General features: G+C 39.7%; 6 protein-coding genes across 9 annotated transcripts; 4 read left to right on the plus strand and 2 right to left on the minus strand.

Annotated features, from left to right (window-relative positions):
* The first annotated feature begins 3,053 nt into the window (after positions 1-3,053).
* Positions 3,054-30,405, plus strand: cltcl1 (clathrin, heavy chain-like 1). 2 transcript variants are annotated; one of them, XM_085475955.1, is made up of 32 exons: positions 3,054-3,330; positions 10,707-10,914; positions 12,509-12,777; positions 14,199-14,360; positions 14,614-14,727; positions 14,817-14,990; positions 15,192-15,389; positions 15,717-15,917; positions 16,028-16,180; positions 16,307-16,429; positions 16,932-17,069; positions 17,162-17,326; positions 17,480-17,660; positions 17,758-17,921; positions 18,008-18,133; positions 18,243-18,385; positions 19,492-19,726; positions 19,810-19,932; positions 20,037-20,182; positions 20,269-20,452; positions 21,003-21,195; positions 21,283-21,440; positions 21,574-21,738; positions 22,440-22,715; positions 23,377-23,526; positions 23,620-23,751; positions 23,871-23,981; positions 24,488-24,658; positions 24,857-25,078; positions 25,736-25,762; positions 28,262-28,337; positions 28,735-30,405. In XM_085475955.1, the coding sequence occupies exons 1-32, from the start codon at positions 3,289-3,291 to the stop codon at positions 28,860-28,862; spliced, it is 5,058 nt and encodes a 1,685-aa protein (XP_085332081.1). In that variant the 5' UTR covers positions 3,054-3,288; the 3' UTR covers positions 28,863-30,405. The 2 variants fall into 2 exon arrangements, with proteins under 2 accessions (XP_085332081.1, XP_085332082.1); XM_085475956.1 differs by lacking the exon at positions 25,736-25,762.
* Positions 30,406-31,423: 1,018 nt separating this feature from the next.
* On the plus strand, positions 31,424-53,990 carry LOC146697283 (tricarboxylate transport protein B, mitochondrial). Its single transcript, XM_085475957.1, has 9 exons — positions 31,424-31,709; positions 43,858-43,965; positions 45,693-45,792; positions 50,315-50,453; positions 51,341-51,425; positions 51,780-51,884; positions 52,195-52,310; positions 52,423-52,496; positions 52,847-53,990. The coding sequence occupies exons 1-9, from the start codon at positions 31,598-31,600 to the stop codon at positions 52,959-52,961; spliced, it is 954 nt and encodes a 317-aa protein (XP_085332083.1). The 5' UTR covers positions 31,424-31,597; the 3' UTR covers positions 52,962-53,990.
* A 5,466-nt stretch (positions 53,991-59,456) lies between these two features.
* LOC146697284 (somatomedin-B and thrombospondin type-1 domain-containing protein) lies at positions 59,457-72,423 on the plus strand. 2 transcript variants are annotated; one of them, XM_085474187.1, is made up of 5 exons: positions 59,457-59,940; positions 67,427-67,612; positions 68,056-68,146; positions 70,836-70,994; positions 71,108-72,423. In XM_085474187.1, exons 1-5 carry the CDS (start codon positions 59,691-59,693, stop codon positions 71,211-71,213), a joined length of 792 nt encoding a protein of 263 aa, XP_085330313.1. In that variant the 5' UTR covers positions 59,457-59,690; the 3' UTR covers positions 71,214-72,423. The 2 variants fall into 2 exon arrangements, with proteins under 2 accessions (XP_085330313.1, XP_085330314.1); XM_085474188.1 differs by having other exon boundaries at positions 67,430-67,612.
* A 2,289-nt stretch (positions 72,424-74,712) lies between these two features.
* snap29 (synaptosome associated protein 29) lies at positions 74,713-78,587 on the minus strand. The gene is made up of 6 exons (XM_085475961.1): positions 78,528-78,587; positions 76,838-77,074; positions 76,505-76,698; positions 76,090-76,175; positions 75,901-76,005; positions 74,713-75,805 (listed from the first exon to the last, which is right to left on the minus strand). Exons 2-6 carry the CDS (start codon positions 77,072-77,074, stop codon positions 75,648-75,650), a joined length of 780 nt encoding a protein of 259 aa, XP_085332087.1. The 5' UTR covers positions 78,528-78,587; the 3' UTR covers positions 74,713-75,647.
* A 216-nt stretch (positions 78,588-78,803) lies between these two features.
* Positions 78,804-108,517, plus strand: pi4kab (phosphatidylinositol 4-kinase, catalytic, alpha b). 2 transcript variants are annotated; one of them, XM_085475958.1, is made up of 55 exons: positions 78,804-79,001; positions 80,601-80,717; positions 81,277-81,370; positions 81,679-81,767; positions 81,869-81,941; positions 82,026-82,288; positions 82,454-82,520; positions 83,239-83,387; positions 83,506-83,571; positions 83,687-83,783; positions 83,919-84,110; positions 84,216-84,316; positions 84,435-84,564; positions 85,234-85,363; positions 85,471-85,566; positions 85,691-85,874; positions 87,835-87,938; positions 88,154-88,322; positions 88,415-88,465; positions 92,058-92,166; positions 92,956-93,092; positions 93,185-93,318; positions 93,426-93,508; positions 93,596-93,666; positions 93,758-93,882; positions 93,971-94,052; positions 94,269-94,352; positions 95,029-95,118; positions 95,289-95,408; positions 96,284-96,298; positions 96,446-96,538; positions 96,631-96,787; positions 96,900-97,027; positions 97,115-97,273; positions 97,613-97,764; positions 98,210-98,317; positions 98,403-98,530; positions 98,714-98,872; positions 98,946-99,025; positions 99,625-99,824; positions 100,554-100,644; positions 101,288-101,455; positions 102,711-102,764; positions 102,857-102,977; positions 103,594-103,723; positions 104,527-104,670; positions 104,778-104,848; positions 105,654-105,760; positions 105,867-105,971; positions 106,065-106,190; positions 106,295-106,415; positions 106,828-106,987; positions 107,065-107,154; positions 107,257-107,340; positions 107,432-108,517. In XM_085475958.1, the coding sequence occupies exons 1-55, from the start codon at positions 78,804-78,806 to the stop codon at positions 107,481-107,483; spliced, it is 6,408 nt and encodes a 2,135-aa protein (XP_085332084.1). In that variant the 3' UTR covers positions 107,484-108,517. The 2 variants fall into 2 exon arrangements, with proteins under 2 accessions (XP_085332084.1, XP_085332085.1); XM_085475959.1 differs by lacking the exon at positions 96,284-96,298.
* On the minus strand, positions 88,901-91,703 carry serpind1 (serpin peptidase inhibitor, clade D (heparin cofactor), member 1). The gene is made up of 7 exons (XM_085475960.1): positions 91,618-91,703; positions 91,185-91,452; positions 90,284-90,927; positions 90,050-90,198; positions 89,839-89,963; positions 89,550-89,694; positions 88,901-89,423 (listed from the first exon to the last, which is right to left on the minus strand). The coding sequence occupies exons 2-7, from the start codon at positions 91,442-91,444 to the stop codon at positions 89,232-89,234; spliced, it is 1,515 nt and encodes a 504-aa protein (XP_085332086.1). The 5' UTR covers positions 91,445-91,452; positions 91,618-91,703; the 3' UTR covers positions 88,901-89,231.
* Positions 108,518-137,454: the final 28,937 nt, after the last annotated feature.

Raw genomic sequence — 137,454 nt, forward strand, 5'->3', positions numbered from 1 at the left:
GCACCAGGGAGGAAGAAAAGAGGCAGATGATTCGCTGGGGCGACCCCTAAAGAGAGCAGCCAAAAGAAGAAGACAAAGAAGAAGAATTAGTATGTGATTTATCAACAAAAGTGTCAATTTGCATTATACAGGGAGTACAGAAATATTAGGCAAGTTGTATTTTTGAGGAATAATTTTATTATTGAACAACAACAATGTTCTCAATGAACCCAAAAAACTCATTAATATCAAAGCTGAATGTTTTTGGAAGTAGTTTTTAGTTTGTTTTTAGTTTTAGCTATTTTAGGGGGATATCTGTGTGTGCAGGTGACTATTACTGTGCATAATTATTAGGCAACTTAACAAAAAACAAATATATACCCATTTCAATTTATTTTTATCATGTGAAACCAATATAACATCGCCACATTCACAAATATACATTTCTGACATTCAAAATCAAAACAAAAACAAATCAGTGACCAATGTAGCCACCTTTCTTTGCAAGGACACTCAAAAGCCTGCCATCCATGGATTCTGTCAGTGTTTTGATCTGTTCACCATCAACATTGCGTGCAGCAGCAACCACAGCCTCCCAGACACTGTTCAGAGAGGTGTACTGTTTTCCCTCCTTGTAAATCTCACATTTGATGATGGACCACAGGTTCTCAATGGGGTTCAGATCAGGTGAACAAGGAGGCCATGTCATTAGTTTTTCTTCTTTTATACCCTTTCTTGCCAGCCACGCTGTGGAGTACTTGGACGCGTGTGATGGAGCATTGTCCTGCATGAAAATCATGTTTTTCTTGAAGGATGCAGACTTCTTCCTGTACCACTGCTTGAAGAAGGTGTCTTCCAGAAACTGGCAGTAGGACTGGGAGTTGAGCTTGACTCCATCCTCAACCCGAAAAGACCCCACAAGCTCATCTTTGATGAGCCCAAACCAGTACTCCACCTCCACCTTGCTGGCGTCTGAGTTGGACTGGAGCTCTCTGCCCTTTACCAATCCAGCCACGGGCCCATCCATCTGGCCCATCAAGACTCACTCTCATTTCATCAGTCCATAAAACCTTAGAAAAACCAGTCTTGAGATATTTCTTGGCCCAGTCTTGACGTTTCAGCTTGTGTGTCTTGTTCAGTGGTGGTCGTCTTTCAGCCTTTCTTACCTTGGCCATGTCTCTGAGTATTGCACACCTTGTGCTTTTGGGCACTCCAGTGATGTTGCAGCTCTGAAATATGGCCAAACTGGTGGCAAGTGGCATCTTGGCAGCTGCACGCTTGACTTTTCTCAGTTCATGGGCAGTTATTTTGTGCCTTGGTTTTTCCACACGCTTCTTGCGACCCTGTTGACTATTTTGAATGAAACGCTTGATTGTTCGATGATCACGCTTCAGAAGCTTTGCAATTTTGAGACTGCTGCATCCCTCTGCAAGATATCTCACTATTTTTGACTTTTCTGAGCCTGTCAAGTCCTTCTTTTGACCCATTTTGCCAAAGGAAAGGACGTTGCCTAATAATTATGCACACCTGATATAGGGTGTTGATGTCATTAGACCACACCCCTTCTCATTACAGAGATGCACATCACCTAATATGCTTAATTGGTAGTAGGCTTTCGAGCCTATACAGCTTGGAGTAAGACAACATGCATGAAGAGGATGATGTGGACAAAATACTCATTTGCCTAATAATTCTGCACTCCCTGTAGATGAATCACTGAAGTTACCTGCATTGCATGGATTAGATGCAATGCAATGTTTTAGCCTATGTATGTAATGCACCTATACGTGGTGCAGTTACATATGACACTCATATCCTTGCTTATCAGTCAAGGCATCATCATGTTTCTGCGCTCTTTAATTTTGACCGACTGACTAATGTTTTTAAGGGAATTAAAATGCTTTGTTGTCTAGTAATGTCACACAAAAGCTTGCAGCAGTGGCTAAAAACACAGATGTTTGTGGGACTGCAAATAGAAATATTTGCATAAATAAGTAAAGTCTGCTAAATAACTTCCTGGACCCAGTGAGTGTAATTTGAATCTTTAAGCTCTGCTACAGGGTGACTGCTGGTATGACAAACTTGTGTTCATGGTCTAATATTCATTTCAGTCAATGAAAAGTAGCTAACAATAACTTCTATTAAAATTTCCCCCAGTCATTTTTGCATTTAGTTTTAGGATGTCATAGACTTTGATACATGGACTGGACTAAAATCACATAATTTTTACATGTGGTATCTGCATTTAAAAGATGTATTATTATTATTATTATTATTACTATTACTATTTTCATATTTTTCAAAGCTACTCATTTTAAGTTTTAATATGTCACTAGTAAATACTACATGGAGCAAGACTACACTTCTGGAACAGGCATTTTAAATGATGTTCATATTACTGCACATTATACTGATTCATGTCTGGTCTGAAATGTAAATGAGGCTTTGCTGTTTTTCAAAGGAACTATGTTTCAAAGAAACCACAAACCCAGAAATTATGGTGTAAATGGTTTGACTTTTAAATAAAGCAGAAACCACATTTTCTATTCCTCACCCTCATAGACTCATTCTCATTGATGACACGCCAGAAAGGTTGTTGATGTTGACATAATACTGAAATGTACTTTTTAGTTGTGCATGTCTTGCTGCACTCCATGCACCACGGTGATGATGGGAGAGGGTCACTGACGTAAAAAGCTGCTTGGAAAAAAGCAGGATTTGAAGTCCTCTAATCACCCATTCAGAAGCACACTTTATAGAAAGATGACTGCATATGTGTGATTGTGTGGTAATTATGCAAAGGTGGGGCGCATGTCACGAGCCCTGATTTCGAAGTTGGTGGAAAGGAAGGGGGAAGGGGCTGCGGCGGAGGGGTACAAAATGCGCGTTCAACTGAATTCATTGACAGCTCAGAGAAAACAATAATAATAATAAAAAAAATCCAAGGGTAGGGCGTCACATGTGAAGTTATCCGTTTCAATAAGTAAGCACGGGCTTTTAAGACTGCCCATATCCTTACAAGGCTCAGGGAGGAGATGGTTTGGCTCAGTAGTAGTTGAAGTGGACTAGTTTTCTTAGCGGAGGTGCGGAGTTTTTGATTCAGGACTGGTGTAAGGGAGGCTACTGAATGGGAGCAGTCAGTGGATTCGTGTGATACCAACGCAAGCCACCCAGACTACCTACTACTGCCCATCAGTTTGACTTTTTGGGCATTTAGGGCACACAAAGAAGAACACCACCTTTATCCTCTTGTTGTCCCCTTCCCCTTTCCTTCCTCGCGGACTCTTCAGGCAGAGAAACCCTCCAGAAATGGCTCAGATACTGCCGATACGATTTCAGGAGCATCTGCAGGTAAGCAGACATACAGAAATCCCTAAATTTAATCCCAGCTCCTTTCTTTTTGCGCCACTCCTCGCCCTTGTGGGTCCGCACACACACAGCACATGTCGCATTTAAATGGAATCTGAAAAAGGGCTGCGGGGTGGTGCTCAATATAGCTACAGGCCTAGTTCTCTCCTGCCGGGCAGATGATGACTTGTAAAAATTGAACAGTCAGATCGTACACAGCCCCAATGCGGACCGGTGTGTGTGTGTGTGTGTGTGTGTGTGTGTGTGTGTGTGTGTGTGTGTGTGTGTGTGTGTATGTGTATTGGGGGATACGCCGCAGTTTTTCCCGTTTAAGTTATAAACGACGCTGTCATTTTCACTGCGGTGTTTTGACACTTTGTGACAACTGAGCTCAGCTGTTCGCGCTACGTTGTATCTGAGAAATGAATGGCACTTGTTCTCAATCTTTGTTGCTGCCACGCTGTTGTCATGTCCTGCAGCCAAATACTCCCAGTTTCAGGAGCAAAAATCCCAACCAGTGTCTCTCAAAATGCCCAGCTTTTGCACACAGCTGGGCGTAACTGATAAAAATCACCGTAATGTGTTTCAAGTAACAACATGAAACTGTGCGCTTTATTTAGATCTTGGTCGTTGGATGTAGGTGTACAGGGGGATGTAAAAAGCGGTTATGTTTGGATTCACTCGGCAGTTGAATAAGTTCTGGAAACTGGCTGCTCAATCAGTTGTAATGAAGCCCGTAAGACCAGAAACGCATCATTCGATTGATATCTTGCCATGACCAAAACGCAATATGACATCTAGTTCCATAATGCAGCGTCAATATCATATTGATTTAATGTGTCTCCAAACTCATGGTGATTATTTATTTTATTGTATTGGTTTTGTCTTAGGGAGCATCTGCACAGCTTCAAAGCAATTTGCATCAATATATCAGAGGAACTCAAGCCCCTCAGACTCTTGGTGGAGAAAACGCACGCGGGTGCACACACACAACACAAATGCCCTTTTACAATCTGTGACAAGAAAAGAAAACAAGCAGCCAGTGATTTAGTCGTCTGTGGGGGAACAATTTGCACTATGGCCCCCTTTTTTTCCACTGCTATGGATTTTTAATCGCTGTCCCGTAGCAGCCCCAGTGCTTGGTGTCTTGCAGACAGAAGAGAAACTTTGCGATGCACCCCTCCACCTCCCCTGGTCTGTAGCCTGTTGTTATGGTAACAGCAGGCAGTGAAATGGCCTTTCACTAGAAAAAAATAAAAGCTCAGAGTCCCAACCCCCCTTCTCTCTCCCTCTGCTCCCTTCCTCTGGCCAGTAGCCCCACTTTCTCAGCCAAAGATCCTTTATCCACTAAAAAACTGCCAGCCAAAAGAGCCTGCAGCCTAGCAGGCTCCTCTCCTCACTGACAGGAGCGGTACACTGCTGCTCACTGATGGAGCACAGTGCAGTACCTGGCAATGTCTGGTTATTAGTCCAGATTGCTCACAACAGCACAGACCTTTCCCTTTATACATGTCTTAAGAAAATCAGGCCTTGAGACGGCGATAAGCAGCCCGCAGCTTTATGTTTCACCTCTACCGTGAAATCCCAGCTCTGCTACAGTCGTATCTTCCTGTGAGTCTAGGTGGCTCCAGCAGAGTGAAAAATGCTTGGAATTTGCAAACCCAGGACTTTGGGCCTCAAGTTGTTTAGCTTTTTTTTTTTTTTTTTTTTCCTTTCCTTGGCCTGGTATTTACAGCTCAGTGTCTGCAGTCTGGGCCGAGGTTCACAAGTGTAACATGGATTTAGATTTGTGATGAGGTACCAGCTTGTTGAGCTAGCACTTGCATAATATACAGAGTACAGCAAATGCCATAATATCCTGACTATTAAAACTGTTGTTTAAATGGGCCTGATTATGCTTTTTCTCATCTTCTGTCATGCATATACTATTTAAATGCTGATAACATGGCACAAGTTTCAGAAGAGGTCTGTGAATGTGCAGCTCCACCCACCTACTGTTCAAACCTTCAACCAGATTAATGTTGAGATAAATGAGCATTAAAAAAATCGCTTTAATGTTCCTCTGTTTAGTGCAGACATATAAGATGAAGGACTGGGGTTTCTGTAGTGTTAAAGCCAGCTATGGATTACCTGCCTAACCTCACACTGTCACTAAGCTGTGGGGTAAATTCTCTTTACTTTGCTTTATGATTCTAGAACCATACTGTGCATGAGCATGGCAGAATCTGTCCTTAAATCAATGCAGTAATTGGTGGATCAGAGTTGGGTTCTGTGGATTATGATGGAGACAAAGATGAGGGACTGAGAATGGTCTGGTGAATTATGAAGGCGAGAGTCATTTACAGCTTTTGTGGCTCTTGTGCTGGCTGTCGGTGCAGCAGCCTACGTACTGTAGCAGCTTGTGTAAGTGCAAAGATTTCCCGCAGCTCTGAAGTGCCTGAAAATTGTCCTGTCTAGCTGAGTCGGGAGAAGTGAACCTGCTGTATTTGTACTAATGAAATGACGCCACCACGTCAAACCACCGGATGTGTTTGATAGACAACTGAGGTAAGCAGGCCCCCGTTTAAGCCTGGCAAATTGCATCAGGATAGGAAGCAGGATGACAGAACAGTCTAAGCGAGTCTAACAGGACACATCTGTGACCGCAGCAGTGGCTGGCAGGGACAAGGCTGAGCGTCTGTGTTCAGTCACCGGAATTCGATCATGAATGCATTGAAAGAGCAGTCATCCAACACATACAACACTCACATTGTGTCTTTCTGTAATTTCAAATGGGTCATGAACTTTGAAATTTGGATTAACTACAAGTGCGGATTGTTCTACAATCCACACTAGAATCAGAGATAAATATCTGTGTGTTTATTCTGACTTGGAAGTTCGAATATTAATAGAATCCATTGCTACTTTAAGGTGTTCATGATCGCCATAGCTATATACTTTAGGTTTATTTATATAGGCACTATTCACACTAACACTTTACTCAAGGCACTTTATACTTCAAGGTAAAGATCCAACTAAATTGAGAGAAAATCCCAACAATCTGATGATCCCACATGAGCAAGCACTTTGCGACTGCAGGAAGGAAGACCTCCCTGATAACGGGAAGAAACCCTCTGGTAGACCATGGGTTAAGAAGGGTGCGACTGGTTTTGGGGGAGGGGACAAGAGGAGAGAAAGATGGAGAGACCAAGACAAAAAACAAACTCTGATTTCCTAAAATAAAGGCTACGCGCTTTGCGAGCAAGTTCCACTCCCCCCCCCCCCCCCCCCACATTCTTCGATTTATTAAAAAAAAAGTGCTTGTGTAATCTCGTCATGAGCCCAAAACCATCAGCTGCTGATTCAACGTGTCAGTGCCTCAGCAAGATGTCCACCCATCCTATGACTCACCAAATACCGTCAATGCTGCTTCATCAGTTAAGATCTCCTGCCTTTTGTTACTGCGGTATTAACGTATTAATACGTTGTTTTTATTGTCTCATGTGTGCAGCGAAGATTGCTTAGAGGAGTCTGCAGTGTATCACTGGTTAGTATTTAAATGGATCACTGGAGACAGTAAGATGAAGCTGAAGTGGGTTTTTAGTCTGGCATATTCGACTAAGAATCAGCTGGGGGGGAGTGTTCTTACAGCGAGCCGGTCTCTCCACCCTGAATCGTACTGTAAAATGCCAGAGGCCTGTGTTACTGGAACTAGAATCAACATACCTTGCTACCTCTTGGCCATTGTTCTTCATTTCTCGCAGGAGGCACATACATCACTCTGACTTCTCTTATTTACAATGGTTTGCTCCCTCTCTTCGTTGCCAACAGGATATTGGTCAGTGTCTTGAGCTCCTCCTTTCACTCCCAACCTTATCTTTTCCTCCATTATCTTTATTGTAACTTCCCTTCCCTCTGCTTCCAGAGATAGTTTTGGCAGTCTTGAAGAGATGCAGCATATGGCTCCATTCCTCCCCCAGGGCTTTTCTGTGGCCTTTACAAGATGCCTTAAACAATGAAAATATTATTATTCTCATCCTTTATTATTTAATCATTGGGACAATAAACATTAAAAAATGCCAACTGCATAATTAATTAATTAATTCTCTGGCTTAAAGAACTTGTTCCACGGTTAAGCAGCACTTGAATATTGATCTTTAATGAAATATTTGTCTCTTTATTATAAACTGCAAACATGCTTCAGTTAAAGTTGATTCTGTAATGTTGTGAAAGGGGAATTATGTTAATTTGCAGCTCCATATTTTTATTCTTGGACTTTCCTTGGACATTGGCACAACCCCAAAGGTGATCCTTTGCATGAAACAAGCTGCTTTAACTCTGTTTCTCTACTTTTAAAGCAGCTTTCTTATGATTGGCTGTCCCAAACAGAATGTATCTGGCTGTGGTTTGCGTTGCATTAACTGTTTAAGAATTACAGCCATTTTCATACATGGTGCCCAGTTTTCAGAGGCTCAGTTTGTGCCTGATTAAGTGAGGCCAGTTTCCTCATTATTAGATGACAAATTAGGCAGACAAATGTTGAACTTTCATGTAGTTGCTTTTCACTGGAACTCTTAATATGAAGTCCAAAGAGATGTTGCTAAAACCAAAATAAGCCTATCAGAAACTGTTACGGCCCCTGGCCTTGGATGAAGTGAGGCTGCCTGCTTTATGCAAATTCGAGTGTGGCAACACGATTTGCTGCACAAAATTTTACGATTGGACATTGTTGATTTGTCCTGAAGTTTTACAATCTGGTACATTCTTAAAAAGAATGAACGCACTGACCAGCTCAAGAATTTCACAACATCTAACCAAGTCATGAGCACTCTCAAGCTGATGGAGGTACCATTGTTAAGATTTACAATCAAAACATGTCTTCATGAATGGAAATACAGGGTTTACAAAAAGGTGCAAAACACTGGTTACGCTTGTGAACATGAAAATGAAACCAAGATGAACTTGTACCAGAATAGTGGGAAGAGAAAAGTGTGGAGAATGAGGAGTCATACCTCATTTTCTATCAAACACGAGGATGGAGGCATTGTTATGGCATGGGCATGTATGGTTAGCAGTGGAACTGGGTTACTAGATGATGTGACTGATGATAGAAACAGCAGGAGGAATTGTGAATTGTATAGGGATATACTCTCTGCTCACATTCATTCAAATGCAGCAAAACAGATTGGATGATACTTCATGGTGCAGATGGATAATGACCTGAAGCATATTGCAAAAGCAACCCAAGAGTTCCTCAAGGCAAAGAAATATGAAATTCTTCTTCAGTGACCAAGTGAGTCACTCGATCTCAACCCAGCAGAGCAGATTTTCAGTTGTTAAATACAAAACTGAAGGTAGAAAGATCCTCAAAGAAGAAGCAACTGAAGGTGGCTGCTGTAAAGGCCTGGCAGAGCATTTTAAGGGAAGAAACTGAATTTCGTGGTCTGCATCAGTTCTGTCTTTTGATTGGTCACAGGACTGTAGGTCTCGAAAACAACAACAAAATCTAAAAAGAAGCCAAAAAACTGCAAAAAACTAACAACTGTGTTTGGTAATAACTACATGTCCCCCCCCCCAAAAAAGTGACTAACCACTGTACACATGAAAATACTGATAAGCGTAGCCTATGCTAAAGCTAGCACCTGGTATAAGTGAAAATCTAAAAATATTTTGGATATAATTAATTAAGGATAATTCTATTTTTCTTTGGAAGCAGCCCCTCTGATCACCCCAGGCTGAACACTGCTGCATCCTTCCTGTTTTGGAGATGACATGATTTAAATGGCTCAGCGGTCATGATTTGTTTTCCTGCTCTATCAGCCAACTGCGAGATAGTACAGTCCTTGTGATGAGCAGAAGGATTCCTTTCCGCTTGCCTCAGACTGCATAATGCAGTCAGTTCAGTCATCAGAGGGAGAGTGCATGTTTCTGTCTGTCCTCTCAGTTCAGTTAGTTTGACAATGTGTGCAGTAATTCCTCTATTCAACCAAACTGGACTTTTTCATGTTTGTTAGTTTTGAGGCAAATGTGTGATGTTGTGTTGACTTGTTCTCATTAGGTTTGCTTTATTAAAATTTTCTAATGTGTTCTTGGTTTTAGTGAATCTCTTGTTGTTGTTGTTATTTTTTTTAGTTTTTTTTTTTTTTTTTTTTTTTTTTTTTTTTTAGTGGTAATTAAACTTTATTTACAGCTAGCTGCTTAAAATGATGATTAAATACACTGTCAAGGTCCAGTCGAGCTTTAATAAAATTAAGTATTAGAGATGTAATGATAAGTACAATGACAGCATTACTATTTATATCATAGGAAATTCTGGAAATTATTGTCAGCTTGTGTAAAATAAAGCTCTGTTTAGTTAACATCCAGCTGTGTGCCCACGCTTGTCCCCTGGCTCCATGTACCACCGACCAGACCTCCTGTATGGGAAAACGACCTTTAAGAGTATCCCTGGAAAACTTGAGCAGACCTGCTGCTATTTTAATCAAGTCCATGTTATGATCCATCGCTCACTACTTTCTCTTCCCCTAAAAAGCAAATGGCAGCTGCTCCCACATATATTTTCTCACCACATTTTAAGTTGTTGCAACAAAAGCATAGTATTAAAGCAGGAATATTGTGCTTGTGGCTGAGTTTTGCTTTCACAGCCCCAATTCTGTAAAAGTCGGGATGCTGTGTAAAAATTAAAATAAAGAGAATGAAATGCAGTTCTGTTTTATAGCTTTATGTGTCACCTTATGCATATCTCTCACAAACTGGCTGCAGCTGTTCGCCTGTGAATGAGGATGGGCTCACTGACCAATAATTAATTTTTAAGTACTTTTATTACAAAATGTACTATACTGTGTATACTGTGTATACTAAATATACATACAAAATGTGTCTGCCAGTTGAATGCAATTTTCTCTTATCTATGATACAGTCTATAATAATTAATGTACTACAGTGTATTTGCATTTATGTAGGCCTTTTCTAGTCGTACTGACCACTCAAAGTACTTTAAACTACAATTTCCAGTTAACTAACAGTGCTTACTAAAAAGTGTTGGGGGGTTTTCAGGGTACAGGTTCCTGCTCATCTAGATGAAATGTGAAACAAACACATATATACTACTAGCTACAGCTCTGTCATCTGGTATACTTCTGATATATCATTAGCTCCTACCCTTTTTGTTTTTGTGTATATGTGAAGACATGTCTGTGGTCATACTCTTTCTTTAAATGTGATTGCATCTGTGTTGTCATTTTTATAAACTGTTTAGCCATTTCTTGGAAATGTACTTGTATCTGTTTCCAGCTACTGACTAGCTTACTGACCGTTATATGATACTCCACCACTGTAAAATGGGGTAACATAATTAAGCTAAAGGTTCTCACTTTTATTTCCTCAAAACTGTTTTTTAGCTGCAGAACCTGGGCGTAAACCCAGCCAACATTGGGTTCAGCTATCTGACGATGGAGTCGGACAAGTTCATCTGCATCCGTGAGAAGGTGGGCGAGCAGAACCAGGTGGTGATTGTGGACATGTCGGATCCCACCAACCCAATCAGGAGACCGATTTCTGCCGACAGTGCCATCATGAACCCCGCCAGCAAAGTCATCGCCCTCAAAGGTATGATGATGACGACGCATATAGAAATGACACAACACATTTAGGCAGCAGTGGCCAATAGATGAGAAATACTGTATTGTTCTGAGGCAAAAGAAAAAGTCTGTTGGCTTTTATTACTGGTGGCCCTATATTAAGCGCAAAGTATTTTATTATTGTTTAAAGTCCCAGAATGAAGTCTGCATGGCCTCTGCACTGTTTATTTGCTTCTAGTTTTAACAGATTTAGCCGTTTACTAGAAATGCTGTGGGAAAGTCGCAGCAAAGATTAATGCCTGTCAATGTTGTAAATATGCCGAGTGCACTCACATTTATTACCCAGTGTAGTAAATTGGTTGTGAAAATTGATCGCCTGTCACTGAAACTAACCCTTAGAGCACAAACACAAGCGCTGATCAGGATGATTTGCTTATAATGCTTCTCTCTCTCCCTCCTCCCCCTTCCTCCCTCCCTCCTCCTTCTAAGCACAGTATTCCCTGTTTGCCCCTTTCCTTATGGTCTATCTTTGTCTTCTCATTCTTACCTGATTGACACTTTGCTTTTTCTCCTTTGCTTTCTGTCATTTCTCAGATGGTGAGTTGCTTTCTGTCTGTCTACCCGTCTGGCACGCTGTTGTGATGATACACTGGCCATGTCTCTCTCATAAAAGCTATCCCCTGTATCCCTTTTAACTATGCACATCTATTTCGACCACTGATCAATCAAAACACAGATGGCTACAAGAAAGGCACCTCAATATCACACGCACACCCACACTCCAGCCTAATCTTCTGGCAAATGCCCTACTTTTATGAGAATTGCACATGTGTTAGCATGACTTGTATGCTGGTAGATGTGTATGTGTGGTATGCATCATCAGATATTATACAGTGAGAGGAGTCGGGGCACTCTTTGTGCACCTTTGCTCGCCTCTGTGAGCGTGTGCCAGCAGCCGTAATCAATGTTCAGATCTTTCCTTCCTGCACATAAGGGATGCCATTTATGTATCGTAAAGGCTCTGTGTTTGCAAGTTTGTACAGCAGCTCTAGTATTTACATGAGTCATGCATTACATCACCTGTTTGTTTTTCATTAAGTATTTTGGGTAAATGGAGGTTGTATCTGTGTTTAGTCAATTGTGACATTTTCAAAAGCTGCCGTCTGCTTTCTGTAGCTGCGGGTCAGGTCACTCAGTAAAGAGTGGTGCTTCCCTGGCTTCCGAACAATATCGAGCAGTTCAGATATAATTTTTATTTGCTCTTTATTTCTGACACGAGTTTTGAACACTCGTGTCAGAAATCTCCCTCGGTTCCCCATTACACTGGTGCTCACAGCACGGAACAGTAGTTACATTAAAGAAAATCATCAAGTCTTGGCTGAAACTAGGTCTTCGCCACTCGAAATAATCAAAAGAACAAGCTATTAAAACGTTTCCTCAATGAATAAATAGTTCCAATTAAAAGTAGCTCTATTTATTTTCTAACTATTTCGAGGCAGACATGTTCATCTGCCGGTCTGTGTGTTACTCAGAACAGCTATTTAATTTGTTGTTTGGAGTTATTTGACGACTTCTTTCTTGCCTGTTTCGTCTCACGTCTCTGTTTCTTTACCGACCCTCAGCTGCCAAGACGCTGCAGATCTTCAACATTGAGATGAAGAGTAAGATGAAGGCTCACACCATGTCAGAGGAGGTCATGTTCTGGAAGTGGATCTCTGTAAACACCGTGGCTTTGGTGACAGATACTGCCGTCTATCACTGGAGCATGGAGGGGGATTCCCAACCGACTAAAGTATTCGATCGGCACGCCAGTCTGGCCGGATGTCAGATCATTAACTACAGAACTGACGAACAACAGAAGTGGTTACTGCTGATAGGGATTTCTGCACAGGTATGAAAGCACAGATGATATAAACATTTTCTGTGAAAGGAATATTTATCTCTCCGATCCCTGTTTATAGCCTTATTGGACAAAAGATCACACAAAGAACACTTTATCTGAGGTCAACTTTTGTTCTCTTCACTGGGCTGGAAGGTTTTGGCTGTGAGCAGGTACACACTGGAAAGCAAAAGAATTGTTTTTACCACACTAAGTTTTGAAACCTTTAGCTATTGTGCGACAGTGAATTAGCTTTAAAAAAAAAAAATCTGCATTCCTAACCAATGACTGGATCATCTACTTTCTACAGGAACCAATAAACTTGGAACTTCATCACTTCCCATATTTGTTTGCTCACTGAAGGGGAGGATAAAGAGATCAAGCGGTTATGCCATTGTATTATGCCAATAAGGGTGTATAATGTCATTAAAAAGAAAAAACAATTTAGTCCAGGAACACATAAAAGACACATTCTGAGAACAGTGGCATGAAATTCTAACAATTAAGCTTCCCAGAAATTTCTGCTGTAACCAGCCTCGCAGCATTTTATCCTTCTCTTACACAAAGAGTCGGTCATGGTTTGCAGCTGGAAAAGGGTAGAGTGCCTATTCCAGGTCAGAGTTGCTGTCCCAAGTGAAGGAGTCTATGTATCTCTGAGTCTTATTCACAAGTGAGGGGAGCAGGAGACTGACAGATGGATTGGTGATGAGGATGCTCTTCCGGTCTGTTGTGGTAAACAGAGCTGAATGTAAAAGTGAAGCATTTACCAGTTGATCATCCCTACCCTCAGCTATGGTCACAAGCTTTTGGTAATAACTGAAGAATACAAGAAATACGTTTTGTCTGAAGGATCAAGCTGAGGTGGTTCTGGTATCAGACTAGGATATTTTCTGTCCTCTGTTGGGCAAGGTGTTCTGGACATGTCATAGTGGGAGGAGATCAAAGAGTAGGACACGCTGCAAAGATGACATCTCTTTGCTCGCCTCAATGAGATGGAGGAGGCGGTTGGGGAGAGGGAGGTCTGGGCTTCTCTGCTTAGGTTGCTGCACCCTGTGACCTGCCCCTCAATAGGTGAAAGAAAAATGGATGGACAGATGTCTTTTTTTGCTGACTTGCTGAATCTCAATAAGAAAATCAATACACCACTCTTTTTCTGTTTTTCTAAAGGAGTCTGGATCTAGAGGACTATGTCAAAGTATGACAACATGCATACATATTTCAAAGTGAACTTGTTTTATATGTATATGTAAATCAAATAAGCAAACAGTTTGTTTACCCACATCTAACCAAATGCACAGATAATACCTACCATTTGTTCATACACATACAAACACACTGCCTGAATTTTAAACCTGTATCTTTGATCCTTAATGACTTGAACATATCAATTTTTTTCCCCCACCCTTTTTTTTTCCTTTTTCCTTGTCCTCCAGCAAAACCGTGTGGTCGGAGCAATGCAGCTGTACTCTGTTGACAGGAAAGTGTCCCAGCCCATCGAGGGCCACGCTGCTGCCTTCGGGGAGTTCAAAGTGGAGGGAAATGCCAAACCTTCCACTCTCTTCTGTTTTGCTGTGCGCTCACAGGCTGGGGGAAAGGTGAAGGCCATTCGAATGTACCCATGATGCTATCTGTGTTTTTAGCTGCTGAGCAAACTGCTTTGAAGTGCCTTGAAAGAGTAATGTTTATGTTAGAATCCTATGAAATAACTTTTATGCGTCATGCCTTTTGGTTAAAATTGAAGTTCCTATATGGTAGCATCAGGAAAGTTTATTTAATGTACAAATCCTCAACTGTGATGTTCTTTTTGGTCTCATTTGCTGTACTGTTGTCTTGGTTTACTTCTACCAGTTACACATCATCGAAGTTGGTCAGCCAGCTGCAGGAAACCAGCCGTTTGCTAAGAAAGCTGTGGATGTGTTTTTCCCACCAGAGGCCCAGACAGACTTTCCTGTTGCTATGCAGGTAAAGAAAATGAGGCTGCTTCTACTGTACTCTGCTCACCACATTATGGGTCACTCCTGAATGTTTCTCTTTCTAATTATTCTCCTCAGATTGGTAGTAAGCATGGCGTAATATACTTGATCACAAAGTATGGTTACATTCACCTGTACGACCTGGAGTCTGGAGTGTGTATTTACATGAACCGAATCAGTGCTGAGACCATCTTTGTAACCGCTCCTCACGAAGCCACTTCGGGAATCATTGGTGTCAATAAGAAGGGACAGGTGAGAAGCAAACGGGCAGTGAGTGTGTGCAGAACAAATTCCCAAGTGAAATGTTTATTGACTGTAATGACTGTAATGTTTTGGCAAGCTATGCCTGGCAGACATTCTTAAGAAACTGGACTGTTAACTGGACACATTTCTTAAGTTTAGTTATTTTTACTGTGCAGTTCTTAATTATTATCTGTTCCTTTTTTATTATAGGTTTTGTCAGTATGTGTGGAAGAGGAGAATATTGTAAACTATGCCACCAACGTGCTGCAGAACCCTGATCTCGCCCTGAGGATAGCTGTCAGGTCAAACCTTGCTGGGGCAGAGGAGCTTTTTGCTAGGAAGTTCAACACTCTGTTTGCCCAGGGAAGTTACTCAGAGGCTGCGAAGGTTGCTGCATCAGCACCCAAGGTACGCCTGTCTCTGCTGCCATTTTGTCATTCTTGCCTATGCTAATATGAACCAGGTGTGGGTGAGAACTGCACAAGGAGTCTTGCATTTGCACAGAATCAAATTGTCAAATATTTTTCTGTTGGTGCTTAAAACTATGACAGTTACACACACTGTGATTCAGCACTGAAAAACGAAACCCAAAAAGAATCCCGTGTATGTTAATGTGAAAACACTGCAATAAACATGAAGTTCTCCTTCAAAACATTTCATGGAATCTGCTTTTGTTTTGTTTTTTACTCTACGACTAATAATTCCTTCATTCTTTGATGTCTTTCCTCGCCTCAGGGTATCCTGCGAACAGCAGAAACCATCCGCAAGTTTCAGAGCGTCCCGGCCCAGCCGGGTCAAGCCTCTCCACTGCTGCAGTACTTTGGTATTCTTCTGGACCAGGGCCAGCTCAACAAGTTTGAGTCTCTGGAGCTGTGCAGGCCTGTCTTGCAACAGGGCCGCAAGCAACTACTGGAGAAATGGCTGAAAGAGGACAAGGTATAACTGGAGGATTAAAGAAATGAGGCAGATTTGTAGATATACATTTATTTTATTTATTTTACAGTGACCAGTGTAAGTGAAGTAGCTTTCCTCCTCTTGTGTTGTAGCTGGAGTGCTCAGAGGAGCTGGGAGACCTGGTGAAGGCCTCTGACCCCACTCTCGCTCTTAGTGTGTACCTCAGAGCAAATGTCCCCAACAAGGTCATTCAGTGCTTTGCAGAGACTGGCCAATTCCAGAAGATAGTGTTGTATGCTAAAAAGGTAATCGGAAGGCTTATTGTGTTTCCATTTAAATTTTGAGCATTGCACAAATGGCAGGCATGCAGTATGTTTATAGTATTGCATTGATGCTTGAAAGTGCATTTTTATCCTTCTGCGTTCGCGTAGGTGGGATATACCCCAGACTGGGTGTTTCTGCTGCGGAATGTGATGCGTGTGAATCCAGACCAGGGTCTGCAGTTTGCTCAGATGCTGGTCCAGGATGAGGAACCGCTGGCCAACATCAACCAGGTAAACCCGCACAAACGTGAACGCCTCTCTCACTGGAGACATCCTGCTCGTGTGCTCCCTTTAAAATGCATGTGCCTGATTAGCCTTATACATGCACGCTAACGCACAAAGTGCCCAGTGTGGGAGCCTACATATGTGTTATTCCAGATGTGGCAGCAATGCCAGGAATTCACTGAGTCAGTCACCCTCTCCTCCCTTTAAAGCCACATCATCACTCCGCTCTGTCCTAATCTCAAACAGGGAAGATGATGACTTTATGAAAAGTGATGGTGTTAAGGCGACCTTTGCTTTTCGGATGTGAGCGTTTCATGTTTAAGGACATCTGCAAAACAGAAACATCTGGCTGCCGGGCCTGTGGTGTTTAATAGTGTGCAACTCAAGCCTTTGCATGCTAACTCAAATCATTGTTCACAGATGGTCTGAAATAAAATTTAAAAAAAAAAAAGAACTTTGTCTAGCTATTTGTGTTTTGACTGCTCTTTTCTCTCATGCTCTTTGGTAGATTGTTGATGTGTTTATGGAGGGTAGTCTGATCCAGCAGTGCACCTCTTTCCTATTGGATGCTTTAAAGAACAACCGCCCAGCAGAAGGTCACTTGCAGACACGTCTGCTTGAGATGAACCTAATACACGCCCCCCAGGTGAATGTTAATGTTCAGACTCTCCTGCAACCTTTTCTTTACTAATGTTAAATACAATGTGTTTGCTCATGTGTGTGTATGCGCTGTTTTAGGTAGCAGATGCAATCCTTGGGAACCAGATGTTCACGCACTATGACCGTGCCCATGTTGCTCAGCTGTGTGAGAAGGCAGGACTACTACAGAGAGCTCTTGAACACTACACTGACCTGTACGATATCAAACGAGCCGTGGTTCACACACATCTGCTCAACCCTGAGGTATGCCTGTAGAAGGGCAATGATGCCTGTATACTGCTCTCTTGGGAGCGGCTTCATTTTACTCTTTAATGTGTGAAAATGCTTCCTGAAATGACTCCTTTTTCCTCCGTGCTCAACATGTTGCTTTACTTTCTCCCCGTTTTTTCTTTTTAGTGGCTGGTGAACTTTTTTGGCTCCTTGTCAGTTGAAGACTCTTTAGAGTGTTTAAGGGCCATGCTGTCGGCTAATATCAGGCAGAACCTGCAGCTGTGTGTCCAGGTAGCATCTAAATATCACGAACAGCTGGGAACTCAAGCGTTAGTGGAGCTTTTTGAATCCTTCAAGAGCTATGAAGGTAGGTGGAGTGGTTTTTCCTCATTTTCTGCAGGTTTGAATTCACACTAGATTAACTTAACCACCGTGTTGTTTCTCCCCTCTCATATCTCTACAAGGCTTGTTTTACTTCCTTGGGTCGATTGTGAATTTCAGCCAAGAGCCCGATGTTCACTTTAAATACATCCAGGCTGCCTGTAAGACCGGCCAGATCAAAGAAGTGGAGAGAATCTGTAGAGAAAGCAACTGTTACGACCCAGACAGGGTTAAAAACTTTCTCAAGGTATAAAGATCCCCTAGCATATTTTTCCGATATTAGCATCTTCCAGAGTTAATTCATAATAAACCTCATGTTTCTTCTGCTTCTAGGAAGCAAAGCTAACGGACCAGCTTCCTCTTATCATTGTTTGTGATCGCTTTGACTTTGTCCACGACCTAGTTCTCTACCTTTACCGCAACAGTCTGCAGAAATACATTGAAATCTATGTACAGAAGGTAAGATCTACAGTTCGGGTGACTTTATACATAATCTGATTATTATCTAGTTATCGTTATCGAGCTGCATGATGCTTCTCTATTTTGAATCCTACCCACTTACTTTCAGGTCAACCCCAGTCGTTTACCAGTGGTGATTGGAGGTTTATTGGATGTGGATTGTTCTGAGGATGTTATTAAGAACCTGATCATGGTGGTCAGAGGGCAGTTTTCCACTGATGAGCTGGTGGACGAGGTAGAGAAAAGGAACAGGTAAGACTAAAGGGTAAAACGATTTCCTGTCATCTCTTATAGCAGCTTCTGAAATGACCTGGCCTTTAATGCGCAGGTATCTTCATATTCTGTATAGAGTTTCATATTTATATCCTGTTCATATCCTTTACATAGCTTGTACTCACTACAGCCTGTACATACTTATAGTTATAGAATATTCACAACATACTTCATACCGTGTACATTATAACATACCATAATAGACCCATTTCTGTAATATACTCACATATCTATATTATTGCTAATATATATTGTAATATATCTATATCACTAAAGCACTTCTGGATGGATGCAAACTGCATTTTGTTGCCCTGTACCTGTGCATGTGCAATGACAATAAAGTTGAATTCTATTCTATTCTATTCTATTCTATCATGCTGGTACATAAAAGCTGTTAAATCTAACTTCTGTAGGAATGAGTTTAAATGATAGATCAGAGTGCAAGCCATGTTTGCGGTTCTGCTGAACCACTTAGTTGTGTGTTTTCCCCTCAAGTCATTGAAGGAAAAGAACAAATACTAACTTGAAAATTGTTTCTTTTCCAATAAACCTTGAGGCGATCAATAGTAAAGAATCATGATCTCCTTAGCTGATGCCTATAAATCCTTAAGCATTCACAAACAGGAGTGGAATACATGAATGTAAATATACAGACATTTATCTTTGTGTTTGCTCAGTGCATTCTTGTTAGTTTAATGCATACATGAAGTTGAAATTAATGTTTTAATTTTAACACCAAAGGTGATTTCTAGAGTGGATTCTCTGAGGTTGTCATTGTGTTTCATCGATACCTCAGCATCAACCAGCAGAATAACTTTGTCTCATATAATGAAGCTATTTAGTCTGTATCAACAAAGGTGGAAGTGAGAAACCCTAAAACATGACTCAATCGGCCTGCTGAGTGGACAATGCTGCCATCTAGTCTTCTGGCTGTGCATTACATCACAGGAAAAAGCTACATTGTAGCATCATCTTAGAAATGTAGTGTGTGCTTTTACCAGTCCTTGCCATGAAATGAATTTTAAAAGCTTCTCCTAGGTATTATGTAATGAAGCTTTATATTAACGTACAGTTTCTGCTATCAGGTTGAAACTTCTGTTGCCATGGCTGGAGTCTCGTATCCATGAAGGATGTGAAGAGCCAGCTACCCATAACGCCCTGGCCAAGATCTACATTGACAGCAACAACACACCCGAGCGCTTCCTGAAGGAGAACCCGTTCTATGACAGCGCCGTGGTTGGACGCTACTGTGAGAAGAGAGACCCCCACCTGGCCTGTGTGGCTTATGAGAGAGGGCAGTGTGATCTAGACCTCATCAAAGTATGTAGATCACATTGTATGGCTTTAGTGTCATAGTTTAAATAATTATGATGAATGCATTTTAAACTATTTGTTCATGTCAGGTGTGCAATGAGAATTCATTATTTAAGAGTGAGGCTCGATATCTGGTACGGCGGAAAGATCCAGAGCTTTGGGCGACTGTGTTAGAAGAAAACAATCCTTTTAGAAGACAGCTCATCGACCAGGTATGGGATCCTCCACCTCTTCTTTTAAAGTAAAGCACGCAAACATGAATTGTATATATATTTTTTTTTCTTTCAACATTTATTTTCGATTTTCCTCCTCTCAGGTGGTGCAGACAGCTCTGTCAGAAACCCAAGATCCAGAGGAGGTGTCGGTCACAGTGAAAGCCTTCATGACTGCAGACCTGCCCAATGAGCTGATTGAACTTCTGGAGAAAATCGTACTTGATAATTCAGTCTTCAGTGAACACAGGTACTTCAGGCTCACAGCTTATTCATGGTGATCATTTACGTGCAACCATTTTTCTAACATTTTTTTTTTTTTTTTTTTTTTTGCAGAAACCTACAGAACTTGCTTATTTTGACGGCCATCAAGGCAGATCGCACTCGTGTGATGGAGTACATTAACAGGCTAGACAACTACGATGCTCCGGATATTGCAAACATCGCTATCAGCAACGAGCTCTTTGAAGAGGCGTTTGCTATTTTCAAGAAGTTTGATGTGAACACCTCAGCCATACAGGTAAAAACAAACCTAATCCTGCTAAAACTGCACTGATGCTGGAGGTCGAAGTTACAGTAAGCTAAAGTTACTAATCACAGAACCTTTTCTCTGTAAAAATGTACATTAATATGTGCATTTATTTTACTCAATTAAGTACAAATTTCCATTTCTTTTTGTAAAAGAATTTGTTGCGACATTTGATGTTTATATTTCATGTGTCAGGGTATACCTCATCTCTCGACCTGTAAGAACTGGCATAATCTCCCGGGCCCTCCTACCAAAGTTAGAAAAACATTTAAGAAAATCAATGGATTAATGAATGAATTGATATTTACCTTTCCTAAATCCGGGCCATTAAAAGTACTTGTGGGTAAGCCCTTTAACTAAACTAACAAAGTCATTTGCCAATGATAGCAGGTTTCATCAGTTTCTCTTAATCACTGTGAATTTAGCACAATAGTGAAAACGAACGAGCCTTAAGAATGCTAGTCCTATTGTTTTATCTCATGTTGGCTCATAGAATATAGCCATCTCTTGTTTATTTATTTTTTATTTTGTATCCCTCTAGGTACTGATAGAGCACATAGGGAACTTAGACCGTGCCTATGAGTTTGCGGAGCGCTGTAATGAGCCTGCAGTGTGGAGTCAGTTAGCAAGAGCCCAGCTGCACAGAGACCTGGTCAAGGAAGCCATTGATTCATACATAAAAGCCGTTGACCCGTCAGCGTACATGGAGGTGGTCAACGCAGCCAGCAAGAACAGTACGTTTTTGATTTACAGGTAAAACATGCTAATGGTGTTTATCAGTCTTGGGTCTGAGCTGATCTGTAGTGTGTTGCTGTTTCTAGATAACTGGGAGGATTTGGTGAAGTTTCTACAGATGGCTCGGAAGAAAGCCAGAGAGTCTTACGTGGAAACGGAGCTGATCTTTGCTTTAGCTAAAACTAACCGTCTGGCTGAGCTGGAAGAATTTGTCAGCGGGCCCAACAATGCTCACATACAGCAGGTAAAAAAAACAACAACAAAAGTTCCAGCTGTAGTGTTAAAGAGATGTGTAGCTGTTGCAGAATGTGCTTTTTGCTCTTTGCCAGAAAATGATTGCTATCTATATATTCATCATCTGATCTCTACCTCTCCAGGTGGGCGATAGATGTTATGAGGAGGGTATGTACGAAGCAGCCAAACTTTTGTATAACAATGTGTCCAACTTTGCTCGACTTGCATCCACATTAGTCCACCTGGGAGAGTACCAGGCAGCTGTGGACAGCGCCAGGAAAGCCAACAGCACACGGACATGGAAGGAGGTAACAGGCGCAAAAACATTTTCTAGTATAATTACAGGTCTCCGCTTTGTCTGATTAATTTAAAAGACATGGGGAAACAATGCCGTAATTCTATACTGAGCATAACTGAATCAATATAGTGGCGAATTACAAGAGTAGTCATTTCAAGGCGCTTTATTTTTGTGACATTACAGACAGAAGCCCCAATGATCACACGGTTCCTTACAAGCAAAAGAGATGGATGGTAAACAAAAACAGGACAAAACAAAATGTCAGTGACATGCAATAGTGGATATAAATATAAATAGTGCTTATAAATGCATGGGGAAAAAAACAGAAAGGAAAGTGAGGGAGAGAAACGCACTATGGCTACCCAGCAGTCTGAGCCTGTCATAAACAAGATTTATAAAACTACTTAAGGGGCTGATTTAACAGCTTTTTTTAATTTTAATTTTATTATTAGTTTTGTTTTATTTCTGTGGATATAAGATTGAAATTGAGTGATTTTCTTGCTGCAGTTTTTATGTTATTGTTACAGCTTTTAATTCAGGTCACCTCAGTGTTTCTAATGTAGTCACTTCATGTAAAAAATGACAGATTCTTGATGATTAGAGGATTACACGAAAAGGTAGCAAAACACAGGATATGATGATATGAATGATAGAAGTGGTCCTCTGTTTATCGTTGGCTATCTCCAGTTTCATGCATTAATTTCTTTTCAGGTATGTTTTGCATGCGTGGACGGCGAGGAGTTTCGTCTGGCACAAATCTGCGGCCTTCACATTGTGATCCATGCTGACGAGCTGGAGGACCTTATCAGCTACTACCAGGACCGCGGGTACTTTGAGGAACTCATTGCTCTGCTCGAAGCTGCTTTGGGTCTGGAGCGGGCCCATATGGGTATGTTCACCGAGCTCGCCATCCTGTACTCAAAGTTCAAACCTCAGAAGATGAGGGAGCACCTGGAGCTCTTCTGGTCCAGAGTCAACATCCCAAAGGTAGTGTTTCTGTTACTATGTGTGCGCGTTTGCCTGTTTCAAAACTGTTCTTTCTTTTGTCGGATCAAAGAGGTTGCTTGTGTGCCATGAAATCTTTTGATTCATTACTCCGTGAACATTCTGCTTCTCATCAGCGCCATGAAAAAGGAGGCAGACAGAAAATTAATTGACTTGTTTTTCTGTCTTTTACAGCTAGTTCTTTACTGACACATTTCTGGTGACTTGCAGCAATTAAACTTTCATTTACCAGCTTTATGCAACTGTTTGTCATCTTGCACTCAAATAACCTTTTAAAAACTTTAAATATCTTTTTTTAAAAATGGTTAAAAGCATGAAATACTATTTTATTTTAATATTTTGCTAATTTCAAAAGATGTGTATTAATAAATCTATATACCGGTAAATGGTTAAAAAATAATTATGCTTTGATATGAATTTTTATTTTTTTTTGGCTGTGTGTGTGTGTGTGTGTGTGTGTGTGTGTGTGTGTGTGTGTGTGTTTTCCCCCCCTCCCTCTCAAAAAGAGTAGGTTACATAAAAAATAAATCATCTATTTGACGTCAGCCTTTCAAAGCTTCAAGACATTTTACTTCAAATATATCAAATCTATTAGACCAGCCAAACAAATCTCTGACAGTAATGAATGTTTTCTGTCTACCAGGTTCTTCGTGCTGCAGAGCAGTCTCATTTATGGGCAGAGTTGGTTTTCCTTTACGATAAATACGAGGAGTATGACAACGCTGTCATCACTATGATGACTCATCTGACTGACGCATGGAAAGAAGGGCTTTTTAAAGATATTATTGCAAAGGTAAACACGGCTATTTTCAAATGTTTATTATTTTCACAAACTGCTTACATGATCAATTGATCACTTCTTGTGTTTTTTTCTTTTATCCTTTAGGTTGCCAACGTGGAGCTCTACTATAAGTCTCTATCCTTCTATCTGGATTACAAACCCCTCCTACTGAATGATCTGCTGACCATTTTGTCTCCTCGGTTGGACCACAGCCGGGCTGTCATCTTTTTTAGCAAGGTAACAACCAGCATGGCCAGCTTCACTTTTTAAAACATATATTAAATAAAATGTGTTTTTCTAAATAAACTAGACCCATTGCTGATATGGTGTGACATGGGTTGCTTTTTCTCTCTTAGATGAACCAGCTGAAGTTGGTCAAGCCTTACTTGAGGTCTGTGCAGAATCACAATAACAAGTCTGTCAATGAAGCTCTTAACAACCTGCTTACAGAGGAGGAAGACTACCAGGTTTGCCAGCCTGCTCTGTGACTTATATTGATCACAACACGTGATGTAAAACACAAAGAGCTCAAATATGTGACCTATTTGTTGCCATTTTTTGTCGCTTTTGTATTATTTGCTGTGTTGTAAGCATTATTTACAATTTTTTTTAGACATTCAAACAAGTATGGCAATCAAATGCTACAAAGCTAAAAAAAAAGAGTAATATCTGTGTAAAGAAAGTCATAAGGATATAACCTATGGCCTGGCTGTAAATCGCAGGTGATTTTCTAGCCCCTCTCGTAGCCACTGATAGCAGCGGTTCCAATTTTAGACGTAGCAATTTTGTTTTGCTGTGATGACGCCTGCTTTTTCACACCAGCACCAGTCTCTTTATGTTGAAATCCACAGAGCCAGTTATGGATTGAGGATAGACATCATACTGGTGTAAATGGGTACAGGAAGCAGTGCCCAGGACGCTGTTACCTCTGGATCTCAAATGCAATGCATTTCTATCCGTGTATCATCCACAGGGATTGAGAGCCTCCATTGATGCTTATGACAACTTTGACACCATCGGGTTGGCTCAGAGGTTAGAAAAGCATGAACTGATTGAGTTCAGGCGTATTGCTGCTTATTTGTATAAGGGCAACAACCGCTGGAGACAGAGCGTGGAGCTTTGCAAGAAGGACAAGCTATACAAGGTAATGAAAAAAATAATAGAAAAGCTCTTAAAAATACAGACGACTTTTAAAAGGTTCCATTTCCTCAATGTACCTATAGATGGCAGTGTTTGTTTACTTCACAGGAATGATTCTTTTGGCTAATTTCTCACACTTGAAGATAAAGGATTTTATCTTTCACTCAGCCATGTGAATGAGATACATTTTTGTCTCTTCTAGGATGCCATGCTGTATGCAGCGGAGTCTAAGGATGCTGAGCTGGCAGAGACTTTACTCCAGTGGTTCCTAGAGGAGGGCAGGAAGGAGTGCTTTGCTGCCTGCCTGTTTGCCTCCTATGATCTCCTGCACCCTGACGTGGTGCTGGAGCTGGCCTGGAGGCACAACATAATGGACTTTGCCATGCCGTACTTTATCCAGGTCATGAGAGAGTACCTCACGAAGGTTGGTGCTGACAATCAACACCAGGAGTTTATTTGATGTCAGCTTTACCACTAAAATAGATTTCACTATTGTGTAATTTTAAGAAGAATATGTGGTGTTGGTGATGTAATATGTCTGTGATTTCTGAGAAACAGGTCAAACATATATGGTGAGACAAGAAGGCAGAGACTAAGGCCTTCTTAAGTAATAATATTTAAAGGGACAGTTGAGCCCATTTTTTTTTTTTTTTCCCTCTGGCCTGCAGTGCTGTTTGTCCATCTATATTAGCCGGTGTAGTTTGCTCAGCAGAAGGTAATTTCCTATATGAAAGTGCTCACAACAAGATTTGTGCAATTATTTTGTGCAACTAGGTCAATACTTCTGGGAAAAGGCGTTAATGTCGAGTTTGTCGTATGAAATTTTTTTTGGCACTTTAAGAACCACAAGACACTAAAAGTGTCATTTAGTTCTGTTACATTCAAGCCTTCAAGCGACGATGTCACCACAGCTTGTATTTCCAAAACCATGCAAATACCATCAAAACGATCTAGATGGATTTTTAAAAAAAAAATCACTACAAGCCAGAGTGAAACATGTAAATCTTCATAATGACCTTTAAGTATATTTGCCAGTGCTACCTGCAGATATGTGAGGTCATGTCTTTGGGTTCTTTTCCAGGTTGATGAGTTTGCAGCGAAGGTGACGGTCTCTGGCCCTTTTTATTTAAAAAAATTCTCTTCTGTGTTCTGTCTGTCTGTTTTTCCTGTAACTTATCTCTTAGGTTTCTGATGTAGGAACCTAGCATGGACTGTAGATTGAATTTGGCCTAACTAGGTCTGGTCCTGGAGAACTGTAGTAGTGTGCAGGCTTTTGTTCCACTTGTGCCAGTACATGTTCAGATTAAGCAGGTTTCCCTCCAGTGAGCCCTAATCTTAGTTATTTATTTCTCTTGGTTTTTAGCCATTTGACACAAGTTCATGAGAAATAAAAATAAATAGACACATAACTACTTTTCAGTGAAAACATTAATAAAACATCTGGCTAAATGTGGCAGTAGTATATGAGTTAGACCAGGTGAAATGAACATTTTTAACCACCTCTTATTCCAAATTGTATTTTAGAGCCTAAATAATAATGACTTAGTGACATTGACGCAAATCTGATGCAACAGAGATGAAACATAACAATTTTTAATGGATAATGTTTACTGGTTAAAGTTAAGAGTGACTATTATAATTGAGTATATAGTCTGCATCTTAATTTTGGGTAAATATGCAGCAGTAAAGGGACGTTTGGTAGATTATAAAGTGTTTTCTAGCTGTCAAGTGCAAGAAGGTAAATGTAGTCTAAAACAAAAACTCTGGAGCCAAGGCCTGTACACTATTTTTTTTATTTATTTATTTATTTTCTTCTTCAGCACCAGGATTAGCCTGTCCTGGCCTAACGGATACCTCTAACTTTTCTCTCTCTTGGGGCTGCATCTTGTGTCAAGTGGCATTTTTAAAGCCTTGAAACGCTGTGATCTTTCCATCTGACAGAGGCTTTTTGAAAGCCCAGAAAAGAAGACAATCACAGAGAAAAAGCTGCTTTGGCTTTAGACTTGCTCGATGCACCCCCATGTTTCTAACTAAAGGTCACTTTGTTTTAGTTTTTATTGTTGAAATTAGTGCAGGGCTGCAAACAATAACCTCAAAGGTTATGTAGTGCCCTTTCCTCAGTTTGTGGAAGTCTTTTCAGTTAGTTTTAATTTTTCAGTTTAGGTTTGTTGTAGGTAAACCTTTGGTACTGGTCAAACAGGTTGGGGTGGAATCTAACAGCCAGTTTGAGCAGCTAATCAGGTAGAGAAATCCCAACCCCGCCTCACATGAAGTAGTTCATTACATACATGTTAAACAGGCAGCTTACCCCAGTGATACCATTGTATATGCAAATATCATGTTCTTTTCTCTACACCTTTGTCCCAACTTTTTAAGAAATGTTTATTTCTTTAATTCTGACTCAACATGACTCTGCGCTGACCGAGCTTCAATTATAAACCTTCAGTATTCAGCCTTCTCCACAGTTAAAGCACAGTGCCTGATTACTCCTTTGAACTTAGGGATTAGGATTAGTGCTACAAACAATTCACAATTACTGTACGCCTGGCAAGGATGAGCTTGACCTGCGAGCCCTTAGCTTGATTTTTAGGCCAGCAGTGATAAACACTCAGTCAGGAGGGTCTGCTTGCAGCTGTGATCAGGTGCACGTTGAAGTTGTGACTGCCACTTAATCTTGTAGCACTTTTTTAATGGCACAAAATTGGAATTTAGAAACGTACTGTTTAGCTTTTGCTCTCCTTGTATTCAAATATTTCTTTAACCTTAAACCTTACCTTAATTCTTCTTTTTAAAGGGTCAATTTTACACAAATCACTAAAATAAAATATCAAAATTAAATAAAATCAACCTGCTGGTGTCGAGTTGTGATGCAATTTTGGATTTGTTGCTGCTCTGTTGGATTGATGTTAATCTGCTTTTCTTCCTGGTGCATAAAGCACTTAGCTTTTAGAAAATTAGCACCTTTCCAAATTTGTCATTGTTCATTGTTATCTGGAATTCATAAGATGCAGACCATGTAAAGACTTTTTTTTTTTTTTTTTTTTTTAAGGCAAATTATTTACTGGTGAATATAAAAAAATAAACAACAGCTTTGAGTCACAGATGGTATTTGAATGAAAGATGGTATATTAAAGCTCAGAGCAGAACCTGTTGGATTGGGGTGATAGCAGGAGTGTCACAAGTCATTTGATGCTACTAGATGTGATAAAAGGTTAAATGGTTTTATTTAATGTGATTTGGGTAAACTGACCCTTAAATTTTCATTTAACATTTTTACTGCAAGCTTTATTAGAAATTCTCACCAAACCTGCATGGCATCTTCTCACCTTTAGCTGCACTGTGAAGTGGTGATTGTAGTTTTGTCTTTCACAGATGAAGATCATATATCTTCTGTAACTGCTTGTGTTTGTCAGTGTTTATTAATTTGATGTGGGATAAGCCTTAGTGTATTTTTAAAGCTCAGGTATTGAAATATGAAAAACAGATTGAGCCAACTTGAGCTTATATACTTTCTGCACGATACCTAGAATCCATAAACTCAGACTTTCTTTCAACAGTAAGCGTGTGAGTGATGTCTAATCCGTCCTCTCTTCTTTGTTGCCCTCAGGTGGACAAACTGGAGGAGGCCGAAAGCCAAAGAAAAACTGAAGAGGAAGTGACAGAACCTCAGCCGATGGTGTTCGGTAGGTTTACAGGCAGAACAGCTCACTGAGGGATGAACATTGTTGTTCCTGGATAAAGTAAATGATTTCCCCAAATGAAGCTTGGGCTATACTTTACAATGATATAATCTAGCTTAGTTTACCCATAATAAGTGGACACGCTTGCATTTTCTGTTATTATCTGAAACCAGCAGCAGCTGTTGCTGTGTAATTAGCTTTACACCGCCAAAAGAATTACAGGCTCATTGAGCAGCACATAAAGAAAACCTAAGTGGAAAAAAAAAAAGCCCCATAATTTTGTTTGATATAGAACAAACAAATTTAGCAGTTCAACAAAACAGTCCAGTCATGTGTACTTTCTTATAAAGACGGGGGAAAATTTTATTTTGTCTGTGTTTGTTTTTGTTTATGTGATCAGGTCAGCAGCTGATGTTGACTGCCTCTCCTTCTCCAGTGGCTACCCAGCCAGCGTATCCTGGCTACGGTTACCCTCCCGCTGCTGCCGCAGGCTACCCCGCTCAGCCCGCTTACGGCTTCAGCATGTAGATCCGCCAACTCGTCCTTCTCCTCCACCCCTCTTCCCTACACACATCCACCCACCCTGAACCACACTGCTGCTCTGGGTTTCAACTGGCTGACTGGTGGCGTACAGCCTCCTGAAATTTCGCTGGGCCTTCATTTCCCAGTGAGGCTCCACGTGAATTCACAGAAACTGCAATAGAAACTTTGTCTCTAGTTTTTCCACACCCACTTTAGAAGGGTGGCATCAAGTCTGTCGGACCCCCCCCCCCCGTTGTATTTTCCACTCAGACATTATAACTGCATCACTGATCTACACGGCATGAAGTCACCTCTCAGCTCCTTAGAGGTATTAGCATACTGAAGATAACATTAGTTGCGCCAAACCACTCTGTCATGTTGCTGTTCCATGTAGACTTTATTAACCATAGAGCAGCTTTTTTTCTGTTTTTTTTTTTTTTTTTTCTTTCTTTTTAATTTTAGCACTGAAGAAGAGACTTTACTGCAGAGTTCAGGGGTACCTTACTCCTAAAGCACTGTCACAGCCTTACACATTCTGATGAGGCGGCAAAACGGGCTCATTTGTTCATGTTTAATTTTGCAACTGTCTCATGTTCTGATTAGAAAGACAGTTACTGTGCAATAGTTTTATTTGTCCTTTCACAACAGGTACAAATTGTTTGCTGTATTATGGACTAAGAACACTTGTTTTATGAGGTTACAGTCTCTGTGTGCGTATGTGTGTGTGGGAGTATGCGTGTAGCCTCTAAAGCCTTTGGGGGTTTCGTCACCAAAATCAAGACACACTCAATGATATCTCCACTCCTTTGCAGCTGCAAACCTTTTGCTGGGTCAGAGCGGTTGATCTCATCAGTCGACTTTTTGGAGTTTCGGTAACGGTTGTGGCAAAAAGGCTGAAAGAAAGCAGGTGAAAACGGAAAGGCGAATTGTAGACTGTGCATGTGCTGCCAAACTATAATGCTGCAACCAGGAGCACAATTTTCATGTTACACTCAAGTATATGAAGTATTACTAATGTTGAGTAAAAAAAACCAGTTATGTATGATGAAACTTTCTGATCCAACTAATGAAAAAAAACAAACAAAAGTGTGGCGAAGCTCCAACACACTCGAGATGAAAACAGGGGAATGTTAGCTCACGTCCTGGTGCCGGCTGGTTCAAGTGTCATTATTGTACTGAAAACAGTGTATAATTTAAATATATTGAAATACCTAACTAATCAAAGTATTATGGAATATGTATTGTCTATAGTGTGTTGTTGTAGTCTTAAAAAGCATAATGATTTTTGTAAGAAAATGACAAAATGCAAAAACAGCAGATGAATAAATGCCAAAATCTTGAGGTAAGGCTGCTCAAGGTAACAAAAGATGAGTTATTGACTTTATTTCATGTCAACGTCCCCATGTGATAAGCAGAGCTCTGGCCCGTCGTGGTCCCGGCACTGGATTTGTCAAAGATAAAATGCAAATAATCTGAGCTGCACACCAGTTGCTTATTTTATCTGCACAATTCTTGCATACAGAAAGAGGAATAAAGTTTACACACTGTGTGTGTTCGTGCATTGTTATTTTACATCAGGAGACACTGGGTGTGAAACATTTCAGTTGAATCAAACAAAAATTAAGAGTTAGACTACGAAAAAAGTGGACGGATAGAATTAAAATGCATGAGTGGAAATGTGTTTACTTCTCATCAACACAGCACGCTCGCAGAGGCACTGGTGCGCGTGCTTGTTCACTGTAAATACCTTCAAAGTGTTTATTCTGAACTGCTTAAGTCACATCCAAAAAGGAGAGACTAACACAAAACATAAGCTTTAAAAAATACAAAAATGGACGAACCTACTCTGAAAGGTAACTTACACTAAACCGATTTAAAAATGGAGGAAAACAGGAAAACCTAACTGCTCTGGAGGGCTCTTCCCCTCCCTGTTTTGTTGTTTTGCAAAAGAGGGTATGGAGTTTCACCTTTAAACATGGTTTACATCCATTTTTTGCTACACTGTAATTTCCATCCTCCGCTGGACTCTGACATTTTGGTAACCGAGCTGTCATTTATCTGACTGATGGTTTCTGTCTGTGCCTCCGAGCCTCTTTGTTTGGAGAGGGTGTGGTTGGACTATCTGGACCTGTAACTAGCCGGCGAAGTCAAAAATGCTCACCATTTTCACAGCAGACAATAACAAAGGACTCATTTAGCCTATTTCGGTTTTCCTCGCTCAGCTGTAATCATCTGTTTGGAGGAAAACAGTGAGGCGAGGCTGTGCCCCGCCCTTTTTCGCTGTTGTGTGTGGGGGAAAAGTGGCCGGTCTCTCACTTTGCGCTCTTACAGCTACACACCCGGTGTAACGTTCACTGACCGCTCGGCGGATGTTGAAGTTCATTCGCTTTAATTGGACATAAAGTTCAGCAGGATACACGGACACAAGTCTTTATCCGCCCCTTTCTGTGCTTCCGGCTTGCTTTGCTCTCTTACGTACTATCGTCGTGACACGGGGTTTCCATGGTTACAGATAACATTTATTGGATATAGAAGATCCCAACTTCCTTGACAGTTCCAGTATCCGCCGGAGTCTCCACCTGAATCCAGGAAAGCTCTTCAGACTGAAGGCGACCAGGTGTTGCGCTACTATACTCTATTTGGAAAAGAAAAAACAAAACAAAAACTAAAAGAAAAAACTGCGAGCCACACTAGACTGGAAGCTTTGTTTTTAGAATTTTACTGCGTTTAATCTGGTAACTATGCAGGGTAAAGGCACTTTTATCAGCCCCTTTCACAGACCGCGGTGTCTGGCGGCAGCGGCACCGGCTGGGAAAGCGAAATTAACTCATCCGGGAAAAGCGATTCTGGCAGGTAAGCGCATCACAATCCACACGGAAAAGTCTCACATGGACACAATGCCACTCTAGTGTTAGTCACAGTTCAAGAAAGCATCCACGCCTCTTTCTTTCTACTTGGCTGTGCTATGAAGCAAAACTTTGTCGAGTCAGAAGCCAGGGAGGTTTAAAAAAGTCAGCGAGCAAAGACGCGCTGCAGTTTGCAGAAATGTCACTATGTTGGGATTAGAAGAAGTTATTATGAGCCAAAGGAGTACCACACTGGTTTGTATTTCCGATAAAAGCTTTCCTTTTAAATGACACGTCACACGTTTTCTTGCATGGACGTGAGTAAGTGGAGTTGCACTAATGTGTCCCAGCTTCAGTTTAGGCAGTAGAGCGTAAGATTGAAGGAAACGATCTTTAAACAAAGTTATAGCCTGTATGTCTTAAGCCACTCTAATCTGGTGCTGCTTGAATCTTCTACAAAAGGAGGATTTTATTCTTCGGTGTTTCGGTGCTATCAAATCCATCTGTGCTGTCATGGTTAGGTCAGTTTGACCCACTGCACTGACTTGATTTTTATCCTACTTATCTAAAGATCACCTTCACTGCACTTAACATAATGCGCAGTGGGCAGTCGTCCACGCACACTTGAGCCATTTAGAGTCTCGGGTTTGTGCAGTGGGCCATCAGAGCACAAGAGATGGCTTCAGGCTGTATGTTCTTCATTAAAGTACACCACTAGTCTTCTTGAAACTGTACATATTTACATTTTGCTCTTTTTGGGGGGCGTTTTAAGCAGATCTCATCACCTGAGGTTTTGCACTCAGAAATTTACACATATTTTTTACTTTTGTATGTATTCTGTCTTTTTTTTTTTTTAACTCAATACTTGCAACTGACAATTATTTGAATGGTTTATCAATCAATGTTGAGTTTTTTGGGAGTTATGGTTTAACATCTAATTTAAAAAAGGCCATTAATGGTTGATTATCTCCAAACAACTGATATCTAGATCAACTGGTGAACTTACTATTCAACAAGACTTGAGTTGTACCGAGTTGTCTCCTTTTGCCCCCTCCCCTCCAAAACCCCTCGACCTCCCTGTGTGATGATGATCAGGCTGCAGCAGCTCCGGCTGATGAAAAGCCTCTCTGAGGTGCTCCTGTATTAAGGCTACATGCTGATATTTGGCAGCACTCACACTGATTTTTCAACCCTGAGCTGCTGCAGTTGTCGCATACTGAATGTTTTATAGTTCTGAAGGAATTCTTTTTGATTGTAGATTTAAAAACACCAGCTGCTGTTTTTTTTTTTTTTTTCTCAAAGATATTTTTATTGAGTTGAAGCAACAAAGAAAAGCAAATACACGCAGAATTGACAAACACCAAACAAGCAAGTTTCACAGCGACTGTTAAAACTGAAATATCAGAATACAGATTAATGACACACTCACATGTCTTATAATTGCTTCCAGCAGTTTATCCCCTACCCACAACACTTAGAACCCCTATCCCTCAGACCAGGAAGGAAAAAACCAAACAAACAAAGCAAGAAAAAAGAAGCAAACAAATAAAAACAACATCACAGATAAATCAAAAACAAAATAAGAAAAACACACAAACGACTAACAATAAATAAATAAATAAATAAGTAAATAAATAAAAAGAAGAAGAAGGGGGGAGGATTTACTGAGCAATGCTGGAAGTCTGGTTTGTAGCCTGGAGGCTGGAAAAGTATTTCAGGAATTGCCCCCACACCTTGTAAAACTTACCGCTGTTGTTGCTAATCGCATACCGGATCTTTTCAAGGCTCAGATAGTACATAAGGTCCCTCAGCCACTGAGCCTGGGTGGGCAAAGGGGCACCCCTCCATCTTAGGAGGATTGTGCGTCTAGCTACAAGGGAGGCGAAGGAGAGCATGCAACGCTGTGACGAGGTCAACCGTGCATCAGCCTCTCCAGTGGTGCCAAAAAGCGCAACTAAAGGGTCAGGATCCATATGGTGTCCAACAAGTAGGGATAAGGTCTGAAATATATCTCTCCAGAATCCTTCGAGGCTAGGGCACTTCCAGAACATATGAATAAGGGAAGCCTCCGCACTCCCACACTTATCACAGGTAGGGTCAACGTTCGGATACATACGGGATAGTTTGACTTTGGAGAGATGGAACCTATGCACAACCTTAAATTGTAAAAGACAGTGGCGGGCACATAGGGACGTGGAATTAACTAATTTGAGTATTAAGTCCCATGTATCCATAGACAGGGACTGATTTAAATCTTGTTCCCAGGCCGTTTTAATCCGATCTATCGAAGAACCGTTCATGCTCACCAGCCTGTCATAAATAAGAGAGATAAACCCTTTACGTGTTGGGATTAGGGTGAGGAGCATATCCCCTGGGCTTGCAGCTGGTGCTACCGGAAAGTTTGGAATCTGAGATTGGAGGAAATGTCTGGTCTGCAAATATCTGAAAAAATGTGTACGTGGGAGATTAAATTTTTCAGAAAGCTGGGCAAAAGATGCAAAAGTATTGTCAAAAAATAGATCATTGAAACATGTAATGCCCTTATCATGCCAATCTCGAAATATAGGATCAGATAGTGATGGCTGAAAAAGGGGGTTAGAAAGAATTGGACTTAGAAGGGAGAAACCTGTTAATCCAAAATGCTTCCTCATCTGAGCCCACACCCTCACCGTGTGCCAGACAACTGGGTTATCGATTGTCTTGTTTGGGGGAAGGGGGAGTGAAGATCCAATCAGGGCCAGGACAGAAGAGCCTGTGGGCGAGTTCAACTCCATGAGCACCCAGGATGGGCAATTACCCTTGTTGTGGAAGTAAAGCCAAGATATAATGTAGCGCATGTTTGCTGACCAATAATAATATCGAAGGTTAGGCAGTGCCAGGCCTCCACGACTCTTGGGTTTTTGGAGTTGAGCCTTGTTCAATCGAGGGCGTTTACCCCTCCATATATAAGATGAGATAATCGAGTCCAAGGAATCAAAGAAGGATTTGGGGATAAATACTGGTAACAATTGGAAGAGATACAAAAATTTAGGAAGTATATTCATTTTGATTGAGTTGATTCTTCCCACCAAAGAGGTGGAGAGAGGGGACCACTGTGCCAGATGTTTTTTTGCATTATTTAACAGAGGAAGGAAGTTCGCTTTGAAGAGACATTTATGTGTCCTTGTAATAATTACACCTAGATATGTAAATTGATTCCCTGCTATTCTAAAGGGGAGGGTAGTATAGTCAAACACTGGTGCCCCTCCATCCACAGGAAACAACTCACTTTTACATAGGTTGAGCTTGTATCCTGAAAACTGGCCAAATTGGCGAAGTATGGATAACATTGCAGGTACAGATATTTTGGGGTTTGAAATAAAAATTAAAAGATCATCGGCATACAAGGATACTTTATGTTCAGCACCTTTCCTCCGGATCCCATTGATCTCCCCACAGCTGCGGAGTGCAATGGCGAGTGGTTCTATAGATTGAAAAGAAGAGGACTTAAGGGGCATCCCTGACGGGTTCCTCGTTGGAGGTTGAAAGGCCGCGACTGTATGGAATTAGTAAAAACTGAAGCGTTAGGGCACATATATAATAACCTTATCCATGAAATAAATTTCGATCCAAAATTGAATTTATCTAGGATCGTGAATAAATATTTCCACTCTACCCGATCAAATGCCTTCTCCGCATCTAGGGAGAGAATGCACTCAGGACCCTGATTGGAAGGGGTGTATAATACATCCAATAGTCGGCGGATATTGGAATAAGAGTAACGATTCTTAATGAAGCCTGTTTGATCTTCGGATATAACTGAGGGCAAGATATTTTCCAGCCTACGCGCCAAAACCTTCTGTTTTTTTTTTTTAAATACTTTAAATAAATATAAATGTGATAAGTTACAACCTCAGTTCCAAAAATGTTGGGATATTGTGTAAATTGTAAATAAGAACAGAATGCAATGTTAATGTAGAACATAGAAAACACGTTAAAGCTTTAATATGAGATATCTTAGAATGTTGTGAAAAATATTAGCTCGTTTTGAACTTTATGTAAGCAACACACCTCCAAAAAGTTGTGACTGGCTACACAAAAGGCTGGTAAATTAAGTGACAATACAAAGAAATAGCTGGAGAAACATTTTGCAGTAATTAACAACAGGCCAGTAAAAGACTGGATTAAAAAAAAAGAGTATCTTAGAAATTGTGTAACAATTTCAGAGTAATATAAAACTGTGAAGAATTTGATTATCTCGTCATCTACAGTGCTTATTAGAAGATCCTGGGAATCTGGGGAAATCTGTGTGAAAGGGACGAGGCCGAAAATCTGAGGGTGCCTGTGATCTTCATGAGCTCAGGAACACTTCCAGAAATCATTATCTGTGAACACAAATGGCGCCTAAAGGTCTTTCGTGCAGAAGAAGAAGCTATATGTGATCATGGTCCACAAACGCTATGTCTTCTCTGGGGACAAGTGGAAAACTGTTCTCTGATTAGAGGAATCAATACCATTGAGAGGTATTAGCAATGGTATTGACACATCCACATACCCTTTCGTGGGGTCATACATACAAATTTCATCAAGACGATGCTAAATCTTGTACTGGATCTATTACAGTAGCATGGCTTCGTATTAGAAGAGCCTGGGTGCTGAACTGCGGGCAGTCCTGCAGTCCAGACCTTTTATCAGTTTAGAACTTTTGGAGCATTTGGCACTGTCTCAACTTTTTTGGGGATGTGTTGCTGCCATCAAATTCAAAATGACCTTAGTTTCTTCTTAAAATGGTAAGTTTAAACCTTTTTTCATGTTCTACCGTGAATAAACTATGGGTTTAATATGGTAATGAGATTTGCAAACCATTGCATTTTGTGTATTTTTTGTATATCAGAATCAGAATCAGAATACTTTATTGATCCCTGGGGGAAATTATTTTTTGTTACAGTGCTCCATTTTAAACCAACATTAAGACAAGACAGACAATACGCTAACTAAGAATAGTACAATATATACATATATATATATACATACATACATACATAAGTCACTTATAAATAAATAAATAGATATTACACAGCTTCCCAACTATTTTGGAACTGGGAACTGGGAACCTCTGATTCACATTTAAGGCTATTTAGGTATTTTTTTCCTGTGCACATTAAAGCTAATTTATATCAGTTTGAATCGTGTCACTAGTCTGACTAATGAAGCTGTCAATTCAAAAACAGCCAAATAGTGTAAGATTTTGTGTTAGGGTGGGAGGTGGAGTAAGAGGAGGAGGAAAAAAATCTCATGTCCTGTCAGCTGCATAGAAATGGAAAAGAGGTCGTGGTGAGATCTTTGCCTTCCCCCATCACTCCTGTGCAGCCTGATTGACTGGATATGGCCCAGTGTTGTACCCTGCTCCCTTAGCTGTTTAGCTCAAGTCAGGCCTGTCTGTCTAGTTTTGCAACAGCCGCACAGTTGCATTCTGTCTCAACTTTGTGCATCCTGTGTAGAAACCAGCGACTTATCATTCTCTGTCTACAGTTTAGAAATGAAGGTGCATCAGAGCGTCACAGGATGACTCAGCAGTAGATATAAAATGTGTGATTCTGACGTGAGATACCAAAAGGAAAGATAATAGTTTAAACAGTCCTAACTAGGTTTTCTTTTTGGTTTTCTGCCATGCTAATGCTACTTTGTATCCTTCTTGGTTAACAGTATGTCTGTGTACACAGAGAAAGTCACTCACATAAATGGCCAAAGGCTCAAAAGAAGACGAAGCAAGAAGCAGAAGGTCAAAGCTTAATGGCTTAGCGAGCCCGCATAGTCTGGTTGAGAGAAGCGGGGTATTTATTTATTTTTTTTCTTTTCTTTTCTTTGAGCTCTTTTCTGCTCCCATTGGTTTGTTCAGCTCCTCTCTCCACAGCCACTGGTGATGACTGAAGTTGAGACACGACAGGAGGGAGGATTTTATCTGTGTGAAGCCTCAGGGAGAGCGCGATCTAAATGCCTCTCTGGTCCTGGTTTACAGGCTGTTGTGATTTCATGTGCTGTTGTAGCTTTTATTAATAACCTTTTTGTACTGGCGAAGCGGACTCAGAACCGCAGTAAGAATGAGGAAGTTTTTTTTTTCTTGCTTTCCTAGATAGATTGGGTATTTCTCTGATAGTTTTAATATCACATTTCCTCCTTTCCCCCTTTCTTCTCCTCTCCTCCATCACTCTCGCTCCAGCCTCGGGGCAGCCAGTTAAGGTTTCTGAGTGGCTGTCTGCTCTCAGGCTCAGAGGGCTCATCAAACTGTGGCTTACTCCCCGTTTCCTCGCGTCACAGGCGACACACAGTGTCCCCTCCCATCCATTGTGGTTGCTGCTTGCAGACCCTGAGTACCAGGAGGCGAGACAATAATTCACAGTGCACTCGTCTGTTCAGCCCCCAGCCACCCCACTGTAACAGCTTGCACTCCCGCTCACGCGAATAAACATCACAGAAAAAAGATTGCAATAATTTAAAATACAGAGCGCCAGTTTAATGTCAGCTTAATATTACACGTTTTGTTTTTGCCATTGTGTTTCTGATTTTTTTTTTGCAGATCTGATTTAGTACCACATTGTTTAAAAAAAAAAAAGAAAAAAAAAAGAGATCACTCAGCATCAACATGAAGCTGCTATAAATTTGTGTCAAAGTTAAATATGATATATTAATTATAGCAGGGTAATTAATTTACAACTAATGTGTTGGGTTCAAAAATACCCTGATGAAAAATGGCTAGCTCAAAACAATAATTTAAAGGCCTTCATATCCTATTTCCTCAGACAGGTCCTGAGGGAAATATCCGGCTCTTAGTGGCAAAATTTTCCAGTATGTGGAGATACCTATAACTTTTGTCTGCTCTTGGTCCTTTGCTGTGTACAGGGCTTTTAAAAATAGCTGCCTGCATCTGGAAGGCACACTAAAGAGAGCAATAAAATAAAACAATGAGCGTAAAGATGCCAGAACACACACGATCTAAATGTGTTGTAAACATAGACTCTGTATGAAAGAGTGACAAAGCTGTTCTGACACTGCTTTCCATTTTAAAGCCATTAGTTCAGTATCAAAGCTACATTGGGGCCAGGGATCACAGATGAAGGCTGGGAATCACTGAGAAATCAGAGAGTACAGAACATTTATACAGCAGGAAATTAGCAGTCTATGTAAAGACAGCCAAGATCGTCCCCTTCAATCCCCCTTTCTGTCTCCATTTGGGGCCATGCATTGTGTTGTATCAAACAAGTGAGAGCATAAACTCATCAGGAAGCTGTTTCCTGAGGTCAAAGATTGGTTGAGAAGTTGTTTCATCGTAGACAACCTAATGCCTTTTTGACACTGTTGCAAACATTACTTTAACCGATGCTGAAAGTTGGTTGTCATTCAACATAAATACATAACTAATACAAATTCAGCCTTGTCTCCAGATGTACAGCTTGTCACAACAACCTGTGCGTAGTTGCTCTGCTCATGTAAAGAAGAGTACAGCCTTCATGCTGCAGGGTTCTAGGCAGTTGAATCGACTCCTATGTAAAATTAATCAACATCCCCCTCATATAATTAAGCATCAGTGGAGAATTACAGAGTGTTATCCAGGACAGAGGAAGCCTAAAAGGCCAGACGTCAGATGAATTATTCTTTTCATCTTTTGCGCAAGTCAAACAGAAATATCGCAGCACTACTAATATGACACCTCCTGTTTGAAGTGCATCAGTCCTCTGGCTACGTTCTTCATGTTGACTGGAGATTTGACCGTAAGAACATCTTTCCCTCAGACTCTTTCCCGTGTTTTCTCCCCACCAGAGAATTGGAAGTAACCGATAACCATCCTGATGAAGAACATCCGAATTAATAATACATTTTGATGCAAAACACACAGACCGACACAGATTATTTTGGGTGTGTTCTATTGTCTTTAACTTTTACTGCATCAGTGATTTAGTGCAGCAGGCTGAAGAGCTAACCCTATACTGCTAGTGAAAAAAATATAAATACCGATAGAAACGGTACTTCCCATATATGTAAAACATGCCACATTGCCAGGTCTTCCTAACTAAAAAGGAAGTTGTTTGTTTTTTTTTTCCTTCTTCTTTTTTTTTTTTTTTTTTTTAGTGCACCAGATGTGCTGGGTGCTCATTAGTCACCATAGCAGACAGGACAGGATTTCAGAAGCTGCTCTTCCCTGTCAGCTGGCTGCCTGGCTGTCTTCTCACCTGGCTTCCTCTGTGTCTCTCTGTACTACAAACAATGGACGTCAATTTGTGTATGTGTGGATTTTTCATTCGTTAATCTCAGTTGGTCAATGTGTACATAAAGAATGAGTTCAAAAGTAGGTGGAGTTGAAATGGTGGGTCATTTAAGCGATAAGTCAATAAGCACCTAAAGGGTTTCTCCTGGCTTAAATGGACCTTTGGAGGTGACTGAGCACTAGTGTACCACATATAATAAAGATAGCAGGCCTGTGCTACATTAATTAACAGAAATCTTATTATTTCTGCAAGTGAAATGATGTTCGCTTGTCAAAATGTCTGAAAAAATTTGTACTACAATCTTGGTGATTTCCCTCTGGGGGGAAAAAGCACAAAACCTCTTTGGGTGTGCCAACATTTCTTATATAAAAGAAACCTTCCTTAACTATTCCATCTTTTCATTTCTATGGATGCAACCCTTTTCTTTATCGTCTATAATTGTGAACAGACTGTGTTTTGGTAAGGATTTTTATACATAGTCATGTGAAAAAAGAAAACTGCCTTTCAATTCTAAGATTGTAAATATCAGGAAATAAAAAAAAAAAAAAATTGGTACATCTCAGGTTTTAAATTCATTTAAATGCAACCTTGGATGAGCAAAACACACAACATAACACACTGTATCCTTATTTTTTTCAACACCAGGAAAACTAAAATGCAAGAAAGCAAAAGGTAACTGTATAGCTAACAGTGTCTGGGCGGATTGCTGTAATAATTATAAATGTGCAAATGTTTCAGCACCAGGTGGCTGTCTGGTCTGGTTTGTGGTCTAGTTCTAATTTGGTGTGAATTAATTAATTTGGAATGAATTTGAAACCAGATGGCTGATTGAGCCTAGTCACAGCACCGGTGTAGCTGAATGGAAGGAGATTCCTGCAACCAGGATCCAAAGTTTCAGGGAAATCCTGAAAGTGTTACAAAAGTGTATTCTTGCCTCATATGCATATAATTCTGAGATTTATGTCTCACACATTTTTGGCTATGCAGGCATTCAACTGTGCAGGGCCCATCTGTGAAATCGGAGAAGTGTTGATTAAGTTATAAATTTATCTTCTCTGCCCAGAGAGTGACAGTGTTACCTTGAAATGGCACATCTGTGTCTGATTTAATAAACTGCTGTTTAGTCTAAGTTTTTAACAGTCTGTAGAAGCATATTTGTATCAGGGACTCCATTTTTTTTAATTTTTTTTTTACCCTCTTCTGGGTTCAGCTTACTCTTTTCAATTTTCTTTCTTGTAATATTAAGTGTCAGAAATCCATATCGATGCATCGATTTTATGACACAGAGTGAAGAAGAGTAGTGGGGGGATGAGGAGAGAGGAAGGAAGGTGCTGCCGAGAGAAAAATTAAGAGCAGGAGAGGGAGAGCGAGCCCGGGAAGATAAAGATTAATGGCCATTTTTCTCATGTAACCCAGTTTTGGCAGCTCACAGGAGTCATTTAGGGTGTCATCTGTAAATGTGTGTAGAGGCACGTGTGTGCCTCAGTACTGGGTATATGCTGCAAAATGGACTAGGAGACAAACGGGCAGCTTCTCCTCCGCAGGCGCTGTGTCTGATGAGGATTGATCTTGTGTTTGTCTCTGCTGCTGAGTCGCTGTGTTCTGAGTGAGTGCTGGTTGGTTTTACATGCAGAGACGTCTTGGCACAAAGCAGAAGAATAATGTTGATTGTTTAGTCTTCTATCCAAGACACACTGGGCCACTGATCCTGGATCAGGATGGATGTCGCTGAATGGAGTATTGTAAAGCTCATGTGATTTCTGTTACACCTCAGCTGGCGTACGATTACTTACTACTCCAGCAGGATTAGCAGCATTACAGCTCACGAGCCTCCTGATTAAAATGTATGTCTGTCTGTGTGTGGTGATCTTGTGTTTGGCTTTCAGATCTGAGGACAGTTTGTCATGCTTGATTTTAGAGATGAGGTTAGAATTTGGTTTAGCATGGGCAGCTACATTGGCATTCGGCTTAGCAGACTCCTGAGAATCAAGGGCAGCTAAATGGAAAATTGCTAATAATGAAATATGTTGCTGAAAAGTTAATTAACAATCACCTGTTTCCGGGTCATTGTTTATAAAAGCACATAAAATATTAAAGCTAATAAAAAGTTTAACTCATAGTTGGTGGATTAAACATTCAAGGACCAAACGTGCCTTTATCTACCTTAATGGGCAATTTGTTGTACAGTCAGAAGAAGTCGCACAGAGGGTTTCAAGTACGCAGTCTTAAATAAACAACAAGTGAAACATGAAAACTTACTAAAAATGTAGAAGTCCAGAATAAAGTAGGATTATTATAAAGTTAGTGTGTCATTTAAAAGGCCAGTGGCAGCCGAGGCAGATAAGGTTTAGTCTTTGCCATTTGTGTTGGTATACTGTGTCTGAAGTCAAACAGAAGCAACGTGAGCTCCTCAGAAAAAGGGCCAAGATCAGCCACGACTGACTGGGCTTCTTGGAAGTCCTAGGCTCATGTGCAATGTTGCTGCACACGTTGATGATACCTTGCAGTCTACTTTTATTTTTTTAAGGTTCAGTGACATGTACCAGGCAAATGTGGATGTAAGAGTAGATTCAATGAAACATAAACACCACAAAGTTTGTGAAAAAAGTACATGTGCTGCTAAGTTTTTCTTTAAGAGGCACCTACTTGAAGCTCAAAGGTCAACAGCATGCACATAAATGGTGAATAGTACTTGAACTAAAGGCTAGAAACTAGACTGGAAACCAGGAAGGTTTCCCCACTAAACATTTCTCCCATATTTACAGAATCTGATTACGGGGACCCTCATGTTACTCATTGTTATGGTCAATATATCAACGTGAAAACGTCATGATTTTGCATTCTTAAAATGTATTTTGTTGTCAAAAATAGTGGTGAAAATACATGCTTTCTTTTGTTCACATTTTCCTGGTGTCCCAGCACGAGTGAGTCAACTAATGCTAAAAGTTGATGCTGTTTTAAAGGCAAATGGTCGTCACACCCAATATTGATTTTAAAATGTCCATTTCCTGCACTTTGTATGACGTCAGTACTTCACTTTGAGTGAGATGATTTGATTTTCACTGTGTTGGATTCCTGTGGTCTTTGGGGAAATTGTTTTGGTCTTTGCTCAAATTTAGATGTGTTACTGTAAGAGGTTTCTCATTTCTGATTAGATTTTTTTTTCAAGCACTAATTTCTGTAAGTGTCTGTGTAAACCCGTGACTTGCTTGTGCCTCTCGTGCATGCTGTTCATGTGTGTTCATCTGTGTCATTGAGTTAATGGAGGGTCTTGGCCTCGGTAATGGAACCCCTCCCTGTAGGCCGTGGATAATTTAATTAATGTCAACCGTCTCTCCATCCCTCCTCCTTTCCTTGTGACTCATCTGTGTTATTCTTTGGCTTTGAACACTTGTCCTCATCTACTTGCAGTAACTCACTGTCTTTGGCTGGTTTCAGGCCAAACCCTGCAAGAATCACTTAAGAATCACCCTTTTCTTGCTTTCTTTCTGCCTATTTTTCTTTCTCCAAACACTCATTTAATGCTTTAGGTAAAGAAAATAGTCAAACGTGTAAGTGGCAGCTGAATTTTCTTGCACAACCTCCTTCTAGTTTATTCATTCTTCATTGAGACAGGAACAGTTGATTCATTTTTGCCCAGCTCGTTACTCTTCCTCCCTCTACAGCAGCGCTTTTAATGTTTATGGAGGGAGAGCCATTTGTGGAGTCACTGTAATGATCCATGATGTAATGGCGTACCTTGTAATTCTTAAGGGGAGCAGCAGTCTAAGTAAGGCTGCACCCAAACAGACACAGCAGCTGGTTTTCTTTCTTCAGTGTTCACTTTTAAATTGGTGCCACTTTTGTCTGTGGCAGTTCTTGTATGTTCTCTGAATGAATGATGATTGGGTCTGATTTCTTTTGTGTTTCCAGGTGGAATCGCAGGTGGCATAGAGATCTGCATCACCTTTCCCACAGAGTATGTCAAGACCCAGTTACAGCTGGATGAGAAGGCCAATCCACCAAAATATAGAGGAATAGGTTTGTATGCAGTGAGTGGAATAGTGTAAAATGAGTGGAATTCATTCACCAGCCACTTCATTGGATATGCTTGTTCAGTCACACATTAATGTGAACATCTAATTAGCTAATCACATAGCAGCAGCTCAGTGCATTTGAGCATGTAAATATGGCCAACCTCCTGAAGTTCAAACCAAGAGTCACATGAATTATGAGAGAAGAGGACAGACTCATCAGCAGGCAGATGTAAACAGAAGGCAAACGTTTATTTAGGCTGATTAGAGGAACTCAAAACTCATAGCACTTCAAAAACTGTTAGACACACAGGGGCAGTAACAGAAATATGAGGGTAATTAGCATATGTGGACACAGCAGGGTATTGAGAGACAGGTGAAAATAAGGAGGAGAAAGACAACTAAACACTACACACTGAAAAAGAGTAACGATCAGAATAAAACAGGAAGTGATAGCAATAACTCAATTGGGGGAAAACAGACTCACGAATTACAATGTGAATTTAATATGGGATAAAAATGTCTCGATGCATGCTCAATCATCCAGGCAAGGAAATCCCAGAAAGTTGATTCTGTTACTCTTCGTCAGTCATCCAAGTGGCTTCTTCAGTTTCAACATCCAGATGCACAAAATCAACTTTCTGGGATTAATCTAGGGTAGTTGACAAAAGATGATGGAACGCTTTACATAAAACAGCCTGGCCATGTCTGTCCTTTTATGACCACAGTGCATGCACGGCCCATGTCATCCTGTCTGGTTCTTTTTGGTTGCGTTATCATTTTAATTTTTGTTTTTTTACATGCAACACATTTCATCAACCCATCAATGGACTGCTTTACACCAATGATATGTACTTACAGACATTATGTTTATTATTGAATCTGTTAAGCTTTTGTTAATATTTATAAAATTGGAAGCATAACTCTATTCGTGGCATTTGAGCAAGTCAAAACACTAGCATGGTGTACCTAATGAAGTGACCAGGGAGTGCAGGATTTAATCTGGTGGCAGACATCTACTACAGGCTCAAAAACGGTATTCTTTATTACTTTTATTCAAATTTTCAGCAAAACCTAATAAAATAAACAGTATTTCTGCAGCAAGAGAGCATAAACAATGATAAAAAAAACATACAATAATCCAATAAAAGCAACACTCTCGGGAGCTCATTATCTAATTACCCATCATCCCCAGGTACATTAGTGATTCTGGCAGGCTGTCACTGTGCTTGTTTATATGACTTAGATCAGACCAATGCACACTCGCCATCCATGCATACGAGTGTACACAAACACACCCAGGATCTGTGGATATCATTTGAGGATTTGAGGATTGGAGACCGTGCTAATGAGCACTCAAGACAGCTGCTGCTTTTCTTGTTCAGTTGGCTTCATTGGAGAACTTTGATTGCTGGACTGATGCAGCCAAGAGCCAGGAAAAAGCTTAAAGTAAAACACCAGATTTTGTGAAAATATCAGCTGAGGTTCAGCCTATCTGCGGCATATATATGTTATATTTAATTACTGTTGCTACATGCTCTTTTGTGATGTTGATGATTGAGGTGTAAATGACAAGTGTATTGGTGTATTCTCTAAAGGGTTAATGCACTCAGCCTGAAAAACAGACAAATTGTAGAATTTTTATATTTGAAAATTAGAAAGCAAACTGTGTTGTATGCAAATATGCATATCATGTTCATTCTATAATATTTGCTGCTTGTGTACCTGCTTTAGGTGACTGTGTGAAACAGACAGTACAGAGTCACGGTATCAAAGGGCTGTACAGAGGTCTCAGCTCTCTGCTGTATGGATCCATACCCAAATCTGCTGTCAGGTATGTTATAAAGCAGAGGTCTGTCATGTGCAAGGTAAATACATTTGCTTGAGCATAATTTGTGATGTAATATTCTCAGTTTATTAAGTTAAAATATGGCTGACGTAAAGAGCAATGTCCACAGTCACAACACAGTAAATGCTGCTTGCAGATTTACTGCACTTCTACTTTGTTACGGTGTAAGAAAATGGAATCAAAAATGGAATCGCAGTGATGCTGTATATACTCCTCCTCCTTCTGCCCCTCTTAGTTCTCCTTTCTTCCTCATCATCATTGTATAAAATCAGTTTTTTTGTTTGTTTGTTTTAAAAAAAACTTTTTTGATTGTCTTTAGGAGGATGTGTGGTCAGCAGATCTATTTTCACATGACACAGCAGTTAGTGTGAAGGAATTGTTTTAGAGAACACATTTTAGATACCTTCACTTTGTTAATTAACTGAGCATGTACACAGCATTAAAGGCAGAGGTAGCCATGGTGACCATTTGTTATGAAAGTCCTGTTTTGAGGTCTAGGGTAGAGCATTTTCGTCATGGTGTTTTGAAAGTACCTGACGAGCAAAGGGTGGATTGACAGCATAGTGAGACTATCTTCATTTCTGAAACAAAAGACTGAGCTCATAAATTCATCAGGAAAGTGTTTACTGAGGTTACAGAGCAACTGAGCTGAGGGCTGTTTTCCCATAGACTTCTATACAACAGTAACCTGCAACGTGAGGAATCACCCCTGCTGTCTATTAGATAGAATGGAGGTTTAAGTTACTTGCTCAGTGGCTTCATTTTTTTAGACCTAGAAGCTACACCCAGCTTTTATGCTATGTATGGGATACACCCTTTCCTCAGATTGCTTGCATCATTCTATAAATAATAATAAGAACATAAAATAAGAATCATTTTAATTTAACCCATGTGTCATTTTTTTAAAGCTTTTTCCCGTCTTTCTTCTCATTGACATTTTTCTTGATATCAGACAGAAATGACACTTGAACTCAAAGCTTTCTAAAAAAGTTTTTGCTTTTAACTTTGTTGATTAAAATCTTAGATCGCATGCTTATATTCTAATAATCACAAACTGGTAGAGAGTACATATGTACAAATATAAATGCACTGAAGGAACGTGGAATGAAAGGAACCCTTCTACCTGAAACCATTAACTCACACACTCCAATTATTCTAGTCCATTACCCACAAGGCAAGGCATAAATGCCACACTAGCATTCAGTATAATTATGTTATTCTTTTGTAGCAGTGACATTTATCTTCAGACAAGTGTGAACACACACACACACACACACACACACACACACATTTGTGTAGCTATTTTTGTGAGAACATTTATGGACATATTACACTCCCTAGTGCCTTACCCAATAGAAACCTAACTCTTACCTTTTATCATAATAATAATAATAATAATGGATTGCATTTTACATAGTGCTTTTCGGGACCCCTCAAAGCGCTTTACAATACCACTATTCATTCATTCTCACATTCACACACTGGTGAAGGCAAGCTACAGTTGTAGCCACAGCTGCCCTGGGGCAGACTGACAGAGATTGAAAGTGAAAGTATTAACCCTCAAACAGCCCTTTTGAAGGGGTGTGGGAAAATGAAAAATCTTCACTTCCTCACTGTGTCCTCACTCCATTGTTCTAAAACTCAAACTGATCCTCATAAAGATGGTTCTACATACATACGTATACACACACAAAATAAAGAAAAGAGAGAGGGGAAACGATTAAAATGAAGAACAAAAAACTAAGTGTGTGTGTGTGTGTGTGTGTGTGTGTGTGTGTGTGTGTGTGTGTGTGTGTGTGTGTGTGTGTGTGTGTGTGTGTGTGTGTGTGTGTGTGTGTGTGTGTGTGTGTGTGTGTTATGCTGGAGGGTAACGTGTGTCTGTACAATAGAGAGACAGGCCCAGCCAGGCGGAGCAAAGATGCCACTCAAACTCCGACAGGGTCTCAATAGGGTTACAAACAGGGAGACTTGGGTGTGTTTATGCTGATGCACAGTGTATATGTTTGTGTGTGTGTCAATCAGCCTTTAGCATCATTTTAAGAGTGAGTCTGAATGGTTTTGTTTCAGCTCAAAGGAGAATTTTCTGTGAGGGAATATGGCAGGGTGGCGAAAAGCCGTTTATTGCCATAGAAATGTTATAAGGGAATATGATGTCATTTATATATGGATTTTGGACACTTTCTACTGTGCAGTGAAGTTTAAAAATCTTTATAAATGGCCACATTGCATATTAGCATTCGTATAACATGCTCTCTGTGGTGTATACACATTTAGGCCAGGAATCTTTTAAGCTTGTGACCCATTTAGCTGTTGACTATAATCAGCTGTTTAACTTTTTTTATACTTTGTCAGCCCTAAAGAAAAAATATTAAAAATTCTTAATAAAATCACAAAAAGGACAAAATTAAAAGCAGATTTGAAACATATAAATGATCCTGCAAAAATGCTTTTTCTACTTGATACTGAAATAGAAGAGACTAAACAAACTGATAAGGATATTTTGACTTTTTGTGATGGGTAAGGTCATCTTCTATTTCTGCTCTTGAGATCAGCCTACTTTGAAAATTAAAACTGCATACAAGTGGTCACATTTTATACAGAAATGTGTATGAAATGCCTTTGTCTCCATTGTCTACATGTCTTTTGGTCTTTTTCATTTAAGATTCTTACCCCTTTAAATGTCTAATAATAATGATTATTATAGTTATAATTAAATCTGCAAAAGCTGTATATTTAAAAGGATCAGAGGGAAAACCAGTGACTTCAAAATACTGCAGAAAATAAATACTTGAGTTTAAAAAAATAAAAATAAAAATGAATATGAGAAATTAAAAACTGCTGAGATTTGGAAAGTTAGTTTTGATTAATGGAGAATACCTTGACACTTTTCTATTAAGCACTGCTTGGTCTGCTTAGTTTTTCTACCCCTGCCTTTTTTTTCCTTACTTCCTCCATCTTCTTTCCCCTTCGTCTTTTCCATCACTCCTTTTCTTCCAGCCCGCTCATTCCATTAACTGATTGCCTGTGCACCCTCATGTGCCATGGAGTATGCTGGAAGGTTGTCAGGGAGGTAAGAGAGGGACATGCAAGAGAGCTTTTGACCTTTGTCTCTCCTTAGCTCTTCATCCATATCAGCATCAGCATTCTTTCTTCTCCCTTCCCTTTCCTTTCCTTTCCTTCGTCTTCTCGACAGAAAAAAGTGACCCTATAAAAACGACCCCCTAACGAAGACTGGGCAGCAGTCCACTATCTAGGATGACTCATCTGTGACTGTGGATGTCAGCCAAACGATGTGTCACATTCTGACTGTAAAGTTTAGTCCACTTGTTAAATGAGTCGGGGAGAGGCTATAGAGTAAATTGGCAAAGGAGAGAGCCTGACAGTAGCATATTTCTCCTCGGCAGACTTTAATGAATAGCATTTGTTTCACAAGGTTAGTCATTAAGTGCTCTGCCATCATTCTAGCATGCTGTGCGGAAGAGCTTTATTTTTTAATTTGCCCTAAGCTAAAACAGCGTTTGTAGTCAGCAAATGGTGTGAGAAAAGACAGGAATTTATGTTTATGTACTGTTAGGTGCTGCTAAGGATTCAGTTTATTGTGGGGAGCCTGTCTTTCAAAACAATCTGAATCAGTGCGAGTAGTGAGACAGGAACAGATGTGGAGAGTTAATGAGCAGAAGTAAGTCTTGGTTAGAACGGCAGATGGAGAAGAAAACTAAAATCCGATGAAGCGAGTCTAGTTTTTTTTTATTTATTTATTTTTTAGACCTGTTACAACAGCAGGTAAATGGTTCAAGCAGACTGAGAAAAGAGAGGAAAACAAAGCATTCATCAAGACCTAATGTCTGTGCTCCCCCTCCTCTTTGCTAAATGTACCAGGCAGTGTCCTCCCGCCGCCACAATTCAATTCCATCTATAAATAACCTTTCTTGCAAAGGACTTGCTGGCACACCATTTGCAGAGAAACACAAACCACACCTCTCTGTAGCTGGGCTGGCTTCCATGGCAGCTGTTGCTGGTCACACATTGGTTACTGAGACTCTGCAGTTTATTGGTTCATCTTTAATGAGGATGCAGGACGATAAAATTAAAACGCCTGAACACATTAGGCTGTTACAGCAGTTTGCTTTCTCCAAAAATCTGAGTTGGAAGAAGCTTTCTAATTTCATCTGTGCTCACTGAGACATGAAAACCCTTACCTTTGCCTGCAGTATTACTATCTATTTGAATTTGTTTTTACTAAAATTGAGTAAACTAAATAAACGTGACTACAGTGGGTAGTTTAATTTCTTAAACCAACTTTGAACTTGCAGTGTTGCCATGTGAAAGACTGAAATAATCTGAGTATTTGTAGAAGAAATTATTTCACAGTTCACAGTGTAATCACAAAGATTGCCCACATGTAATTATTAAATGAGATTAACTTTGTTATTCAGTCTGTTTTTCTCAGACACTCCTATGTCTACATTTCCCATAATTCTTTGCTGGCTTTTTTCCTACTTGTTAGGTTTGGGGTGTTTGAGTTCCTCAGTAACCACGCCAAGGATGAGTCCGGTCGACTGGACAGCACCAAAGGCCTGCTGTGTGGGCTTGGAGCCGGGGTCATGGAGGCTGTTCTGGTGGTCTGCCCAATGGAAACAGTCAAGGTGTGTTACTGAAGCTCATCTGAGCTGACCCTCAAATATAGAGAGAGCAACAGTGTCAATGTATGAAAATGTATAAAAACTTAGATAAAGTGCAATAGTTTGGTGCCTTTGTAGGTCCACTGTGAATTATAATCTATAAATTATGAACTGCAAATAATGAAATTTTACTAAATGGGATAAGAGATATTTGTGCATTTTAAAATCACTTCATGTTAGAGGGACTTCAGTGCAAAGATGGACATCTTGGGATGTTCATAATCTGTTGTCTAAGTCTAAGTTTGTTAAATGTGACCGTTTTCAGAAAGTGGGCAGCATGATGGTGCAGCAGTTAGAGCTCACATCACCTGAAAAACCTCAATAAGGTTTCTGGTTGTAATTTTTGTCTGCTGGGGCCTTTCTGTGGGGAGTGTGCATGTGTGTCGCTGTGTCTGTGAGGATTTCCTCCCACAGCTCAAAGACAGGTTTGGTTGTGTGGATGTGAGAGGGTGCGGTGTTCTGCTTCACTGTTTTAGCCCTGTGAGAGACTGCGGCTATTTCGGCTGCAATTTTGGATTCCAGCGATTATTAAAAGATTACTGAGATAAAATAATGTGTGCCACATTCTGTGCAGGCTGTGGCTTGTATACAGTTTGATATAGCAACAATTTTATCAGAGTCTATGAAGAATTGTTAAGAATGACTTATAAATTATTCTCATCATGATTTTTGTCATATTGTGTCTTCGGCTTATGAAGTAAAACTAGTTGAAAACCACTGACTGAAGGTTAAAGTTACCAACCTTTTTAGAGAAATATTCTTTGTAAGAGAACTACACTAAACCTCTTCAGTTTTCACTCCCACATCTGTAAAATGTATCGTCTGTATTTTTGTGTCTTTAATCTCCCAAGGTTAAATTCATTCATGACCAGACATCAGCCAACCCCAAATACAAGGGATTCTTCCACGGAGTCAGAGAGATGATCAGGGCTCAAGGTAAACGTGGGCTTCATGCATGACATTCACCTGACATCTGCTGGTTGGTTAGGGTAATGCACTGGGAAACACTGACCCTGGTCAAGCATCAACAACAATATTCACTCTCATATCATTGTGTAAATCATCAGACAGACTGCCCCCCTGCCCTCCCCCTCCAACAACATTTACAGCCTCTCATACTGAAACACTGAGATGTGATGTCAGTTAAGATTGTGAGGCTTTTAGTTCTTAGCCCTTAAGTTGGAAATTGGGATTGGACTGTGGTATTCAGGTTCTTTTCTATTCAATGTGCTGTCTAATTTAATTGAAGAAGGATTTATTAACTTATCCTCTGGCTTCCGGGTTGAACAGGATTAAGAGGGACATATCAGGGTCTAACTGCAACAGTCTTGAAGCAAGGCTCCAACCAGGCTATTCGATTTTTCGTGATGACTTCTCTCAAGAACTGGTACAAAGGTGCGTGTACACGAGTACAGCTGGTTTGTTATTACTATAAACAATATTTAATAAAAAGAGACCAACTCTGCAAATGGTCTGAAGGGTTATTGTAGGTCATTGTGCAGTTCTTTGAACCCCAGTTGGGTTTCCAAAGGCTGTTTTGCATAGTAATAATACAGTGTGTGGAGATTGATATATAGAGTATTTCTTTTAATATTTATGATGTGAAATTAATTAGCACATTAGTATCCTTCATGTTAATGAGTTTAGAACTAACTCTGATTTAGAGCTAACCCCACCCTTCATACTGCTCTGTCACATTCATAAGGTGATAACCCCAACAAAGCAATAAATCCACTGGTGACTGGACTCTTTGGAGCCACAGCAGGAGCAGCCAGTGTATTTGGAAACACTCCACTAGATGTCATCAAGACAAGGATGCAGGTACATAATGCAACAGATGCTACAAATCACACGCTTTTTCTTACTTGTGTTTTTAAATACGAACTTGCAACCCGTGGACAGATGTACTAATGCTCTTCTGCTTTTTCTAAAGGGTCTAGAAGCACATAAATATAAAAGCACGCTGGACTGTGCCATGAAGATCTTGAGATATGAAGGGTTGGCAGCGTAAGTACACCTCCATGTTTTATTTTGTTTGGTTTGGCTTGTAGTGTTGGTTTCACAGCTGATTTAAAACAACACAGCTTTAAAAAAACAATGTGTCTTTCTTTATTTCACAGATTCTACTGTCAACACTGTATAAGAAATGCTTTTTGGCTTTAGTTTATTACTCTAAAGAACTTGAATGAGAAAATCTAAACTTAAACACTTTAAGAATAAGAATGTGCCAAATGATTAAAAAAAACAAAAACTAATCAAAATACTGGAAAATATAACCCTAACCGCAGATAAATATGGCTCCACCCTAAACAATTAATGTCTTACATACTCCTCCCTCTTTCTTTATCCCTCTACAGGTTCTATAAAGGAACAGTTCCCCGGCTTGGCCGTGTATGTCTTGATGTGGCCATAGTTTTCATCATCTATGAGGAGGTCGTAAAGGTTCTGAATATGGTCTGGAAAACAGAATAGGTGGTTGGACATACGACGAAGGTGGCAACTTCCTCCTTCACAAGCATCAGACATAGATCTGACTTCAGCAGGCCTCTTTTGTGTCATGAAACCAACAGCAGAAGGGGTGAAAAAGAGAGCTGAACTTAGATTAGTGTTGTATGCAGAGCAGGAAGTCAATATACTCGGAGACAAAAGAAGAAAAGGGGGCCTGGCGTCACCTACACCTGGTGTAAGTGATGCTCAGCATCAACATTCCCTGACAAGATTGAAGAAAAAGAAAGATAAATGATAATTAAATAATAATAAAAAGAACCTTTATTCTAAAGATGCATCACCAGTTTATAAATATATAGATAAAATACTGGCCAATAGCATCGCCAGCAGCAGCACCTTTATTTTAAGTTATCTGGTTTACTTTCTCTGTAAGCCTCTGTCAGGGAAGAGCATTATATGTAGTCATTCACAGCTGTTTTACTGCAAATATGCAGATATCCGGCTGGATTTTCTTGAGTTTGCATTGCTTTCTGTCTCTTCTAAAACTCCAGAGGAGCCAGAGTGCAACTGGTTGCAGTTTGCAGTCACACAAGCTGCAGCAACTTCCATAGTTGGGCCTTAAATAAAATTGGTTTATAACCTGCCATGTATTTTTATACAGTGTAGATTCAATTTAATTTATTGATAACTTACAGAATATTATATATTTTAAATCCTGTGCCAAATGTCAAACCTATTGTGTTATGAAAGTCTGTTCAGAAGAAAGCAAAAGTAACCTAATTATCTTAAGAGAATAGTAAATATTATGACTATGTACTGTGAGATACATAATTTTTGGAAGTGAATTATTAAATAGAGAATTAAGAGAATATTTGCTGTTAATCTGTGCCACACTGTTGTTGTTGTTTTTTTTTTTTTTTCTTTATCGGGTGTATAAATGTTTGGGTTTTTTTTTTTTTTTTTTTTTAAGATCACTGTGAGTCTACAAGACACAATGAGTTGTTTAGACAAAGTAACATCGGGCTTCTATTTTGCTTTTAGTGGAAACAACACTTCTAAGGCTACGTTCACACTGCAGGCGAAAGCGCATCAAATCCGATTTTTTGACCCTATGCGACCCATATCCGATCATGCTATGACAGTGTGAACGGCGCAAATCCGATATTTTCAAATCCGATCTGGGTCACTTTCGTATGTGGTACTGAATCCGATACATATCCGATGTTTTAGAAAGCGACTGCTGTTTGAACGGTCAAGTCGCATTAAATCCGCCTTTTACGTCACCGACACAAGACTGAAGCCAATTATCAGCGCCAGAGAAGCGCCTGAGAAGACATCGCGAACGCTTCCTGGCCATCCAGTGTAGATGTCAGTGAAACTGTTGGGAAGACAACGTAAACATTTTATTTGTACTGTATAATCTGCAGATTCTGACAGAAATCTACAGCTATCCTTTGAAGCACCGCTCCTCTCTTAAACGGCAATAAGGATCATTATTAGGTTATTTACATTATTATGTAAATAACAAAATAACTTAAAGCAAAAATTGGGAAACGTGAAGACCGAAGTCTTTATATTAAGGGCCATCAGTCAAACAATACTGTTGCTCTGGGTCTAAACAGAGCGCGTTGTGTGTGACATCTTCTTTTGCGCATGCGGGCCGCTTTGAGCGTTCACACTAGAGAGCGTTTGCTGTCGCATTTTATTTGTAGTGTGAACGAGCAGACAAAAAAATCGGATTTGATCAAAAAATCGGAATTGAGCATTAAGACCTGCAGTGTGAACGTAGCCTAACTGGGTCATATTTTACCAACCTGACTCCACCCAGTGTGGATTTTTGTTCTGTTTACATTAGATACAGTTTTACTTTTTATTTTATTTATTTATTTTTTCCTGCTAAATACACTGCTCGGCCAAATTAAAAAAAATAAATAAATAAAAAAAATTACAAATTCTAATATTTTATTGGACCGGCTTTAGCTTTGATAACAGCATGCAATCATCAGGGCATGGTTTTGATAAGCTTATGGAATATCACAGCATTTATTTCTATCCAGGGTTGGTTTAATTTTTAATTTTTTTTTGCCAGGATCTTGATGATAGCAGTGTCAGGCCACTGTGAACATCACAAAGATTCTCAATGAGTCTGCGGCCAAGTCATGTGTGAAAACAATGATTTGTGTTCCCTGACCTGCTCTTTCACAATATGAGCCTGACAAATCCTGGCATTGTCATCTTGGAATCTGACCGTGCTATCAGGAAAGAAACAAACATTACTGAAAAAACCTGGAGGATGTTCAGGTCATGTGCTGACGTCATTATTTGGGCAAGTAATGCTGCTGAAACTCAAACTGCTCAGATCATAACACTGCCCCCGTGCGAGGCATTCGCCATGATGTATGCATCACTTCATCCGCCTCTTTTCTTACCCCAGTGCACCAATGACTCTGGAACAGGGACCTCATCAGACGAAATGCCTTTTATTTATTTATTTTTTACAATGCTCCAGAGTTAAATTGTTATCCTCCTGAAGTGGCATTAAATCAAGTTCACGACCACAGGATATCACACGATTCTTTAAGAAAGAGAAATTACTCACTGCATCAATTAGGGTTCAATCTATTGCCATCTGAAACTTCACTATCTGTCCAATGGAAGGATGCTAACTATTTGCTTCATTCCAGGTGGTGACTTTTTTTTTTCTGGGCAGTAATTGTTTCTTATACAAATTTTTGGATGATTGTTGGAAATCAGTTTGTTCAGTTTCCAGCGTCATTCTGTTTCAGTGCCATGTTTCATTCAAAGTTGAACTCCATGTGCCTTTTGCGGGTGTGTTTGTTGGCGAAAACATCTTGACCAGTATCCTCATGCATTATCCAGCTTCACCAGGGTGACAGTAATTTCTGTGGTGGTTAAAACGGTTAACGTTTACATAACCAACATCATGCCATCAAATCCAGAAACCCTAATTTTTAACGTTTCTGTAAACACTCATGAATGTTGTTTTTTGACTGGCATTCACCCTGTTCTGTCCTTTTAGGTGTGACAATAGCTTATTTCATGTTTAATTAACCTGCTCTTTAATCATCATACAAGAAAACTGTGTGGTCCGGACATGTTTTTATAATAACAACAAGGGGTCTGCTTGTTCTAGTTGTTACCACTGTTCGAGTATTGTAATTCTCAAAATTGTCTTTTATTTAATATTCATGAAAATATTATTATTATTATTCTGTATTTTCTGCGCAGCCAGACAAAGTACTCATGTTCACCACTGCCAGACAACCAAGAGAACATTATACTGTGATAATAAATCGGTGTATTCCAATGCTGTGTATATGGAATTGTGTGTTTGTGTGCGTGTGTGTGTGGGTCATGTTGATGAAGCTTGTGCAATAAATGTCCCTTACTTAATGTCTGTGCTTTAATGTAAAGTTGTTTGTTGTAGGGGGATTTGAAAACAAATCAAAATAAACATCTGAAACATTGAAGCATGCAGTCTGGTTGTTTTTGTTGCCCTCCTCACTCGTTAACTGTTATTCTGCCCTTTTCCTCACTGCAGATAACATCAGGACAAAGGGGGGGGGCAGGCAGGTAGGGGAGGAATCGAACAAGGAACTCGTTCTTCTAGTTTTGGCTCTTGTGCCTGTACAGTGAACTGTAACTATCCATGCTTTCTCTCTCTCTCTTTCTTACTCATTTCGTTACTCTCTCTCTCACGCATTATTCAAAACACTGGTTCAGGAATGCACAGCTCTCTGCAGAAGATGACTTGAAATTTTTAGTTTGAATGAGGAAGTAGAAGGACTCATAAGTAAAACTCAAGCAACAAAGTAAAAAAAAAAAAAGTACTCACTGTGGGGAATTCTTCTTCTTTGGGAGAGTCCAGCTAAACTTGAAGCTATCTAATGCAGTACTGTAATAAATCCATTAATTGGGTCATAATGTTGCGTTTGTGATGTTTGTGATATAATTCCTTGACTTCCCCCTTGTGCAACCTCAACATCTTTACAGTATAAAGATTCTTGTGGCTTGGCTCAGTTCCATCGAAGCACCCTGACATTTTCTCACACGCTTTACTCCCGGACATCACTTGATCCAGATCCTGCAGTCCTTCAGCACATCAAGGTGTTTGTAAATGTTCTGTCTCACTCTGTAATTAACTCATCTTAGCTGAAACTCAACAAAGAGCTTTTAGTGGGTGACATTAGAAAGGCCTAGGAACTGGTGTGCGCAAACACCGAAGGTCTCCTTGGAGTGTGATAACAGCATCTCCAGAGATGTTGTTCAGTATCAGTAGGTGGAAGGAATGCATGCTGTGTGCAAACATCTTGAGGATATTCCTTTACACTCACAATTTTACGGTAATAGAGGAGCACGTGTGAAATGCTGACTTTAAACAAATGTGATGTACAATCCAATTCTGGGCTCGTTGTCATGGTCCTGGGGTTTTTGTGTTTCTGGGATTTGAAAATTTTGTGAATAACTTCACTTTAGGTTTTTGTTTCAGTTCTGTTATTATGTTAGAATTTTAAGTTGTTTGTTTCTTTAACCTTGAGAAAACAAGGTTAAACCTACTATTATTTTATTATTCCAGTATTTTGTGAGTGAGTGTTAGTTTATGTGCTTTTGAGTCTGTGATTCCTGGTTTTACCTTATGACTAGTCTACTGATAGTTTTCTCTCTCTCATGTCTTGTTAATGACTGTTCCTCTGTTTCTTTCATGTCTACTGTGATCCTTCTGATCTCCCTGTTTAGTATTTGTCTTTGGTTTATTCCCTGTGTTACTTTGAAGATTAGTTTTGTTTCATGTGTCTCTCTCTCACACACAGCCTGTGTCATTTGTGCAGTCTTGTGATATTTTCTGTCTCATGTTTTTTTTGGTTTTTCCCTTCTTTTTCCTTTTTCTTTTTTCTTTTAAATGCTATCCTAATTTCAGGATCTAAAAACATTTTTCTCTGATTTTATTAATTCTTTTTCTCCTGTTTCTACTGTAATTCATTCTCATCATTGTATACGTTTATCTTACACATCCTGCATTTATGGCCTCCACACAGATTCACACTCATTTTCAATCACAGTGGATATTTGATTTCTTTCTCAGGGCAACAAAGAAACAAACAAAAAACAAAAACAAACCTAAAACAAACATTGACAGCCAAATGCTGTTTTTCCTGACAGAAACTAAACTTTGCACCTTTATCACAAAAACAGATTATTCAAGTTGGTGATTATACATGAATATAGTTCAAAGGAAATGAACTGAAGTACTGTATACTACACATTTCATCTGCTTTAAGCACTAGGGGGCGCTGTTTATCAAACACGCGTACACACTTCACCGACGAGAACGCCCCCTCCTCCCCCCCTCCCAGCCCCTTCGAGTGCGCACAATAGGGCTTTATGAGGAGCGGCATCATAACGCTGTCTTCCTCTTCTTCTCCCTTTCTGCTGCTCGGCAACGAGCAATAAACAATAAAAAAAAATTTGTTTCTTGAGAGTAGCTTGATTGTGTTGCCAACTTGCAGCTTGTAGGCGGTTAAACGAACTGAGTATGTTTAATGAAAAACATTTCCAAAGAATTAGCGCAAGTTTATGTCTCACTCTACTGCCCCCCTAACCCCAGCCCCCCACACAACTTTTTACTTAAATATTTCTCGAGGGCAAACATGTTTGAATCTTTTCATGGTTATAAAGCAATGCATTAAAACAAGCAATTTTAGAACATGGAGCTTGAATAATTAACAAAGCTCCAAAAAGGACTCGCAACTCCTTAGAATACTTCATACAGATTTGTACATCAGATACCGCTGGATTCAAAAGCAGGACAAAGAGTTGCAGATCCAGCATTTTCTATACGTTTGTGACCGTAACTAAAGTGGAGGAAAGCTATTGTCTTTGCATTTGTGCTTTTACAGTATCCGCCATGGCTGTTTTTCTCCAGCCAGAGCCAGTGAAGAGAAAGTAATTTCATTGTTCTCCAGTCTTTCTCTCAGCGGGATGGATGCACTTAGTTCTTCGGCATGAGTGGACATTATTTTGTTGCTGCGGCTCAAAAGGACCTCGTCAAATTGCACGGTGGCTGCAGACTGAATGTTGATTTCTCTTTCGTTTAGTTTTAACGTAACATTAAAATGACCAGGCCGCTGTCCGTGGTGCTGAATTCGATTTTGTGATCGGAAGAGCTGATATGGACAAAAACCTGTTACACAATATTTACACTCACTGCAACAGAAATCGCGTAGCATGCATTTTTCATTTCAGGTGTATGCAGCTGTTTTATTGAAATGTGTCTGATTCCAGACCTTATACAGGCCCTCGTTGAGGCTTATTTTACTTTTCCACTGTAATCTTGGCAGCAGCAGAGGGCCAAAATATTTTGAAACTCATATATTTATTTATGTATCTGAAACCTCACACACAAGCTAGAGAGAGAGCGCAAGGTTGGTGCTGTAAGTCTGTAAGTACCGAACAGTAGCTTGGGGGCGGTGTCCTGCTCACTAAAAGAGGAGTTAGTGAGCGCGCACGACTCCACTTAAATTTTACGCGTCACTTGTTCGTCCAGGCGTTTACACAGAAGATACCTCGTTTTCTGCACAAGCAGGACCATGCTGCACTTGGATTTTATATAGAAAATACAAATTTCACCTTAATAACATTATTTGATTATTATTATTATTTTTTTAAAAGGCAACAACAGCACAGAGCAGCAACAGCGTGTGTGGAGCAAGTGGTCCCAGAAAGATTTCCGTCATGGGAGCGTATGGATGGAGCTCAGCGCGTCTTGGCTTTGTCGTTTGGGGATTTTTGGCATTTTTCTGCGGAGAATTTGTTCCACAGGCTGAAGCAGGCTGCAGGGAGCGAGAGAGCCCAAACTGCTGCACCGGCCGGAACAACGAATGTTTTGAGTACTCCAGGAGGAAAACAGTGTGTTACTGCGATACCTACTGTCAGAAAACAAGAGACTGTTGCGAGGACTATCAGAGCGTTTGCCAAATATCTGGTGAGTTGTTTGCTCTGTTGAGCTCGCTGACATTTGATATCAGATAACAGCAGTTTTGTCTATTTGAAGTTTGAAAGCTCAAAGAGCGAGGAAGAAATAAGGTATGTAGTGTATATATGTTTTGAATCCTATCCAATGACTGCTGCTGTTCATTGTTGTTTAGTTTTGGGGAGGGATGGCTGCCACTGAGGTGACACGTAGGGAGTGAGACATACTACACGTAGCTGTTTTTAATATGCCCAATATGGCTCTTTGTTTTAAGTGACCAGCGAGAGGTGACTACTGTCTGCCTTGTGTGGTTTTACATTTGTAGCTTCGACTCATGACCTTCACATCACAGCTTCACATTGCACAGCCTGGACATTAAGTGGTCTGAGAGACCATAACAACATTAGTTTCGTCTTAAAGCCAGAAAAATGACCTTAAATTAGAAACACTCATTTGCTTATTCCTTAAAACGTATTTGTGGGCAACCCCCCATCATCAACCAGGCTTTTGCTATATATGGACAAATGAGGGAACAGACACCATGGAAACAGACTGCCAAAGATGGTCAGAATTACAGTGGAGCTATGTCTTAGATGTGACAGACAGGAAACACTCTGACCTGTAACAAAAGCAACTCTTATAGTGAAGTATTTGGCACTACTCAAGTTCACAAAGAGATTTCTCTGGCATAAATACCCTGAGAATGTGACCCTCTTAAGCACACTTGAGGGGTCAGTCCTAAAGGGAAAAGAGCTTTTAAACTGTGGAGCAATCCCACTATTATATACAAGCTGGTTTGAGTATTTTATCTGTTCTGTGATGTGAATAGGCTGCCCCATCCAGACTTCAATCACTAACTTAAAACTGTGTACACAACTAACACAAGGACAGTTGTAATACACTTCATTAGACCTCACTGTTTACTATAAAGAGCCCATAAACACCTGCTAATCAATTTTAGCTGTAATACTGCCGTTATCAGAGCTACACTAGTTTTTGTACAGGTTAAAGCTCAGCTAAGGAGCATATGGTAATACAAGGGATCTAAAATGGAATAAGGATCCAGCATTTCATCTTTGCTGTATTGTCAGGCTTTAGAAAAGCTAGGCCATGACAGGAGACTTCACTCAATGTCTTTAAAACAGATCAGGCTGGTGGCATAAAGTAGCATGAAGGATGAAGAGGATTATTCAGGAATGAAGACATATTAGTAAACAAGTAGAGAGAAGAATTTTGAATGCATTGCGAAACCAAAGGTCAGTATTAACTCCCCTTTTCAGCCACCTGTGTATGCTGGTTCTAGTTACGTGGGAGGGGCTTAGAAAAGAGAGGACTGCTTATTTCCAAACATTGGGAGGTTTTTTTCTTCTACTTTAAAAAAAATTCTCCTTTTTTGATTTACCCTATTGCATCTTTAGTCCTTTTGCATCATTAGGTTTAAGCCATTTTTGCATTTTCAGGATTCTTTACTTTAAATTAAACAATTGAGTTTCTGTAAATTTAGGCTGAATTAGACTTGAGTTTGTTTGTCTTTAAATATGCTCAAGTGAAGCAATTCATCTCAGTAAGTGCCATGTCTGCTTTTATTTTGTTTACAGTACTGTTGTAGTGATGTGGTCCTTTACTGCAGTGTGGTGGAAATGTTGGACTGAAATTGAAATGGGGGTAGATAAGCTAAAGTATTCATAAACATCAGTATATTACTTTAAATTGCACATGAAAGAGTTAAGATTAACATACACATGAGTTTTTCTTTTGGCTTTGCTCTCAATGCCAAGCTGTTTTTATTGTTATGGAAACATTAGAAAGTGGATTTTTTTTTAACTAAATAAATAAACTCTACAGTGTTTGTAAAACCAGAGATGTGACTTTTTGAAAGCAAGGGAGGAAGCAACACTTTGTGAACAGACCCAGATTTCTTTTTAATTTAACAATCAGCTAGATTGCCATTCAGAAACATCATTTTGCCATTCACAAACCAGATCCATGTGTCTGACAAGCTGAATGTTAACAGGAAATGAGCTCAGGTTAGTGTTGAGCCATCATTGTAACAGCCTCTTATCTCAGCTCTTATCACAGCTCACAGCTGCCCTGTGCAGTTTTTTTAAATTTTTATTTCACAGTCTGAACATAAGAACGAACCCACATGGATCAATAAACATTTTGTATGCAATCTGAAAATCTTTACAGTAAAAACACAGCATTTATCGTCAGGCTTGGCTCTGCTCCATCCTAGCCCCCTGATATGTCCTCACCCACTTAACACTCAGAGTTGATCCTGAAGCTCTGCAACACATCAAGCAGTTTGTGTGTGACACTATTGGAGGCTGTAATTACCTCCTGTTTGCTGGAGCTCAACACAGTGCTTTGAGTGGGTGACATCAGAGCAGACACAGAAAAAAACATGGATATAAACACTCAGAGATGTTGTTAAAATGAAGGATTTGACAGGAGTGTGAACTGTGTGTAAACACAGAAGGACACTGTACAAGTTAAAGTAATGATTGAGCAAAATCAACTTGTTATAACATATAGCAAGCTGACATGATTTTTCTATTTTATGAACTTCATGTTTTGGTCATCAGTCTGGCTTATATAACTTCAGTAGTTGCAGGCTATTAATTTCCAAATGTACACCTCACAGCAAAAACTACTTGTAGGCATCTTTTGGCTGGTTTAGCAGGTCGAGCTGTTGGCCACCATTTTTTTTATTATTCTAGCCACAAACAAAAGTAAAAGTTTAAACCTCTCACTAATTAATGTTTATCTGAAAGGAAAACATCTCACAGTAAGATTAAGAACCAAGGAACAATGAGCTTTTGCTTCTGGCATCAGCACCTCAGAAAATTTGCTTATATTTTATAGAGACGTGCCAAATCTTTATTTGAAATCTTTGAAAGGTTTTTGCATTGGCAAAGATTGTGATAGATATTTAACTACCAGGAGGAAATGAGTTTTTAAAGACATACTTTGTATGTAGACATACTTTGTAGGGGCAGGGATAGCTCAGTAGGTAGAGTGGTTGCCCCATGATCGGAAGGTCGGGGGTTCGATTCCCCTTAACAGCTACCCTGAGGTACCCCTGAGCAAGGTACCGTCCCTACACACTGCTCCCCGGGCGCCCAATGGCTGCCCACTGCTTCACTAAGTGAATGGGTTAAATTCAGAGAGCAATTTCCCCACGGGGCACAATAAAGTACATAAATAAATAAAGTATTGGTCAAAATCAGCACACCTTTTAAGTTGGTTTTGTCAGATTTCTCTGTTTATTCCATTCATGTATGAAATTAAACTGGATAATGCCCCCAAACAACTGCCAAATAAGGTCTCAGAGGCATTAAAGGATGGTTGAAGCGTGGTAACACTTGCTTCCAGAAGGACTTTGATGTTGTCTCCTGTTATAGAAGTGATTTTCATACACCAGTTTCAATCTTAACTCTATGGTTCCCATTACGATAAGCTCCCATTCCTCTTCATTGACTCTAGAGATCATTTGGGGCAGTATGAAGCAAGAAGGGGCAGCTTCTCTCTTCTACTGCAGCCTCTGGTGGTTCTCACCCTAACAGGAAAATACATTAAAGCCTCTGCATTTGGTACATGAGACTTTTGCTCATCATTCATCTCTCTCTCTCCTCTCTGTTTCTCTTTATTTTCTCTAGGGCACTGTGCAGTATGTTGTCATGCCACAATGTTTCCCTCTTTCCACCTAAGTTCACTCCCTCTTTTTCTTCCTTGCATCCCACATGTTCTCTGTTCTGCTAGTAGGGAATGTCTTTACATAATGAAGACTAAACAGGCCAGCTGTTGGATTTTTTTTTTTTTTGGGACAAATATGTTAAACACCTCTTGGCACTCACATGCTACATTTTGCAAATCTGATGTGCAGCATCTGGTTTCTTCTTGACAGGAAAACACTGCTGAGCTTGAAGGGCATTAACAGTTTTCACTCACTTACTGTACGCACAAATGAAGGTGCATATGCATATCACTAAATCGAAGGGGGCTTGCAAAGGGAAACTCCTGCCTTGGCTGTCTGTAGTGTTTGATTGCTGTGTTTGACTCTGTCCACCTATCATCAGGTAAAGGTCAAGGTAATTTCAGTACATTATTCCCTTTTTCTAGACTTCTTTCCTCTGCAGCTTCAAGGTTTTTGTCAGACTAATGGTGTTGGTGAGCAAATAGTGAGCATTTTCACACAGAGAACCTTTTTGTTTGACGAAAAATACAAAGATAATCTTTATTTTTTGTCAGCACTTCCATTTTTTTTAGTGTATGTCAAATCCGAAGCTCAGTTGAAGCAACTACACGAGTAATCTACTCAACTTTGTTAATGCTTCCATTCCTGAAAGGAAAAATTTAATCGTGTTTCACAGACAGACAAAGATCGCCTTATCTGTGAAGCCTCTAACTGTAATTCTTCTTTTTCTTTCTTGTTATAGTTTTTCTTCTTCACTTACCTTTTTTTTCACACACTATGTGTTTATACAAGTTCCTGCATTTAAGCATTAGATATTATTAATCTCTGGCTCTTTTCCACAGCATGTCTTTGTCATGTCTTTCTCCCCTCAACCCCAGCCATTTGCAGCAGATGGCCGCCCTTCCTGCTTGTATATAGGAAACATTCACCTGCTATTAGGGCTCAGTCCAGTCTTCTCAACTCCTATTAACAGGCTTGAGGTTCCTGTTTTGGTGAAGATTATAAGGCTTGTCTGATGGGACCAAGGCCCAGACAGGGAAGGGAGGGTGACCGTGGAGGCTTTGAGGTGCAGTGGTCCTCCAGAGCAGCTGGACATCTGGGTCTCATCAGAGAAGAGATGGGGCTGGAAGGAAAGGGAGGGGGTGGGTGAGTGAGTGAAGCTCAGAACCAAAAAAAGGAGACAGATGGGGGGGAAGAACAAGGGAGAGTGGGGGACAACGTAATCAAAGGAGTGGAAGATAAAGCAAATTGGGCAGGCAGGTCTGAGACCCTAAAATGGAGGTAGAATTCAAGGAGAATAAAAGGAAAGGCAAAGGAATGCCATCCCAAAAGGCTATTATCCCACTGAAACAAGAGTGACTGGAGTTTGGCAGAAGTTGAGAGATAAAAGTGCTTATGTTGGATCATTGGTCATTGGTTCTGTTTAGTTTAATGCTGTCTGAGGCTTTGCCTGCTGCCTGAAAAATTAGTCATAGACAAGCAAAGTCCTTTCACTTTAAACTTTGACAGCAACCAGATTTGTACTGTGGTGCTGCTGGTTCACTGAAACGGACGACTTCCCTGTTTTCCATATTAATGACACTTACGGTAAACTGGTGAAAATAATCTTGATGAAAACAGAAAATAGAGAAATATCATTAGTTAAATTACAAAAATAGATTTAACCTGGACAGAATAATGCAGTTAAATTGCTCTCCAAAAATAAGAAAACGCACATCTAAAATCTATCTCAGAAACTCTGTTAAAAATATCAGCTTTTCCAAAAGACAAAAGCTGAACATGCTGGGAACAAGTGCCATTTGTTTCCTGTATTGGGGTCAGAGGTCAGAGGTGGTGGCAAGCTTTCGAACTGAAGACTTTCTCATTAACAATGCAAACAGGGGACAAGAGTGACTATGTGGGTTAGGCTGTCAGACTGTCAGCAGGGTTGACATGTGGGTGGTGGAATTGTTGCACTGGTTGTGCCAGAAGCAGACTGAGGGACCACCACAGCTTGGTAATTGCCTTCTGACCTCTGGCAAATCAGCCCAAATGGCTGAGACTCCCAGACAGGGCCTTAGTCCTGCTTATGTGTATGTCGGTGTCGATCACAGGGATAATAGCTGTTTCTCCTCCGGGTGTGGGAACTAGCCAACCCTATTGATTTCACTGCACGCTCTGCTATGAAGCAAATACCTCAACTGGACTCCTTGCTTGTGTTTTTCCCACCATGAGAAAGGAAAACAGCGGCATGAAAGCTGCCCGTGAACGTCAGAGGATGTAGCAGCGGGAAGGAAAGGCAAGAAGACAGGAGCAAGGATAAGAAGAGGTGGAGGAGGCAAGGGTAGGAAGCTGATACGGTTGTAGTGTCTAATGCCATCCCACCCTGAGTAATCTTTCAAGAAAGTGCATGTATCTCATCACGTTTACAGAGGCAAATGAGCATGCCTGTGTATTTTAGGGAAAGGATAGAAGAGGTTTAAGTGGGATGATTTATCAGACAGAAATTGTTTGCTGTGTGTGGTGATCTGGGAAAGGCGAGTGTCAGGTGGGCAGCACTAATGTGCAGGAATGCAGAGATTCCACTGTGGCTTTGTGGATCGGCTGTGTCACTGAGGCAGCTGCCCCCCCCCCCCCTCCTCTCCGAACCCCCAACAGGACCATGGGAATGAACCAAACAGGCGGCATCTTGAAAGCACTCTCTCCCTCTCTCTCTCTCTCTGTCTCATGTTCACACACATAATTATTCACTCACGACATTGTATAGTGGGGTGAGTGTCTATTATAAAGACAGTGTAAGGGAGATTAAATGAAGAGGGAGGATTAGATTCAGTTATGGTATATTTATCCGCCCATTCCCTGTAATTTCACCACCAACGTCTACAAGCTTCAAGCTGGGTGCACCTGCTCTTATTGTCGCAAACTTTTATTTTAAAGGATGAAAACAGAAAAAGCTCTAAACCACAAATGTCAGGCTTTCTAAAAATATTATGGTGTATACATGCTTACAGCTGTTCACTGTTGTGTTGAACTTACCTGATTTGTTTATGTGTTTGTGAAGTATGCCCTTCCTTGTAAAAACAAGACTATTAAAATGTCTGCTCCTATTTAATCTCTGTGCTGAAAAGCTCTTGATTACTGCTGGAGTTTTGGGGCTTTGATCAAGGCAGTCATCTAAGTGATACAGCTTCCTCTTTGCTTGATGTAATTAACTAAATCAGCCTACTGAACAGGAAGTATGATTACTAAAACTGCTGTGTTTATGTGGCGTGCTGAGTTCACGGGCGTCCGTGTGTGTGTTTGCGTGTAAGTGTGGGGTAGAGGGAAACCAGAGAGAACAGGATGCAAAATTAGCCTCTTATTTAAATGGTCCCCCCACATTTGACCTCAGTTGCAGACTTCCTGAGTCTGGGGTTAGGCTGATCTGAAATAAGTACATGGTAGTGACCCAGTCACTCGCCACCTACCTACCCAAGTAAATGTTCAGTGGACTGGCATCAAAGTCTATATCAGGGCATCTGTTGCAGCTACACTTTAAGCTGTATGGTACATGACAGCAAAGATTAGGGGAAAGTTTGCAGCTCCCTCTGGACTACAGATAAATTCTTTTTCATAATTAGACCTCTTGTTTTACTATATCAGAAAGAAGGGTATCTTTCTTCTTAAACACCTCAGTCTTTTTAAATAAATGTAAATCTCACCTTGAATCCCCTAACTTTATTAAACAACCAGTAACACTGAAGAATCTATGAAGAAATATTACTTTATAATCCATTTAACTCCTGCAATCTTAAGCTAATCTATGGCTTTCTGATTCCCTAGCAGCCATTGACTGTGTGGTGGGATCATGGGGTCCCTGGTCATCATGCACATCTTCATGTGGAATTGGTAGCACGGAAAGGAGTCGCCAAGTATCTGTTCCCCCTAGAAATGGAGGTACACCCTGTCCTGATCTCAAACAACGTCGAGGATGCTTCGGAAACAACGCCATATGCAGCACCGCGAAAGGTGACAGCCTGACTTTTTCTGCATTTATGTATGTTACAGAGTTCAGTTCACTAGCACTGTTACAAATTAAACAAGCGCTTTGGTATTATCTGGGACAACTGTTAACTTTCTTTTGCTGTAAGAAACAAATCTTGAGTCTGCATGCTCCATCTGCCTGTCACTTTGCTGATGGAACAACTGAATTTCCCCACTGAGGAATAATAAAGGATATTTCTATTCTGTCTTCAGCTGTGCACTTTTCCAAGTAATTAAAAAACCTTAAGACAGGAAAACATTTTGAAAACTTACAAGGAAAGCTGAACTCACTTTACCTTAGAGCTGAGTTGCTCAGATTAAACAGTAGATGCCTTTATAAGTATGATCTTTACTGGATGCAACAGCTTATTAGACCTATTTGCCCTCTTTTTAATTCTCATCTGCCCGTGCTTATACCTGACTTCCAGAAGTCGCAAAAATCTTGCCTAATTCTTTCAAGAGGAACTTCAAGGACCCTTGGAGGAGACCACACATGCTGATGAAGGAGGAGAAGGCCAGGTAAGTCCTTTATCAAACCGCAAGATACCAGCTTTGTTTCATGTCTCTAGTGTAGGATTTGTCGGGGCAGTGGCAGGTGATTACAGATGCCCTTTTTTAAATGTTTGGTAATTTACTTGAGTTATTTTAGCCTGTGAGTCATGGTTAACGGCTTTGTCTGGCGAAATTATTACATAGAAATTACATAAAAGATTTTATTAAAATATAAAATCTTTTATGTACTTTCAGTAGCTTGAACTACATTTTAGTTGCAAGTGCTTTGGTTGTGTCTGAAATATTTTTTCAGCATTGATTATAGCTGGAACTTCTTTAAACAGTTTTTTTTGTGAATTGCAAAATAGTTGGCAGGTCAGTCAGCACTGCTGTAGAACCTTTGATTAAATATTTAATATGCATATTTGAGTTCATACCATCACCGTAATTATACAAACAGTAGCCTTTCTTTTCTTGCCAGCAAACTTTCAGATGCATCTCACTCAAGAATAAAGGCACTTATTCAACATTTTCCTTGCTTCCGCTAACTCCAAGGCTGGTGGATTTCACAACAGGTTCATACCATATTTTCCCCCAGTTTTTCCTTTATTTAAAGGTCAACTCTGAGCACCAAAAGATTAGGGAATACTGGCAAAGACTGAGGTTGCTATAGCAAGCACGTCCTCAAAATTACTTTGGGTGTGTAACATGAACTCTGTCATTGAATATTTGCATCAGGAGCTGACCTTTCCTGATAAGTCAGACGTAATCAATTTAAAAAGAAAAGCCTTCGCTGTATAAATTTGATCTTTGATCTAAGCTGATTACAAATCTTCTCATTATGTTCTCTGGGAAAAAATCTGAGCTGGCTTCCTGACAGCTTACAGCTTTTCTCAGTAATTAAAATGGACATTGGATACTTTTGTTTTGACTGAAACAAAACATCAGGGGACTGGGAGTGCATTACTCATAAATGGCATTGATTCAGCATGAATTTTACAGAGTAAGAGCAATTTCACACAGACATCTGGTATATTAATAGTGGTGTCTTTGAAATTAATTGAAGAAGTGAGGGTTAACAGCGATAACAGTGAAATGATGATCAGTTGTCTTTGGATGTATATTTAAATCTGGATATTAGTGGATATTAGAGACTGGACATTAAGACAAGGTCATTATAAAATAAGGGAGGATGGACCATAACACAAGGCTGTTATGCAGATTTAGCTTGTAAAAGCTCAGCAAAAGAAAATAATATCTGTCTGCAATTTTTAAGACAGAAATTTTAGTCAAAAAAAACAAGTATTTAACAGAAGGTTTCACTGTGGAAAAGTTAAGGAAACAAAGCAGAGACATCCCACTACAGACATGCAGACATATACTTTATGTCTTACAGGCAAACAGAGTAAGGATTTCATACATATTTACAACTTTCTGAAATATTTCTGAAATAATCTGAGGAAGAAATAAAGGGAAACTTCATGTTTTCTTTGACAAGTCACCCAAATTTGGGTAATATTTTGTCACACCTCTCTGAATCAGCTGCAAAATAAATAGCGGAATTAACCCATTTATCAGAAAAACAAGGCTTTATTTGTCCCTTTTACTGTGCAGACTGAGCTGTGATTACGATGGGATAATCCAGGCGATCAAGACACAAGTGAATCACTTGTGTTACTTATCAGCAAATTTTTACTTTGTTAAGTAATTAAAGTATTAAACTTGGGTCACCAGATACAGTCACGATAAAAGTAAAGTACACCTTTTTGAATTTTAATTTTTTAAGTATCAGGGAATAAAACAGTGTCAGATAAACAGCAATGCATGAGATATTACTCCATGTCATTATTTATTTAAAAAGCACCAAGTGAAAAGACAAAGAAGAAGAAGCAAAATGTGAAAAATAAGCACACCCAACGATTTTATAGCTTGTGAAAGCATATTTAGCAGCAATATCTTGAGAGTTGGTATGAGGCGTTTGTGCTGATTTGCTGCATTTAGATGTGCAAAACATCTCAACTCTGCAAAACTAAGCCATGCTGCCACGTTCCTTTTAGAGAGAAGAGGCTTTTCCCTGTCAATCATTACAAACCATCCATATTTCTTCAGACTTTTTCTGATTGTATTGTCACGAGTTTTAACATTTAGCATTCTAACTGAGAACTTTAAAGTCTGAGATGCAGTTTCTCTGAGCATTGCACAGTCTGATCTTGGGGTGAAGGGTTAAGCTATAAGTTTATCACACAGTGCGTCTGCATGTTGGCTTTTATTTTTGTTAAATAAACAAAGACAGAGTGTAATATGTCACATTTTATTCACCTGAGGTTGTATTTAATTAATTTTAAGACCAGCTAAGGACCAGATGATTATTATGCCTTGATATGTAAAACCTCTTAATTCAAAGAAGAGATACTTTGTTTGTACCATTAGTGTAACTTTAAACAAAGCAGGATATTTTTCAGAAACTGGAAAGCTTAAAACTGGCACATGCCCCTGTTTCTTCATCTGAACATTTTCCATCTGTGTTTTCTGTTTGAAATGCTCTGGTTTCATATGTGAGCATGAATGATGTGATTGACTGGATCATTGATGTGTTTCTGAGTCTCAAATATATTATTTGCCTTTGAGCATTATATTTTTGACTTGATAATGAATGCAGGTAAACAGAGTCTTCTACTTTGACACCTTCTTTCCCTTTCTTTACCCTTGCTTGCAGTTACTGTGTGCATCTGCAAGTGAAACAGGCTAGCGCGGCATGTAGACTCAAACTGTGGACCGCTCGACTGATGAGAGAGACTGCTGTCTGTGTGGAGTGTCAAAGTGATGCCATGGCAAAGTCAGATCGCTGTGGAGGCGATGGTGTAAGGGGCACCAGGTAAACAAGCTAACTGAAAGATAACTGAAGATATGTTCATCCATTACATTCCTAACTCAAGCTTAAGTTAAAAGGAATTTGTTACATGCCTGATGGGCTCCTCTGTTCTTTAGGACCTTCTGGTCAGCAGCTTCAGTCGCGGGCTGTCACGGTTCCTGGATTCGACAGTTTTCTTCTGAGCGCTGCCAGTGTTCTGACAACTCTTTCCTCTTTGTTTGAGGCGGCACGCTACTCTCAGCATCCTGCCAAGTGCAGGACAGCCCTGCCAGCCAAGCCAGACCCTCCAATCCAGATTACTGGATGGGTAACTCAAGGATATTAGCAGCATCCTGCCACTTTTTTTCTTTCACCTCATATTCTGTACTGTATAAACTCTTAAAGCACACATAAATTCTTGCATTTAACGTCTGATTTTACAGCCACGTAATTCTCCTCTAAAGCACAGCATCTATTTGCCTTTTTACCTCTGAGTCTTTGCTATCTACCTCCATCAATACAAGTGCATTTTCTAATGCATAATGTATAAATATAGAAATATATTATTTTGCTTTATACATTTTCTACTTATGATTGGTTTATGTAATGTATATGTGTCTATATAGCTTCAATAATTTGTATCCAACAGTGTAAACATCAGACATCTGTCATTTATCCCCAAACAGTCCTAAGTCATCAGTGGTTTTGGAGATACTAAAACTGATCATCAAAGTCATATCCAAACTAGGATCCTTCGCTCAGTATTTTGATGTTGTATCTTTTTTTATCCCAAAGGGCAAAGTTGAATATCAGGTACTGATTCTCAGGTGCTTAGATTTCAAGTCTCATTCATGTCTGCCTCTTCTGGTGGTCAGTCACAGATGTTTTCAGTAACATGACTCATAGCGGAGATCAATCACATCTGTTTAGACTTAATATTGCTGGAGAGGAAAAAGAGCCATATAAGCGAATTCACTGTGGTTCTGTCTGTCTTGTGTCCAAGACTTAAAAAATGCTTCATGATTACTCGCCCTGCTCACGGGGGAGTTTTATCAGAAGAGTATGATCCAAGATAAATATCGTGAACAGCCAACTCCTATATTTTTAATTAACCGAATCTCCTCCCAGCGCTCCCTACAGTTCCTTTACTTTTTTCAGTTCTGTTTTTGTTGTCTCTGTTGACTCTGTGTTTTCCCTCAAATAAAATACAGACTAACTACAGCTTTACCTTCTTGAGTTAAACGACACAGCATAAATTCCTGCATCTCTTTTGCTGTTGGGTTAAGAAGAAGGCAGGTGCAGTCATGTTATGGAAACCTGTTACTTTCTCTTTACATCCCCCATGTCTGTGTTTGTGTGTTTATTTATTATAAACCATGTGGTAATTTTATAAGTGCAGCACAGCATTTTCTGTACACTGTCCATTAGTGAAATAAAGAAAACTATACCGCCATATCTCCCTCTATTGTATTTCTATTGATGTGTGGATTTCACTGCATCATTGCATTCAGTTTGCAAATCCTTGCCACTGTTTTCCTTTACACACCTACAACATATCTGACTTCTCCCCTGTGCAGTAACTACTAGCATCAGCATGACACTGATAAGTATATTCCTGAGTTTACAAGCAGCATTTCACACCATTTCAACGCAAACATGTCCATTAACATATTTTCTGGCATTCTTGGCATTTTTGCGTGGGCTGTAAACGGGATGACGACAAACAAAATGACAACTAATGTGTATAATCATGTTTTGTTGTTACACTCTACTGAAATTTGGGGTATGTTCTTGTCATGTAAATTCTGGGAATTTTGTGTATATGTATATATGCTATGTGTAATTATGTGTAGACGAAACATGACAGATGTGGCAGCTTACGTCATATGTAAAAGTATCTTCATACTGGTATTTGGTTTGGTTTTGCGGATTGCATATTCTGATAGCCAGTTTGCCTCCTCATTTAGGTGATATATAGACTAGTTAAGTGTATATGGAGAAAGGGATGTTTGAACCTTGAGACTCGCCCTATGACAGCTGGGATGGATGAACCTTGAGATTCACTCTGAAAGGCTGCAACTCTTCATGTTTACAAAGCTTGTGCTTTTTGTCACTCTTGGCAGTTTTTAATTTTTTTCCAACCATATGTCACATAAATAATACTAATTAAACCACATTATCAGAGGCTTCTTTGTTCCCCATAATTCTAACTTTATTTGTAACCATTTCCTCTGTGTGGAGTTTGCTTGGTCTCCCTTTGCTTGCATGGATTTTGTCCAGTTACTCTGACTTCCTCCTAGTCCCCAGACATGCATGTTAGGTCCTGTGATAGACCTGTTATGCTGTAGAAGCTCAGATAGGCTCCAGCCTCCACCTAAGCATGAATTAGCACTGTTACAAGGGTGAATGCTCATAACATGACCAATATTATGAGTGCCATCATATGTACAGGTAAATCTTTATGTACAAAAGCTCAGGCTGGTTTGGCTCTCAATGATGTGAAACAACCAGACTCCAACACATCGATTCCTTAAAAAAACTAGTGCATGGCTACTTCATGTCAGAAGTACTTGAACTTCACCTCCTCCATCAATCTCTCCAGCCTTCCTCCCCCTTTCTCTGCTCTCCTCCCTGATTCCTCATCCTAGCTCACTACTAAACTCCCCTTCGTCAGCACAACTCTTTATTTTCTCGTACTACAACAGCGGCAGTGCTGTCTGCCTGACCAGTGCATCCCCTGTGCTGCTCTGCCACTGCTGCTAACCTGCTTTGCAAAGGGCAGGAAGGCCCATCTCTGGCCCGGTGCCTGATGGGCTCCGACAGCAGTGTGTTCTGGGATTACAGCCACTGAAAAGGGGGGCATTCCAGCACTGGTGGCTTTTGTCACAGCATGGCCACTGTTTACTTTTGACAAGACAGCTGTTCAAAGCCCTCCTGGCCCCAGCGTAGGGCGTAAAGGGAAAGAACCCAAAGGTGACTTCCGTTTACTGGTGGCATCGCTGGACTTGGCCTGAGGCCCCTTCTTCTGCTACTGCACGACCATCTTAACTTCACATTTGACATTGCCCTGATGATAATAAAACTTTGTTTCAACATTTCATCCTGCACATGCAAAAATATTTATTCCATTTAATTGCAAAGTTTCATAGTGTTTTCCTTGCCTTGTTTCTTGATTTCTTCCCCATGTCTTGTGCTAATGATGCCACATTTACCCAGCACTTCCATTTGCTTTGTTTACTGGTTTGTATGTGTGCACTACATGTGCGCAGAGTGTCAGCTTGGGGCCCTTGGGTAGCTGGTACCTCTGTTTCTTTGTATATAGCCTGCATGTGGTTTCAGGATGCATGTACTGTAATTAGTAGTTATCCTAATAAATGCTTGGTGCCTCTGTAGGAGCAGCTGGTCTAACACAGAGGAATGATAATGAATAGACGGCTGAGCACGACACAAGTGGTACACAGCCATACAACAAACTCTCACACATCCTCAAATGACAAAATTAGGAAAACGGAAACAAATAACTATATTTGTGAATTGTATGTAAATTGCTAACAAAATCCTTTCTTTGATCTGAAAAACAAAAAAACAAACCAAATCTCTCTCTTGCTATCAGCCCATGCAAAAGTAAGACACATACTACCCAAAAATCTAGAGAAATTAATTCCTGGGAATGTGGCGCCCCTCTGTGGTGCTTTGGGCTTCCTGCTTCACTTGTAACAAACAATGTACAGGACATCTCAGACTTGTTCTATACGCTTTATTGGCTATGCAGACTTGATTACAACAAATGATAAACATGGCAAAAATAAGACATTATAACCATAAAACCATATTTTTAATCATCTTAGTAGAATAGCGTTGTGTTTTACTTTAAAAAAGTGGTTCTTTTAGTCAGAAATGGAAGATACAACAATAAGTAGTATAAGGGCTATATTCCTTCTGTGACAGTTTTTATATTAACATGAGCTTGTTCACATTATTTGTCCAATAATGCAGCATTCAATGAATAACCATAAATACACAGGATTTATATAAGGCTAATCAAATCCTTCAAAAACAAGAATAAACTTCAAAAACAAATTTCAGAAATGTCAGAGGGAAGCTTCACATGGTGAGCGGTGCCAGTGGTGACATGGACTTGGCACAGCTTCAAAAGCTAGTCTACTGTACATACAAATTACACATAAGGCAAATGTGACTTGAGCTAGGCTAGCTGCTTGCTTGTATTTTTTTTTTTTTTTTTTTAATATAATTGTGGCGTGGCAGGCCTAGGAATCACAGTTACACTGACATATGAATGTCACACAAAAAATGATCCAGTTACTCTCCTTTAAGTGAATATTTAATCATTAAAATTAATTTCCTCATTTGTAACAGAATTTGTTTGTTCAGCACGAATGATGAGCAAACCAACAGCCAATTAAACACCTAAGGTGATCAATAAAAACAGAATGGAATCAATGAAAGTTCAACTACATACATTCAGATAGAGTTTGAGAGAAACTTAACAGAGAAAATAAACAACTCCAGTGCAGAAAGAGACAGACAGTGACATCCAAAACAAGCAGTGAATAGTCTTTCCTTTAAAAGAAGGAGGTGGAGAAAAAAAATGAAGGCCCAGGTGAGAGGATGATCTGCGGTCAGTTTTGGTTTCCTTGAGTTGAATCCAAGTGTTTATTACAGTTTTTTCATCTGTTGGTTTGTGTTGTGGATCTTTGTATCCATTTTGTCCACTTTATTTAGCAGAGCATCAATGGAGTCGTCCTGAGCATCAATTTCAGACTGCAGACCAAGCCCAAGATTCTTCAGTCTACCCAAGCCTACACACATCTCATCTAAGACATTCACAAAAGACATCAGTTCAATTACAGCAGACAAACTTTATATAAAAAACGTGGTATGTAACTAAATAAGTGCAGAATTTCCCTACCCAAATTTTTGTCAAGAGTGTGGTGAGCCTCCTTCAGGTATCTGTTCTTAGGGTATCCATTCTGTTGAGATGAGCCATCATCTATTGATGCAGTAGCTCCAAATCCTAAAACAATGAAGTAAGAAATAGTGAGAGCCAGTAAGTGGTGGGAAGATACCGTAATGCTGAGGTTCTTGTTCCAGCACTTACCTCCTGTATCCAGTTTTCTTAGGTTGGGGTGGCTAGCTTGGTACTTATCTTCATTTTCTCTGCTGCTGGACAAGGCAGTCTGTAATCTGAGAAAGTCAGATAAGAATTGTTCAAACATTTTGGGAGAGACGGTCAATAACAAGTTGTACGCATGAAAGTAAAAAATAAAAATGAATTACCTGAACTTCTAAAAGAAGTGAACATTACTTTAACACAAATTCAGAGTAACTGTTTTCATGCTTTGTTGTAAAATATGATAACTTGTCCCTACACATAACAGCATATCAATCTTTAATATATTGAAAGTCCTCTAAATCACAGAACTCCTTGATTTGTTTAGGAGTTCAAACATGCAGAAATGAAACTGGATGATGCTACCACACCTCACTGACACAGAGAATAAAAACAAACTTACCCTTCACTGGCCTTGTAGGCCTTTGGCTGCTCAGGTGGTGGCTTTGTCTCTGGCGTTCCCTTAAAATAATTGACAAGGCCGCCCCACACACTCTTAATACTGTTAATGTGCCTTTGACTGGTCTTCAGGTCTTGATCCATGTTATCCAGCATCTTGTCTGCCCTCTTTATAGCCTCACCCTGTCGCATCAGCTCCTGCAGACAAGAAGAGACTAATTCAGGATGAGGTATGGGAAGACGGGGCCTTTAAAAATAACTCTTTGTTGACTATGACCTTTTCACAGACAGTGTCAATTCTTTGTATAGTAGTGTGAACCTTATTCATTTAAGATACCTCTGCAGTTTCCACACCCATCTTCTCCGATTCATAGATGAGGCCAAGTGAGCGGTAACTGCTATCCACAGCAGACTGCGCTGTACGCATCACTTCCTGCTGGAGGCATCTCTGCCTCCTCTCTGCTTCACTCAACCCACTGTCACTTGGCTCGTCATCAAACCCCCTACTTTTAGGCTTGAAATCCTCCTCATCATCATCATCTGCAAACGGGTTGTGGGATTTAGGGTAGGCCATCTGTGGAGCAGAAACAAATGTTTTGGTAATTTTAGCTAAAGGACTATAAGCATCAAGTTACATGCAGTTTAAGAATGAGCTTTTCTTCACAACAAGGAGTTTTTGTTACCTGTAAATAATGGATTTTACATTGCTTAAAACGAACAACTTCTTGGAACACAATCAAACTATAAACAGGTTAATAAAAGATAATATATTTGGTTCCAGTCTTGATGATCTTTGGCTTTTTTCAGCTGCTCCCTTTAGGGGTTCCCTAAACAGATTATCTGCCACAATCTGACCCTCTCCCTGGCATCCTCTTCTGCCACACCAACCCTCTGCATGTCCTCCTTCGCTGTATCTATGAATCTTCTCTATGGTCTTCTTGTTTTTCCTCTTGCCTGGCAGCTTCATCTTTAACATGCTTTGTCCAATGAATCTAATATCCCTCCTCTGCACATATATCAAAACCATCTCAACTACACCTCTTAAACATTGTCTCCCAAAACTTGATAATCTTTTAAGTTCACTTATTCACTGATTAAATCCTTCAAACAGTCTGAGTGTTATTTATCTTGACTTCAACTAAATTCGCAAAAGCAACAGTTGTCTCAAGGTGCTTTGGATTGCAAGGTAAAGCCTATAATAGTAGAGAGATAACCCAAAGGAGATCCCCTCCCCTCCCCTGCCCTCAATTTTTACTGGAAGAGACCTCCGGCAGAACCAGGCTCAGTTAAGGACAGGCATCTGCAGATCAGCTGCACACACATCTAGCCATTCCATCTATTTTCTTCTGGTTATCCAATTCAGGGTCATACGGTGGACTGGAACCCATCTCAGGAGTCATAGGGAGAAATGCAGAGCTAACACATAGGAGACTCTTTGGCACAACATGTTGAATTCCATGAACTGAATAGGCGGAGGAAAATGGATAGATCGATAGATAGATCGCACCTCGTCGGGAAGAAACGTTATTTATTATATTTTGGGATCGGATAGCTGAATAATTAAACGATGCGTAACATAATACACCTGCTATTTAGATAATAATTAGTTTTATTAAAACAGTACGTTTTTGTTGATAAAAGAAGGTTAATTGTTCATTTCGAAACTTGTCTGAACTCGTGCGATTACGAAAGCTCCAGCGTGTTAGCTTCGGCTAACTTCAACGTTGTCCAACAAGTAATTCGAGCAAGAGTTAGGTTTGTCAACGTATTTCACATTAATCATCTGCAACAATACCTGCTGTGTTATATTAAGAGGAGAAAAATAAAACAGTATTGCAAGTCAAGAAATGTTTGATGTATCGCCGGGGTGTTGGTCTGCTAGTCAACCGTTAGCTTAACTGCCAGTCAACTAAACGACCACATCCGCAAGAGTCACCACAGGCAGTTTTCTCTTATTGAACAAATGCTGTCTAAAAGTGTAAAATAATAAAAAAAAGACACAGTAACGATTAACTTAACAGACAAACCTTTGACCACAGGAGCCGCGGCAGACGATGTTGTTGCTCTATCAGCTGACTGAACTCTTCCTATCACGTTTGATGACGTTGCACACACACTTTCGCGACAGCTGATCTTGCGTAAAGGAAACGCACACCAGGGCGATATTGGGGTTACTCACTGATAAAAACCCACGCAGGTTGTAATGTAAATAATAAAACTACAATCCATACATTTGCTTAATTTGATCTATTTCAAGCCCTTTGTGAGTGAGTTGCTGCGGTAACGAAGAGCCCCTGTTAGAAATGTCCCTGCTGAATTGCCGTACTGCGGCTCTCCCAGGCAGCCCCGCTCGCTTGTTTCCTCTCAGCGATGAATTGCGCTGGTTTAATGTAGGGGTAAACATGTCCGTAATGGGAGGTGGTACGAGGGGGTTTTATTTTAACACAGTCCTGTCGCTGGCCCGCTCTTTAGCCGCTCACCGCCCCGCACCGGTCGAAAAGGTGAGAAAACAAGCGTGAGCTCCAAAACACGCAATAATTAACCATGTTAGTAATTAGAAGCAGTGGCAGGGTTGTTCAGGGTGTAGCTGCGCTTCCGCACAGGCGGTGGCTTATTTTGATCAACGACATGACAACCAAGCTAACATTTAACAGTTATGCTCGTATGCTTGTGTGCGAGTCTCCGTGGTTAGAAATCTCTAAAACGCGAGCAGTGGTCTCCAAAACACTGAATCAGAAAAGTGGGCAGTGCAGAGGAAAGTGGCGTCGCTGTGTGGTGCCTGTTACTGCATCGGACGGACAGAGCGGTCAAGCTTGATCGGCACTGCAGTCAAACAGGTTTACAGAGAAATCTTTGAGACAGGAGTTCATTCACAGGCTGCTCTGTTTGTCTTTACTGCTACCAAAATCCGCCTACATGTGTTATATAGTTGGAAACCTGTTGCAGATTGATAGTTGGGTCTTACCAATATAGGAAAGGTTTTTAATTTTGAAAAACAAAAAAACAATGGGTAAATTTTGTAAATGAAAGTAAAGGGTTAGAAGGGAACAAATGAAGCCATTATCAAAAAGCTGTCACCAAGAGTTGTAACTTTATCATGGGTTATGTTATGTAATGCCCAGTTCCACTGTGTGTTTGAGCTGTAGGGAGGAAACTGCCTGGCACTTTATCAGATATCATAAATGCTTGTATCTTGCTTGCTTGCTGGGTTATACAGTGTGCATAGAAGTGTACAGATTCCAGATGTCTTCCGGTAGATGATCAGGTGACCCTGAGCCATCCCTTAGTTGCAATAGGGTAAGGTGATGGAGGCTTCTCGTGATGCACTGTTTCTTCTTCTTCTTCTTCTTCTTCTTCTTCTTCTTCTTCTTCTTCTTCTTCTTCTTCTTTTCACTTTCCCTGTGTTTATATCTCCCTTTACTTTTAACCCTTAGTTATTATTAATATCTGGCTCTCCTTCACAGTGTCTTTTGTCCTGTTTCCCACTCCCCACCCCAAGCTGTCTTGGCAGATGGCTGCCCTTCCCAGAGTCTGGTTCTTCTTGAGGTTTATTTTTGTTGAAAGGGAGTTTTTCCTTGCTACTTTTGCTTGCTCATAGGAGGGTTGTCTGATTGTTGGGGATTTCTCTCTATTAGTGTAGTAGAACTTAATTGAACAGTGTAAGACTAACAAATATTACTCTCATTGAACCACACACTCACTCTGAAACATCTGGAAGTTTGCTTCCGCCACTGAAAAAAAGTATTTTGCCATCTGTAAGTCCAAATCTTTGGTAATTATCTAAAATTTTAAATTTTTGGTATCTCAAAACTTTTCCTTAGTAAGTTATACGTATTAGAAAATAACTTGAAATTTCAAGTCATTAAGGCTAATACTTGAGAAAATAACCCCAAAATTTTGACTTATGGATGGTAACACATGCTTGTTTTTCAGTATACAAACAGGTTTTAACACTTGACATATTGTCTAATCCTGTAGTGTTATGTTTTCATATGCTGTGTGACACAAACACACTGGGCTGTCAAGTGAGATAAATCAGCTTGATGTGTGAATATTAGCAGCCTGGACTGTTACTTTAATATTTATTTTTGGCCTTTTAGGTTCAGAAGCTGCAATGTATGTGTCCAGTGGAAGTCCGTGGTGTGTTCACTCTGGATGTGCGTCGCAGAGATGCTGTTATTGCATTGGCTGTGTTTTTGGTGGAATCTGGCTTACAGGTGGGTGGATGTCAGTAAAAAGCTGAGCAGTTTTCATTTCGCTTCAAGCTGTTCTGGTAATACAGTGGATTTAAGATTTCATAGTTTAGTTCATTAGATAGTGAAGTATTGGCATTGCATATTGACACAATACTAATTTTCTATTTTCCTAACTGCTTATCAAACTCTGTTTCACAGGTATAGCAATGGTAATATTGTATTAGAACTATTAGTCCACGTTTGCTCCTGTGCTCTCCTCTGACTACATGTATCCCTGTGATAAGCTTATTCTCATAATCTGATTAATCTGGCGATTAGACATGCAGTTAGCCGTGTAAGCCTCTAACCTCATCACACTTAGACACAGTTGGGAAAGCTTCCCTTCTGTTTGACAGCATAGTGCTGGATGCCTTACTTTTATTTTTAAAGCTGTGATACACTTTCTTTGACCCAGATTTTCTTGTGTGAGATAACCTCATTGTTTTGATCCGTCAGTGCTTGTCAGGCATGCAAAAGTGCTGATTTTATGCTGCAGAGTGCACTTGTTTGTGGTGTGTAATGATTTGTTTTACTCCTGCAGCACAAAGACATACTTGTTTCTTACTTGCTGAGCCTACTGAGAGGGCTGCCACGGGTCCAATGGATCGAGGAAAGCTCAGGAAAGAAAGGAAAGGGTAAGAAGAATCCTCTTATAGTGAAGCTTTTAGTTTTACAATAGACTCCTTTTACTTGTGGCAGTAGAATTTCTAGCAATTCTTATTAATTAATTGTACTGTGTTGAGATATATTACACTAGACAGATGGGTTAATTTATACTTGAATTGCATATTGTGAACTGCTGTTTCTGTTCAGCATAACGCTCTGTTGCTCTAATTTTGATGTTTACATTTTTGGCAAATCTGCTTATCATTATTTCTTTTCTTTTGTTCAACCTTATGAGGCATTCAATTCAACTGTGTCTGTGTAACTTTCTGCTCCTCAGAATTTCTCCCCGTAGCAGACAACTTCAGCTTCTGTCTAGTGACTCTTCTGTCAGATGTGGCTCAGAAGGATCCAGACTCAAGACAAGAGGTCTGTTTAAAAAGTGGTGATAAATCGTTATATTATTCACAGGGTTGGGGTGCATTGCATTTAAGTGCTAACTCACTGTTTTTGCACTGTTTTCACTATAGATCTTGAACACTATAATGGAGGTCATGCAGGCGTTACAGGATATGTGCCAAACACCGGATAATCATGACAAAGGTATAGATAGAAATGCAACAAACATTCTGACTTTAGCTTTTAAAACAAAAAAAGAACCTTAACGCTGCTCTTTTTTGTCTGCAGTCTTCCTGTGCAAGTATATTGTTCCCAGCCTGCTTGGCATGACTCGGGCATTTGGCCGCTACAGCCACACAGATGAAGCTCTGTTATCCAAGTTGTTCCCCAAAGATTCTCCGCAGGCACGATGCGTTACAGAGGAAACAGAGGGTGTACGGCGCAGATCCTTCAATGACTTTCGTTCTATTCTGCCGTCCTCACTTCTTACAGTGTGCCAGAGTGATACTCTGCGCAGACGCACCGGGACCAACCTAGATTCATCTGCACAGGTCGGTACATGTTGCCGGATTCCAGACGTGTTTTGCTTGTTCAGGATAATTAGGGGACAATCCAGAGCAATCATAGTTTTATTTGCTTTGTTAATTCATATTATTCAGTGATAATGGTGGTATGTTTCGTTACCCATTAAAGTTGTGTAATGTGCTTTCAAACAGATCAGTACAGATCCAGGAGGCCACTCACCCTGCTCTCCTACAACTCCTAGTCCACATTACTTGGAAGGTAAAACTGAAGAAACAGAAGTTACTTTAAAAATATTTGTGTCTTAGTTTTTAGTTTAGTCTGGCAATTCAGCTCAGCTTATTATTATCAGCTGTCAACATTATGTAACAACTGGGCACTTTTTTTTAGGTTTGTTAGGGTGAACTGCAATATCCCCCATATTGTAACTTTGTAATAAGCCAGACTATAAAAACATTGTAACTGTAGTTAGCCTTTTTTTGTTTGGGTTCATGCCGAGTTTTATAGCTGCTACGTTATGCCAGATTGGCCTTTAATTGCTTTATGCCTGAAGTAGTATTTCCAATCCTGTATTACTCTATAATTTTGGAAATGCCAATTCATTCGTTGTTTGTGGTCAGATTAAGAGTTTTGTAACATTTGCTGTATTTCCACAGATTTCCTGTTAACTATGTTGCATTCCAAACTCAGGGAATGTGTTTTTTGTAAACTGTCTGGGACAGACTCAAAAAGTGTTTTATTTCAGTAATTCTACACTTATAATCTGCAGTATTACAAGCCATAATCTGTTACACAGAAAGGTTTAATTGTTGCTATGGAATGTAGATTCAGTAGAATAATGTGCAACAAAAAAACCCTTATTTTCCAAAGTGAACTAATTCTATATTATTGAAATAGTACCCACTGAGATCTAATGGAAACAGTCATATTTCATCCTACTTGTTTTTGTTAATAATTCTTCTGCTCCCACTGATTTCAGGTGCCTATTTTCCAGACAGCAACACAGTCGACCCTGACTACTATTTCTCTACAGTCAGCTCCAGTTTCTCGGTATCTCCACTCTTCCTGGGGGAAGGAGAAAATGAGGTGGAGGTGCCTGTGGATCTGCTCCGACAGCTCCTTGCCATGGTGCAGTAGCCTACTACCCGTACACCGCTTACAACCCTTTAAATCTTTTACTTTTGCTTCTTATCCAGTATATGTATCTTGAGCCTTTACAGTAGTTGTGTGCAATGTTGGCTTGCAGGTGAAGAAGTTTGTGTCCGAGTCCTTTTTGAAAACTCTGGATGCCACAATGACAGAAGTCATAGAGGTAAGCATATGACCGCTGTCGGTGCAGAATTGTAAATGGTAAATTCAAAGTTAGACACAGGATCTTATCAGTTAAGTAATCTGTTCTGTCAATGTCTCCTCTGTTTGTTGTTAAGTGTAATCCTGGAATCAACCTCTATTACAAAACCTTCAGTGACCCTCTCTATGTGTGTGTGTTCAAAATGCTGCGGGACACACTATATTACATGAAAGGTAAAACAACAAAGAGAGCGTATTTATTATGCATTGACAGCAGGCAGCCCTGCCGTTGCTATTGTTCTGTTTGCCAGCCAATTTTGTGCTGAACACTATTTTACAAATACTCATTCTCTCTTTATGTTTTTAAAGCTCTGCAGCCAACGTTTGTGCGGGAAGTGCACGATTTTGTACTGGAACAGTTTAGCAGCAGTCAGTCGGAGCTGCAGAGGGTTCTTCATGACACTGGAGGGCTGCCAGGGGAACAAAGCCCCCTCAAGCTTCGTTGCCAAGCCAACGCTGCATGCGTGGACCTTATGGTGTGGGCCGTTAAAGATGAGCAAGGTAATGGATTGCAGCAGAAAGTGAACAGTGTGTATTCAGACATCATAATCAGAGGGATCTGGATGTGTTTGCTGGTGCTGATGCTGTTATATTTTTTTTCTTCAGGAGCTGAGAATTTGTGTACCAAACTGTCAGAGAAACTGCAGTCAAAAACCTCCAGTAAAGTCATCATTGCTCATATGCCTCTGCTCATCTGTTGCCTACAGGTATAATAATATTAATACAAATGTAGAAAAGTACAGTGTTACAGAAGGTTCTGGACATTTTGTTTCTGTGCTGGGCATTGGTTTAATGGTTTTATGACTGTCTTCTACTTCATTTCAGGGCCTGGGTCGCCTGTGTGAAAGGTTTCCAGTAGTTGCTCACTCTGCCACAACCTCTCTCAAGGATTTCCTGGTGGTTCCTTCTCCTGTTCTTATAAAACTCTACAAGTACCACAGCCAGTACAACACAGGTGCTTACTGTGTAAAATGGTTTCTTCAAATCCACGTCTGAGCTAAGACTCAAAACTCCTATCCTCATAAGAATTTTGCTCTAAAAACACCATGAAGCATAATTAGGATTTTTTTTCACAGCAAATATATATAGTTTAATTTAAAGAGCATAGTCTCTTCCAAGTCTTCACACAGAAAGGACGTTTTCTAAGTTGAACACGGGTTAATAGCACCAAAGTTTCCTATGACTGTGCTGCGGTAAACCTGCAACTTCTGCGTGAAAGTACAGTGAAATTAATATTTCAATTGCCACTTTGAAAACAGCATCCAGCACACATCTATCTTATTCAAAGAACAGCACAGTTGGTGCAAAGATCAATGAGTCATATTGCTAAGAGCACAATGACAAATATGCATCAATAACAATGTCATTGTTAACAGCGCCTGTCGTGCCTAGACATGTTCATTGATGAGTGGCTACAGACTCAGAACAGTTGTAAATGTAATTCAGGGTATAGATTTTTGCCTGACCACAGAGTGCTGTGTTTTTATAGACAAGTCATTTAATTTATAAATTACAAAATGCGCTCTTTAGATTTTACACTTGGCTTGGTTTTACATAGTGTTATAACTTGTATTGTGTTTGCGCTAATATTTATGTGTTTGTGCTGCTGATACACTTCTTTCAGGCACAGGAGAAATTAGGATAAATGTGACCAATGAGCACTCTCAGTCCACCTTCAACTTACTGTCAAACAGGAAAGACCAGCCTTCCATGTACGAACAGCTCAGAGATATTTCCATTGACAACATCTGCAGGTTGGATACAAACACACCTAGCACTGCTCCTCTGAGATTTAAAAAATAATTCAACTGTTTTTTTTTTTAACTTTCTGTTTTTACATTTTTGTCCTTTTCTCTCTCAGATGTCTGAAAGCTGGTTTGACAATGGACAATGTCATAGTCGAGGCTTTCTTGGCTAGTCTTTCAAACCGTCTATACATTTCACAGGAGAATGACAAGTGAGCAACATTTCTAGTAAAAACAAAATACTTTAGGCTTTAGAATCACCCAAGTGATATCCAAGTCCTTGACACAGATACCCTGATGAACTGCTTTAAAAATAAATAATCTAATTTCTTCCAGGGATGCCCATCTAATTCCAGATCACACCATTCGAGCACTTGGCCACATTGCAGTAGCTCTGAGAGACACTCCGAAAGTCATGGAGCACATTCTTCAGATCCTTCAGCAAAAGTTCTGCCAGCCTCCTTCACAGCTGGATGTGCTCATCATAGACCAGCTTGGCTGTATGGTCATTACAGGAAATGTATGTAGACATTGCAGAGAAACTTGCTCCCAATTTTTAGATGTCTTCATGGTGGACAGGGCATATAGGGAAAGGAGTAAATAATTATCTAACAAATTAAACCATAGGTGAACTGCTTGCCCTAACAAAATCTATGTTCCCTAACAATACTGCTAGCTTCTGGTAATTGCTATTGCTTAAATATACCAAAAGTATAAATACTAACAAAAGTAACCCTTTTTGTGCTGCTACGCCAACCCACGACAGCGGTGGTGTTGGACATGTTTTTGGTTGGTATGTCTATCCTGATGTCATCCTGTCCTTCATATTTATACCTCAGGAACGCTTTGAGGGAATTCCTTTAAGATTGGCACAAACCTTACACTTGGACTAAACATAAGACTGACAACTCAGGAATTCATATACTAATTATCACAAAATATCAAATCAATGTCTGTCAGGATAAAATGATTAAGCTGTAAATATTTCTACATAAAAGATCAAAGATTGTTTTGCAGCTTTATAATATTCAACTTTTGACACTTTACTTGGCTTTATTCAACACCACAGACAGAAAAGGAGATTGTGACCATACTTATTATTTGATGGGCTACTGAGCTGTTTACATAATATTTGGTCCCACGCTCTTAAATGCCTACAAAATGTGTAGTACATATAAACTCATCAGCCCGTTCATTAGGTTCACCATGCTAGTACCAGGTTAGTCCCCCTTTTACCTTCAAAACTGCCTTTAATTATTTGTGGCAAAGATACAAGAAGGTGCTTAAAACATTACTCAGAGATTTTGACCCATTAAAAGATTAGTTGGCTGCACATCTATGATACAAGCCATCACCACCACCAGTCTGACTGAAGGATCTGAAGCTTTCATTTTGTTTGTGCCATATTCTGATCACATCATCCAAATATCACAACAGAAACTGAGACTCCTTAGATCAGGAAACATTTTTCTAGTCTTCTGGTATCCAACTTTAGTTAGCCTGTGCCAATTATAGCCTCAGTGTCCTCTTTGTGACTGACAGAAATGGCACCTTGTGCGGTCTTCTACTGTTTTAGCTCACCTACTTCAAGGTTTAATGTGCTGGTTTAATGTCTCCAGCATACGTTGGTTGGTGAAGAGTGGTTATTTGAATTACTGTTGCCTTCCTGTCAGCTCAAAATAGTCCGGCCATTCCCCTTTGACCACAGGCATGAATAAAACATTTTCACCCAGAGCAATGCTGCTCACTGGATATATTCTCCCCCCCCCCCCCAACCATTCTCGATAAACCCTAGAGGTGGCTGTGTGGGGAAAATCCCAGTAGATCAGAAGTTTCTGAAACAAGATCAGTCTGTCTGGCGCTAACAACCTTTTCATGTTCGAATCACTTAAATCACCTTTCTGATGCTCAGTCAACAGGCCATCTTGACAGTGTCTACATGCTTAAGTTAACTGAATTCCTGGCATGTGATTGGCTGACTAGATATTTATGTTATCAGGAAGTTGAACAAGTATACCTAATGAAGTGGCGATTGAGGTTACCCTGATGTAAACTGCAGCTTGATTTGGTGGTAGAGGAATACAGAGGCGTTAATTCGAGCTCCTTTTGCTGAAGATGCTGACACATCGTAATTATTGTAAACTTGTCAGCTGGTGTTTATTTCTTCAGTGCACTTAAGCTTTAAGAAAGGATTCCAAGATTACTAATGACACTTCACTGGAGTGTAACCAGGTGCTCTGGAAAAAGCCCGCCCTCATTCTGACAAACAACATTTAAAAAAAAAAGTACTGAAAATAGATCTCACCAAAAATGCCCAACTGATATAGATCTTTTGCATTTTATTACCACTAATGTTTATTGTTGAGGAAATTGTAACTTTTGTAAGCAGCACCGTGTTATCTTGTCATTCTCCCACTATTAAAAACTGGTTCTTACATTCCAGCTTTTAACCATGTCTTTATTTGTCTCTTTGTTTGTAGCAATACATCTACCAGGAGGTGTGGAATCTGTTCCAGCAGATCAGTGTGAAAGCAAGTTCAGTGGTCTACTCAGCCACCAAAGACTACAGAGATCATGGCTACAGGTCAGCATCTGCTCTCACATTTTTCAACGAGTGACCAGCGGCTGCAACAGTGTTTAAAAATTCTTCTTCTTTGTTCTTACAGTTCTAGACTTCTATGTTATACTTCTGCCTGATTAGTTATTACAGGCTTGTTTATCTTGGTTACATTTATGGCTATATGTACTGCAGCTGTGTTTAACTTTTTCCTCCATCTGTGCTGTTGTTTCCCCATCAAGGCACTGCTCTCTGGCAGTGATAAATGCACTTGCCAACATTGCAGCCAACCTGCAGGGGGAGCAGCTTGTGGACGAACTGTTGGTGAACCTTTTAGAACTGTTTGTTCAACTGGGCCTTGAAGGAAAGAGAGCCAGCGAGAGGGCCTCTGACAAGGGCCCCGCATTAAAGGTACGTGGTTCCTGACATAAACATCCAAACACCACAGGAAATTGGTAACAGCCACATTGATGGCATGCTAATAGCTCTCTCTATCACCCTAGGCATCAAGTAGTGCTGGAAATCTTGGAGTCCTCATTCCAGTCATTGCTGTGGTGAGTAGCCGTTATAGGGGGTTTCCCTTTAACGGCTCTTTTTGTAAGTGTTAAAATACCCGTACGTAGGTTAGCTGAGGTAGCTACATCAATGTTTGAGTTCTTGCAAGGGAATACAAAGTGCTAGTTAGTTAGGTTTTAACTGTATGAACAAATATTTACCAAGGCAGTTGCAGTACAGACATCGGTGTTATAGTTCAATGCTGAATGCTACTGCTTTAAGCCCCCCCAAACATTATGCGCCTACTGTAATATTATAATACAATCTATTCAGTTTGTATTTTTTTAGTGTGTATATATAGACCTCCACTTGTGTGCTAGTTAGTACTTTCCATTAATAGTAATAGTTTTAGGTCTTAACATATTAAATATTTAAATAGTAAAGTTGAAATTTTCTTTTTTAGAGCACCCCCCCTTTTGTTAAAAAAAAAGTAATTTTACAAGATTAAGCTTTATTCACAGAATTGACTGTTTCACTTCAGCCTTAAAGTAAGAACATTTTCATAATTCTGTTTTCTGAGCACGCTTCTACATTAGTGTCATTGCAGAAGATAAAACGTTAACAGACTGATAAGAATTTATTGAGTTATTCAGAGACACTCTGTGCTTTGAATTATATAAGGGAGAACTTTAAATGTTCAGCTAGAGGCTATACTCGCATGAAAAATTCTTTACTTGATGTCAACTTCTAGAATCAACCAAATCTAGTCGGTCATTCTAAGCAGGCTTGTCATGAATAGTTTAGCTGTGCAACACAACTTTTTGTTTAGCTCTGGGAGGGATTGGCCACCCGGCCCATGAACACAAGGCAGTTCGTGCGGTGCTCGTAGATCAGGAAGAGGAAGGGGTGATCGATGACGAAGCGAATCTGAGAGGAGAGCGGCATGAAGCCCACCTGAGTCAGAGCAGCAGCTTCTGTTCCCTCTTCGTTCACAGTGATGATTCCTTGGTGCTTCAGCTACAGAGAGAAATCAGAATCTGTACATTACTTTGAAAGGAAGTATTGCGTGCTGTTAATAAGATGTCCAAGTGACTGAATGGATCACAGATCAAGATTATTTGTCAGCGATTTAGTGTTGCTCACCCAGTTCATGGAAACTCTTTCAGAGGTCATGCCAGAGAAATCGGCAGTCTCCTCAAACATGCCAGTGAGGCCCATCTTCTTCATGTTTTCAATCAAGTCATAGTTTTGCTCCAGTTTAAACCGAGGTAGCACAATCTCACGTGTCCTGAAGGGGACATAGAAGTTTGTCATAGTTGAATCGTTTTAAATCGCAACAATATCTGAACTTTTTTTCCCACTTTTCCACATAAACCAGTAGCTTTAAAAGATCCTCTACTGAAAAACATTATTGAATGTCTCAGCTGCTGACCTGTTTGTCATGTTTTTGAGCCACTTATTGACAACCGTGGGAGAGATTTCCTGCTCCAAAGACCTCATGCCAGTGAGCTTCCTTGGCAAGGCGATGAGCATGCTGATGTTTCCTGTGTATGGGAGCTGAAAAAAGGAAATTTGATATTTTTGTGGTGCTGTTTACGCGTCCCTGTTTGGGAGAACATTTTTGTTAAAGATTGGCCACCCACCTGTAGGATATCACAGTCTAAATCGTGATCGGCAGCAGCTAGATAGTTCCCCTTGTTTGTCATCATTGGCACACGTACATTTGTTTTTTCATTAACTCTGAAGTTGCGATAGTGAGTCATTTCTTTAGGGAATTTTTGCTCCCAAGTTCCTGTTTAGTCAAACAAATCAAGTCAAATAGCCATGTTGAAATCATAGGGGTCTTTTGAAAGCATGTCATATTGTTTTTTTCTCACCTTTGAAGTACAGGTAGTTGAGTAGCATCAGCACCATATTTGGGTCCACACTCTTCAGTGGTTCCCGAATCAGCCCTTTGGTCAGCTTTTGTATGCGTTGGTTTGCCTTAGCCAGAAATGCAGGGTCTCTGAAGTCCACTGACTGAGGCTCTGCAAAATAGTAATTCTTTGTCTCTGCACGGAAAGTATCTTTCACAGAGATGCTGTTCTTGACGTAGACGTCATTTACAGAGCGCATTGTGTAGCCAAAGTTCCTCCTGAAGAGCCTGTGTGTCAGCTTCCTGAATAGCTTGTGCACCGTTGTGTTGTCATAGTGATGACTGGCGTTGACAAACTCAGCGAATCCCAGAACTTTGTAGATCTGATCATGGGTTTCAGATCTCGCTCCTAAAGACATCATCCCCATGGCAATGGAGATCCCAGCGGGTGCTAGCAGGATGTTGTCAGTTTGGTTGACGTTGTTTCGAAGACTTCGATAGAGGTTAAAGCCAAAGCGGCCATTCACCATGTTGAGGCGCTGAAGGCGAGAACGACCGTGGAACAGTCGCAGAAGTCTGGCACGCCGAATCTTTGGGTCAGAGGGTTCGGCAAAGATGTCAATGTCGGGGGCTGGTGTGGCGATCTCATCGACCTCATCCCCTTCACTGAAAGACATGCTTAGAGTCATCATCTAAACATTTAAAAGTAGAATAATAAGTAACTGTTTATTGTGGTTTGTTCATGTGTCCCATAGGTGATGTGTATACACAGTTACATCATCAACACTACCAAGAAAAATATCACAAGTGTACAAGTGTTTATGTTGTAAACTAACTTCAGTTAATATACACTTTAAGTATTTTTACAAAAACATATTTAAACAATCCACCCTAGTAAAAAAAAAAAAATCACTAATACTTACATGTAGTCATCACTGCCTGCTGCTAGGATCTTATCGAAATCAATATAATCTTCATCCTCAAAGCCATCAAATAGGTCATTAGTGACAGTGTTTTCCTTGTGGTACTCCAAGGGTAGGGACTCTATGTCCACTGTGCCATCTGCTTCGAAGCCTCTGGGGTCGGGTTTGGGGTCACTGAAGTGAGAGCTGAGATCTTTGATTCCAGCCCGAGATGGACTAGCCAGCAGACAGACTGCTGAGATGAGAGTGATGACCCACATCCTAATGGCTGAGGCAGAGGAAATGCATATTTAGCACGACCACTTTAAATAGATTTGATTCAATTAGATGCTGAAAAATCTGTAGATGTGAAATAATTTGCTTGCTGTTGAAAAATTTAACCTAGTTTTTTAATGATAACAGCAGTTTGTCTATAATAACGGTAATGTCTTACCTTTACCGAGTCGTGGTGTAAAGTCTTCTGTTGCTTCTGTTTGTAGGACTAAGAGCAAAGAATTGAATACACCACTGAACTTTGATGTGGGCTTCTCTTGAACAAATAAACCAGATCAAACAGACCAAAACGTCCTGTGACTGACTCAAACCTTTAACTCTTCACCATTCTGCTCACTTGTTAAGAATATATTTTACTAACAGTTAAATCTCCTGTAGTTCAGTAACACATTGTTTGCAGCTGTTAATTTATTTGTAAGCCTTACACTTTTTTAGTATGCATAATATCCAGTGTGTAATAACCTTTTGTACTCAAAGGAAGTACCAGTATTTTGGGGGATTTTTTTTATATTCACTTTTTGCATAAAATTATTGATTTAAGCGATAATTGCTCTAAATCAATCATTGTTATCTGTCTTGTCTGGCTTTTTTGACTCATAGTTGACCAGGAGGCTTCCACCAATCAAAGAGGCCAAGCCCCGCCTCCAGAAGCTGTTTAGGGACTTCTGGTTGTACTCAGTGGTCATGGGTTTTGCTGTGGAAGGATCAGGTAAGCAAAGAATTAAGTAATTTTCATATGCTAAGCTCATATGTTAAGCTCCTCCCATGATGAGGCTCCTTGCCTTGTTCAGCACTGATGTTTTGGAATCTCAAGGCATCTGTAGCTTTCATTTATAAAACATAGATCATGTAGTTGTTGGTTTAGACTTAAACAAGCACAATTACAAGAAATATAATAATCATGAAGATTTTATACCAAAAATATAAAGATAGATCAATTGTCACAAACTTAATTTAATTTTAAGATTCACCATAAACATAAGATTCATAGGTCTGTGTCAGTGTCTAACCAGAAGTACTAGGAGGTGCTTCTGCAGTAGCCAGGGGTATGTGGAGTGAAGAACTGAGTAGAATTTAACAAGATCTAGAAGGGAAAGGTAATAGATGCATAGTCAGTAGTACATTGTAGTCAGAAGTTATTAAAAGAAATACATTAACAGTTATAAATTAGAATGAAATTGCTGGCTTACAGTAAAATTATTAAACATGATTGTGTATAATTTCCTTAGAGATTAATAAAGTATTCTGATTCTGAAAACAAAGTTGTTGCACAAACTTTGAGGATAAATCAGTGAAACTGATCAGTAATAGATGTTAAATTAAGTAAAATTCTAAAAATAAAAGAAACGTTCCAAATTCTGTTCAAAATGGATTCAGCTTATTTTTTTTTTTGTCCCGGTACATCTGCCACAGCTGTGTTGATATGTGGAATGAAAAAGGCTCACAGCAGCAAACCAACATGTTTCTGTATTTCTTGAAATATATTTTGTCTTTTTAGGGCTTTGGCCAGAGGAGTGGTATGAAGGTGTGTGTGAGATTGCTACCAAGTCTCCTCTTCTCACCTTCCCCAGTGGAGAACCTCTGCGGTCTGAGCTACAGTACAACTCGGCTCTGAAAAACGACACAGTCACCCCGGTACAGTGTTCAAAATAGTTTTGATTATTTTTTTTTAATTAAAGGAATACCAGAATGAATCTTTAGGTGTTCAAATCTTTTTTTTCCTCCAGGCGGAGTTGAGTGAACTGCGGGCAACCATCAGCAATCTCCTTGACCCACCTCCTGAAGGGTCTGCCCTCATTAACAAGCTAGACTTTGCCATGTCCACATACCTGCTCTCCGTCTACCGATTAGAATACATGAGGTCAGCTCTATTGGCATGAGCTTAATTTCCTTATCTTTTCTCACTTTGATTGCTTAAGCGAGGTCAAAATGTGCAAAAATATAATTTCCTCCTGTTATCTCTCTCAGGATGCTGCGATCCAATGATCCTGATAGGTTCCAGGTCATGTTTCGATACTTTGAAGACAAAGCCATCCAGAAAGACAAATCTGGTGAGAGCTTTGTGCCCGAATCAATTTAATCATCCTGTTGTCTTTTTAATATATGGAACCCATTTTCTCAGTTTTCCTTTTTTGCAGGCATGATGCAGTGCATCATTTGTGTTGGCGACAAGGTATTTGATGTTTTCCTTCAGATGATGGCTGAGAAGGTAGGGGGTATTTAAATAGTAAAATATGTGGAGCTTGCAACATTTAATTAAGTTCAGATTTTAAAAATCATTTTGTTTCTAATGTTTTCAGGCAAAGACCAAAGAACACGAAGAAGAATTAGAGCGTCATGCCCAATTCTTGTTGGTGAACTTTAATCATACCCACAAGAGGATCCGCAGAGTAGCAGACAAATACCTCTCTGGTTTGGCTGAGACGTGAGTAGAAATCATTTAGTTACCTTGTCTGCTTTTTTCTCGCTTATCATTTTTTCTAAGTATTTTTACATCCTTCTTTCTGAACCAGATTCCCTCATCTACTCTGGAGCGGTCGTGTGTTAAAGACCATGTTGGACATTCTGCAGACACTCTCTCTGTCACTAAGTGCTGTGAGTATGAGGAGAGGGTTGATGTGATAGACAGAGTGCCAGGTTCTCTGTTTGAGTGCCTGGTTCTCGGTCCCTGTACCGATAACATAATGCAGAGTCAGCAAGTCGGTGTGCTGTGGTCGAATAAAAGAGGTTTTAAGTTAGATCTCATGGAAGTGTTTAAATAGATGCAAATATAGACTTCATGTGAACAAAATGTATTCTCCTTTACTTTAGGACATTCATAAGGACCAGCCATACTATGACATTCCCGACACCCCATACAGGATCACTGTTCCTGACACATACGAAGCCAGAGAGGTGAGTTTGGGCTGTTATTACACTTCTGACCACTAGAGGACAGCACAGTATGGGCTTCAACAATAGTAGGGAGAGAGTTCTTTTTTATCATATCAAGTGTAAACTGTATTTTAATGGTGGACTGAGGTTTGGGCTCTTAAAAAAATGTAGAAGTTAAATAAACAAGTGGCATTTGGTTTGTGCTAGAATTTATTTTACTCAGTGAATGTCCGCCACTCTTTTTGCCATCAGAAGAAAGATGCCCAATGAATTTACTTTACCAAATGAACCATCCCGGCCTTGCCGTATCGGTCTATTTGATTCACCTTTTATTTATTTTTGTTTATTTTATTTTATTTTCACTTGCTACACACGGGACAGACAGACTGGGGGAAAGAAAAGGGAGAAAGAAAGAGAGGTAGGGAAAGAAAAACAGCGGGGAAGAGGAACGGTGATGAAGGGCAAAAAAACAAAAACCAACAAAACAAACAGACAAAAAATACACATATCAATCACCTGGATCACCTGTTGAGAAAGAAAAAAGAGAAAACAAGCAAAGAAAAAGAGAGCAATATAATAAACAACATCATTGCAATGATCTATGTGAATATAACAGTAAATACTAAATATTGAATATTATTGCCACTCTTGTTCTTAATAAAGTAGCACTATGCCTTTATTTCCCAACTCCTTTTAGAGCATAGTAAAAGACTTTGCTGCTCGCTGTGGTGAGATCCTGAAAGAAGCAATGAAATGGGCTCCTTCGGTCACAAAGTCCCACCTACAGGTTAGTTTCTTTTAAGTTTTTATTTAATAGATGGCCACTATTAATTTATTTTAAGCAAGCAATTAACTTTTACCTCTGCATTTTGAAAAGGAGTGTTTACTTTGAGTAAACAAGGCATAAGTGACTGTAAATGATTCTTGTCATATCTGCTATTTCGATTTTTCTTGCAGGAGTATCTGAACAAGCATCAGATCTGGGTGTCAGGACTGTCACAGCACACTGGCCTTGCAATGGCCACAGAGAGCATACTTCACTTTGCAGGCTACAACAGACAGAGTACTACACTAGGCGTGAGTCACAGATACACTTACAGCCACGGCTTCACACAAATCCTTCTGATCACCGCAGTTATCATACTGTAAATATTGGATTTAACCCCCAACTAAATGTCAAGATAAATGTAGACAAAATGAACCAAACTGATGGTGAGATAGAATCTACTGCATTTTAGCAATTCTGCAGAAAGATAACATTCACTAAACCAATACGGTATTTTTTTTAATATATAGTTTAGATGCAAATTAGTGCAAAGACACAGTTCTACCAAAGATATGTGTAGTCAGAATTCTTAGAGCACAGTAGATGACAGGAGAAAGAGCATTTTAGTAACACACTGTACTTGGAGCAAACTGCAAACTAAGAATGTTTAATTCTAAATGGCCTCCCAGGTTTGTTGATTGAATGCTCATTAACAGCTGTCCAACATAAAGTGCTTTTTAACATGCCATGTGCAATTTAGCAGCTTTGCCAAAGACGTCGGCTTTTTGTTTGTATTCAGAAAAAGGTCCTTGTTGATTTTTTTTTGTTGTGCACATATAGCTTGTGTGTTTTATTTAGTTGCTTTTTAAACAATTTGTAGATGTCTATGTTCATGTGTGCATGCTTACTAGTCTGTGTGACATTATTTTGCTTGCTAGGCATTTCTTATATTTTCTTTGGGCCTGCATTCTGCTATATCTGTCTTTTCATTTGCTTCATTTGTTGTATTTTGTCTTTATTAAACTGCACCGAACTACCTACCTGGTTGCTTGGCCTGTGTACGGATTTGCTGGTTACCTGGTTACTTACCTGCAATGGACTGGTGGGTTGGTTGGCTGGCTGGCTGGTTGCCCATTTGGCTTACTGGTTATGCCGGTACTGTCCTCCACCATGTGCCCAACCATAGGCTGCTTTCCCTCAGGTTGGTCTGATCACTAAATACAGAGAAAAAGGCCTCAGGCATGACACCCTCAGTATATCCAAGTGTGACATTAAAGCTGTCGCTCATGCTTCCATAGTTTCCATGCAGTTATTTGGCAGTTACATTGTGTTTTTTTCCCCCCTTCAGACCACCCAGCTGACAGAGAGACCAGCATGTGTGAAAAAAGACTACTCCAACTTCATGGCGTCACTCAATCTGCGAAACCGGTACACAGGAGAGGTAAACTATACTGGGAATATTTAAAAGCACAGCTACTCCTATTCTCTTCTGCTCTCTGATGCTATCTCCTGTCTTTTTTATGTACTGTCTAGGTGGCTGGTATGATCCAGTTCTCAGAGGCGACTCACAGCCAGTCGGATCTCAACAAGTTGATGATCCATCAGATGACCAGTGCTCTAGATAAAAAAGACCCCGAGGCCTTCACCCAGGCCATGTTCAAGATGGCTGCCCTCCTTATAACTACCAAAAGTGAGCAGCTCTGCTTCTCTTAAATCACGCCTGTTATTTATTTATTCATTTAATTATTATATAAAGTTCACTTTTCATTAGTAATTTTCTTGTTTTTATGTCTGGCTTTCAGACTGCGATCCACTGCTCTTGCACCATCTTTGTTGGTCTCCTCTGAAGATGTTTACAGAACATGGCATGGAAACTGCCATTGCCTGCTGGGAATGGCTACTGGCTGCGCACAATGGGGTGGAAGTGCCAGTATGTGTCACTTCTCTTAAAATCGTTTAAATAATTACATGAATGCATGTTTAGTTTAAGTTGATTATCTTTAATGTTTCTTCTTAGTTCATGCGTGAAATGGCAGGAGCTTGGCAGATGACAGTAGAGCTGAAAATGGGTTTATTCTTGGAGGCTAAGGTCGAGGCTGGCCCTCTGGCTGTCTCAGAGGAGAGTCAACCTACACCCTGTGCTCCTGATGTCGTGCCTCACTTCCTCTGGATAGAGGTCAGTTATACAGAATAATATTGTGTTGTTTGCTGTTTAATGTTCATTTTTAAAAGTAATGTGGCCATCTAGCTGCTTTTGAACTGTTTCTTTGCTGAATGTTTTTCATCACTTGTCCTGACTTTTAATGGATAGATATCTAATTAAAGACGGTGCTGAGTGAGTCCAGCATATTGTAGGTCAATACTGATCAGTTTTTAAATCTATTTTAATATGCTACATCTGGAAGAGTCGATCAGCCCAAGAATTTTGGATCTCATCACCTACAAAGCTTATTTGTTTCTACAAACTGGTAAAGGTTTGAGACATAAACATTTTCTTTTTCTTTCTTTCTTCAAGTTTCTGGTGCAGAGGTTCGAGATAGCCAAGTACTCCAGTGCTGACCAAGTGGAGATTTTCACCGCCATTTTACAGCGATCTCTGTCTTTGAATGTAGGAGGATCCAAAAGCAGCATAAACAAACATATTGCTGCCATTGGACCAAGATTCAGGTGTTTACTTTGAAATACTGTGGCAATCATAGTATTTGTTTACAAATACAACTGTTATACAATTGCGAGTATAAATAGACAATTGTAATCTACAATCTGTATAGTTTTCATATTTTTAACTACATGTATAACCTATTCATAGCCTGTACATAGCTTGTACACTCACTACGGCTATAGCCTGTACATACTTATAGTTATAGTATACTCAGAACACACCTTCATACCGTGTACGTTGTAACATACCTATAATAGATCTATATTCTGTATTAAATCTATATTATTGCTAAAACACTTTCTGGATGGATGCAAACTGCATTTCGTTGGCTTGTACTTGTAACATGTGCAATAACAATGAAGTTGAATTCTATTCTATTCTATTCTATTCTATTCTAATCTATCAGCAGCATCGCCATATGCATAATCCTAAACTGTTGCTTTATTTCAGGCTGTTGACTCTTGGTCTTAATCTTCTGCATGCTGATGTGGTGACAAATGCTACCATCAGGAACGTACTGCGAGAAAAAATCTATTCCACAGCTTTTGATTACTTCAGGTAATTAAACTAGTTTTATTTGCGATAAAGAAAAAGTGTCTTTAAAGCTGTTTAATGACTTATTTTTATGTTTGTTTCTGTGTAGCGTTGCTCCCAGATTTCCCACTCAAACAGATAAAAGGCTGAGAGAAGACATCAGTATAATGATCAAGTTTTATGCCAGCCTGCAGTCTGACAAGAAATATCTGACTGCCAACCAGCTGGTTCCTCCAGGTATATCTTCAGTAATTATTAATGAATAACTATTTTGTACAGCCATTGTCATCACTCTGTGATGTTATACTGATGCTTTGAACAGAAAAAAACAGTCACAGGATTTCAGTCATCAGTATTATTTTCTTAAAGTTTATGTTTTGATGTTTAGATCTGGGCCTGATGGTATTTATTGTTACACAGATCCCCAAGACATGTCTGTGAACAGCCTGTCTGTAGTGGCAGTGACAGACAGCCGAAGCAGTCTCGACGTAGCAGTGGGTCAGAGGCAGCAGGTCGCTCAGGGATGGATCAACACATACCCTCTGTCCTCAGGGATGTCCACCATATCCAAGAAATCAGGTAAAACACGCAGTGTGTTAAAATTATATATGCAGTGACTTCTTTTTCACCACTCTTTCTTTATACATTTCAGGACTGTCTAAAAAAAGCAATAGAGGCACCCAGCTGCACAAGTATTACATGAAACGCAGGACTCTTCTTCTGGCTTTACTGGTATTTCAACAAGTATTATTATTCACAAATATGTGGCAATAAAGTGAAGCGCATGCTTTAGTATATTTTTCTTTTTATGAATAGATAGTTGCAAGTTGACCTATTATGCTTTTTCTGTTACAGTGCTGCATGATTATATTAAACATGAATAAAATGTAAAAATCCTGAAGTCAGAGTATATACAAGTATTCTCTATGAGCCATAAGCTCAGGTTTTAGACTTTTTTTTCTACTCTTGGTTCTGCATGATGTCACTGACAGCGGGTAGCCTTAATATGGTCAGTTCAGGCACAGCAGTTCCACTTGTCTGCTCTTCAAACTCTCTGACTGGGCAGCCAGTAAGAAGTAGTTGACTTGCAGGGAGAGTGGCTTGAACATTGAGGAACTTGTTTCAGGGAGACAATAAACTTGAATGACATAAATAAGGGTTAAATTGAACTGGAAATCATTCAAGTGGAGTTCAATAATAACAAATGTAAATAAGCATAATAGGTCATCTTTTTAATTTGGGCTTCTACTTTAGCTACTTTATGTTTCACAATCTTCATAATGCAAATTACATGAAATCCAACTGATCTAAACTTGTATGTTTCTTTCCAGGCCAGTGAGATTGAGCGGCTGACAATATGGTACAATCCCTTATCCACTCAAGAGCTTGCCATTACTACAGAACAGTCAGTGGAGACAAGTATTGCTAACTGGAGATCCAGATACATCAGTCTGACGGAGAAACAGTGGAAGGACAACGTCAATCTAGCGTGGAGCATAGCACCCTACCTTGCCCTCCAGCTGCCTGCCAGGTACACAGAACATCAAAGTGCTTTGCATCCTGTTTCATAAATGTAATACATTCTGTCTAATTTGAAAATTTGAAAAACTTGAATGCTTGTGTTCAACAGAAAACAGTTAAAGTAAAAAGCATAAATTAAAAAAAAAATCTTGTTTTAAATTCTGAAATAATAAAATAATGTTTGGTGTATCCACCATCCTTCCTCTGCACATGTCCAAACCATCTCAGCATCGCCTTTCTGACTTTGTCTCTAAAATGCTTAAACTGAGCCGTCCCTCTGAGAGACTCATTTTTAGTCTTGTCCATCTTGGTCTCCCACTGAAAATGTTAACATCACATGTTCACCTTGGCTTTCTGTATTTTTGTCAGTGCCATCGTTTCCAAACCGTACATGATGGCAGTTTTCACTAACAGTTTTTTTTTTTTTTTTGTAAATTCTTCCCTTTCATTCTTGCACTTCTTGCTGTCGCAAGTCACCTCTGACACTCATCTTCACCATTGCTAAATTAAAAATCTAGTTATTGGTAATTAAATATCAAAATATGAATAAAACATCAAGGGAAAAAAAACTCATTGGCCATGAAACTGCTTTAAAATAACATGAGACAGCAACAGATGGCTGACTTTGGCTTGTTTAGCAACTTAAATAATTTTGTTGTTGAAATAAGGTAAGTGTCATGTGTCATTTATGGATAGACATAAGCCATTTATTGATTTTTATTTATTTATTTTGTTTCAGGTTCAAAAACACAGAGGCTATTGTCTCTGAGGTGACTCGTTTAGTGCGAATGGATCCAGCTGCTGTGTGTGACGTTCCTGAGGCAGTCAAGGTGAGATCTACCACCTGTCTTCACAAACCACCAGGTGGATTGTGACAATTGTCTGTTTGGTTTAATTCATGATGCTTTTATTTTAGTGTCGAGCAAACATCATGTGTGCAAGAACAAACTTAGAGTGAATGGTTTAAAGTACTGTAACTCAGCTGGTTTTCAGTAAAGGCTTAAACCTCCAGAACAAAGTACCACTGACACAGTAACTGTCATCATGAAACTAACACATTTTATGAACAAACTAAAAAGTTTTTGTTTGTCACTTAGTGTTTTTTTTTAAGTGGCTATAGTGTCACATGAGAAATTGTGTTATTGAGTAATCGTTTTCCCTCCAGCCCTCTTCAGTCCTTTGTGTTTAGTTTTGCGTGATTGAACTCTTAATGAGTCTTGTACCTGTTTAAAGAAGGAGCAGTGGAGGAAAAACACAGCTTTCCCCAATGACCACTGTGATTTTGCAGATAATGCTCTTTGACAGATCATACTTGTTTATTCCAGTTAATTTAGTAACTAATAAACACAGTTTCCTCTGGTGGCTAGTTAGCACACAATCAGGGCTGATTCTGTGATACATTATATGGGACCTATCATAGTAATCCACCTTTGGGTGGATTCAATTTTAATACTTTTTGATGTTTTTCTGCAGTTTCTGGTGACATGGCACACAATTGATGCTGATTCTCCAGAGCTGAGTCATATCCTGTGCTGGGCTCCAGCAGATCCACCAACTGGACTATCCTACTTCTCGTCCATGTACCCTCCTCATCCCCTCACAGCCCAGTATGGGGTCAAAGTGCTCCGCTCCTTTCCTCCCGTGTGTAGAGATATACAATTATTTTCATTTTTTTCACATGGGTGTAAAGATGAACCCAGCTGTTACAGTTAATTCAAGAAAAGTTAAGATTTGACTACCAGAAATGGATAAAGTGTTGAAATGAGCAGCGACAGGAAATTCATAACTGTTAACTAGATGGTTAAAAAGTGAGTGGATAGTTAGCCATAAATCTCATGGGACTGGTTTAACAGTTGAAAATAACATCTGATACTGTCGGCAAACAATTAAACTTGAAAACAGTTAATACGGTCGGATAAACAGTTAAAATAAGTTATTAAAGTGTGGGATAACAGTGTAGGTTAACCATAGAAATTATAGGAGAGAGACAGGGCCTTCAAATAACAATTCCACATCTGCAAACATGGTGGTAGAAGTTGAACTTCCAGTGGAAAACAGTACATTTAAATGGAGGATGAACAAATGTATAGCTAGTTGATCATGTAAGTTAATTGTATGGATCAATGATTCCCAAACCGTGGGGTGAGGTCTCCTGGTGGGACAAATTAATAAGAGAAATTCAGGAAGAAATTACAAGTATTATAAACATTTATTCATTTATTTATATAAAAAGTGAATAAAAATTGTTTTTTGGGTAATAGGAGGTAGTTTGTGATATTACTCTCACCTAAATTTACTGCTCTTTCATTGAGGTTCGTGAAATGTGTGACCCACCTCCCTGTGGCAGGTGGGTCACACATTAGCCATAACACTTTGCAGATAACTCGGTTGCATTAGCAATTTATAGCCAACCGCCTGTGTTCCTTTTTAAGGAAACACATCACTTTCTGTTGTATTTTGATTAGAGTGAAGATTAAGATTGGGTGGGCCCCATGGGGTTTTCTGGATTTAAGTGGGCCACGGCTCGACTTTGGTAATGGCTGCTATAGATCGACAAATGATGTTATCAGTTTGAAAAAACCTCAAGAATAACAGTTTAAATACAGTAGCTACAGTTACAATTGAGTAGTGGTGGGCTAATGGTTGTCCAGATGCAGTTTACAGAAAATTTATAGTTTTATTTTATTTCTAATGTTGATATTAAAGAAGATTTATATGCATGATAGACGGTTTTTAGGTTATCTGATGAAAAAGGGTTGGGAAAGTACCTTCATTTCCCCTTACAAATTTCCTTTCCTTTAAACATGATTAGAAATGACATTTGAGTGAAGTTTACTGTAATAAGCTAAATTGTTGGTGTAGTGTTAATTACTTTTTGTTTTTATTCTCTTTTTAGGATGCCATTTTGTTTTACATTCCTCAAATTGTACAAGCTCTTCGTTATGACAAGGTAATTATCATATTTTCTGAGTCAGCAAATACATTCAGAGCCCTCGTAACATGAATAAATGATCGAATTTCCCTGTTTGCATCCTGGTGCAGATGGGTTATGTGAGAGAGTACATCCTGTGGGCTGCTCAGAAGTCTCAGCTGCTGGCTCACCAGTTCATCTGGAACATGAAGACGAACATATACCTGGATGAGGAAGGAAACCAAAAAGATCGTGAGATGCTCACCTTCATTATTTCTTCACTATGCCACACTCACACTAAAAAAAGCAGTGGGTCTAGAACATGTGCAATGACCAATAATCTTGTTGCCTTTTGAAATGGACCAGACCACATCTGTGACCACTCACAGTCTGATGTTTTCTCCAAAGCATCTTGGTGCCTCAAGATGGCGATAAAACATTAATAAAGACGGTCTTCTGTCAGTTTGGGTCAACTTGGAAATCACATGCAATCTCTTTATGAGAATACAGTGGTTACCCATGTTACATCTTCAGAAACCACAAATCTTTTGCTATCATATTAACTACAGAACCTCGCAGATTGCTGCAGGATTATGATTTAACTGCAAAATGACATAAATGCATAGCCTTTCTTTTATATAGGATTATAACCAGAATACAACCAGTTGGCATGGAAGTTATTTGCAAACCTTCACCGGTTTGTCTGGAGGTTGGGCAACCTTCACCAGGCAATCTGCCATTGAAAGTATTGCATGTTCAACCTCTGGGTGACCATTTGGTTGCTGCAACTACCAGATGTGAAATGTTCAGTGTAAATATTGCAATATGTTGTTACAGTTGCAAAAACTCAAGATCTTCTGTCCTGCAGCTGACATAGGAGAACTGTTGGAACAGATGGTGGAGGAGATCATCAATTCACTGTCTGGCCCGGCCAAAGACTTCTACCAGAGGGAGTTTGACTTCTTCAATGAAATAACCAATGTGTCAGCCATTATAAAGTATGAAAACACTATTTATTTCACTGTGCTTTTATGAATTTTAAGTTGTTTACGTTTTAGGGAGTTTCCAAAGTGAACTTTTGCTACAGTGTTGCTTCCTTAAGTTATTTTTTCTTCTTTTGTCCTTAACTATGTTCCTCAATCTCAAAACTCATGAACACCTGAGACAAAAGATGAAAAATATCAAGTTAATGTTCTGACTTTTTTCAGAGATTTCAAAGTAACTGCTGGAGTTGAGCCTTTCTGTTTAAAAAGATCCAAGCCCTCTTGGTAATCTGCAAAGTGTTCATGAAGTGATAACACTTATTCCCATGAGCCAAGAAGCTTTGTTCCTTCCCCTGGCTCCAGTGTTCTGCTCTTTAAATCCCTTTGTTGTTCATTTATTTGTCTATTTGTTGCTTCGCTGTCACTCCCATCATACTTAATTTTGGAAAACAGGCTATGCTGTGTTTCCCCAGCCCCCGACCGCCTGTCCACTAGTGTGTACACTCTGCAGCTGATGAGCTGTTTTCTGACAACCTTGATACAGAGAGTGTTTTGTCAGGCCACTAGAGGTTGGGAAATTCCCCTCTGCCCTTATTACAGCACTAATTGCAACAAGCCAGGGGAGAAGGGTCTGTCCCCTGACTTCAAAACTCTATCCTGGCAGCTCCCCTCTGTGGTTAACAGCAGAGCCTGGCTGTCACATATGATCTGGAGTCATTCATGGAGATACCCATGCATGCTTTTCTAAGTAACAGAGGTAATAGACCTACAAGTGTTGTAACTCTGTGAGTTTAAGTTGTTTTGTTTGTCCTTGTCAGACCCTTTCCCAAAGGAGAGGAGAGGAAGAGGGCCTGTCTGGAAGCCATGTCACAGATCAAAGTCCAGCCTGGCTGTTATCTGCCCAGTAACCCAGAGGCCATAGTTTTGGATATAGATTACAAATCTGGTACTCCTATGCAGAGGTGGGCATACTAACCAACTTTTACATTTTTTTTTTTAGAATTAAAATAAAACAGTGAAATGTTAAAGTGTAAAAATATGCTCTTCTACTCTTTGTGTTTTTGTTTAGTGCTGCCAAGGCTCCCTACCTGGCCAAATTCAAAGTTAAGAGGTGTGGAGTCATTGAGCTGGAAAAAGAAGGTACTGGTTATGTTAAAGGGCTCTTTCAAACATGTGCTGCTCTGCTGTGCACAACAATGTGTGTTTCAGTTAACTTGTTACAAATTAACTGAAGTTCCTCCAATCATAAAGTGTTTACTGGTTACAAGATTAGTCCTGCATCACTTAAAGTCTCTCTTCAGTGTGTAATGCAGGGTTTTAATTTTCCTTTAGTTAGATCTATTGGACTGGGATTGGCTTTCAGATAATTTGTGTTATTGATGCAAATCTTAGACTCAAACTCTAAACAGGCATTATTCTGTATGATGAAGCTCGAGCGCAGTAAGGACCAAAACACAATTTCTGAGTGAACAGGGGATAGGGAGTAGTTTTAATGCTTCTGAAACTGGTCATGTGGTTCTCGTCACACTTATCTGACAGACACATCAGAATTCATATTAACAACTGTATGTCGTCGTCATCAGCACCACCCGTATGTGGAATCACCCAGGGCTTAATCCTTGGTTCATATCTCTTTTCTTTATACATAATTGTAATATTTGTTAAATCTAATAGATTCAGATACATTTGTGCTTTGTTTTAAATGACTGCTGAAAACTAATTTCTAAGAATTAGCTCTTCCTTAATCTTTCGCCCATTATTCTTTTGCCTCTTGTGTGTGTGTGTGTGTGAATCTGTTTGAAGGATGAGTGTACGATCATGTGTCTGACTGTGTGTTTGTTTGTTAGATATGTACGCTTATCTTTAAGGTGCATTAAAACTGCTGTACAAATATTTATTAAAGTTGCGCTGAGATTAAAAGTGTGCCATAACGTTTCTCCCTCAGGTCTACTGTGTCGCTCCGATTCGGTGGATGAGGGGAAGAGTGAAGAGGAGGCAAAGAGGATCTGTTGGCAGGCAGCCATCTTCAAAGTTGGAGATGATTGCAGACAGGTCTCACTTTCATACTCCTGATAATTAACCTCTCCCTAATTATCATTGCTATCTCTATTTTAGCCCGATTTAATTTTCTCTACTATTTGCTGATTTGTGTTCACAGGACATGCTGGCCCTTCAGATCATCAGCCTCTTTAAGAACATCTTCCAGATGGTGGGCCTTGACCTCTATGTGTTTCCGTACAGGGTGGTGGCCACTGCTCCAGGAGTAAGTTCACACCAACTCCTTCCTTACATGAACTACTGAATGTGCAAATCTATACTTCCTCTTATTCCTCCTCTTTCCGATGTTGTGCCACAGTGTGGAGTGATTGAGTGCATCCCTGACTGCAAGTCTCGTGACCAACTGGGCCGACAGACAGACTTTGGCATGTACGACTATTTCAGGAACCAGTACGGAGATGAATCCACTCTAGCCTTCCAGAAGGTAAATACTGAATCTTAGTTTTTTTTCTAGTAATCTGTCAGTTAAAAGACCATTTTCCTATTGACAGATTTTTTTCATATTCCCTCCAACTCTTGTCCTTTCAGGCACGGTACAACTTCATTCGCAGTATGGCAGCTTACAGCTTGCTGCTCTTCCTGCTGCAAATAAAAGACAGACACAATGGCAACATCATGCTGGACAGCCAGGGCCACCTCATTCACATTGGTGTGTATTCAGTGTGTTTCTCTGTGTGGTTCTCTTATTGAAACTGTCATTTCGGTTGCTTTTTTTGATTTTCAAGTAAAATTGCCAGTTTTTTCCCATGAACTGTGTCTCACTAATCTATGATGAAAGTCCAGCTGTTTAGTAGTTTATCATTCTTAAAAGAATTTTAAGGCTCTACAAACATTTATACATCAATAAAAAGCAATTACTGTGTGGCATAGAGAAAAATGCTTTAGAAAAATGTAAAAGATGGCTTTCATCCAAAGTTCTGACTGCAGTTTGTGAAAACTCTTCTGAATATTCATAGTTGTATAAATTTTACATAAAATTATCTTTTCCCAACCAAACTCCTATTTTTTTAAAAAAACTATTAATTTATTGAAATTACATCTGTGTGCTTATTTGTTTCCAGACTTTGGGTTCATGTTTGAAAGTTCTCCCGGTGGAAACCTCGGCTGGGAGCCAGATATCAAGATAACCGATGAAATGGTGATGATCATGGGTGGAAAAATGGAGGCGACACCCTTCAAGTGGTTCATGGAGATGTGCGTTAGGGGATACCTGGCGGTCAGGTGAGTGCTGTAGAAAATAATAACTGATCTTTGAATAGTAACATGTAACATTAAGACGAGTTTCTGTGGTGAATCAGGCCCTACATGGATGCAGTCGTCTCCTTGGTCACGCTCATGCTGGACACGGGTCTTCCCTGCTTCAGAGGACAGACCATCAAATTGCTCAAGTGAGTGAGAATGTTTTTGCATTTCGTGCTGATATGAATAAGCTGATTAGAACCTTCAATGCTAGTTGCTGTTGTTGTTAAAAATCTTGTTTCCTCATCTAGGCAGCGATTCAACCCAGGGTTGAGTGAAAAAGATGCAGCATCTTTCATCATCAAAGTCATCCAGAATTGCTTCCTCAGCAACAGGTTGGTAGATTTTATTTCTATGTTTAAGAAAAAAATATGTATATATAGAGTTCTGATTGCATCCTTCTTTTTTTCCCTTTGTGTTAAACAGGAGTAGGACCTACGACATGCTCCAGTATTACCAAAACCAGATCCCATATTAAACATTTGTGCCTAAGCATGTGCATATATTGGCTGGTACATAGTGTGTGCGTGCGTGAGTTTGCGTGTGTGCCTTTGATGATGTTCACCAATGAAGATTGTGGCTCACTGTTTTTGCTGATTGTTGGCTGCTGTCCCTTGTGTTTGTTTCAGCGTCTTGTTTAATTATAAAAATGTCTTTGCTTTACATTTACATTGCATTTTCTCTTATTTATTATGTCATATGAAAATCAATTATATTATTAATTATTATTCTATTGCACTGGCATCTTGACCTCTGTGTACTTAGAAAAAAAATGCTTGTTAATCTGCACGTTAAGTAAAATACTTTATTAGCATTTGTGCCAAATTTAAATAATTTATAATGTCCGTGAATGTGCTTTCTGTTGATTTTAAGGTGGGGTTTGAAATGTAATTGGATACTTAAAGTAGCTAAAGTAGACCAGTTTCAGTTCTGACCATTGTGGCCTATTCTGTCATCTCGTACTTGACTGTACTACTGTGCTTCTCTTTTTAATGGACCAGTCAGAGTACTTTGATCTGTGGCATGGTACTTGTATTTACAGTGAGACTTGACTGTATAGACGTGAGTTACACTGTATGTATTTTTCATATTTCCACTTTCAACAGAAGAAATGATGCTCACATGTTCTGGGAAACACTGGGGCTGAGATTTGTATATTTAGCATTGCCAAATGGGGAGGGGTAATAAATGGTTATAAGTCAGTCTTTTCTATTGTTTGTCTGTGAAGGTAAGGCACAGCTTCATTGTTGGGCAGTTGCATGAAGTTAAATGTTAACTACCATGTAGCCTGTGTCCAATGTGGCTTTTGTTCAAAGATATTTTAGCAATCCACAGTGCCGTGCCCCATTTCTGTACGGTCAGCGTAAGCCTTCATGTATTGTTACTGGTTGTAAAGATTTTGCCTCTTTATATATTTATAGCCATGACCCATTTTCTGTCTCCTTTTCTATCTTCATGCCTTTTGAATGAGAATGCATAAGATATGAAATCAAATAAAGAATTATCACAGTATTTCTTGATGCCTTGTGAAACAAACTGACCAGAACAGAAGGCGTTACACTTGGTGGTACTGTAAAGTTGAAACAAAATATTAAGCAGTATATGATTATATTGGTGCAAAATGCCAATATTTATATTTAAATTGATTTATCATGCAATTTGACTGCTCAGATTTGCTACAGTATGACTTCTTTAGGTAGAACTTATCAAGCAAGAGAGGATCAAGTGAACAGAAGTTAATTAACTTGCACTGAAGAAATAATTCAGACAAAGCCAACAGCAGGGGAAGTGAGTCAGAGTGATACAGTCGTGTGAAAACAACTCTATTCAGTCCTGTTAAAAACTGACTGCTTCCATGGGAATTAAGAGAGTAAGTAGCAGCTAGGTGCTCCTGGTAGTGTGAGCACCTCTATTAAACCAGATGTTTTGGCATTTTGCTGGTCTGGAACATTGAGGTGTACTTACACAATGCCACAGTCTTCCCAGGAGTGGATGTCCCAGCAGATTTGTCCCAAGGCCAGTAAAGAAACTGCATAAACCCCAAGAGCTGCAGCTGTTATTTGTTCATTAAAGTACAATTACGAAAAGATCGAGCAAATACATTTTCTCCTGGGAACCAAATAAGCTGTATCTCTAAAAACAAACAGCGTAGATTTGCAAAGTTACATCTGAGAAATTCTCCTCTTGTAGGACAGATGAGAACAAAGTTAAGACATTTGGCCATTTGCACAGCACATCAACTGGTGAAAGCCAAACAGCATATCAGCACAAACACCTCATATCAAATATCCAGCAACACAACGGCTGAAAAAGAAAATAATCAAGGTTTTGCAATGTCCAAAGTCCAGACCACGACCTTGTATTACTGATCACAGATACACACTAACCACCATGTAGTGAATGTATCATAGATGACAGGCGTGCTATATACCCAGTATTGGATAATCACTTTATCATGAAACCATCACTTTTGTGGCCAACAAATAGTACTGTGATCACGGGACGATCTGTGATTCGTTTCTGTTAAAAAGCCCTGATTTAACAGTTGGTTGTATATCCACCAGAGGGCAGCACATACTGGCATCATTTAATCTGTGTCCAGGTTCTCGAGCTGCTCAAAAAGATACTGCTGATTTCTGTCATAACACACTAACAAGAATGCTACCAAACCTTTTCCCTCTAATAAAAGTGACCTCAAGTGTGCTTCAAGCATTTAGAGATGCACTGACAGATTCTGCTTTTGGAGAACATGGTGCCCTCTGACAGCAGCTTGACTTTAAATGGAGGTGAACTTGTACACTCCTGTTTCTGCTGTATGGAGCGTATGAAATACTCTAATACACCAAGGTTTTACTTCAGATTCATACAGCAGCTCTAGGTGAATAATCGGACACATGCGTCAAAAACAATAGTCCGACAGCTAATAAAAGATGAAGTTGGAAAAATAATCTAAATTTTCTGTTTAGAAATGAAGTTTCAGCCAAGTCTGCTTATGTGACTTATTTATGTAACTTTTAAACGGGCAGCCTTTATAGACTGCAGCTTAGAGTACATTTGGAGTGGGCTGCTGGTTGCATTACCAGATGGGAGTGATCGAGCCGAACCAGCTCAGGGTCAGCACACGCTGGAGCCAACCAGTCAGATGCAGTGAGTGATTGTGGCAAAGATACCATGACAACACACTTGCTTAGTTTTTTCTTCTACTTTTTTGCAGTGATTTTCATCAAACGTCTACATATTTCAATGTGGGAAAAAAGATGCTGATGGTTACATGTTGGTGTACTCGTCACACTCTGTTTGGTTAAAATTTTATTGTCTACTGATTCACAGGAGAGGAACACACTGATGTAATTTTGATGTTGCTGCATCACTGCAACACACCTTGACCATACAAGAGATTCAAAGTTAGGATCTTTGTACGTATATATATGTATATATGTATATATGTCTATCTGTCTATCTATCTATCTATCTATCTATCTATCTATCTATCTATCTATCTATCTATCTATCTATCTATCTATCTATCTATCTATCTATCTATCTATCTATCTATCTATCTATCTATCTATCTATCTATCTATCTATCTATCTATCTATATTCATTCGTTTATTTTCATTTATTTTTTTCACATTTATTGTGGCCCTAACACATTATTATAGAAAACACAATAAGACAGAAAAAACAACAAACGCAAAATGCAAAACAGAAAAGACAAGATTTCAAAATGTTCAATGACCCTTTAGAAAAGCTAGTGAAAAGTTGTCTTTAGCTTTTTGTTTTGTGTTTTATTTGGTGTTATATTGTTGCATTTTGCACCTAAGAGCCATCATAATGTCCATCTATTACTCAGTGCAAGTGTCTAAATGACACCAGACTGGCACATATCTGTTTCCCACAATCTGTCTTTCATTCAAATAATGTTTTGTTTGTTTTATGTGTGCAAATGGGGAAAATCACAAAAAGAGAACGATGCTTTGAGCATTAGATACGGATTTCACACTGGATGTATTTTGATGCTGACAGTATGAAGTGCAGTTGAGTTAATGTCTTAGTCTGTGGATGCTAAATGCCATTAGGTTGCTACTTGTGATGGAGTGATTGGTATAAAAATGTCAGCACGTGTTAGAAATTGACCACACATTGTGGTTTTCTGGATGAGCCTCTAACTGGTGAAAACCCTGTGATGTGTTTTCCTTTGTCTGTCTCTAAACAGACAGATGATGTGGCTCTGTATCGCTCTGAAGGCTTCCTTGTGACACATTCGTGCCTCCTGAATGTCAGCAGCCCTGCATGCCTGCCATGTGCTCTGCAATATTTAACTCTTCTCTCAATTGTTCCAGCCATCACAGATGTGAGGAGTGGAGTTGAGTAGAAAGGGCTATTTGTCCAAATGCCCAGAGCAGACAGTTAGGCCTTTTAATGAGAAGCTGGAGCTAATCAGGAATAGTGGCTGCAGGGTGGCGAATAGCAGTGCTGATTCATTTTTTTTTCATGGGTGAAACCAGTGCCACACTAAAGTCACATTTCTTTAAATTTTTATTATTACTTTTTTTTATCCTTGAAATTTCCAATAAATACTATAGTATCTGCCCTTCGTTGTAGCTTCGAATGGATTACTGGATCATATTACCTACTTCACAGACCTCGAGACCAAATTATTACTGAAGAAATAGAAGAAATAGAAACAGTTGAAAGCCATTGAGTTTAGTCAGAAACTTCAATATTATTCCCATCTATCTGGGGTGAGAAAAACTGCTTTCATAATTATCTCTGTGTGCAACTTCAAAATGCATTGCACCCTGATGTTTGCATGACTTAGCTTAGATTATGGGTGTTTAAAAGGACAGCAAGCAGGTTTCCCCAATGATGGACAGCTGGTCTATTAATAGCACATGTTGTAATTTGCATATATATTAAGTCACTAATTTTGCCGTTTACAATTAATAAGCTAATGTCAAACCTCCCAATCCATCTTTGGATTGCACGCCTACACTTGCATGTACAGCAGTATACAAGAACTGAATATTTGGAAAATAGTGAACAGCTTCCTAAAAACACAACAAACTACAATTACAGTTTGTTTAATGCCATTCTTAAAAAACTGAACTTATTTATAAAGCCTTCCTGAAGGTAACATTCATTGCAAAGACTTTTGTGCTTAAGCTTTCTACTAAAACTGTCAGCTGAGTAAACTATCAGAAGGGGGAAAAAACTCCTTGTAATTGGTCACATTTTTTTTTATGAGGCTGCATTTTGCAGGGGCAGCCTCTCGTCTGTGCTGCCGACGCTGATCAGTTTTGTTATCTAAGGTTGTGATGACTAAAGAAAAGCACAGAGTCACTGTTTCCCTGTGGGTAGCAAACATTTACACAAACATACATGTGTATGCACACACATCCAGCACGCACAGTGAGACTAAATCCATCACAATGGTATATTCCACTGTATTTAGTAGAAAATACCGTATTTGCATAACAAATCAGTGGCTGAAAAAGTTCCTCTACCTAGACGCCTGTCAGGACACACACTGGAGCCAAAGCTTCTTTTTCTCTCTCGATGCCCACGTGTTAAACGCTATTTGTTGGGCTGCTGAATGGAAACCAGTGTTCACCCACTCCTTATCATGTGACCTTTGATCTGTTTGGACAGCGTGACCGACAGAAGAACTGCAGCACAACTACTTGAGTCACAGCAGAGAGAAGCTGGCACATTTTGTCTGTAAAAGTTTAAAATCAGATTAAATCATTTCTTTAAGAAGATAAAAAAGAAAAATAAATAAATCTGTGGTATGTAAAGGTTTGTCTTCTTTATGAGGTCTGTATTGATATCAAAATATCAAACCATGACTCGCAAATCAAAGTTTGCCTTTGTGCTTTCATATAAGTTGTGCCGTAAACATACTACCGACCTACTCACTGTACTCAGGATGTAAACCTACCTCTGACTGTTAAAACAAAACAAAAAAACACAAAACAAGCAAAACTCCTATCAGAAGCTTTTCTTCTCATAAAATAAATTTCTGTGCAATTTCTGTCATGGTATGGTTTGTTCAAAAACAAAAACAAAACCACACACACACAAGTATCTGTAAGAATTTCCAGTCAGCTGGGATCCCTGCAATAAAAAAACCTTTCATGGCTGTAAAAACAGAATTAATCAGCATTTTTTCAGTCATTAAAATTAGGTTTTAATTGACCCATTTTACATTTTATTAGTTGCCTTGGGGCAGCTGCATCATGCTGTTGCATATTTACCCAGCAGAGGGCTAGAACAGGATCAGTGTATAGGAACATCAGAATATAAACTCTAGTACATCCCAACCAGCTAGGTGCTGGGTATGAAATGTGCAAGGCTTCTCCAAAACACTCAGCTTACTCTCCTTTTCCACTTAACTGCTACGACCTAAACAAATTTCCACATTAAATAAGAATAAAGATGCCTTTGCAGCAAAACAATGACTTTTAGTTTGTTTGTTTGTTTGTTTTTCGTGCCCCAAATCATATTTCAGTTTTCCCCATAGAGCCTGGATCAGATTAATTCAGCACTGTCCATAACCAGTCAACAACAAAAAGCCTCTGCCACTCTCTCAACCACCATGGCCACTGTTGCCACGGAGACCCATTCAGATGCCCGGTGGTGACCTCTGACCTGAGGGGAGGCTGGTGAATGTAGCTAAAAAGGGGCGGCTGGGCTGGGGCATCTGGGGTATCATCTGGCGCCTAACAAAGCCCCTCGCCAGCTGGGGAGGAGGGCAGGAGATACAGAGAGAGGGAAGGAAGGGGCACAGAGGAGAGGGGAGTGGAGAGAAAAAGAGAGCACCCTTTTCTTCTTGCCCTCTTCAGAGAGAGTGGCCATTGACACTGTGCATCTCATTAAAATCTGTGCACCCCCTTCTCCCCTCCTGTCCTCTCTCTGGTGCACAGGGACCAGGCAGCTGCCTATCCTGCTCTGACCATTCAAGCTCAAGTGCAGTCCACTGCAGGATAGAGAGAAAAGGAGCAGACAGAGAGAAGGGGGGAGAAAGGGTGGCGTAAAAGCCTTGGACATATGCCACCACCACTGGGACTGAAGACACTGCATGGCTGCATCTAAAATCTTTCTTTTGGAAACATTTGTGCGGATCAAAAAGCTGCAGTGCACATTTCCCCCCATAATTTAATTCCTGTTGAATAGAGTCCTCTTTGATTTTTCATGTCTTATTAAAAATGATGGAAAAATTTTGTTGTGCAGTTTCTTTTTAAGATTTGTGATGTCACCAAGGCGCCAGAGCTGGCCCCAACCTTGAGCAGATAGACAGCAGGATAAAACATGCAAACAGCTGCTGGGTGGCGACACGTGCAATCACAGACAGCAAACAATGACACACACACACTGGTGTCCCCACACCCATGTAGGACATTGTGGATATGCACAGGTCTCCCTGAGGGTCACGGTCATGCAGTGTTTGTGCTCTGAGTGTTTGTATGTGTCTGTGTGTGTGTGTGTAAAGCAGGCCCAGCAGGGCTTCTGTCAAAACAGAAAATCTGCCATGGGGTGAAAAAGGTGGGGGATCCATAATAAGGAAGGGGAGAAATTACTGAAATGATGGGCGGGGCTTTAAACTCCTGGGTGCTACGCTAATGAGACGACAACACTGCAGGTACTGGAAGATGAAGCATAAGCACAGCTCCAATTACACAGAGGAATATAACATGTTTATGTGCGCGCACAAATTCATTTTCACGCACAAGCACGCTTTGGGCATGTGGTCGCTTCAGGAATGAGTACAGAACTGAAAACAACATGAATCACGTGTGTGGAGAAATCAGCATCAGCTTCTTCCTGCTCACTTCTCTACTCTTCCCGAGCTAGTTTGGACTCCTAAATTCAAGGGTACAGCACAGAGCCCTCGGTCCCCCACCTCTCTTCTCTCTGTCATCTCCACTGATGAATGGGGCTTTGCGTTCAGATTTTAATTACTCCTCTGTCGAGGTGGGAATTGGCCATGCATTAAATTGGAATGAGACACATTTTTCCCCTCAGCAGGGGAGGGAGGAGATTGGAGGGTAAAAGGAGAAACTGGTTACTGTATATTAATTGAACCATCCAGTGGCACAAAGTTCTCAAATAACTGTGCAGGCCTAACCAAAAAGGGAGCTTGAAGAGAGCAGTACAGTTTAATATGCAACAGAAGATGTTTAGAGAGCAGTTCTGCGAGATTTCTATAAGAGTTAGAGGGTTCGTTTTGCCCATGTTGTTCCCAATTGAAACATTTCTTTCTTCATAACTATTTCACAATGAAGGTGCAGTTGTAGGGAAACATGGAGACACACAGGAATCAAACTACAAGCTTCATGTTTGGTTGACAAGGGCATATGCAGATGTGATGAAGGGCTATCTATGTCAATTACCGCTGATTAAAAAGGACATTACATGGGTCAAATTCTGTTTTGCACTCTGTCAGTGCAGATTAACAGCATCAAATAAACCTGAGCTTCAAATCCATTCACATACAAACACAACCACAGAGAAAGAGTGGTTAAGGCTTGTACTGCATGAGTACTGTTCAGGGGACCAATGAAAGGAAAACACTTATTGTCCTGTTTGTCTTTTTTTTTTTTTTTAATCTTTTTTAAAAGAAGTGGGGAAATGAGTGAGCCTCATTTTTATTTATAGTCAACAGCAACTAAATCCCATGAGGTATGGAGTTGATAAAAGCAAGGTTACAGTTTATGACTAAGACATTATACTTAAATGGCTGATAAAATATAAATACCCTTGGGAACCTGCAAGGCAAGCTTAGTGACACCCGGGTTTCTAGGGATGGTGAGAGAACAGCGTGCAGGTTAAACATCTCCAAAGAGCTTGTATTTTTCTACATAGCACTGTGATAAGCATATAGTGTATCTGGGGTGACAGCTAGAACAAACGTTTCCTTATTCTTCTTCCAGTTATACCATTTACATCGATCAATGTCCTCGGGAGCTGTTTCCTATAAGATGGGCAATATTTTCCTGTTGTGTGAGTCAAGGAGAGGCACCCAAATACCCCTGATGGCTCTGGTTATGGCATCGGTCAAGTGGGGGAAAAAACCAACAAAATACACAAGCTGTCAAACGAAAGGACTCATTCTGGTAATTAGGAGATACCTATCGGACATCTGCTTTTCCAAGAGCATCTGGTCATCCTTTTCTCACTTAACAGAATGGGACACCTTGCAATAAAGCTATTGTGCTCCAGTCCTCGTTCAAAGGAAGCTACTCTGATAGACATCAGTAAACAATGGATTATGACATCGTGAGGAATAACTGGCGGTGTCCTCCACATCGGGTCTTAAGAGGGTTAAACTTTATTTAAAATGTGGCATTTTTCTTTGAAAATTTTGATTGTGGATCCAGACATAGCTGTGATTTGTTGTGTGCTGTCTTGTAATTGTTAGTTGAGCTTATTATCTGTTTCCTTCATTGGTCTTGTGATTTTAGATGGGTGATTTAGTCTGATTTATTCAGCCTCTGTTACCCCTGCAGAATCTGCTTGTCCTGCAGACTGTTTGCTGTACTAGTTTCAGTTTACTTGTAATTGTTTAAACCAATGACTGTAGAAAACATTTTCTACAGTCATTGGTTTAAACACACAGTTAGATATTACATTTCATTTTATTACATTACTGTTACCCAAGCTAGATTATTGTTTCTGCAAAACAATTGCCCAACACTGAGGCTTTAATTAAGTAAATCTATAAAAATTCTGTGCACCAGTGCCTGCTCCATGACCGAATCACTGAACTATTTTAAAGGGTAAAAAAGAACAAAAACAATGATAGAAAAAAGCCCCACTCTCATAGTCAGCTGTGTTTTTCCTGTGAAAATCAAGTCCCACAGTTGCAGTTCCTCTAATGGCTACAAGGGAGTCAGTCCTCATAGAGTCCTTGTGTCAGCTGTAATAAAGTAAAAGTTTTCTTGATTGAGGTTTTGCAATCGCATGTCCACTAACCACATGATGCTAACTTAGGTTATGTCAATGACACCTCAGTCACAGAGGCCTAGATGGGCTGGGTCCCAATGACAATGATATCCACTAGTCGCTAGTTGGTGAGAATTTCCTTTTGATTGCTCATTGCCAGAAGTTTGCATGGAAAAAACTGACTTGTCTGCAGGAACTGTTGCACAAATTTTACTACTGCACAGCTTGTAGTGAGCATTCACAGACAAGTCAGTGTTTTCATGGGAACTACAAGTGTCCGCAGAAATCTGCTAGCAACTAAAGCAATCACAAGGTGTGTGTGTGTGTGTCCCTTTCAGTGTTGGTCAAGTTACTTGAAAAAAGTAATCAGTAACTAATTACTGATTACTTCCCCAAAAAAGTAATCCCGTTACTTTACTGATTACTTATTTTCAAAAGTAATTAATTACTTAGTTACTTAGTTACTTAGTTACCTTTTAAAAACACGATTTACAACCCGAAGAGGTGATAAAGTGATAGATCTTTCAGTCCAATTCTACTTTTTCTGCATAATCTATCATACAAAATGTAATCAAATGGAAAAGTCTCTTTTTTTAACTTGTTTTATCAGTTTTAAGCTTTTAACTTTGTGCATCAAGCAAAAATTTAATTATATGCAACATTCTCTGACTTGAATAAATTAGTTTAACATTTAAATCTATTTTCTACACATTCCAGCACATAAAATAAAATATTTTTTGTGTTTACACTCACTCTTTCAAATAGATGCAAGTAAAACGCAGCAGAAAATAAATAAAGTCAAAGACTCAGCGGTCCTGTTGCTCTATTTTCACCTGTAAAGCAGGACTGCGGTAGGCGGAGGTTTACCCTGGTGCAGGTGTGCTGCGGTCAGTTGAAGAATCCGCGAGTCTCTCTGTGAGTTTCCCATTATGTCGTTGTGCACTCAGTGCTTGCTTGGAAGTTTAGGGGGTTTTTTTCGCTGTAAAAATAAGTTTTCTTCCCACGCACGATGGACGCTAATGTTTTTGTCACTTTTTATGGAATCAAACTCAAAGTAAGGTCAGTACTTCCACACTTTAAACGCTGCACGCTCATACTCTCTCCCACAATCGATATGTGATCCATTGTTGATCTGCACACAGCTGTTGTCACTAACGGCGCACTCGCTTACGGTTTTAGTAACGCAGTAACGCAGCGTTCCTACAGGAAAGTAACGGTAATCTAATTACCCATTTTGCAATAGTAATCCCTTACTTTACTCGTTACTCGAAAAAAGTAATCAGATTACAGTATCAGGAATCAGGTGTAAAACTCTATTGAAAACCTATTGAATGAGGTCGAAAATGATGCTGAAAGTAGCTTTTTCATCTCCTTTGTGATTGATGTCACCCAGCATTTCCTAAGCAACCCCCAAGAACCACTCACCCAGGAGCTGAGGAATACATATTTTTCTCTTACAATTAGTGGTTGCATCACAACCACTATGGCAGACAACTCTCAAACAATGTGTGCATGATATTGTGCAAGAAACCTGTGTAAATCGTCCGTTTGGGTTTAATAAGGATTATAGTTACGGGTATGATTACTTTGTTTGAAAGGAATCCTGATGTCATGGTGGCTACATTCACTACATTGGTAAACATAAACATGTCTAGAGGATATAATTGGCATGAACTGAGCTAATGTTTTGCTCCTACTGAACATATTCTAACTGAACCCTTTGGAAGGACTCCGGATCCAACAACTTATCATTACATTTTCACTAAAAAGGATCTTTTCTATTAATAAAACTGTCATGTTCAGATCAGCTTGACAGAAGACGACTCCAGAGTGAACGTGCTGTTTAGTGAGGGACATACCTTCAGTGTTTTCCTTTACAGCTATATGCTTCGAAGTGGCCGAAAAATGATAGAACCAATTATAAAAGACAATATTGTTCTGTTTTTTTTTTTAAAGTTATCTATGATCTGTTGGTAAGACCATAACCTGAGGTGTCCTGGTGATAGCCGTTCATTCACTTGAGCTCAGCTGTTTTAAGGGGATTCATAAATGGAAGATGAGCCTGCTGCTGACTGTGGTCCTGGGGCAAATGCAGCCATACGTGATTTGATTGGAGGTTTTAGGGGTCATCACATGGTCATCTGTAGCCAGCTGACAAGCTGAGCCGCTCTCTGATAAGAGACCAGACGGGCAAAGGACAAGGCGAAGCATGACCAGGCAAACAACACGTGATCCTGACAAAGCTCTTCAGTTATTCTTGTTTGTCCTGTATAGTCTGTAAAAATCTCAGTTCTAAAGTGTGTCATGCTCAGCTCCTCTTAGTAGTGTTGTAGTTCTCTCAAGGTTTTATAGCCAGAGACTTTTAGCTATTCAGCTCCATTTAACTGACATGTCCACACTAACAATGGTGCCTGGTCGGAAACACATTCACACATGAGTACATTTGTTTTGTTTATCCACTTTCAGTCAACGTGGCCGAAAGAAAAGTTTAGTTCATAAAAGATGTGAGTTTTCAGATTTTCTCCCTCTGGCAGGCTTTCGAATAGAATGTACACAAGATCGAAATGATAAAAAGTCAATTATATGTTGTGATAAATTATGATAAATGGAAACCAGGAACTGATTTTAAACTAATCATATTAAAGTAATTAGCCCTATTATCCTTCTAATCCTATAAGCCCAGACATACACAAACACATAGAAGTTTATTCTGTACTTTATTTTTCCAGTAAATAATTTTCCCCTCTCACTTGGCCTCACCTCTGCTTATTCTTCTTCCATTCGTCCTTGCTCTTCAGCTCCTCCTTATCCCACTCCATTCCTCCCCTGCCTGTTAATGGAGTTTTGGCAGCAAGCCAGGGGAAGCCTTACTCTGCAGGTCTTCCCTCCTTGGCAGAGCTCCCAGTGTGTGTGTGTGTGTGTGTGTGTGTGTGTGTGTGTGTGTGTGTGTGTGTGTGTGTGTGTGTGTGTGTGTGTGTGCGATATAAAGCTCTGTCTCATAATCACTGCCATTCAGCACCTCTTTGGAGTGTGTCCGTGTTTACACGAAAGGGGTCATGGAGCAGGCAATAGCTCTTTCTCTCTCTCTTTCACATCAAACATGCGAACACACTATGCACAAACAAGAAAGACACATGACACATGCTTTAACATACAATCAGAGAGAGAAGGTTTATCACAGGGGTGCATAGAGTCCTGTGAAAAGTACTTCATTACTGCTTCCTTAGGAATTAAGAGGGTAAGTAATCAAATGCACTTGTGTAACTGATCATCAGCAAGTGTGACCAGAGGTTTGTGTGGAGTGGACATTCCAGCAAATGTGCCCCATACAATGCTCAGAGAAAGTACAAACCCCCAATATCTATCTATCTATCTATCTATCTATCTATCTATCCATCCATCCATCCATCCATCCATCCATCCATCCATCCATCCGAGGTGGTGCAGTGGCCTCCTGCTGCTGTGGGCTACAGCAGCCCCTCTGCATCAAAGTTTGATGCTTATGTGTTCAGCGAGGCTCTTCTGTTCTTCTACCTTGGTTGTAACAGGTGGTTATTTTAGTTACTGTCGTCTTCCTATCAGCTTGAAGCAATCTGATGATTCAGCCTCTGACCTCTGACATCAACAAGGTATTTTCGCCCAGAGAACTGTCGCCCACTGGATAGTTTCTCTTCTTCTCTGTAAACTCGAAGCGATGGTTGTGTGGGGAAATCCCAGCGATCAGCAGGTTCTGAAATACTCTGACTAGCCCCTCTGGTATCAACAATAACGACACGTTCAAACCCCTTTCCTTCCCATTCTGATGCCAACTTCAGCAGGCAATCTTGACCAAGTCTACATGCCTTAAAGCTTTGAGTCGCTGATATATGATTGGCTGATTAGATATTTGCCTTAATAAGCAAATGAACTGACATATCTAAGAAAATGGTTGCTGAATCTGTGTAGCTTGACTTTACTGGCATATACAGTAGTTGTTGCTATTCTAGGAATATGGCCTGACTGGACAGTTGGGTGAAGTGGGGAGCTACACCTATATTTTCAAAAAAGGATTATTTTGAACATTTGAGTCATCAAGGATAAAGAAAAATGCGAGGAAACAAACCCAATAGGTGCAATTTAATGTCAGATTCACCAGAACATGTATAACATCATCATGCTTTTGAACAAGATATTTTAATGAGGTTACTGTGACATTCAGCCAGTTGTGATTTCTTAAAGTGGTCTCGTGCAATAGTTCACCATGCTTTCTCAAGGTCTTTGAAAAAAAATGTTTTTGTCTGCTTTTTCACTTATTTTCAGTCCACTCACGGTGACTGACCTTCTTTTGTTTGTTAAGCCACTTAACACTGACTGTGAGTCATTCAAGCATAAAAAAGGGATGAACCAGTGATGTGTCCACACATAACAAACAACTTAACAAAGAACTAATTTGAAAATTGTAGCAGCCAGTAGCAAAACATAGATGAACAGTATCTGTAAGTCACATCCTTAAGAAGAAAAACCACACAAAAAACCCCCAAACCTGAACCTGAGAGATCTGGTTCTGATCCTGTTACTCAGCCTCATCAGCAGGGTGGCTGGGAAAAAGCCATCCTTAAAGAAGGTAAACAGGGACAAATGGAAGGCTGTTACATAAAATCATAATATTATGTAATATGGTAAATTATGAAATTTGTATAATTTACAAAAACTGTATACAACAATTATCTCCTCATGAAATTGTAGCTGCGGTGTCATATTTTTGTTTGTTTGCTTACCATGGTGTAATTACTGAAATGAATGTCATTTTAATGGCATCAGAATATCTTATCAGACAAAATATAATTATCTAAAGGTTTTGAAAGATCAAAAATACTCTGTGAGTATTTATTTCCCCTTAGGGCACTTCATGTTTATGAGTAATCAATAGTCGATAGTCAGAGATTTTCATTATGCTTTTTCAAATTATTTACACATATATGTGTTTTGTACATGAAATACTGTGAACACAAACAAGATTGGAGGCTAGTAAGTAATAAAGACATACAGAGGGACTCTTAAATTATGCTATGACTTTAGCTTCCTTTAAAGATTTTAATAAAGTGTTGACAAATTAACCGTGCAGCTTTATGCCCTGCACAGTTAATTTGTTTATTACTTAGTCTTTCTGGGTGATGATGGACTGGTAGCACTACAAAAACTCATAAAATTATTATGTGATTCAATTAATTTATTGTGATGTCATGTATTTTCAGGTCTTTCAAGTCAGACTGTGTGTAAGGCATACATAATCTAGCGTCAGTTAGTTTTAGAAACCATAAAGTTAGTTTGTTGCCATATTAAGAATCTTAATTCTGCTGCAAATGAATGAAAGTTGTGGTGTAATATAACACAAACTTAACTGCTAACATGTACATGAAAGGCAATGTCTTAAGTTTTCTTTGTGAAACTGATAGCTGCATGTCAACAAGGTAACACTGTGCAAAAGATGTTTCAAGTAGTAAAGAACCCCACAAGCAACGACATGATCATGCAGGTTTGGGATAAAGCAGCGGGTCAACTGAATTTAAAAGAGAATACTTGATGCAAATGTTAATCATTTTGCAGACTCTTTCACTTTTGATTTCAGTAATTATCATCTATCATCTGTCAGATTTCTATTGATGTCAAAAGCAGGCTGGTATTTAAAATGGCACATGCCAACGCCACAGGTTATCTGCATGACTGCATATAAGATACATGAACTGCATTAATACTTTCAGCATTTTTATTTATTTGTTTGCTCTCTGTTTATTTCTAGGTCAACGACTTCCAGCTATTAGCTTGTACCACATAGTATGCGTTAAAGTGTGTTAAAAGTACATGTAAACAGCTTTACACTCATTATAATCATCTGTAAGTCTTAATTTGTAAGTCTGTAAGTCTTTTTGGCAATACAAGCTTGGAGCTGTCAGCAGGTTAACATGTACCACAGGTTTTAATATGTGGTTTTGCAGTGGTTACAATCGCTGGTATAAGGAAGTATCTCTGTTATCTATTTATCTCTGCTGCAAACATTCTCCTTGCTGTTTCTGCTCTGCTCTGTTTTCGTTGTTTAGTCTGTTATCCCCCCGCCCCCTCCCTAATAACTACCCTGTGCAAGCCCGAGGGAATGAGGGCCCTTCCCTTTATATTTGTATGTTAAAAGTGGGTGTGTGAGCAGTTTTGCTGTCTCTGTTTGAATGTCAAATAGCCTTGGGATGTACTAGTCATCACTGGGTGGCAATTCTGCCTCTTGAAGAAATGACAAAATACTTTCAGCTATGGCACTGACTACCTTGGGGCCTGTCCAAACACAATTATGATTTACTGTGTTAGAGAGTTAAATCAGGACCCTGATAAATAACTGATGTAAGTCCTCTAGTGTTTTATTTTTTTTATATTTATTTTTTTATTTATTTTTTTGCCAGTATGTGTTTGCGGTATGCATCTGGATACATGTAAGGTGTGCATAGCTACAAGCAAAAATCTGATGGCTCTTTCTTGTCTTACACTAAACAATAATCTAAAAGAAGGAAACAGTTGGTTAACATTGATTGATTCTTTGGTCCAGGCATGCTTAAAACAAGTAAGACAAACTGAGATCACCAGATTACATTTGTAATTTCGCTCAACATAAAGCACACAACACAACATGCATTCAGATTGTTTAGTGACAAAGAGCGAGAGCAAAGCTCCTGCTGTGAAACAATTGGTGTTTGAGATCATGTGATAAAGTGAACTGAAGTTAGGTTTCTGTTTGCTCTGCCTGCTCTTTCCCTGTAGACCTCACTACTGGAAACACTGAACTAGTTCAAGTAAGCTTGGATTACTTACTTTTTGAAACAGTCTTGCAGTTTTTTCTCGGTTCAGATGTTTAAATCTTTTCTTTTGAAGACAGTTTTTGAGTAAAACATCACATCAGCAGCACTTTTTATTTCTCTTTGTATGAAGACACAAAATAAATGTATTTTTTGTTTGCAGTAGTAAGAAAAATATGATGAAACAAATGTGATGATTAAGACTGCGATATATATTTAATATAGTGAACATGCAATAGATACAATGACCAGTGGGTTAAACACTAGGTCCAAAATCCCCTTTTTCTTTAGCATTTTCCAAGAAACAGCAACACTTAGCTTTAAAATGGTTTAACAATTCTCCAAGCAGATTAGGATGCCTACTGCATGCTTGCAGAGGATTGAGCAAACAAGCACAGAGTCGAACAATGCAGAAAGACAGATTATCTAGCCATAGTGGCACATGGCTGCCACAGCTACAGATTTTCTTCCTCTTATTTCCACAAGCATGCAACCATGACGCAACTCCTTTCAGATATGTGGCACAAGCGAACATACACCCAAAGACACGCCTATAGCACACACCAATACCCGAGCACTTGAGCCCGATCACCTGGTGTTTCTTTCTTCTGTATGAACAGAGGTCAAATTACATTCAACAATAAAAATAATTGTATAAGCATGCACAGTTAATTCAGTGTTTGTTTTCACATCCGAGATTATTGGCTTCAGTCATTCCAAGGGAAATATAAGTCTTGGGTTTCGACAGTGCTCTCTGGAGAGTGTGTTTTCTTTTTCCACAAACACATGTTAGAGCTTTGCAGAGACCCCGTTCCATTCATCTGTACATGCAGAGAACAGCTAAAAGCAGCAAATAGGGGTAATATACATCTCAGAGAATGGAGAGCCAGCGGCACTTATTCAAGTCACAACATCTGTGGATCAAATGTATGCTGGTCTATTGCACCTGCACTCACTGGAGAGTTATATACAGCATGAATTCTCTGTTTATGACTGTTGAGTACATGGAGAGAAACTGGCAGAACACAAGCAAATGACAAAATGGGCTCAGGAGCGCAAGATAAATTAACTTCAGAATGTTTTAAGGATATTTTACATTTACATTTTCAGTAGATAAACATGTGTCCTTTTACGCTCTAAATACTAAATCCTTGTTTTTTGCTTTTAATGATACAGAAGTGTACGCAGTGCATATAGAAAACCGATGAATGTATTTCTCAGTAACTGCTGTTAGAAGATGACAGGATCACTTTTTGTTTAAGGGATTATGCCACCAATGCTCTTTACTGTTATAAATGACATACTATAAACAGAAACACCACAACAAAGGAAACTAAGCAGTGATAAAAAAAAAAAAAAAGTGATGAAAGTAATAAATGTTTAAAACACAGTCATGGGAGATTTGTATGTACCAAAGCTATAAGAAGTCTCAATAACAGTTGTGATGTAGAAACACTGCATCATGTAATGTAGACAACCTGAATTCAGTGTCCTCTGTGGCAATCACTGATACATGACTGATATGGAGGTAAACGCTCCTTTCCTATCTGCAAACACAGAGCTCATGGTTCCTCTTCATTATACCCAAGAACATTGTGTCCAAACAGAGGTGTAATGCAACTGTTTTCAATGAGAATATAAAACTTGAATCTGCTCTTGAATAGATTGTGCAACTAAACATGTATCGCAAGCAAAGGGTTTATATAAGTCATACATGCACACACACAAAGACTGGTGGTGCTGCGTTGGTAAAACTATCTGCATGACCACATTGAACAGGTCTGATCCAGTCTTAAGGCTTGGAATCCCGCAGGGCCAACGAGGGTCTCAGGGCCCCAGTGGTTGAGAATAGCTAGGTGATCTATATTCATTGGCCAGCTTTGGTGAGGCCTGCTGTCATGGCCTCCCCACCCCCCATGACAAGCCAAACCAGGGACCTGTGTGTGTACGTGCTCCTCATGGTGCTAATGCAGTCTGACAGAGATGAATGGACCTGGACCACACGGTTTTCAGCAACGAGTGTTCCAGCGTGAGGGGAGTTATCTGCATGAAGCAAAAAGTGGGAAGGAATGGAGAACGCGTAGGTGAGGACAGAAGAAAGGGAGAAAAAGGAGAGACTGCAAGGGTGGGAGGAGGGAAGAGAAGAAGAAAGATAACATCAGGTGAATAAAGGACTGAAAGGGGGAGGATGCAGGTGCTGGTCTCAGTCTAGACTAGGCTGGTTGCACCCCCACCCTGTGCAACCAGTTCCTAATTGGCACTGCATCTCCACTGGAGGCGAGGATGGAATAGATCATTTAGGTAAGAGAGTGGTGAATACAAGAGAATGACTAAAGATAGACAAAAATATTTCAGAGGTATAGCAAAAGGACCATGAAGGGAGAGTTGATAGTGATGAACAGGACAGGGTTTTGCAGAGGAGGAAGAAGGAAAAACAGGAGAAAGGGCAAGCAGAGAAATGGAGGCTGGTCCTATTAATGTTAATCAAAACAGCCCTGACAGGTCCTAATGAAGGTTTCATAAGAAGGTTTATTCATGATTTCTCCTCATGTGCTCAGTGTCACATATCCATGTCAGAGAGGTAAGAACAAAAGTATTCATCTTTGGTGCCCTTGGTTAATTTGTGCAATTGAAGGAGTAATATTTTATTTAAAAAATAGATAAAATAAGAAAGCATGATCAGTTTTGGTTGCTTGCTGGGCTGCTGGTAACTGTAGCCTTTACTACCACATGACATGACAAAAAAATCAAGTGCAAATGATAACCTTAAAAAAACATGCAAAAAGGCAGAAAAACATCTTTACACATATTCTAAGATCTTTGTCTCTCTGACTAACAGAGCCTGTTTTTGTTTTTGATTTTCATCTACCAATTTAAAGCAATAATCATTGGCACTAAAATGTAGAGTGCTAAAAAAGAATGCAATGCCTTGTAATTTTACAATTTGGATTCAGGGTTTTGTAAAAATAAAAACAGCCGAGCTAAATGCACAAAGTTTGTGTGATGTGCAAATAGTGCAATTAATATCCCAATGTTTGGAAAACTCGAGTTTTGTGCCTCCTTCGTGCTCTCCCAGGGTTTCCTTGCTTTAAATCACATGGAATATTTCCAGTGGTGTGAAAGCATTTGAAGTGTGTATTTGAAGTATGCAGTGTATTTTCCAGTACTGAATTAATTACAGTTTTCTGTAATTTAAACAACCATTGTGCTAAATCCACAAATAAAAACTAAATTTGCTGATTTCAGTTTGTGTGGCGCAATGAGAAAAAGGGTAGCGAAATTAACAATTTTTGTGGAGCAAGAATATGGACAATACTTTTAATTTATTTCACAAATCAGCAAAATACGAGGCATGAAGTGCAAACGGTGCCCACGTCAGAAACAGCTATTAACTGATGCTAACATGAAAGCAACTGAGAAGGCAGCATGCTAACACAAAGGTGGTAACAAGGATGAGGTTAAACCTGCCCATCCATGCCAAGCAGCCAAAGCTTGATCTTCAACAAGTAACAAAAGCAATGAAGTTGTGCTTGCAGCCTTTCCTTCTATTGTTAAGGGGTCTACGGGCTGGTTTTCAGCCAGGCGTTGTGTTAATATTTTAATACTAAAAGCAAGCATCATGAGTTAGAGACTGAGGACCCAAATGCAAACTCCAAAATAAACCAAATAACAAAAAAGTGAGCCAACAAAAACACCACAGTTCAAAGTCAAATGGCAGACTGGAGTCAAATCAGGCAGGGGACACACTGGGAGGCTAACAGACACTGCGACAAACAGTGATGAGAAGATTATTTATGCACATGGGGTGATCACGGAAATAGAAACAGCTGGGGAAAACTAGGCACAGGCGTAAACCAACTGCCTAACAATAACGAATGCAAAGGATAATCACTTCAGTAGATAAGCAAACTATACTGAAAAAATGGAACCAAGGAAACTAACCACAAATAGCAGACTGCAGGAGCAATAACCAGACCTCACATACAAGAACTAAAAGTTGTAAAATGCAATTGTGCAGAAAATTCAAAGCCACATGGGGGAAAAAAGAAACACAAACAAAGAAAATAGACTCACAATAAAACCAAACAGAAAACATAATCAAACCATCAACTCATGACCCAAAAGAATACACACTTGTACACATGGACACTTGGGGGGTTAAAATAGTAAATGAAAACAAAACTGTCTCTACATAGAACACAGAAACCAAAGTATTTAAAAATAAAAGTAAACCACGAAAAAAGGAAAATACCAACACATAATCTAAATAAACTTCAAAACAAGATAAAAAGCTGAGCATCATGACAGAAAGATCACGTGTGTGTTATTATTAGGAAAGTATTTCGTGTCACTGTGTGAGGCTGTAAAGTGAATTTTATATGTATCGAGTATAAAATATGTAACTAGAATGAACATTGTGTGGCTCTCTGGTCACGATCATTTCATTAGCAAAGAAGCAGCCTGTCAGATGTTATTGTATAAGAAACAAGAACACGTTCACTTCTTCTTCTTTTTTTAATCAATAACATGATTAACATTTTATGCTTTTTAGAAAAAGGTCTAACTGGATCACAGTTTGCTGTGGAGCTGGTGTCATTTTTGGCTTGACACAGTTCTTACTGTGTTTGCTTTGTAAACGCACAAAGCCACTCGTGACATAGTTAGCAAATAACATTTGGTAAAACACTCTAGGTGACAAATTTGTTTAGGAATAGTTGTGTAAAAAAATAGTTGAGACAGAACGGCAGCAGATGAAAGGTTTTTTATACAGAGTGGTAGCACTTCAAGATCACAGTGACTTCCATTAACATCCATCTGATGTGATTATCCAGCAGGATTTAATAAGTACAGCTGGATGAGCTGGAGAATAAAACACAACACTTAATAAAAATACACGTTCACTATAATGTACACTATGGCTGTTTGTCTGTGTGGGCACAGTGCTGATCATTGGTCTTCCTTCCCCAGATATCTGGTGGATCAGCTCTCAGTCATGTGTGTACCCAGTGCCTGTTATGGTCATTATAATGACTATTTTGCACTGGACGTGCACACAAACACTTTCTTGTTCCCTTTCTGTCGATCGTCTGAGGTGGCAGCATTGATGTGTTTATGTAGCACATGTACCACGCTGGTTCCCATTATGGACCTGGGGCTCTCTCATCTCCGTCCTCCGCTCGCCACGATTAAAAACACTCTCCTGTCAGGCTAATGAACATGCGAGAAAGCAAAGAAGGAGAAAAGAGTGGGAGGAAAAACAGAGTGGGGGGTGGTCAAGAAAGATACAGAATAAGAGGAAGATTGCCAGATTTGTGGATGGATATTAATGAAGGAATGAAAAGAGGGGAGAAAAGGGGAAAATCTTAGCTTGATCTAATATAGGAGAAAAGTTACATTAAACGAAGCCAAAAAAATTTTGGCTTCGTTTAATGTACTGTTTCAGAAATTTAGTACAATGAGCAAATATAACTATTATTATACATAATAAGTATATAACAGGTGGATAAACCAAAAAACTAAATTGGGTTTATTCAGAAAACAGTAACAGTGTTAAGTTTCTTTTTACCAAACAAAGAAGTTCTTCTCTGGGTCTGAAGCAAATCACATCAAACTGCGATGCGATGGTTTTTCAGTAATTTGTTCCTGGTTTGATACGTAAAGAGACATTGGAGCATTAAGATTAGCCTAATTTATATGCTGATATGGTGGTTTATCTGATGTTAGTGGATAAACATAATGAAAAAGAGGCATTAGGCTTAATTACTTTTGATCCTTCATGACTGTAACGACTGCAGGAAGAAAAGAGAGCTGTGGCATAAGCATCACTTAAAAATACAGTACATCAATCACTGGTGTCATTTTCTGAGTGACAAGCTGTTCAGACCTGATGACCGAATTTCACTAAACCCCATTTGCCTAGAAACCCCCAAAAACCACTTACTTATATAAATACATAATAAACAGCTGCAGTAGTTGCCTTTTCCCCCTTTAAAGCCGACCACATACCTCACAGACTGCACAGTGCTGCAGTGAGACTGGAGCGAGACAGTGATGACAAGATTATTAACTCTGACAACCCTGCAGATGTTCTGCTCCTTTATTCTGCGTGTTAAATGAAAGTGAGCCAAGGTAAGAGGATGATGATGACCTTTGTAAATGCCCAAGATGTAAATGGCTATTTGTACAGCAAATGTTTGCATGTACAGGGTCACATTTGAGGACTTTGAAATGTAACGTCCATGAATGATGATCAAAAATAATTCCATCAGCTTGTTAATAAATCATTTTCTGGCTCTTCGCTGTATCTGAACTAGATTAGAGGGAGAAATTCATAAAATGAGAAAGGGGGGTTGCTGTGGCAACACTAACGACACCCACCCCCACTGTCTTTGTGTGCGGACTCTTTCCTCAACGTACATGTAACTGCAGCTATGCTGAGGTTGGTAGTACAAAGCCCTATTAAAACAAATAACTGGTTTAACCTGGCAAGTATGCCTATGTTTGATAAGGAATTTCCCCAGTAAGAGACAGCCACAGGCTTAAGATGGCAGTGCCAAGACTTTGATATATTTGATTTAATTAGGTGTAACAACAGCATGGCTATTGCAGCATAAGCAAAACGCAAACAAAACACCAAAGGCCTTCACATGGAACATGGTCTCATTATCTGACTGAAAGTATGTGCAGCTATAAAAGCAATTCAACCAGACTGAAATGCTAAAACAAACACACAATAAGGAAGTTTCTTACTTTTATCTATGTTCCTTTGATGGTTTGCTTATTTTATACAAACAAAAAAGGATAATCAGTTGAAGAAATGTGTATTGTTATTGTTAGCTGTAATTTTCTGAGTGCATTTTAAGTTTAAAAAGCATCTTGTTTCAGGCGCAGAAAGGAGCAGAGCGGCAGGGGTGTGTTTTTTCCACTGGTGTGTTTATGCCACGTTTATGCAAGTGTCATATTCAGTATTTACGTGTACTTCTTTTTTGTTTTTCGTTTGCTGAATGTGTGTTTACATTTGCATAAATATGCAGATGCATCTGGTGTCACACTGCAAACACTGTGCTGTCTGTGTTCTATGTTTATCTGGAGGGCGTAAAAGAAAACAATTGTCTTTAGTAGTTTGGAAATAAGCGTTTTTAATCCAGAAGAAAAAAAATTGTAGCCTATGTGAAGAAAAGGCAAGTAATATTTTAGCTCTCACCTTCTGTCTGGGATAAGATGAGTGAAGAGCCCACGCTGATGTGCTAGAGGTGTAGAGAGAAGCTTAAGACTCCTAGGCTGATTACTGATTACCACAGTACTGCTGAGTATGCTGAAGCACATAGGCTCAAGGTGGGTTGGGTCACTATGATTAAGGAAAGAGAGGGTGGGTGTTGGGCGCTGTGGATTGTAGAGCGAAAGGGGGACAGGGCCAGTGAGACCCCACCAAGAGGACGAGCTGCTGAGGTGTGGCCGAGTGAAGCGGTTACAGGCAACATCCCCATTCTCTCTGCATTTGGTGAATGTTCACATCCAAAGAAAACACAACATAAAATCCTGTCAATGTTATGTAACTTCAGGGTTTGAAGCGCTGCTTGGGAGACTCAGCATTAAAAGTGCCCATCACAGCTTTAGACCTCGACCCCTTTTAAACACTAGGGGAGAAAAGGGCCGCACTGAAAGCCTGGAGCAAATCCTATCAGTTTGTGTACAGCTGTGGAGTCTGGTCTTGAGGGGAGGAGGTTCACCACACTAATGAGGAAATCCAAAAAGAAAATGTGGTTTGGCAGAGTAACCACAAAAGATGCTGAGTTTAGCTTTAATCTAATGTGTGTGTGTGTGTGTGTGTGTGTGTGTGTGTGTGTGTGTGTGTGTGTGTGTGTGTGTGTGTGTGTGTTCACACAGGGTGTACGTGCATGTCTTCATTTGCTCCCTTGAGGTAGCTCATGATTTTATTGCCTTTCGACTTATTGCCACGGTGTAACTGTCCAACTGCTGGAGGTGAGACCATAATGAAGTTGTCTTTTATTAGCTCAATGTTCGAAGTCAAGAGGCCAGGATAGTCACACAGATTTTTGCATAGATGTGTGTGTGCGTGTGTGTGCGTTTGGGATAGTAAGATAGAGATTAAATGAGTGCCACTTAACTTTTACATGCTGGAACATATTTGTTGGGAGATTATAGGCTTGCAGGTGTACCCTTGTGCAAACACACTTAATTACCCCCGACAAGTGTTTAAAGACCACAAGGTTTCCAAACTATCATGTACACTTTTTATGCTGAAAGCCTTTAAGTGCTTTAAAATGGCTTTTCTGTCTGATTTTTATTCAGTACTTTTCCATGCTTTCCAGTCACTCAGAGATTTCTATTCATACATGACCTGAAATTTGCTACATTGCCATGACAAAAAAAAAGATTTTATAGGATACTTCCAGTTTATTTCATTTGGACATATTTCACATTAATGTGGTTATTGAGGTTCTTTCTATCTGGGCCAAATTACTGATATAATAATCAGATTGTTCATCAGTGTACGCCTGTTTCGTTACATTTGTGAGGCTGACTCTCTGGTAAGTGTCAAACTCCATGGCAAAAAAAAAATGGTTTTTAACACCGAAGTGCTAAAAACGGCGGATCCTTCTACGGCCACTAAATGGCAGCTTGAAAAACGAACGAGTCAAAATACAGAAACAGACAAAACATGTTTACAAACATTTCTGGTATTTATAGTTATTCTTGTCCTGGTGAGAACTCCACAGGGTGGCTTTTTTATATAAGCAGTTTAAACCACGGCTTATAACTTACAGCTTGTGTGATCACTTTGACTTTTAAATGGGTACCAACACATCTGTCTGTAACTGATAGCCATCAGTTATGTCTCACCTCAGCCAGTTCTAGTCACTAAAGCGATCTCTCGGGTGTGTTTGCATTTATTTTTTTTGCATTTTTAAAAGCAGTTAACAGTTGCAGGTAACCAAGCTAGCATTATCTAGCTAACCCTCTACCAAATTACGGTCACTTAACATTTCTAAAGGAAAATATCAAGATTACCCCCCCTCTTTTATATACAGTCTATGCTTTCTCTGAAATTTAGCAACTAACTTAGGTGCTAGTTCTGGGTTAGTACAAGTGGCAGTTTGGTTAAAAATGCTAAACTTCTAAGAACAACTTTGCCTTTCCAAAAGTTAGAAAACTAACAATGCTAACAAATAGAGCCACAAAACTGCATTAATGCAAATGTTAAGACTATGATACTATTATCCCATAAAATTAACATATTTTTTGTTCTAAGTTATCTAATGATTGGATCGTAATCAAGTGGCAACAGTTAATCCAATCTCAAGGGATGAGAAATGACACCAATACTAAACAAGCAGTTCCTTGAGCGGTCACCTAAAGACTAGCAGACTAAAACACCCCCATGGTAATATGCAAAACCTCAACAATAAAAATATCATATTTAAAGAAAACAATTGGTAAACTTGGACTCTGTAGCTGTATGGGGGAGTTCTTTCATAACTTCATTCATTTCGATACTGGTAAGGTGTTAAAAGTAAGGATGTGACTAATTTAATTTACATGCATTCTGGCACTTCCAGCTAATTCAGACCTCTCAACAGTATTGTACTGTATGCTTTTTCTTCCTTTTGGAACATATTAATAGAATCATGCAACAAATAAAGTGACTTGCTTCATGGTAAACTGTACTGAAAGTCTTTGCTTCACTTTTGGTGATTAAAATTCAAGGATTTAATTCGTCTGTTACTTTGCTCCAATTATCAGGTATTTGTATGTAGACGATAAATTATGAGAACACGATCTGGTCACATTCACCTTTTATGTCAACAACATAAAGCAAAGTCCTGAAACCAGCAAGTTTTTCATAAAGTCAGTCATGTTAATGCACTTTAGAGAGGTGTGCCAGCCAACTTACAAAAGAAATATTGTGCTGCCTACCTTTTCTTTTTTCTTTTTACATCCCAGTTGACAGAAATAAATAATAAAACCAAAAGGACCAATATTATCAAAACATCAACAACAACAATACACTTGCAGAATTACTGCTGTCAACCATCTTTCTGTGTTTTTCATTGGTACAAAGATTTTTTCAAATCAAACTTTTAACAAAAAGCGAAGTCTGTGTGTTCACTAAAGAAACTGTGACATAATTCTGAAAGAATCCAACTGACGTTTTTGTCTTCTGAGAACATAAATCTAATTAAGTTACCTGCACTGTTATCAGTTTGCTCTGCTGTATTGTAGTTAATCCCTTGTGTAGTGGAGAGTGGTTTGAAATGTTGCTGACTTCACAGTTATATTGTCACGTTATCAAATCCTTTTGCTTCTAGTAATTGATTCCATTGTTTCAAGAGTTACGAGAGCCTCGTACCTAATTTTTCACAAGCTCCCAAAAACAGCTTCTTTAAAAACTGCAGTTGCAAAGAAATGAGAGGCCAGAGAAGCTGATTTTTCTGAGTCATGTGGCACCATTGAAAGAGAACTGACCAATATCACGACAATGAAGAAGTATGACAGCAGAGCGTCTTATGACCAGCAGATTCCCTCCCACAGTAAATCAATAATCAATAACACTGGGTCTATGTAATGTTAACGCCAAACATGGGGTTATACATTATGGAGAAACTGAAATGTTTGCTCTAATCAATTACATGAAGTCCTTTCTATGACTTATTGTATCATCTGCTCTTTGTGCTCATCTGAGGAAAATTGATATTGCTGCGGAAGCACATATTAGTACAAAATAGATAAGCTCCTCGTCTTTCACTCGTGTGAAATCTAAAAACTGCTCACAGGTTGCGAGCCACAGCATATTTACCATCCTGCCACATATATACGCGCTGCCGCCAGGAGGGTGGAATTGCCAGAGATTTGTTTCAACTTGCCCATAGACATTCCCCAGAAACCATGGCAACCTCACAAGGTATAGCAAGAGCGTGTGTGTGGTGTGTTTACTTGCCTTTAAGGGTCTCCAATACCCATCAGCTTCACATAGTCTGACACAGTCCTGCCCTTGCTCGAGCCACTCCACATCTTTCAGCAGTTGAATAGGGTCAAGCCTGCATGGCAACAATCTCTTCTTCCATTGTGGATCTCTGGGCTTCTTAAAAGAAACCAGAAGGGCATAAAACTCATTCACTGTCTCACCCACTCACTCTCTCACACACACACACAAGGACACAGACACACACTCCCTCTCTGTTTCTTGCACACACACAAACACATATGCACAGAAACCAACATGTACAGCCGCAGAATGTGGTGATCTCGTGGGAATAGAAGAAGTAAGTGCAATGCAACCTCAGACTGACCCTTGGTGAATGACGGTGCATGCATTTGTGCGCACCCACGCACATATACACACTAAAATTATCAAGCACCATGTTTCCAATGGGAAATCTAGCAACACCATCTTTTCTATCTTTAACACTTTCCTATAACTACAAGGTATATTCTGTTTTGATTTGTTATGTACATTTGAAGGTGGATTCCTGAGCAGTGCTGGCTGTGGGTGAGGACAGCTAAGGGTCAGTTTACACATATCTCCCCTTCTCTCCTGCTCTCTCCCCCCTCAATTATTCATACACTATAACATCCTTTCCTGCTCCCAGCCAATCATCACACCCCCCTTCGCTTGGGGGAGGGCATGGAGAAACTTGGGAGAGAAGAAAGAGCTGATGAATCCATGGACTCTGCAAGAAGCTGCCACTCACTCACCCACCGTGGACTCCATTATATCCTGTAAAGTACCAGATATGGGAATATCTAATTCCACAAGCACAAACTGTGGATGGTAAGCACACAGATGTGCACATGCACACTTATTCCATGCAGCACCTTTTCTCTCTCCCCACTTCTCTAATGCACTCGCACTCAAGGAATCCTTCGGTGAACAATGCGGCCACAACTGCGGTGTAAGCATTAGCATAGTAATGGTGTCTTGAATACAGGGCTAGGCACTGCTCTTACATTATTAGACTCATTCCAGGTGCCTTCCATCTAAAAATGACCCTATTCAGCTGTGACTTCAGGCTTTATGTGTCAGTGCAGCGTTTTTCTTTTAGGGATTACTGATATTAACGAAGTTCATCTAATTGTGTATAAAGAATGCACAAGAGTGCAGATGTTCTCCAGCGTGAGAGGATTATTTATGATTCTTGCTTGGACAGAAAAAAATGGGAGGCCAACCAAGAGATTTACAGTATTTCTTTATTTGGCAAATGGCTTGAATGCATTGGTAAGTAGAAAATTTAGGCTCCATTTCCTTTAGTATTGTATTCATTCTATCTGCATTAAAGGTGGAGTTTTGGGCAAGAAATACTTTTAGTTACTGGTTGAGTTTTATGAGTGGGTGCAATCCCAACTGCAATCCTTATCATGATTATGAGGAATATTTCAAAAGGACAAAATACATGTCTGCCACACATACAAACCACTTGTCATCTGTATTTTAAAAAGGGCCCAGTGAGTCATATATCATTGCACTAACCACTGACCATGCTCATGCTTTAGCCTGGTTAAATTAGGTCCCTTATTACTGTAAATTAATGGTTTTAATTTAACATTTAATGAGAAGACATTGTAATTATACTGTAATAAATAACAAACATAATAACTACATGATAGTTTCATTGGATAAATACATACTGTTGAGTGGTTGATTGAGAAACTGGACAAACAGTGTAACTGAGGCTACCATTTACCTCCTTCTCACAGTGCACTCTTACTGCTTCAGGGCAAAGGGTGTAGTTCTCTGCAGCCAGAAAGCTTTCCTTCTACCCTATAACACACAGCCCTTAGCTTTATCTTGGTCCTCCTTTCTTCTTTTTTTCCTGCACCTCCTCTGTCTTTGAATGCAAAGTAAAGACACCAAGGGGAGTAGAGGAAAATGTTCAATGAGATCATATGAAAAAAAATGGACAAAGGATTGAGAGGGAAAAAGCAAAAAACTGAATATACCGCATTCTAGAGAAAAAGAGAGAGAAATAAAAATGGGTAAGAAGCAAAAAAAAAAGGGAAAGAAATAAAGAGAAAGGGAAGCCGATCAAATCCTGTCCAATTACAGCAGGAGCTGAGGCGTAAAGTGAAATGGTTTGGCGATGGAGGAGGTATTCTCAGTAACCTAATGTAACCAGATTGAGAGGAGAGGAGGACTGAGGCATTTGGACCTAGAAATGTGAGAAAAGAAAAGGTCATTGAAGGATGGAGATAAAGGGGTGACAAAAGTAACAAGACAGACAAGGGACAAAGACTCCCAGTAATGATGAGAAGCGGTTTGGGTGTATGACATCCTTTTGCTATTCAAAAAAACAGAGTGTTGTGCTGCAAAGGAGAAAATATTTGAAAATTCATAGGAAATAATATGTTTCTGTGATGGTGAGATATAACGATATTTTGACAGGATCGAAGCATGAGAAGAGCGAAGAACAAGAATTAATTGTCGAACTTCTCCAAATGAATGTGCAGTGTGCGATTCCTCTTTTTTAATTTTACAAAGTCTCAAAATTATAACAGCTTCGTATAAAGGATTCCTATACTCAACATCCTGTTCGCCTTTAATTAGGGATAAAAAAAACGACAGAAGAAGAATTCCTCAGAAACTGAAGTGTGTGTCTTGACAGTATCGCTGGTAGATCTTCTGAGGCTCTTTCATGGCTTGGCAGGGTTCATCCTTTCAGCATATT

This window comes from Copadichromis virginalis, linkage group LG12 (genome assembly GCF_057382275.1).
Source record: "Copadichromis virginalis isolate Kocher_CV1m ecotype Utaka linkage group LG12, C_Virginalis_male_GT1.1, whole genome shotgun sequence".
Classification (NCBI taxonomy): domain Eukaryota; kingdom Metazoa; phylum Chordata; class Actinopteri; order Cichliformes; family Cichlidae; genus Copadichromis; species Copadichromis virginalis.

Excerpts from the sequence above, each read along its gene's own strand:
- snap29 (XM_085475961.1), bottom strand. The coding sequence starts at position 77,074 with ATGGCCTACCCTAAATCCCACAACCCGTTTGCAGATGATGATGATGAG. Across the intron at positions 76,176-76,504 it reads GCCTACAAGGCCAGTGAAGG|ATTACAGACTGCCTTGTCCA; the intron begins GTAAGTTTGTTT and ends TGACTTTCTCAG. Across the intron at positions 75,806-75,900 it reads CACTCTTGACAAAAATTTGG|ATGAGATGTGTGTAGGCTTG; the intron begins GTAGGGAAATTC and ends TGAATGTCTTAG.
- LOC146697283 (XM_085475957.1), top strand. The coding sequence starts at position 31,598 with ATGCAGGGTAAAGGCACTTTTATCAGCCCCTTTCACAGACCGCGGTGT. Across the intron at positions 50,454-51,340 it reads GCCCAATGGAAACAGTCAAG|GTTAAATTCATTCATGACCA; the intron begins GTGTGTTACTGA and ends TAATCTCCCAAG. Across the intron at positions 52,497-52,846 it reads AGATATGAAGGGTTGGCAGC|GTTCTATAAAGGAACAGTTC; the intron begins GTAAGTACACCT and ends ATCCCTCTACAG.
- LOC146697284 (XM_085474187.1), top strand. The coding sequence starts at position 59,691 with ATGGGAGCGTATGGATGGAGCTCAGCGCGTCTTGGCTTTGTCGTTTGG. Across the intron at positions 59,941-67,426 it reads GAGCGTTTGCCAAATATCTG|CAGCCATTGACTGTGTGGTG; the intron begins GTGAGTTGTTTG and ends CTGATTCCCTAG. Across the intron at positions 68,147-70,835 it reads ATGAAGGAGGAGAAGGCCAG|TTACTGTGTGCATCTGCAAG; the intron begins GTAAGTCCTTTA and ends CCTTGCTTGCAG.
- pi4kab (XM_085475958.1), top strand. The coding sequence starts at position 78,804 with ATGTCCCTGCTGAATTGCCGTACTGCGGCTCTCCCAGGCAGCCCCGCT. Across the intron at positions 84,565-85,233 it reads CCACAGCCAGTACAACACAG|GCACAGGAGAAATTAGGATA; the intron begins GTGCTTACTGTG and ends CACTTCTTTCAG. Across the intron at positions 93,883-93,970 it reads CTCTCTGGTTTGGCTGAGAC|ATTCCCTCATCTACTCTGGA; the intron begins GTGAGTAGAAAT and ends TTTCTGAACCAG.
- cltcl1 (XM_085475955.1), top strand. The coding sequence starts at position 3,289 with ATGGCTCAGATACTGCCGATACGATTTCAGGAGCATCTGCAG. Across the intron at positions 22,716-23,376 it reads CCAGAGTCAACATCCCAAAG|GTTCTTCGTGCTGCAGAGCA; the intron begins GTAGTGTTTCTG and ends TCTGTCTACCAG. Across the intron at positions 24,659-24,856 it reads AGAAGGACAAGCTATACAAG|GATGCCATGCTGTATGCAGC; the intron begins GTAATGAAAAAA and ends TGTCTCTTCTAG.
- serpind1 (XM_085475960.1), bottom strand. The coding sequence starts at position 91,444 with ATGTGGGTCATCACTCTCATCTCAGCAGTCTGTCTGCTGGCTAGTCCA. Across the intron at positions 89,695-89,838 it reads CTCAAAAACATGACAAACAG|GACACGTGAGATTGTGCTAC; the intron begins GTCAGCAGCTGA and ends TGTCCCCTTCAG. Across the intron at positions 89,424-89,549 it reads AAAGAGTTTCCATGAACTGG|CTGAAGCACCAAGGAATCAT; the intron begins GTGAGCAACACT and ends TTCTCTCTGTAG.